Source organism: Peromyscus eremicus, chromosome 4 (genome assembly GCF_949786415.1).
Source record: "Peromyscus eremicus chromosome 4, PerEre_H2_v1, whole genome shotgun sequence".
In the NCBI taxonomy this organism is placed as follows: domain Eukaryota; kingdom Metazoa; phylum Chordata; class Mammalia; order Rodentia; family Cricetidae; genus Peromyscus; species Peromyscus eremicus.
The window spans coordinates 8,752,581-8,877,744 of NC_081419.1; the positions used below are offsets into that span (position 1 = coordinate 8,752,581).

At 44.7% G+C, this 125,164-nt stretch overlaps 6 protein-coding genes across 13 annotated transcripts in view; 3 read left to right on the forward strand and 3 right to left on the reverse strand.

Moving 5' to 3' along the window:
• Hspa5 (heat shock protein family A (Hsp70) member 5) overlaps positions 1 to 2,620 on the forward strand; it is a 4,307-nt gene extending 1,687 nt beyond the window's left edge. The window contains exons 5-9 of the mRNA XM_059260134.1: positions 1 to 26; positions 120 to 510; positions 637 to 874; positions 1,162 to 1,329; positions 1,717 to 2,620. The exon at positions 1 to 26 is cut by the window's left edge and continues 87 nt beyond it. Of these exons, the coding sequence (XP_059116117.1) occupies positions 1 to 26; positions 120 to 510; positions 637 to 874; positions 1,162 to 1,329; positions 1,717 to 2,279 (1,386 nt within the window). The 3' untranslated portion in view covers positions 2,280 to 2,620. The remainder of the gene's footprint in view (positions 27 to 119; positions 511 to 636; positions 875 to 1,161; positions 1,330 to 1,716) is intronic.
• Positions 2,621 to 5,031: 2,411 nt separating this feature from the next.
• On the reverse strand, positions 5,032 to 28,024 carry Rabepk (Rab9 effector protein with kelch motifs). Of its 6 annotated transcripts, none has more exons than XM_059260136.1 (8): positions 27,909 to 28,024; positions 25,106 to 25,164; positions 21,390 to 21,547; positions 17,819 to 17,971; positions 10,373 to 10,534; positions 9,162 to 9,311; positions 5,901 to 6,050; positions 5,032 to 5,332 (listed from the first exon to the last, which is right to left on the reverse strand). In XM_059260136.1, exons 2-8 carry the CDS (start codon positions 25,156 to 25,158, stop codon positions 5,052 to 5,054), a joined length of 1,107 nt encoding a protein of 368 aa, XP_059116119.1. In that variant the 5' UTR covers positions 25,159 to 25,164; positions 27,909 to 28,024; the 3' UTR covers positions 5,032 to 5,051. The 6 variants fall into 6 exon arrangements, with proteins under 6 accessions (XP_059116119.1, XP_059116122.1, XP_059116120.1 ...); XM_059260139.1 differs by having other exon boundaries at positions 25,102 to 25,164; positions 27,909 to 27,945; XM_059260137.1 differs by lacking the exon at positions 27,909 to 28,024 and adding an exon at positions 27,546 to 27,899.
• A 6,576-nt stretch (positions 28,025 to 34,600) lies between these two features.
• On the reverse strand, positions 34,601 to 62,101 carry Fbxw2 (F-box and WD repeat domain containing 2). Of its 3 annotated transcripts, XR_009378691.1 has the most exons (9): positions 62,017 to 62,101; positions 61,782 to 61,890; positions 55,319 to 55,828; positions 44,873 to 45,067; positions 42,605 to 42,738; positions 39,857 to 39,943; positions 38,173 to 38,342; positions 37,791 to 37,936; positions 35,101 to 35,213 (listed from the first exon to the last, which is right to left on the reverse strand). XR_009378691.1 is itself a non-coding variant. In XM_059260142.1 (8 exons), exons 3-8 carry the CDS (start codon positions 55,806 to 55,808, stop codon positions 34,925 to 34,927), a joined length of 1,365 nt encoding a protein of 454 aa, XP_059116125.1. In that variant the 5' UTR covers positions 55,809 to 55,828; positions 61,782 to 61,890; positions 62,017 to 62,101; the 3' UTR covers positions 34,601 to 34,924. The 3 variants fall into 3 exon arrangements, 2 of the variants coding, with proteins under 2 accessions (XP_059116125.1, XP_059116126.1); XM_059260142.1 differs by lacking the exon at positions 37,791 to 37,936 and having other exon boundaries at positions 34,601 to 35,213; XM_059260143.1 differs by lacking the exons at positions 37,791 to 37,936; positions 61,782 to 61,890; positions 62,017 to 62,101 and adding an exon at positions 61,507 to 61,703 and having other exon boundaries at positions 34,601 to 35,213.
• On the forward strand, positions 61,884 to 72,701 carry B3galt9 (beta-1,3-galactosyltransferase 9). The gene is made up of 3 exons (XM_059258788.1): positions 61,884 to 62,040; positions 65,235 to 65,458; positions 71,494 to 72,701. The coding sequence occupies exons 1-3, from the start codon at positions 61,884 to 61,886 to the stop codon at positions 72,595 to 72,597; spliced, it is 1,485 nt and encodes a 494-aa protein (XP_059114771.1). The 3' UTR covers positions 72,598 to 72,701.
• Positions 72,702 to 82,921: 10,220 nt separating this feature from the next.
• On the reverse strand, positions 82,922 to 101,647 carry Psmd5 (proteasome 26S subunit, non-ATPase 5). Its single transcript, XM_059260145.1, has 10 exons — positions 101,441 to 101,647; positions 98,080 to 98,224; positions 97,122 to 97,235; positions 96,651 to 96,779; positions 94,534 to 94,643; positions 93,908 to 94,050; positions 90,667 to 90,858; positions 88,030 to 88,139; positions 85,595 to 85,735; positions 82,922 to 83,470 (listed from the first exon to the last, which is right to left on the reverse strand). The coding sequence occupies exons 1-10, from the start codon at positions 101,611 to 101,613 to the stop codon at positions 83,213 to 83,215; spliced, it is 1,515 nt and encodes a 504-aa protein (XP_059116128.1). The 5' UTR covers positions 101,614 to 101,647; the 3' UTR covers positions 82,922 to 83,212.
• Positions 101,648 to 106,432: 4,785 nt separating this feature from the next.
• Positions 106,433 to 120,707, forward strand: LOC131907975 (protein CutA homolog). Its single transcript, XM_059259049.1, has 6 exons — positions 106,433 to 106,546; positions 113,363 to 113,508; positions 114,380 to 114,439; positions 115,384 to 115,429; positions 115,745 to 115,794; positions 120,186 to 120,707. The coding sequence occupies exons 1-6, from the start codon at positions 106,478 to 106,480 to the stop codon at positions 120,286 to 120,288; spliced, it is 474 nt and encodes a 157-aa protein (XP_059115032.1). The 5' UTR covers positions 106,433 to 106,477; the 3' UTR covers positions 120,289 to 120,707.
• Positions 120,708 to 125,164: the final 4,457 nt, after the last annotated feature.

The following is a 125,164-nucleotide window of genomic DNA, read 5'->3' on the forward strand; positions in this document are numbered from 1 at the left end:
AATGTCATGAGGATCATCAATGAGCCGTAAGTGTGGAGCTCAGAGGTCCAGTGTGTTTGCCAAGTCGGGGAGATGGGAACTAGACTAAGCTTTTTCCCTCCTCCTCTTCATTCTTACAGTACAGCAGCTGCTATTGCGTATGGCCTAGATAAGAGAGAGGGAGAGAAGAACATCCTTGTGTTTGACCTGGGTGGTGGAACCTTCGATGTGTCTCTTCTCACCATTGACAATGGTGTCTTCGAAGTGGTGGCCACTAATGGAGATACTCATCTCGGTGGGGAAGACTTTGATCAGCGGGTTATGGAACACTTCATCAAGCTGTACAAAAAGAAAACTGGGAAGGATGTTAGAAAAGACAACAGAGCTGTGCAGAAACTTCGTCGTGAGGTGGAGAAGGCTAAGCGAGCCCTGTCTTCTCAGCATCAAGCAAGGATTGAAATTGAGTCCTTCTTCGAAGGAGAAGACTTCTCTGAGACCCTGACTCGGGCCAAATTTGAAGAGCTGAACATGGTATGTTCTTTGACAGTGCTGATGAGATCCGTTTAGACTGTAGGATTTAGGGTACCTGAATGCAGGGTAACCAAACAATGTCTGGGTACCCTGGGTACCACAATAATCACGCCTTTTTTTTGCTAGGACCTCTTCCGATCTACCATGAAGCCGGTCCAGAAAGTGTTGGAAGACTCTGATTTGAAGAAATCTGATATTGATGAAATTGTTCTTGTTGGTGGATCTACTCGAATCCCAAAGATTCAGCAGTTGGTGAAAGAGTTCTTCAATGGCAAGGAGCCGTCCCGTGGCATAAACCCCGATGAGGCTGTAGCATATGGTGCTGCTGTCCAGGCGGGTGTCCTCTCTGGTGATCAAGATACAGGTAAGTCACTGTCGGCATCTTTCACATGTTTGAGTAGCTTGATGGGAAGACTGTCGTCAGCTGTTGCTTTAGAAAGCTGTAGGGTTAGGAGCAACAGGGCCACATAGCTAATAAAGGTATAGGATGACAAGACTTGGGTCAGGCTTAGTTAAAAATCATTAGCAGCTGTTAATTCATTTGCCCTAAAGTGTTTATGGTTAGAACCTGGGAAAATGACAGAGGGAGATTGCTTGGTAGTGCTTTTAAGATTCTAACTAGAATCTAACCTGATTACTTTTCCTTTGCAGGTGATCTGGTACTGCTTGACGTATGTCCCCTTACACTTGGTATTGAAACTGTGGGAGGTGTCATGACCAAACTGATTCCAAGGAACACCGTGGTTCCCACCAAGAAGTCTCAGATCTTTTCCACAGCTTCTGATAATCAGCCAACTGTAACAATCAAAGTCTATGAAGGTAATGACTTATATTCACAAATATTGTGTGGTTTGAAAGAGTGTGACTTTGGATCTAATAATACATCATTAAAATGCCAGGGAAAGAAGTGTCTTATTTATTATCTTAATTCAAATGAAGAGATTGCTTAGTGTTGAATTTTAGATTCAGTACTTAGCATTCTTGTCCACTGGCTTTTGGGATACAAATTAAGGGATACAGATTTTTAAGAAATGAAATTTGGTTCAGAGCTGTAGCACCCAGTGAGTTGCTGCTCTTACTCCAATACTGAGTTACTTTTACCTCAATAAAGCTCCCCCCTCCCCACACATATTCTAACAGGTTGAAATGTAGGGATACCAGTGCACTAGGCTTATCAATAACAAGTTTTTCCTGTTGTTACTCCAGGTGAACGACCCCTAACAAAAGACAACCATCTTTTGGGTACATTTGATCTGACTGGAATTCCTCCTGCTCCCCGTGGGGTGCCCCAGATTGAAGTCACCTTCGAGATAGATGTTAATGGTATTCTTCGTGTGACGGCTGAAGACAAAGGTACAGGAAACAAAAACAAAATCACAATTACCAATGACCAGAATCGCCTGACGCCTGAAGAAATTGAAAGGATGGTTAATGATGCTGAGAAGTTTGCTGAGGAAGACAAAAAACTCAAAGAGCGCATTGACACCAGGAACGAATTGGAAAGCTACGCTTACTCTCTCAAGAACCAGATTGGAGATAAAGAAAAGCTGGGAGGTAAACTTTCCTCTGAAGATAAAGAAACCATGGAAAAAGCTGTAGAGGAAAAGATTGAATGGCTGGAAAGCCACCAAGATGCAGACATTGAAGACTTTAAAGCTAAAAAGAAGGAACTAGAAGAAATTGTTCAGCCTATTATTAGCAAACTCTATGGAAGTGCAGGCCCTCCCCCAACTGGTGAAGAGGATACATCAGAAAAAGATGAGTTGTAGGGCACTGATCTGCTAGGGCTGTAATATTGTAAATACTGGACTCAGGAACTTTCGTTAGGAGAAAATTGAGAGAACTTAAGTCTCGAATGTAATTGGAATCTTCACCTCAGAGTGGAGTTGAAAATGCTATAGCCCAAGTGGCTGTTTACTGCTTTTCATTAGCAGTTGCTCACATGTCTTGGGGTCGGGGAAGGAGGAATTGGCTATTTTAAAAATTGGGGAAAAGCTAGGTCAGGGTGTGTGTTCACCTTGGAAATGTTCTATTTAACAATTGGGTCATGCACATCTGGTGTAGGAACTTTTTTCTACCATAAGTGACACCAATAAATGTTTGTTATTTACACTGGTCTAATTTTTGTGAGGAGCTTGTAATTATCTGTCTTTTATTTTAGATAACTAAAATATAAGGCTGGATTCTCAGGTGTGTCTGTTTGTATGTTGGAGGGGGGGGCGGGCTTGCGATGTTGCCGGGTGGTTCCACTTCCTGGAAGTTTGTCTTTACAGCAAGGCAAAGGCTGTGTGCTTGTTTCTCCCCTAGGCAAGGTCATGCATGACACAGAGCCCAAGTCCAGTCTCTTACATGATTAAAATCTTTCTTCCCCTTTGTAAAATTGCTTTCTGGGGGTGTTTTGTTATTTGGTTTCAGTATTTCAAGATAAGGTCTCTTTGTAGCCCTGGCTGTCTTAGAACAAACTTAGACCAGGCTGGCCTCAAATTCAGATCCATGTGTCTCTCTACCTTGCAGGTGCTGGGATTAAAAGTGTGCACCACCACTGCCCTTTCTGATATTTGTTAACAAGTAATGCTGTGGGGCTATGGATTGATTCTCTTATGAATTGGTGATGTGCCAGGCTTGTAATTCCAGCTGTGGTAGGAGAATGGCAAGTTCAAACCCCACCTAGGGAACCGAGGCTGTCATATATACTCCGTGCTAGGGCATTGCATAGCAAGTGTGAAGCCCTGGGTTTAATACTCCGCTGGAGAGAAAAAAATTGACCTGATGACTTACACACTTATATTTTATTTTTTGTGGTTGTGAGTTCACACCCCAGGGCCTTGAATGTGCTAAACACTTCCTATCACTGGGGAGTACTTTTGTAATTTATATTTTAAGATTGATAGTTAGAAAGTACACGTTTATACACACCTTTGACAGAACCACTCAGGAGCATCTCTGAGGCCATCCTAGAGGCCATCTCTACCTAGTGAGCTCTAGGCCAGCCAGAGCTATGTAGAGACCCTGTCTCCAAAAAGCAAAACAAATACATAATGGTCTGAGGATTTACTTCAGTTGGTAGAGAGAGCACTTGTCCAGCATGTATGAAGCCCTGGATTCGAAACCCAGCACTGCATACTGTGTGTAGTGGCTCAGGCTGGAAGCAGGAGGATTAATGAAATACCAGCTTCAGTTATGTAGTTCACGATGGCTTATGAAGCCTAATTTGGTCAGAGCTCCCACTTCTGAAGTGTTGTACTGTGGTGGGTTGTATATAGTAACCCTGGAATTACAAACTTCACTTGATAGTCAAAGGACTGGTTGAGGATTGTTCATAGATGGGCTTCCTCAGAAAAGGGATGAGCTAGGTAATCAGTCTGATCAAGGAGGGTTTTGCCCAGTGCTAACATGAAATTCAGTGCTGCCCAAAGACAGGTGTTTTATAACTGGGCAACCAGCTGTAATGTTAACTTAGTAAGAATGGTAGATTTGGGGACCTGACAACTCTGTCTTACTCTTGGAATTCATATTTGTGCATTGTCTGATATATTTTGAACACAGCATGGTAGCTCATGCCAGTAATTCCCACATTCAGGAAGCTGGCTGAGGCAGGAGGGTTACAGCAAGTTGAGGTTACAGTGTGAGATCCTACCTCATCTGTCCACCTTACCCTAAAAAAGAGATGGGCAGGGGCATGATAGAACATGCCTGTAATCCTAGCACTCTGGGATGCTGAGGCAGGGGGATGACAAGTTTTCAGCCAGTCTAGGTTGTCAGATTTTTGCCTCAAAAACACTAATAGGCAAGTGTTTAGGCAGGTCTGGATGCATCTTAAGTCATGGAGCCAATGCCCAGTCAAATGTTAAAACTGACCTTGTTCGCTTCATGTTGGGTCAAGGGGTAAATAGAAATAATGACAAGAGGCAATCTTCACTCTTGTCCTCCATTGCTAGCACTACCCCACTCCACCCCCCCACCCCCACCCCACCCCGAGACACGGTTCCTCTGTAGTTTTGGTGCCTGTCCTGGATCTTGCTCTGTAGACCAGGCTGGCCTCGAACTCACACAGATCCGCCTGGCTCTGCCTCCTGAGTGCTGGGATTAAAGATGTGTACCACACAAGATGGGTATATTATTTTTTGATTAAAAAAAACAACAAAAAACAACCATCCATTTATCCACCTAGTATGTGAATAGATATTCACTGTTGCAATGTAGAAGTCAGAGGACAACTTCTGGGAGTGGATGCTCTATCATGTGGGTTCCTGGTTTTGAACTCACGTCGTCAGGTTTAAGAGTAAGTACCTTTATCTGCTCAGCCATCTCAAAGTCCTTCTTTTTAGACAGCATTTCATGTGGCCCAGCTGACTTTCCAATTTACTATGCAGCTGAAGGTGACAGTTCCTCCTGACCCTCTGCTTCCACCTCCCACGTGCAACTACGGGCGTGCACACCCCTTCTGGTTAAGGGAATACATTGTGCAGAGTATTTGGCACTGTGACTCTCAGAGGTTTCACTTTTGTAAAAAGTAACAAGTAATAAAAATGTGGGTTTTATTAGTCAACTACAGTCACAATGCAATCGTCATAGATCTCCCCTTCTGTATTCATCCCACCAAACACAAAACAGAGCAACACGTTGGCCTGGCTCTCCTCAGGTGACCCACCACCCTGAGTCCCATGTTTGTCCGCAGCATCCTCTTCCTCAGCTTCGCGGTTGAGGATGCCAGACTCCGAGTCGGAGGATGTCACTGGCCATGGAACGACACACATGGAGTGGTCCAGTCGTCCAGCAGGTAGGAAAGTATCGAACTGAAGTGACGTCCAATGCTGCTTTTCTAAGTAAGGGGGGCAGAGACAGATGTTTCCAGAAACAGTGGATGATTTTCTGCATTAGTTAATCCACAAAGAGGAAATAAAGGGAGAGCAGGCTGGGCCAGTGTACACCCGCCATTCCAGTGCTCAGGAGGCACTGCAGGAGGATTGCTGCCATTTTCACACTAGCCTGGCTGCACAGAGAGGCCATGTTCTTCTGTGGGTTTTTTGTTTTTTGTTTTTGTTTTTTGAGACAGGGTTTCTCTGTGTAGTTTTGGTGCCTGTCCTGGATCTTGCTCTGTAGACCAGGCTGGCCTCAAACTCACAGAGATCCGCCTGCCTCTGCCTCCCAAGTGCTGGGATCAAAGGTGTGCATCACCACCACCGCCGGGCTCTGTGGGGTTTTGTTTTGTTTTGAGACAGGGTTTTTCTGTGTAGACCAGGCTGGTCTCAAACTCACAGAGATTCACCTGCTTCTGCCTCCCAAGTTCTGGGATAAAAGGCGTGTGTCACCACGACCCAACAAAATTCTGCATCACTTTTCAAAGAATGTTTGTATTTGTTTAAAGGCCCAGAGTGAGGCCTGCTCACCTGTGTGATACCTGTACATTGTGTTCAGTGCTCCGGTGGGGGTCATTCCTCCAAACACATACACATGCTTTCCCACAGCCACGGCGGCGTGGGCAGCACAGCCTGCTGGAACAGCCCCTGTGGGACTAAGCTTCTGCCATTTCATGTCACCTGTCACAAGAAAGAGTTTTGCCAATGAGCTAAAATGTGATTTCAAATTATCTGCTGCAAAATGATTACTGAGGGTCATCCACAGGGAGGTGTTTTTGAGACAGGGTCTCACTAGGTAGCCCTGATCTGGAATGCTCTATGTAAACAGGGCTGGCCTTGAACTTCTTTCTGCCTTTACCTCCCGAATGCCGGGATTAAAGGTGTTCAACACCATGCATGAGTCACAGGAAATCTCTAAGAAGTAACAGAGAAGGGTTCAGTGTGCAGAACTGTTTTGAGGGAGGGCAGCTTGAATATTCTCTGATCTGGAGCAATGGATCTACAGTTTTAAAAAGCATCTCGTGGGATTCTGATGTTCTTTGGAGTTTGCTGAGAAATGTGAAACTTTCAATAGTGATGTCATCTTTAATTGTTCACTGTGTGCATGTACACAAATATGCAGGCACACATGTCCATCTGTGCGGGCATCTTTTAAATACATTTTTTAAAGATTTTATTTTATGCATATGTATGTTTTGCCTGCATGCTTGTCTGTGCACCACATTCGTGCATGGAGGCCAGAGGAGGGTGTTTCATGCCTTGGACTGAAATTACACTGGCTGTGAGCTGCCGGGAGGCTGCTAGGAATCAAACTCAGGTCCTCTGGAAGATGCCAAGCCATCTCTCCAGCCCCCCCCCCCCCCCTCCAACAGCAAGTTTTATGAGTGCTGGCTATGACTCGTGAACTGTTCAGCCCTATGAGCTGCGATCACTTCTATCTACATCTATCTACATCCTTCCTTCTTATAGATGAGCACACAGGGTGAGAAGACAGAGTGACTTGAAAGTGGCAGAGCCGGTCACACCGAGGCTGCATGGCCTGTGTCCTCTAGGCTGCATCTCGCTGACTCAGCACTCATTCCCAACACTACTTTTTTTTTTTTTTTTTAAAGATTTATTTATTTATTTTGTATACAGCATGTATGACCAGAAGAGGGCACCAGATCTCATTACAGATGGTTGTGAGCCACCATGTGGTTGCTGGGAATTGAACTCAGGACCTCTGGAAGAGCAGCCAGTGCTCTCAACCTCTGAGCCATCTCTCCAGCCCTCCCAACACTACTTTTGCAGAGATGTCTGCATGTTTTCCAAGTAAATACATACCACTGGGTTTTAAATTAGAAACTATTTGAGAAGGAAGAAAACAATAGCTAGGAAGTACTTTCTCGGCACAGGAAAATGGGCAGTCTTAGAAAATTATCAGGCCAAGCACGATCGCGCACACTTTTAACCCCAGCACTCGGAGGCAGAGGCAGGCAGATCTCTGTAAGTTTGAGGTCAGCCTGGTCTACATAGTGAGTTGCATGACAACCAGAGCTACATAGAAAGACCTTGTCTCAAAACAACAAGAACCAATCCTGTCCTATTTGAAACTGCATGGGAGTGCATGACTCTAGCCCTTGAACTCAGCAGGAGGATCGCCAGTTTGAGGCTGGGCTGCACAGCTAGACTCTGTCTCAAACAAACAAACAAACAAACAAACAAACAAACAAAAAGAAATCCCTGATTGTAGCCAATGGAGAAATCCCAGTCAGTGAGCCTGCTTCCGAGGGCACAGTGCTTTGCGCAGGAGTTCTTGTGCCTTCTGCCCATCACCCCTTGTTCTGTGGTCTAGAGCCAGGCAGACCTTGCTCATCTACTCATCCATCACTCAAGAGCAGACAAGCACTCGCCCACCCTCCAGCAACTTCACCAAGGAAAGAGGAGGTCCCTGCCCCATGCAGCTCACAGCCAGAAAGACTCAGAAGAGTACAGCCCCCAGAAGTGAAGACAAGCTTCAGGTTCTCTCTAGCTTTCCTTTTTCCAGGGCTTTTGACCATGCAGCCCAGCAAACATGCAGTTCTGGTCATCCACCTCCATTATCTGGACCAGAAACAGAACAGGAGCCAAAGCCTAAAGAGCTCTGGCTGGGAACACAAGCTGCAGGCAAGTGCAATGGGCAGGCAGGCAGGTGGGCAGGCGGGGGCTGGAGGAGATGACAGGCCCACTCATGCTCTCAGTGTTGGGGAATGACTGCATTATTTTTATTTTGCTCTTTTTTAAAAATAGATGAAGTCGGCTATGGTGGTGCACACCTTTAATCCTAACACTTTGGAGGCTGAGGCTTGGATCTCTAGGAGTTCAAGGCCAGCTTGGGCTATAGAGAGAGCTCTAGGCAAGCCAAGTGTGACCTTGTCTCAGAAAAAAAAAAAAAAAAAGCAAAGAAAAAATTTAAAAAGATGTATTTGGCTTGGCTCTTCTAGAAGTTCTAGGCTTAATTCCCAGCACCTACAACCACTTGTGACTCCAGTTCCAGGGAATCCAATGCCCTCTTCTGGCCTCTTTAGGTACTACATACATGTGGTTGGTACACAGACACACAAGCAGGAAAAATGCCCTTACACATAAAATATTTTATTTTGTTGTTGTTGTTTTCTGGATTTTCAAGACAGGGTTTCTCTGTGTAGCCCTGGCTGTCCTGGAACTCACTCTGTAGACCAGGCTGGCTTCGAACTCAGAGACTTTCCTGCCCCTGCCTCCCAAGTGCTGGGATTGAAGGCATGCACTAGCACCGCCCAGCTAGAAATTTCTTATTTTTAATTATGTGCCTACGTGTGTGTCTGCGTGTGGGTACGTGCAGGGGTCAGCTGAGACCAGAAGTTCTGAATACGCTGCAGCTGCCAGTGGGAGCAGGGAATCGAACTTGGGTATTCTGTAAGAGCAGTAAGTGCTTTTAACTGCTGAGCCTTTTGTCTAGTCCCAGTTGATAATTATATGTTTTCTCCTTTCTCCTTCTTCTTCAGGTCTGTCTGTCTGTCTATCTACCCACCTAACTCACTTATTTGGGGTGTACAATGTTTTGTCTGGTCACCCCCTGCCCTGTGGGTGGTGGGAAGGTGCAGCCCATGTGCCTCACGGCTGAGCTCTCTCCAGCCTTGTGTTCCTTAGTATCCAGGCCTTGCTTCATGGAGTCCAGGAAAGACTCTAACAGCCGCTAAGGTTACCAACACAGATGAGCAAAGATGAATTCTTTCCAAGCGCATTTTAAAGAATTTTGAACACATCAGCCCCCTGGCCCTCCAACATACTTACTTATGTCAATGCAATGGAGGTCATCAAAGAACTTGTCCCCTGCTAAGCCTCCATGGATGAAGAGTTTTGTCCCCGCTGCCACCATCACATGGCCATGCCGGGGAGATGGAGGACTTCCATGTGTCTCTGGCTGAGACCACGTCAAAGTGTCTACGAAAGTAAACGCACCGACACCAGGTGGCATGCTTCTTCAGGCACCTCCAGAGCAAAGATGCTCCAAGACTGATCTTGGAGCCTTCCCTCTGACCTACCAGCCAAGGAGATCTCCATCCTACCACCCACCCAACCTCTACTTGGACACTTCCGGGCTGGAGACCGCAAAGCCAGTGACTGGCAGGCTCGCCCTAAAGTCTGGGCACTAGGAAGCTATTTCTGGCTTTGGATTGAAAAATGTGTCCCGTAAGCTTTAACCCAGAACTGCCCCAAAGTTAACATAAAGGTGTGTGCTGCTTCTGCGAAAAGCCTTGGGAGTCGTTTTGTTTTATTTTTTCTCTCTTTGCTGTGGCGGTTTGTTTTCCAGGGGTACAGGAGATCAAGTGCGGGGCTGCACAGACCGAGCACACCGTCACCACCCAGCTGCGTTCAGCCAGGAGCCGCAGTCTCTGGGGCACTGTGTTTGAGATTGGGTCTCACTGTGTAGCCATGGCTGGCCTGGAACCATGTAGACCAGAGATCTGCCTGCTTCCGCCTCAGAGTACTGGGATTAAAGACATGCACCAATCAACCAAGCTTGATTGATTGATTGAAAAAACTATGTGTATTTTTTTAAAGATTTACTTATTTATTATGTGTACAGTGTACTGTCTGCAGGCCAGAAGAGGGCACCAGATTTCATTACAGATGGTTGTGAGCCACCATGTGGTTGCTGGGAATTGAACTAAGGACCTCTGAAAGAGCAGTCAGTGCTCTAACCGCTGAGCCATCTCTCCAGCCCCCTTGATGTACTTCGTATGTGACAGGTTTCATGTACCCTCATTTAGGCCTGATCTCACCTGCTGGGATTATGGACACACACCTGCCATCATGCTTGGTTTGTGTGGTGCTAGGGACTAATGTGGGTGGGGTTTGGTGCATGCTAGGCAAGTAGTCTACTTAGTTCAAATCTTTTTTCCAAGACCCCATTTCCTGTGTGAGAGAAAAGGGAGGCAGAGGCGGCCCTGGCCAGGTGAGGAGCCCCGCACCCCACAGCACCCCACACCCGTAGTCCATACTTGCGTCGAACACGTGCAACTTCACGTCCTGCACAGGCTGGGCACCTCGCTCTCCTCCCCCAAAAACATACAGCTGGTTGCCAATCGCTGCCGACGATGTGTGGAATGTTCTTGGGGATGGTGGTGGGCTGCTCACTTCGGGCGTGGTCCAAGTCCTGGTTTCTAGTCCAGAGAGAAAATAAGCAAGACCCGGGTGAGGGCCTTCTGACTTTACTGTTAATTTCCTGAGGCACTGGGGACCTGTGCCTTGCATTCTCACTGATCCACATCTGCAGACCCTGCCCGTGACTCTTGGTAGGATTTAGCAGGGTCACCTCTGTACCCTAGTCTCTAAGGAGCACAGCATGGCATGGTGTGGCATGGCCCACATGGCACAACTTCAGGCAGGGGACTCATACTCTCCAATGCCAAGGAAGAACAGGATGATGTCAGAGGTCGTCCAGACAGACCAAATTCCCCAAAGCTGAGAAGCCGTGAGTTCAATGAGGAGCGAGTCCTCCCACTCCACTGACAGCTCTGCCATGCAGGAGCCCAGCATCTGCTACAATCCATTCCCACTAGATGCCAGAGGCCAAATGTGCCAAGTTGCCTAGAAAATGTGGCCTAGAAAAAGAAAGACTGGCTGGAGAGATGGCTCTGAGGTTAAGAGCCCTGGCTCCTCTTCCAGAGGTCCTGAGTTCAATTCCCAGCACCCACATGATGGCTCACAACCATCTGTAATGAGAGCTGGTGCCCTCTTCTGGCCTGCAGGGATACGTGCAGATAGAGCACTCACATACATAAACTACATTAAAAAGACAATATAGACTATGTAGAAAAAATAGACACTATCGCTGCAATTGTAGAGGCACTAATAATAACCCTACTGAGTAATACGTAACAAATAAATGTCAGTTTCTCCCTTCTCAGTGGGAACTGAAGCCAAACTACACTGTTACTTGCTTAAGGTGGTGTGGCTGGCAGATGGCAGTTGGGCTTTAGATACATTCCTTTTACATATATATATATATATATATATATATATATATATATATGTATATATAAAGGGTTTGTTTAATTATTTATTTATTTATGAGTGCTCTATCTGCATGTACACCTTATGCCAGAAGAGGGCATCAGAACCCACTATGGATGTTTGTGAGCCAACATGTGGTTGCTGGGAATTGAACTCAGGACCTCTGGAAGAGCAGCCAGTGCTCTTAACCACTGAGCCATCTCTCCAGCCCCCCTTTTTTATATTTATTTTATTTTATGTGTATGACTGTTTTGCCTGGTGCTCGGGGAGGCCAGAAGAGGGCATCAGATCCCCTGGACTGGAGTTACAGATGGTTGTGAGCCTCCATGTGGGCACTGGGAATCAAACCTGTCCCCTGTCAGAATAGCCAGTGCTCTATCTGCTGAGTTATCTTTCAAGCCCCAGTTTGAACAGTTTTGTTCTTTAAAGGTTTATTTACTTAATTTATGTGTATGAGTGCTCCATCTGCATGTACACCTTAATGCCAGAAGAGGGCATAATATCCCACTATAGATGGCTGTGAGCCACCATGTAGTTGCTGGGAATTGAACTCAGGACCTCTGGAAGAGCAGCCAGTGCTCCACTGAGCCATCTCTCCAGCCCCAATTTGAACAGTTTTAATAACATCATGGTCTGTGCCTTTTCTACCATTCTGTCTTAAAAACAAAAAACATATGCCACCACATGGGGTGTGTACAGAGTTTCTTTCCTTCCAAAATAAAACATGAATGTTATAGGAACAGATGCACTAACTCAGCACCTTTTCATGCAAGATGGTGGGCCCGAGCTGTTGTGGGATATTTGTATACTGTGTGAATATATATTGCTGTGATTGGTTTAATAAAGAGCTGGATGGCCAATAGCAAGGCAGGAGGTATAAGTGGGACTTCCTGGCAGCAAGGAAAGCGGAGATAATCGAGGCTTGAGGAGACCCCAGGAGACATGGAGAGGAAACAGGGGTGCAAGACAGGAGAGAGGTAACGCCATGTGATAGGATGTAGACTAATAGAAATGGGCTAACATATAAGAGCTGGTTAGGAACAAGCCTAAGCTATCGACTGAGCTTCATAGTTAATAAGAAGTCTCCATGTCATTATTTGGCTGGTGGGACAGAAAAAGACTCGTTACATATAGTGTCCAATGTGGGGCCCAAATATCCACATGGAGCCTGAGAAAGCGGTCTCTTGGGTAGGCTTGGCGTATAGAGGCAGGGCTCTTTTAAGAGGCCCTGCTGTGCAGCAGAGCACTTGAGCAACCTGTGTGCTAGGTAAAAGTGCCTGCCACATCGTGGACACAGCAGCTTCCCAGAGCTGGAGTGGTAAACAGGTTGGTATGATGCTAAGCTCTCAGGGAATGCAGGGGGTGCAGAGCTAGCTGCCAGAGCCGCACACAGCTGGCCTGGCTGTTTAGGGTTTGTCTTGAGGTTGGAGAAGGTGCACAGGAAAGTGGTCCAGACAGAGAAAACCTTTAAACAGGTACAGTAAAAAATGGGTATAGACAGTCATAGAAAAGTCTTTAAAGAAAGAGTAAAGTAATATAAAAAGAATAAGCCACGAAAAGATGTGAAATACACAGAGCATCTAGATCCTGTATAGTACTTTGTTGACTCTGAATTTTTTAAATGCTAATGTACAAAAACAATAGCTGCTGAGAGACATTGGATTATGGAGACTGCTACATTAAACCAACATATATATTTTAAGAATGTCTTAACTTCAAAACGAAAGTAAAAAAGTATGTTGCATTAGAGGAGAGGTTATGCCTTTGTTTCCACAGGAAAAAAAAAGATATAGCTCTCTTCAAAATTAATAAAGATCAGATTTGATTGGGGAACACCTCCTGAAAATCTTGGCTACAGACATAAAAAAAGAAACCAAGAAAGACCACAGGGCAGCTGACGTATATGCTGATCCCTATGCTATGGGAACAGCTATGAGACTGGATGAAACATAATAAATCTTGTTGGCTACAGAATCCTCATGACTTATTATTAAATGCCATCCTTTCATATGGCATGGATAGAGGTTTGGTTATACAGTTCAAAAAGACTTATAAAGTTGGCAGGTGCCTTCTACCTGCTCAAACGTAAAACAAAAAAATCATCTTTGACTGACTTGTGCACACCTGCATATTTCATACTTGTGTTAATGCAGATATGTATGTTAACTTTCAAAGTATGTGTTTTCAGAAACCAGACACCAAAGAAAACAGATAGCCCAGGTGATCCAGCCTCTCAGAGTGCCTCTGTTGCAGTTATCTCAAAATTCTGCATCCAAAACAACTTCAGGGCTGCTGGCTGAGATGGTCCAGCCTCACAAACTAACCAGCCAAGACTTCAGATAAGCTCTACACTTTCCCATCATAGAGACTAAACAACAAATAATACAGCTAGCTCTCTCAGGACTTGACCATTATCCCAGTTTTCTCAGGGTCCTCTGAGGACGTCATCAAGCCAGACAACAAGAAGCAGTCTAAAGAACATGACACCCACCTTGCCAAGAGGTGGGGTGGGTGGTTTTTGGTTGTTCGGTGGGTTATGGATGTTTGTAATCACTTAGGGGGTTGGTTACAAGTCGTCGTTGGTCATGGTCAGGAAAAAAGCTGAACAAAGGAGATTAGATTCAGGGATCTGTTACTGAAGGTAAAAAGCAGGGATACAGAATGACGGGATAAAAGGGTGGATTGTTGAGTCTACTTTTTAAAAAGATTTTATTATGTATATTATATATTATATAATATATGTATATATTATTTATTATTATGTATGGAGATATTACAGATGGCTATAAGCCACCATGTGGTTGCTGGGAATTGAACTCAGGACCTCTGGAAGATCAGCCAGTGCTCTTAACCTTTGAGCCATCTCTCCAGCCCCGCCGAGTCTACTTTTAAACAACTACTAGTCTCAAATATTTTAAATTGATATGGATTTTTATATGTTTATACAAATTTAAGGATATTTTTGTTATATTGTATATATGTTTTTACTCTAGTTTGAGGTGTTGTACCTATACAACTCATTTTAAAATGTAATGCAAAGTTCTAGTCCTTAAAAACTATTAAGATAATTAAGAATCACAGGTTAGTAGTTGTGGGATATTTGTACACTGTGTGAAGATATATTATTGTGATTGGTTTAATCAAGAGCTGAACAGCCAATAGCTAGGCTGGGGGTACTTCCGGAAAGAGAGAAAGGAAAGAGGAGATAATTGAGGCTTGAGGAGATCACAGGAGACACAGAGAAGAAACAGGAAAGAGGTAAGGTGATAGAATGTAGATTAATATAAATGGGTTAACATATAAGAGCTAGTTAGGAACAAGCCTAAGCTACAGGCCGAGCTTTCATAATTAATAAGAACTCTCCATGTCAATATTTGGGAGCTGGCTGGCGGGACAGAAAAAACCAAGCTCTTGGTCCTTTCCATGGTGCTCAGTCACCCCTGAGAGCTGTATGAGAGATCAGAAGCCTCTGAAGGCCTCTGGAGAGTGGAGCAGAGGATTGAGGCCTGATCTGTCAGACTCCCACACTAGCTCCACCACAACCGAGTATTAGTTCTTGTTAGAAAAACTGTCTTTTGCAAAAGATCTGCATTCAACATACAAAACGCTACACAAGGCATGAACAATACATGTGGGAGTCAACAAGAATGTGCAGATGGAACAGGCCTCGGCCTACATCAGAGCGAAATGAACCCTCTCTAGAGCTGCAGATCTTGGGCAGGGTTTGAATGATAAAACTAAATCCTGGGTACAGAAGCTCACGCTTGTAAGTGCAGCACTCAGGAGAATGAGGCAGGAAGACTGAGAGCCTATACTCTCTAGCAAGACAATCAGCAAAAACAACCAACCAAAATAAATAAAAAATGTAGGCAGACTTTCCTGTCCTGACAGTCAATTCCCAAATAACCACACAGAGACTTCTTATTAATTATAAATGCTTGGTCAATAGCTTAGACTTGTCTTTAACAAGCTCTTGTAACTTAACCCATTTCTATTCATCTATGTGCTGCCCCAAGGCTCGTTTACCTCATCTACGTACTTTTTACGTCGCTTCTTCCAAGTCTGGCTCGTGACTCCTCAGACTCCTCCTTCTTCCCAGCATTCTCTTAGTCTGGCTCTACTCCCTAACCTTATCCTGTCCAGCTACTGGCCAGTCAGCTTCTTTATTAAACCAATCACAGTGACATATATTCACACAGTACAAAGGAATATTCCACTAAAATATCAAATCAAATCAATTTCTCTGATAGGAGCTTCCCAGAGTTTCACTGTTTGTTTTGTTTTTTGTCTCGTGACAGTGTTTCACTACACAGCCCTGACTGGCCTCAAACTCACAGAGATCTGCCTGCCTCTGCCTTCAGAATGCTGGGACTATAGGCGTGTACCACTGTGGGTTTTTTTGTTTTGTTTTTAAATAAATACCATCACCCAGAGTCTAAAAGAAAGGGTCCCAGCACTTGTGAACTCAGCACTTGGGAATCTGAGGCAGGAACCCTGGGCTCTAGAGAGTGAGCACGCGCGCGCGCGCGCGCGCGCGCGCACACACACACACACACACACACACACACACTGCCATCTTTTTCTTTTTTCTTTCTTTCTTTCTTTCTTTTTTTTTTTTTTTTTATTTTTCCAGATAGGGTTTCTCTATGTAGCTTTGCACCTTTCCTGGATCTCACTCTGTGGCCCAGACTGGCCTCAAACTCAAAGAGATCCACCTGCCTCTGTCTCCCGAGTGCTGGGATTAAAGGCATGCACCACCACTGCCTGGCTACACTGCCTGGTGTCTTTTTAAAGGCGGACTTCTAGAACTGATTTCCACTTTTCGAATTCTGTCTGGATCAATACAGCAACTAATAGAGAGTGAGTGTTAGCTGCTAATTTAAATCTTTAACAAATTCACAAGGGAGGAACTATTACTACCCAATGTGACAGCAAAGAAAACTGAGACAGAGGTTTTGCTCAAGGTCATGGTGATTAGTGCCATGGATAGTGTATAGCAAAGCACAGATTCTGACCTGAACTACTTCTCCCCCATGTTCTGGGAATCAAACCAAGAGATTCATACATGCCAGGCAAGCACTCTATGCCTGCCTACACTCTGGCCTGATGTGAACTGTCAACCATCATACTCTAGCCCAGAGTCACCTTGAACTTGTGATCCTTCTGCCTCAGCCTTTCAAGCAGCTGGGGATATCAGGCCTGTACCACCAGACCCAGCTTAACCACCATACTCTATAATAGTGTTCCAGACAAAATGGCTTCAGCATAGACCAGGAGGCCAGTGGAGTGTCTACTCTGTATCCAATTGTGTTCTGGACCCTAGGAACAGTGAACAAACCCTTATCCTCAAAGCATTTACATTTCAGCCATGATGATGATGCTTGCCTTTAATCCCAGCACTTGGGAGGCAGAGCCAGGTGCATTTCTGAGCTGAAGGCCAGCCTGGTCTACATAAAGAGTTCCAGGACAGCCCGGGTTAGAGAGAGAGAGAGAGAGAGAGAGAGAGAGAGAGAGAGAGAGAGAGAGAGAGAGAGAGAGAGACAGAGAGAGACAGAGAGAGGAGTCTAGAGAGATGGCACAGCAGGTAAGAACACTTGTGCTCTTCCAAAGGTTTGTTTCCCAGCATCTACATGGTGGTTGTGTGTAACTCCAGTTCTGGGGGGATCTTCTGGCCTCTTCAGGCACTGCATGCACATGGTGCATAGATATACATGTGGCCAAAACACTCATACGCATAAAATTTAAAAATAAAATATTTTAGCCCTGCAGTGGTGGCACACATCTTTAATCCCAGCCCTTGGGAAGCAGAGGCAAGTGGATCTCTGTGAGTTCAAGGCCAGCCTGGTCTACAGAGTGAGTTCCAGGAAATCCAGGGCTACACAGAGAAACCCTGTCTTGAAAAACAAAACAAAATGTATTTTTAAAAAAGCATTTACATTGCAGAGAGGGATGGCAGGGAGGATAACAAACACTCAAACCAATCAATGGACACCTAAGAAGACACTTTTCAAACACTGCCAAGAAAGTTCAATACTTGACACAAAAGAAAACTCAGCCCTGTCTGGCACCTTGCGTGGGACAGTCCTATAATTCCATCACTTGAGAGCAGGTCAGGAGTCCTGGGCTAGCCGGGTGTGTTTGAGCCCTGGGACCCACATGGTGAAAGGAGGCACTTGGCTTCCACATGTATACTACTGAATGTGTATGGTCTCTCTCATGCACACATACGTGCACGCACGCGCGCGCGCGCACACACACACACACACACACACACACACGAATTTAAAAATACAAAAAGAAAAAAATCTAAAAATTCCTATTTCTATGAGGTCAGCAAGGTAAAATAGGTTAATTAGGGCAATTCAAATATACTGTAACATAACTGCATCCATATGTGTATGATAAGAAGAAAATAACCTATGCCTACTCACCAGGATTCAAGACTTGCAGACAATTTCGGTTTCCTGACTGGTCCGCACCCCCGAACACCCAGATGCTGTGAGGCGCGCAGGAGGGGGTGAAGCTGGCATGCTCATACCGAGGCAAGAGACCTTCCCTGGCGGCCGTGTCCCACCGCTGCGTTCCTAGGAAACAATTGCCCAGTCCTTAGATGGGACCGCCAACTGGTAATTCTGGCTGACAAACTGGGAGTGGGGGGAAGGGGGGGAGGGGAGGGAAATCATAAATGACCAACCGTCAGTCCTTAAAGGGAACATGTTCAAACCGAAATACCGAAACGTTCTCTAGCACACACTTGCAGGCTGTCTGCCTGGCCCATGAAGCCTCTTTCATGGAAACTGTCTCCATTCTTCCTCCCACAGAGTCCAGGTGACATATGGACACACTAACTTTCTAGTTGTAACTAACAGGACTAGAGGCTTGACTCCAATGGGCCGCTTGGATCCTGTTTCCACTCTCTCAGCAGCCTGGGCTGCTATTTTTTGTCCTCAGATCCTGAAAAACACTCCTGATATCTATATAAATCTCAGTCTCCCCCACCACCATTTTAAGTGGCCCGAGTAAGTGATCTCTGGGCAAACAGAGAAATGATGCCTAAACCCACTAATTCTTTTAGTTAGCAAATCACTAATCTAGGACCTTACAAGTATCAGGCTGTTGTTAGGAATCACAACTGCAAATGAAGCCGGTTAGTAATCTCTATGTGGTAGGATACTATGGTCCAAATGGCCTTGCTGAGGTCACATGGTACTGATAACTTGTAATAAAGATGTAATTGAAGCTGGTATGGTGGTCTAGGACCCCAGTACTTGGAAAGTAGAGGCAGAAGGGTTGTGGGTTTGAGACCAGTCTGGGCTACACAGAGAATCTAGGCATAGGAAGATGCTGTCACAGACAGACAGACAGACAGTCAGTCACGATATAACTGAGCTAGAAGGTAAGCTTCTTGAGGGCTGAAAGAGACTTAAGGTATCTTGGTCCAGTGCTGGGAGCAGAGATTCCAGTGCCTGGACAGTATAAACAGAGACTGTGGTAACTCTGTGGGTGGAAACCTTGCCAATAGGTGACACTCAGGTCTAAATAACTGTTGCCACATAGCCATGCAGGAGCTAGATGCCAGACCTCCTAACATTATTATCAGAAGCCCAACCATGGCAATTTAGAATTTTCTAGTCTATTTCTTACATGTGCATATGTGTATATACATTTGTGCCACAGCACCTGCATGGAGGTCAGGGAACAACTTTGGAAAGTTCGATTTCTTCCTTCTACCAAGTGTGTTTCAGGGATCAAACTCAGAGGAGGCTGGGCAGCAGGTACCTTGGCTCACTAAGCCAGATCACAGCCTCATTTCTGTTATTTCAATCTTGACTCATTCACAGATCAAGTGTGCATGTTAAAATTGACATAGTTGGGGCTGGAGAGAAGGCTCAGTTGTTAAGGGCACTTGCTAATCTTGCAGACGACCTAAGCTCAACTCCCAGCCTCCATGTAATCCAGCTCTAGGGGACCCAATGTTCCTGGCCTCCATGGGCATTGGCACTCACATGCATATACCACACCAGACCCCTCCGCACACATACATATTGACACTAGTAGGATAACGGGCTGATTAATGGCTTAGCAGTTGAGGGTGGTTACTCCAGATGCCCAGGCTCAGCTCCTGGCACCAGGGCAGCTCACAATTCTCTGTAACTCCAGTTCCAATGGCTCCAACTCTTTCTGTAGTGTACATACATACATGCAGGTAAAACACTAATACACATAAAATATTTTTCTTAAAAGAATCCCTTAAGCCAATCATCTCTATTTAAAAAAATAAATAAAACAGCTGGGTGGTGGTGGTGCCTTTAATCCCAGCCCTCCAGAGGCAAGTAGATCTCTGAGTTCAAGGCCAGCCTGGTCTACAGAGCCAAGGCTATACAAAGAAACCTCGTCTCAAAAAACTAATTAAATAAATAATTACAATACAGCAAATCTTTAAAATTTTACAAAGTTGTCCTCTAATCTCTATGTGTGCTATGCACATGTACAAAATAATAAATGTAATAAAATATTAATATTTGGACTGTGACAGCACACAGCTTTAATCCCAGCTCCTAACACTTGGGAGACAGAGGCAGGTACATCTCTGTCAGTTCAAAAACAACATGGTCTACATATCCAGGATAGCCAAGGCTACATAGAGAAACTCTGTCTCAAAAAACTAATATATAGCCAGGCAGTGGTGGCGCACGCCTTTAATCCCAGCACTCAGGAGGCAGAGGCAGGTGGATCTCTGTGAGTTGAAGGCCAGCCTGTTCTACAGAGTGAGTTCTAGGACAGTCAGGGATATACAGAGAAGACCTGTCTCGAAAAAAAAAAAAAAAACCCACTAATATATATATGTGTGTGTGTGTGTATTATAACAGAAATGCTACATGGCCATAGCCAAACATAGATGTGGTTCACTAATTTTCAACTTCTGCCTTTTGTATAGTAGTATGGCACATAGTAATAATTTGTCCACAGCTTCATTCATTCATTCATTCATCAAATTACGAAGTGTTTGCTCTGGCTACATGCTCTAGCAGTTGCCGGGGACACAATGAGTTAAAAAGCCTCCCTCTTCTGGTCTGCAGGCATACATGCAAACAGAACACTGTATGCATAATAAATAAATAAATCTTTAAAAAAAAAAAAGGCTCACTCTCTGTTTCCGAGAACCTTAAACTCCTGTGGGAAGTACACGAAATAATCACACGTGCTAAGATCTGTGAAGGGGGAGATGGGAAAGCATACATGAAAACTAGAGTTTGATCGTCAGCTTACATAGGCCAGGTGAAGCAGCACAGATTTGTGATAGTAGTCACTTGAGAGATGAAGGCAAGAGAATCAAGAGTTCAAGGTCTTCCTCAGCTAGTTCCACATCCACAGTGATTTCAAGTCCAGCCTGAGCCACATGAGACTACATTAAAACAAAGTAACACTTTCTGGGTAGGTATGGAGTATGCACTGCGGAGTGATCCAACATGGAAGCCAGGAGACTGGAGTGAAAATGATCCTAAGCCCAGCTAGAAGCCAGTGGTGCGAACTAAGGAAAGGGACAAACAGGGAGGGGACAAAGTCAGGGCCTGATGATTAATTAGAATGTGGAAAAGAGACAGGAGGAGACATGGGAGTCGCTGATGCCTCCTAGTTAATAAATATCCAATTTCTAGATTGCTGGGGCTCCGTACAGACTCTTCCCAACAAGGATGCACTGAACAGGTGGGCATGTGCTAGAGGTCAGCAGAGACCTTGAGGAGCCAGAAAAGACATTCCTCACTTTAAGAGGAAAACCCTGTGCCTGGTGTGAGTTAGTATTATTATTATTACAATTATTGTTATTATTTTGGGACAGGGTCTATGTTTTCCTGGCCTGGCATTTCTATATAGGTCAGGCTGGCTTTGAACTCCTGGGGGTTGTCTTACCTCTGCCTCTCTAGTCTGGTTTTGAAGATGTGTACCACCACACCCAGCAGAGCGAGTATTTTTAGGAGTGCTCTGCAGCATCCATCTTACCCAGATCCATAGTGTGCACATCTGAGAAGCTCTGGTTCGGATTTGCTCCCCCTACAATGAAGACCTTCCCTCTCTTGTCATCACCAACTGGGGGCAAATATGAGCAGCTGTGGCCAACTCGAGGGCAGGGTTTGTCTCCAGGGCGAGTCAAAGTGTACCTGCCAAAGGGAAGATAGATTCAGGAGGCCTGTGTGAAGACAGTCTTCCATTCCTCACAAAATGGTCACCAGAAAGGTCTGGTACACATACTGATGCTTTAAATTTTATTACTGCTATTGTACACGAGCATGTGCACGATGTGTGTAAGTGCCATGGTGCAGGTGTGGAGGGCAGATGAAAACTCCATGAACTGGTGTCTCCTACTTTGATGGGGGTTCCTGAGATTAAACCCAAGTCATCATCAGGCTTGCTGGGCAAGTGCCTTCACCTGCTGGGCTGTCTCACTGGCTCCACACTGCTATCTCAATTGGATTCAGCAAAGCATCATATCCTGACCAACTACAGTGCCTTCCCTTTGCCCAGTACCTTCCCTTTGCTCGGTCTCTGACTTTTCAATTTTGGCTGGACTTTTTTTTTTGTTTTTTTTTGTTTTTTTTTTGTTTTTTTGTTTTTTGAGACAGGGTTTCTCTGTGTAGCTTTGTGCCTTTCCTGGAACTCACTTGGTAGCCCAGGCCGGCCTCGAACTCACAGAGATCCGCCTGGCTCTGCCTCCCAAGTGCTGGGATTAAAGGCGTGCGCCACCACCGCCAGGCCTTTGGCTGGACTTTTGACTCCCATGGAGCTCTGTGGTAGACAGGGGAACTGAGAGGAGTCCACTGGTGTGCCTTGGCACCATCAGGATGGTGTTATCATGGTCTGTAGGTTCAGACAGACCTGGTTCAAGAATGAGCTTCAGTGCTTTCTAGACATGTAGCATTTGGGGAGCCACTTAACCTTTCTGAACCTTAGTTTTCTCTATTAAAAAACAAGGATTGTTGAGGGATGGTGGTGGCACACGCCTTTAGTCCCAGTACTTGGGAGGCAGAGGCAAGTGGATCTCTGAGTTTGAGGCCACCCTGGTCTTCAGAGTAAGTTCCAGGACAGCCAAGACTACACAGAGAAATCCTGTCTCAAAAAAACAAAACAAAACAAAACAAAAACCCAAGGATTGTGGCAGTTTTTACCTCAAAGGGAGCTGTGAAGACTCAAACAGCTTGCAAGGTCGCAGGGAGTGAGTCAGTAAACAATGCCAGGGCATTATCATATTCATATCATATTTATAACATATTCATAGGGACAACTATGATGCCAAGGCCCTGGCGAATGGCCAGTGTCTCCCTGTGGAGAAAATTCTCCAGAACTCATGGATTAAGCCCCATAAGGATTATATGAAATCCATTAAAAGCCTTTCCAGGCTTGGAAACCTCAAACAAATGGAAGCTAAACCTAGGACTCAAAGCTGAAACAGAGGATCAGGGATTCCGCGATACATTTTATTTTGATTTTGAACATAAAAAAAGGCAACTCGAGCTTCCAAGTTGGAAACAAACCAACCAAGGGGCTGGAGAGATGGCTCAGAGGTTAAGAGCAATGGCTGCTCTTCCAGAGGACCTGGGTTCAATTCCCAGCAACCACATGGTGGCTCACAACCATCTACAATGAGATCTGGTGCTCTCTTTTGGCGGGCAGGGATACAAGCAGACAGAACACTGTATACATAATAATAAATATTTAAAACAAACAAACAAAATTTAGTTTGAGACAGGGTCTCAGGCAGTCTAGGACTCCAGATAGCCCAGGATGACCTTAAGTTCCTGATGCTCCTGCCCCCACCTCCCAAATGCGGGATTATAGGCCTGTGCCAGGGCACTCAGTAAGAGCAGTTCCTAGCTATTCCCTGTCTTATTTGAGCTCTCTGATGTTGGCACTCCTGACTCCTCCCACTTTCCTATACCTTTTCCAGAACCTGGGTTCTCCACACCTCTTCCTCTGGCTATGCGCTCACCTTCCCGAAGCTGTTTCCTCTTCTTTCTGAACCCTTTCCCACCAGGCCCTCGGAATTCTCAGTCTCCTAGTATCCCTTTCCCTCCATCTGTGCTTGCTTTTCTGATTCATTTCATTTGTCTTGGTGGTTTCTATGGACACCCATCTCTGTCACTATCAGTGATTTCTGGATCTTTCCTCCTTGCTCAGATCTGTTCTGACATTCAGATTTGTATATCCCATCACCTGAAGGATGGCTAACAATGTCCCATGCTGGCTAACAATGTCCCATGCATGCCGCTCACAAAGCAACAACCTCGCCTTCATTTCCTTTGTGGATGCTCACTAGCCATCAGTACTATTACTGTAGGTTGACTTTAACAGTTGAGGAACAGAGGTGTAAAAAAGTTAAGAGTTTGGGCACTATATTCAAGAATAAAAGCTGGGTGGTAGTGGCACACGTCTTTGATCCTAGCACTCAAGAGGCAGAGGCAGGAGGATCTCTGTGAGTTTTCGGCCAGCCTGATCTACAATGCAAGTTACAGGACAGACAAAGCTACACAGAGAAATTCTGTATCAAAAAACCAAAAACCAAAAAAGGATAAACATCTAGAAAGATGCCAAGTGAGACAGAGCATTCCTGGCCTTCACAGCCCTCATGGACCAGCGGGTAAAAGGACAATTTAAAAGCTTCAGGAATATCTTTTTCATTGCTTTCACAGCCAAAGAATAGTTTTAATATAAAAGTTCTTTTTGTCTTTTTTTTTTTTCTAGACAGCATTTTACTCCATTGCCCAGGCTAGCATTGAACTCCAAGTGACCGTCTGGTACCTGAGTACTAGACAGCCTGTTTTGAAACAAAACAAGGTCAATCTTGGTGGCTATGCCTGTAATGCCTGCACTTGGGAGGCTGAGAAAGGAGGATTGCTGAAAGCTAGGAGCCAGCCTGGGCTACATGAGTCTGTCTCAATAGCAAAGGAAACAGCAAAAGGGTATGTAAAGATAGTTGAGACTGAATGGACAGGCAGAAACAGACTGATCACACAGGGCCTTGTTTAAGGTGCCTGCTTTTTCTTGTTGAGTGCTGAGGATCTAACTAGGGGTATTATACATGCGAGGCAGAGCTCTCCAAACAAGCTACAATCCCAGTTCTCTACACGGCTTTACCCTAGAACACATCTCCAGCACATGGGTGATGGCTCTGCGGCAAGACAGGTCATAGAAGCAGGCATGGAAGGTCACTTGAGTCCTGTGGGGACACTGCACCTCTCTGCAACCTTCTGTGAGCCCCTCAGAGCAGGCCAAACCCCACCACCTGCTCTGTCTCTGACTTCACTACAGAGTGACTATTGCCTGTGGACTTCTGGACCTGCAGAGCAGCCACCGATGTTAGCCAGTAGGAGTTGCTGAATGAAGGGTTTAACAAACAGCCGAGGGACACTGAAGCCAGTATAATCCAAAGTCAACTCCCTGAAACCTTAAGAATGAGTCACAGCTCAGGGGAGGACCTAAGAGTAGGAGCCGAGGATGCCAGATGGCCAGTGTTTCATTCCTCCTGGTAAAAAGATTTTAATAAAATTAACAGCTGCTCTGTGATAATTCCTGCCCACCTATCTTTCCTCTGAAGACCTTCTCAGACTCTTTGAGTCTAATTACCAGTTTCATTGCTACCCCTTTGTGGCGATGCTCAAAACTACATATCTATGAAACAAAAACTCCAGCTCTTGTGTGTGTCTGAATCCTTCCTTACAGACCATGTAGCTTTCCTGGGCTTGTCTCCAGGCTCCAAGACTGGCAGCTGCTTCATGACGCCCTATGCAGAAAAGAGGAAGGCAGTGTTCAGGCATCTTCCTACAAGACAACAAATCCAGCCGTGCCCCTCGCAAACCTTTATTAGATTGTGGAGGGGCTCAGTGGTAGAGCACTTTCCCAGCATGAGCAAGGCCCCAGGTTGGACCCTTGGACCCCCAAACTGGGAAGGAACAACCACAAACCCCACCAAACCTTTGAGGGTGAATCTTCTAATTTCTGGCAAATGTGAATCAAGATCACCACACTTAGGGGTGAATCCTTTTTGTTTTAAAACAAGAGCTTTAGGAGCCTAGGCTGACTTCCAGCTCTGGAGAGTCCTGCCTAAGTCTCTTCAGTACTTGAATTGCAGCCACTATATCCAGCCTTTTCCTCTTCTCCCTGTCCCCACTAGTGACAGGTTCAGATCCAGGGCCTCATGCATGCTAGGTGTCTAACTGGAGCCACACCCCCAGCCTTGACACAACTACTCAAGTTTTTCAACTAACATTTTCCATCTGTCTCCCAGTCTCATGAGGGAGGGGCACATATCAAATGTCAGAGGTCTTTATTAAAGGTAAAACAGGCATGGGCAGGGCAATAAGGCAGGGCATACAAATCGGAACAATGTAGGACACATACATATGAAAATGCCATAATGAAACATTGTTTTTTAAAAATTATTATTTTTATTCTATGTACATTGGTGTTTTGCCTGCAAGTATGTCTGTATGAGAGTGTTGGATCCCCTAGAACAGGAGTTATGGACAGTTTCGAGCTGCCATGTGAGTGCTGGGAATTGAACCTGGGTCCTCTGGAAGAGCAGCCAGTGCTCTTAACCACTGTGCCATCTCTCCAACCCCCTGAAACATATTATTTGGCAGACTAACTTAAAAACTGTATTAAAAATATTTTAAGAGCCAGGCATAGTGGTACACAGCACTGGTGAGGTAGAGGCAGGTAGATCTCTGTGAGTTCAAGGCTAGCCTGGTCTACATAGTGAGTTCCAGGACAGCCAGGGCAACACAGAAACTCTATCTCAAAAACAAAACAACAACAACAAAAAAAACTCACAAACACAAACACACACACACACACACACACACACACACACACACACATGATAGAACAATCTAAGTAGCTGAGTAATACTGAATTCTGAGATAAATCTTGGTCTCAGCATGAAATAGAATACCAAGCTTTCTGATTCGTATTTTGTTGTTTTGAGACAGGGTCTCACTATGTGGCCCCGGCTGTGTGGAGTGACCTGTATCTTTTTTATGGACCCCACCTGCAATATTGGGCTTCCTGTTGTTCCCCTAACAGAGCAAGCCCTTTCATAGCCTGCATTAAATCCCCTCACCCACTGGGGAGTTAATAAAATCAACGTGTGTTTTGTGGTAATTACTATCTCCCCTATCTTCCCTTCTTATGAACTTGCACACTTCTAGTCAATATTTACAGTTGGTCTCAAGGAGCTGATGTGGCTCTGTAGTAGAGTGCCTGGTTAGCATGGACAAGACCCTGGGTTCAATTTCCAGAAAAAGAAATAAATAAAAAAATAAAGACCCCCTTCCCCCCAAAAAGAAAACAAATTTAAAAAGCTGAGCAGTGGTGGCGCACGCCTTTAATCCCAGCACTCGGGAGGCAGAGGCAGGGAGATCTCTGTGAGTTCGAGGCCAGCCTGGTCTACAGAGTGAGATTTAAGACAGCCAGGGCTACACAGAGAAACCCTGTTTTGCAGAGAGAGAGAGAGAGAGAGAGAGAGAGAGAGAGAGAGAGAGAAAGAGAATAAAGTCCATTTCAAAGGTTCCTTAAAGAAACTTTCCCTTTTATTAGCAATACACACACACTTGGCAGGGAGGCTTAATTAGAAGGACTTGGGCTTTGGTTTCCTTTATGACCATGTCTATTTAGCCATCATTATTACAGGAATCATTCCAAATGTAATTATAGTTTTTTTTTCAAACTTATTTACTTATTTAGAGACAAGGTCTCACGTAGCATAGGCTAGCCTTGACTCATTATGTAGCCAAGAGTGACCTTGAACTTCTGATCCTCCAGCCTCCACTTCCCAAAAGCTATGATTACAAGCAAATCCCACCATGCCTGGTTTTATCCCGTACTGGGGATTGAACCCAGGTCTGCGTTCTCACTAGGCGGGCACTCTGCTAACTGAACCACACCCTCAGAGCCTTGAATATAATTATCTATTTAAAAGTCTGCAGTCAGCCAGGCACAGTAGTGCACTACCTGGCACTTGGGAGGCTTGAGGCAGTAGACTGATAGAAGCCAGCCTGGGCTACATAGTGAGGCTCTTGTCTCAAAATAATAGTAACAAAAGTATCTAGACTAAATTCTAAAATCTTAGCATGTCCGTCCTTCAGATTCATTCTGATAACTTACCAACGGGCCCGCAGAGAGTAGAAGTATGGATAAATGAAGGAAAGAAAGGAACTATCGGAGAGATGCACCGGTGAGGTCAACCTGCGGCCGAGGCTGCGGACCACAGGGTCAGAGCTCCAAGGGCAGGCTTCGCATGGGAGGGAACTCTCCTAGCTACCTCCTTTACATCCCTTCTCCCGGCCGCATCTCCTCGTGAAAGAAGTCAGGGTCAGGGAGACATGGCTGCCTGCTTTCCGCTAATGTGCCTGGCCGGAGACAGGGACACCGTCCCTTCCACCCAGCTCAGGCACACTTCCGAGTGCCGGGATCCCGCTCTCCTCCAGATGGCCCCGCCCAGAGACCTCCAGACCAGCACCAAATTACCTGCCGCAGCCCTAGCTCGTCCAGATCGTGGCTCCACCCACAGGGCGGGGCTTAAGAGCCCGCCCCCTTCCCCACCCGGAAGCGCGCAGGCCAACCGCTCTGCGCTTCTGCAGTCTCCGGGCAGCAGCGGCAACTCCAAACTAGTCAGAGCGGCCTGGAACCCTGCGTACTGGTTGGCATACCGTTCGATTACTCCAATTCCTTGTTCAGCCCTTAAAGGACTAGTGGAGTTTGTTACAGCAGTCGTTAGTGGTGACTTCTGATGGGGAGGAGTGGCCTGGAACTCATTATGTAAGCCTGAATTCTGCTCCAGCCTCCTGAGTTGAGTTTATGTGCATGCTCCTGTGCAGGCTTCAGGCTGGTTCAAACTGTGGTGCTTAAAGAAGCTCATTTCCGTGACTGCTGTTTGTGGTGACAGCATGTTCCAGACCACAGGCCCTTGGTCTTGAGGAGCTTACAGGCTGAGCAGAGAGATCAAACACGACAACTAGGTCCTATTGTGAAGGGTGGGGAATAAAAAGTTCACTGAGACTGTTTGATCTTGGGGAAAGTTATTAATACTTTGGGTGTCTTCTCTCTGTAACAGAGAAATCATAAGCTTTCTATAGGGATTGTGGTCGGGTATCTATGACGGCCCAGAGCTGGTCCTCTGTAAAGGCCATGATTATTTCTATCTATAAATGAACTACCCTCTGCCGGCAACTTCATCTGCATAATCTCTGATCTATGTCCTAGCTGTAAGCGCTCCGTGTCTTTCCTAAAACAAAGGTGACTTGCCTGTGCCTATGTGTGATCAGAGAACCACACTCAAGCTCACTACAATCAGAACTCAAAACACTAGAAACAGCAGGTCTGCTTACTGTACTTATGTGGAGAGGGCGGACAAACGACTTCAGACACAAGCTCCAGCACCTGACAGGGAACTCTGACATCTGCCAAGTCCGTTCCTCTCTCTGAACCCTAGTTTACTCACATATAGAATGAGGATAACACCAGCAGACAGATGTTGAGAGAATATACTAATGTGAGTGAAAGGAAAACTTGGGTTTTAATTTTGAGACAAGGTCTCATGTGGCCCAGGCTTGTCTCAACTCACTGTGTAGCTAAGGATGACCTTGAATTCCTGATGCTCCTGCCTCCTCCACCTCCCAAATGCTGAAATTTACCGATAAGGCCACAATGCCAGAACTCGAACTTAACTCATTTAGCTACTTGAAAATATAACCAAAATTCATGGACAGGGTGGAATTTGGGGGCTGCAGCTCTCTTCACTACTTTGTTCATATATTTCTTTTCTTTTTCTCTTTTTGAGACAGGGTGTCTTTATGTAGCCCAGGTTGCTAGCCTTGCCATGTATTTCTAACACCTGGACTCTTATGATTTCCTGTAATTAATAGAAAATTTCCCAGTGACTGCTGAAGAATAATTTCCTTCTGGAGAGAGAACCAAGGCCAGGTTGGCTCTGCCATGTGCTCGACATGTATTTACACAGCAATTACTGTTCAGAGCTCTAGAATGCTTTGAAAGGCCATGGGTCTTTTGACTAGGATTACTTCAAGATACTATGCTAGAGGGGTATATTAACAAGAAAAATTGAAATATCAGATAGTTTACATTGTAGGAACTAATCCTTTTAGAATAGAAATCACAATCTTGAATTTTTTAAATTTATATTTATTTTTATTTTATGTGCATTGGTGTTTTGCTTGCATGTATGGGTATCAGGTTCCCTGGAACCAGAGTTACAGACAGTTGTGGGCTGCCATATGGGTGCTGAGAATTGAACCTGGGTCTTTTGGAAGAGCAATCAGTGCTCTTAACCACTGAGACATCTCTCCAACCCTACATTCTTGAATTCTTGCAGGAATGTTTGAGTTCTGGTTTTGTTTTTTTGTTTGTTTCTCCCGCCCCCGCCCCCCCAAGACAAGGTTTCTCTGTGTATCTTTGAGCCTGACCTCGAACTTGTCTGTAGACCAGGCTGGCCTCAAACTCACAGAGATCTGCCTGCATCTGCTTCCTCATATCCGGCTTCTTGACTCCCATTTTAAAAACAGAACTCAAAGCCGGGTGGTGGTGGCACAAGCCTTTAATCCCAGCATGAGGAAGCAGAGGCAGACAGATCTCTTGAGTTCGAGGCCAGCCTGGTCTACAGAGCGAGATCCAGGACAGGCACCAAAATTACACAGAGAAACCCTGTCTCGAGCCCCCCCCCCCCAAAAAAAAAGCTATATTAGGTGTTTGTTTTGTTTTTTGAGACTAGATTTCTCTGCGAAGCAATCTTGGCTGGCCTTAAACTCACAGAGATCTGCCTGCCTCTGCCTCTCGAGCGCTGGGATCAAAGGCATGCCAGCGCTGTCTGGCTCAAGATTTTTTTTTTTTTTACAATGAGATTATTTAAACAAAGTTAAAACAAAACAAAACAAACAAAAAACCCAACGCAACACAAAAACCCTTCCTGCCCCCATGTGGGACTCACACATTTAATTAATTCAGTAGCCTGTTTTCCAGGCTAGGCGCCACGTTTTTTGTTTCCTTTGAGATTTGGGGCAAGTAACACGTGCAAGCTTTGCACTCCTATCAGTCTTACAAGAATTAAAGAGGGAAAAAAGCGCGCCAGTATTTGTACAGAATTTAGCATAAATGCTTTAATTTTTTTTTTCCTTTTCTTCCAAGATGGAGAATTGAGGGTGTGAAATCTGTTTCACACGTCTAGGCTAGGTCTAACTTTAACTGAAGATGCTGACAGGGTGCTTTACTGGGTAGGGATGAGAGCCAGGGAATACCTAGTCTTCGTAATCTTCCCTTGGAAAAGCTTCATCTGGTTTCCTGGAGGTGAAGAGTAGGCGAGCAGGAGCATTCGGTTTCACTAAAACTACAAATCCCAGCACTCCCCGCGGCAGACAGCTACGGGTCCCGGCAGGTTTCGTCAACAGGACCCTCGGGTTCTCTTAGAGACCCGGAGTTCCGCCTGAGAGGGCGCGGGGCGTGTCCCGGCCCGGAAAGAAGCGAGTTAGGCTTCGACGTCGATGCGCAGACGCCACTCACGGGTCGGACGTGACGTAAGGAGGGTTCCGGCTTCGGCCAGCGCCGCTGCCTCCGGCACTACAGCTGCTGCCGCTGCCGTCGTCGCGTTTCGTTCTTCCTAAAATGGCGCCGCTAGATCTGGACAAGTATGTGGAGATAGCGCGGCAGTGCAAGTACCTTCCCGAGAACGACCTGAAGGTGAGCCCGGCCGGAGGCCGTCCTGTTTGCGAGGCAAGCCCCTTCCGGCTGTGGGGCGCCCGCCAGCCTGCCCGCCTCCCTCGGCCGGATCCCTACCGGGCACCGGGTCCTGGCGCGGCGGAGGGGCTCCGCGGTGTAAGGCGACCGGGTCCGACGCAGCGAGACGCCGAGAACCAGGGCAGCCCGAGTTCCCCGAATGCTGGAGCGGCTCCCTGAGGGGAGATCCCGGGGATGTGCGACCCCCTGGCTCCCTGAGGACTCCAAGCTCTAGCAGCTTTGCTCAAAGACTCACTCTTACACGCTGGGTTTCCCGGAGACGGAGCCCGGCCGAGCCCCAGCGGGCAGTGCTCTCGGGATGGGGTCCTCCCAGCAGAGGTGACAGGAGCTGCTGTCTGCTCCAGGGACGCGGATGGCCGCAGTGTGTTTTAAGTCCCTGAGAGGTGGGAAGCCGGTGGGCGGGATCGGTGTGACAGTACTAGGAGTGTGTCAGGTGGCCTCTGCTTCACCACTCCCCTAAATTGCTTCTTAGGAGTGTTAGCGTTCTTCTGATGATTCGGATGTGGATCCCATTTCTTAGTACGTTGTTGAGCTATTTAAGTGAACAAGCGATCGCTTATCAAGAAGTTCAAATCCTTTTATGATCTCTGAGCTATTCCTGTATAACCCAAAGTGTCGTTTTCTTGGTTTTCCAAGGAGGTCTCAGTTCAAGTTAAGAGTGTTAAAGGAATGAATGTAAAGGAAGCAAGCCGTTGGTATACCACTGTTTTTAGACGTATTTTGCTTCTGCTATAGCTAGTGCTAAGGTTCTCATTGGTGTTTATCCGATGGTTGCTAGTGTCTCCCCCTGCCCCCCAGACATCGTTTAAACCTCTGTGTAGCCCTGACTACCCTGGAACTCACTCTGTAGACCAGGCTGGCCTCGAACTCACAGAGATTCACCTGCCTCTGGCCCCTCAGTGCTGGGATTAAAGGCGTGCGCCACCGTCGCCTGAACTGTCTCTTTTACTCCATTAACTTTGATTTACTATGTAGTGCATAAACTCTTGGTCATTTGAATTCTTTTTGTGCAGTTTTTATAATTTAAGCTATGGGCTTTAAACTATTTTTTCAAGAAAAAATTAAATTTTTGTTGGTAACTTTTATTTCTCTTAGGAAGATATTGCTGTTTTCCTCTCTCATTTGATACATGAAGTTATTTCCTGCATCTTTCAGTCATTTGTCTCTTCTTTCTGCTTGGTAATTTTTGTTTTCTTTTGAGATAGGATCTTATGATAGTTCTTGCTGGGGATGGAGAGATATCTCAGTGGTTAAGAGCACTGGCTGCTCTTTCAGAGGACCTGGAATGGAAGTTCTATTTCCAGCAAGGGCATGGCGGTTTGTAACCTTCTGTAACTCCAGTTCCAAGGGATGTGATGCCCTCTCCTGGCCTCTACAGGCACCAGGCACAGACATACATGCAGGCAAAACAGTCATAAAATAAATCTTTTTGTTTGTTTTCGAGACATGGTTTCTCTTGTGTAGCCCTGGCTGTCCTGGCACTTGCTTTGTAGACCAAACTGTCCTTGAACTCACAGAGATCCAAGAGTGCTGGGATTACAGGCGTGTGCCACCACTGCCCAGCAAAAAAAAAAAAAAAAAAAAAAAAAATCTTAATTTTTGTTTTTTCAAGACAGAGTTTCTCTGTGTAACAGCCCTAGCTGTCCTGGAAAACACTAGCACTGTAGATCCGTCTGCCTCCCAAGAGACTGGGATTAAAGGTGTGTGCTACCACTGCCTGGCCCTATTTATTTTAACGTGCATTGGTGTTTTGCCTGCATGTATGTGTGTGTGAGGGTGTTAGATCTTGGAGCTACAGACAGTTGTGAGTTGTCATGTGGGTGCTGGGAATTGAACCTGAGTCCTCTGGAAGAGCAGTCAGTTTTCTCAACCCCTGAGCCATCTCTGCAGCCCATTATTTTAAATTAGTATTTGTGTGTGTGTGTGTGTAGGGATATGTGCACATGGTGCCCTTGGAGGCCAGAGGCACCAGGTCACCCTGGAGCTGGAGTTACAGGCAGTTGTGAGCCACCAGATGTAGGTGATGGAAACTGAACTCAGATCATCTGTACAATTTTAATTAAATGCTGACCCATCTCTCCAGCTTTTCTGTTTCTTTTCTTTTTTTGATACAGAATATCTTGTAGCCCAAGCCTGATTCTCCTGCTTCCATCGAACCTCCGTCTTTTGCAAGAGCATTAAACTCTTAACTGCTGAGCACTCCAGCTCCTGCTGTGTGCTTGTTTTAATTTTTTTTGGTTTATCAGAATAAGGTTTCTCTGTGTAGCTCTGGCTGTCCTTGAACTTACATCCACTGTGTGTGTGTGGGGGGGGGGCGGCGGCGGGTAGGGCATATGCACATATACTCCCTCAGAGGCCAGAAGCATTACAGCTTTCTGGAGCTGCAGTTACAGGCGTTGTAAGCAGCCTGACATGGGTGCTGGAGATAGAACTCAGGTCCTCTGCAAGAGCAGTATGTGCCCTTAACCACTGAGTCATTTCTCCAGCCTATACAGAAAAAATTAGAATTTTCTTAGTAGTTAACCAGAAAATTAGGGGGAGAGGGGAAGTCTAGTAAGGATTTTTTTTTTTTTTTCTGTTCCGGAAATAGTTTTATCAGATTAATTTGTTTGTGCTGTCAGTCTCTAGTTTATTTTCTTTTGTGTTTTCCTGCACGTATGTCTGTATGATGGTGTCACATCACCTGGAACTAGAGCTACAGACAGTTGTGAGCTGTCATGTGGGTGCTGGGAACTGAACCCGGGTTCTCTGGAAGAGCAGCCAGTACTCTTAGCCAGTTGCTCAGCCATCTCTTTCCAGCCCCTCTAGTATATTTTCTATCTCAAAACAGAGGTTTATGTGTATACATTTGTGTATTTGTGTGTATGTACACCTGTATAATTAAAGTGTGCGTGCATGTGTGTATTCATGTGTGTACACATGTATATAAACCTGGGAGGATCTTAGCTGAACACCTGATTACACATCTGAGGAAATTGGGCTAGAGAAAGCACATGACTGACAAAATGATGGCCACCAATCTTACAGCTCAGGGCTTATTACCCCAGGGCATCTCTGTGTTACTAACTAGGTGGGGACCAGCTTTCCCTACGTGTAAACTAAACCTTCAGAAAACCCTCACATCTTAACCATAGGCAATCCCGCCTCTGCCAAGAACTGTTGTTTACAGTGAGGTGGGAACAGTTGACAGCAGGTTCCTATCTGCTTTGTAGATTGGTGTATAGTAGAGAGAGTTAATGAATGTCACAGGACTGAGTGGTCTTTTAACAGTGGCTCTTGTAAAACCCAAGCCTCATGTGAGCAAAGTTGCTATAACAACATCACAGCACCTTTGCTTCAATTTCAAACAAAGGCCGTGGGTAAAAGCTTTAATAACAGACTCCATGTGATTTTATAGGCAACCAGTTAGCAGATTAATGAATCATTTAACTTTCTTTACTCAATATTCCACTCAGAAAGATAAATCCAAAAATGCAACCTCTTATACTGACCAACGTAACTAAGTACAAATGAAGTAAGTCAATGGTGTACCTCATTAGCATGCTGCGGTGTATGTCAGTAAAACAAGCCCTCCCGCCCCAGCCCTGGCCCCTGGCAAACAGAGATAAATGATTGTGCACTGCGTGATGATACCTTTAGGTGAGAACTTTGGTTCATGCAGTTGGCTGCCACAGACGTTGCACCCAAACCCCGCAGCCCTGGCACCCAAAGTCGGTCAGCGATGGAAGCTCTTGGTGTCAGCCGTGCTCCTTCCACAAGACCAGGTGAATACTGTGGTCAGGCATGCTGGTGGCGAAGACCAAGCCCGTGTCATTGTGCCCATCCAGTCCGTTCAGCCAAGACGCTTCCCCTGCCAGGAAGCTGGAGCCCCGCTTTGATTTCCTGTACTCTGGCAGAGGCCAGCGGCTAATTAGGCTCTCTGTCCTCAAGTCCATGATGTACAGGTAGTGGTTGTCAAACAGCAGGGCAAAGACATCTCCAAAGCCAAGCAAGGCCAAGTTCGCTACTTCAGGTGTCTTGATGACCCTACAAGAAGGAGAGTCGGGATCAGGAAGCAGAAGGTAGCTTTGCTGTCGACACTTAAACTCCTAAGCAGATTTAGAGCTAGTGAGAAGTTTTGATACAAAGGAAACTGAGTCAGGAGTGGTGGTAGATGCCTTCAATCCCAGGCAGAGGAGGTGGATCTCTGAGTTCGAGGCCAGCCTGGTCTACAGAGTGACGTCTAAGACAACCAGGGCTACACAAGAAACCCTGTCTTAAGGGGGGAAAAAACATCTTCTAGGATAATATTCTATGAGACTAGTAAAACAGTCAAAAATTGCTGGTCCTTGGTGTGAAAACTAGACCAGAGCATGGACTAACCTGGACTGAAAATGGAAAAAAAACTGGAATATTCAAGAACAGCATTTATCTAGTCAAACACTCCATCTGGTCACTGATATTTTTGTACATAATAAAAAAGTGAAAGAAAAAAAATTGTATTTTATTAGTTTGTTTAATGGTTGGGAGTTAAGCCCAAAGCCTCATACAAACTAGGCAGATGTCTGCCGCTGAGACACCCAGCCCTGTAATGGCTATTGCCCGTCAGTCTTCCCTCGTCTGGTCAGTCATTCCATGACTTTGGTTTAATGTTTCTGCTGCTTCCCAGTGCACATCATTATGCTTGATTCACAGGTAGGTGTTCAAACACAAGATTCATATAAGAGACCAAAAGGAAATTGGGGGCGGGGCGTGGTAGACCCAGTACCCTCAATTCAAAACAGGATGTCTGTGGAAACTAGGTTGTGAAGAGTTAGTTGTTAAGATTAAAATACAATGTTGCAGAATGCAGAATAGACTACAGGACCTGACAGGCATGCAGGGTTCTAATTCTGACCGTAGTTTCGGAAGTGCAACTAGAAATCCATCCCTACTGGCAGTTTGGGCCCCGGTTGTTGAAGATTACAGACTCTCCAGCTAAAGTACAACATGCTGCCATTTGTTCTCTCCCTCTCTCCCTCCCCCTTTTTCTCTTTCTCTCACTAGTTAGCCTCAAAACTAGAAAGGGGGCAGTGGTGGCGCACGCCTTTAATCCCAGCACTTGGGAGCAGAGACAGGAGGATTTCTGTGAGTTCGAGGCCAGCCTGGTGAGTTCCAGGAAAGGCGCAAAGCTACACAGAGAAACCCTGTCTCAAGAAAAAAACAAAACAAAAAAAACAAAAAACAAAACAAAAAACCAACCCCCCCCCCCAAAAAAAAAAAAAAAACCTAGAAAGGTCCTAGGAACTGAGGCTATAGGATTTGTGCTAGGTTTTCAAAAAAGGTCTCTTGTGTGTTTGGAGGTGGAAAAAGGCAGAGATAAAATTGTCTCCTTTCAACTTTAAACCTAGCACTTCCTACCAGCAAACAATCATTCAGGTTCATTACTTAAAGCTAGTATGTCCACACTCTAAAACATCAACGGAACTTTGCTGTAGGACTCTAGGGACCCCATTCTGGGTAGGAAGCACTGACACAAGGACTCAGTGCCTAGGTCAGAGGACAACTTGTAGCAGTCAGCCCTCTCCTTCCACCTTCTGGGTGGGAATCCAACTCATGTGGGCAGGCTTGGTAGAAAGCGCCGTTACTCACTCTGCTCTCACGGATTCTTTGTTTTTGTTTTTTGAGACAGGTACTCAAATAGCTGAGCTTCAAATTCACTGTGTAGCTAAGGTTATTACTCTGAACTCCAGATTCTCCTGCTTCCACCTCTCAAGTTATGAGAGGACAGCACTTGTGGTGCCCTTGGCTTCTCAGTACATTAAGCTGATGCCCACTGGGCAATACAGTCATGGCTGGATGAATGCTGGACTAGGAGATGTGGAATATAGGGCCCTTACATTTTTAGGCTGCTTTTATCCTTTTCTCAAAGCGTGATCACCCTAGAAACGATTCTGACAGCTCTGAAACCTAGCTAATTATTCCATGACTCAGACGCAAAGAGGCTGTAGCTGAGACCAGAGAGCCGGAGCTCATCATAGTCATAGTCACAGGATTATAATCAGATCCTATATAAGCTGACCTTGAATGTATTTGTCATAATAAAAACACTGACAACAGTATTCAGTTTTTTCTATTCTATTTTTTATTCTCTTCAGTGTTTCCTGAATTATGCTATAAAACACTAATTGAATTGTTAATAGGTGTACAGTACAGGAGACTAAACAAATTCAAACAGTCCTTAATAAAGGACTTCTGAGTTATTACTAATAAAGATTTGTCAGCTCCTGGACTAGGTCCTCACCACAAGCATTTAGCATTTCATTTATAAATGAGAAAACTGAGGCACAGAATTGAGAAATTTAGACAAAAAACACACAGACCATAGGAGATGATACAGATCTTTGGCATGAGAGGTGCCAAAGATCCTAAGACTTTGGTGCCTAAATTCAAGTCTTTTATCAAAATAAATTCTCTAATTTATCATACAGTACTCAAACATGCCAACATAAACTTCTAGTTCCTAGGAAGGGTTAACAGTATTCAGTGGGGCACAAAATTGTCATTGAAACTCTTATATAAAATTTCTTTGGAAGGAAGTGAATCATAGTTTAACTAGTCACTAGTCAACAGAAGGCAACTTACTGACTAGACTCCACTGGGAGTCAGGACCAAATAACAATGCATAAGTTCAACTGACGATGAAGTCAAACTTAACATATTAGACCTGAAGGAGGTTGGAAAGGTCTTCTCATCTACATCTCTCATTTTCCAGAAAAAGGTTTTGAATCCTGAAAGGGAAGAAGGGGCTCATGATTCAGAGTAAGGGAGGGATTAGAACCTTGATCTTTAGGTTTCAGCATATGACACTTTCACATGCTTCTAAAACATTTGCCTGAGTGCATTATTTAATATATACAACCCCGTTGTTAACTGATGTAGTACTTCCCAAAAGAAGACCTTCTCTTTACATTACTGAACCATACAGACTTTCAAAGGCAGAGCACATGGCCCAAGGAAACATTACCTGAGAATATCATAACTGGCAAAGTCCCACTGGTACAGACCAAGCGCTGAACTACAGACAATGTATTTTCCATCAAAATGAAGTCTTGGTTGCAGGCAGATACTTCTATCCTCAGAGACGGACAAGGTCTTTAAGCACTTACAGTTGATTTCTCTCCCAATTGGCCAAATCTACAAAAAAAGAAAAAAGAAGGGAAGATGATTGATCCTATTACTAAAGAAAAGCTAGTGCTTATACATCATGGCTTGAAGAGAAAAAAGTAGCATCTGCTAACAGACACAAAGGAAATACAGGGTCAAGACTCCTTGTCTAGTCAAGAGTCACAGGTTTAAGTCCTGATTTTATGTGATCATAGGTAAAATAGTTAACCTCTCTGAACGATGATAATGCCTACCACAAAGGTGGTTTAAAAATGCAATAAAAACAGTATCAGCTGGGCAGTGGTGATACACACCTTTAATACCAGCACTTAGGAGGTCTTTTGAGTTCGAGGCCAGCCTGGTCTACAGAGTGAGTTCCAGGACAGCCAGGGCCTTTATACAGAGAAACTCTGTCTCAAAAAACAAAAAACAAACAAACAAAAAACAAAAACATGAATGTCTTGTAAATTCTTAAAAGAAATCAATGTTTCTTTTTATAGTTTAGATCTAAGAACTGAAGAAGGTAGGAGGTATGAGCCTTAAAAGAAGAGTCTTACTGCTTAGGATGCTGAGGCAGGAGGACTGCAAGTTTGAGGTCAATCTGGGCTATGTGGCTGAGCCCTTTCAAAATATAAAATCAAATAAACAGTAAGAATGTGTGGAAAACAATTTTCAGTGCTTCCTCCTTTGTGTGTACACAGGTGTGAGTTGATGTGGAAGCCAGAGGTTGATGTTGGTGTCCTCCTCAAATACTCTCTACCCTAGGGTCTCTCACAGAATTGCAGCGCATCGATTTGGCTACATTAGCTGGCCAGCAAGTCCCAAAGATCCTCTTTCTCTCTCTTTTTTGGTTTTTCAAGACAGGGTTTCTCTGTGTAGCCCTGGCTGTCTTGGATCTCATTTTGTAGACCAGGCTGGCTTTGAACTTAAGAGATCTGCTTGTCCCTCCCTCCCAAGTGCTGGGATTAAAAACATGTGCCACCATCACCTGGCTAAGGTGTATGTGTTATCTGCATACTTATATGTGTATTTATTTATTTACTTTTCAACCCAGGGATCCTCTTATATCTGCCTCCTCACACTGGGATTACAGGTGTGCACCACCATTCCTGGCCTTTTTTTTTTTTTTTTTTTTTTTTTTTTTGGTTTTTCGAGACAGGGTTTCTCTGTGTAGCTTTGTGCCTTTCCTGGAACTCACTCTGTAGTCCAGGCTGGCCTCGAACTCACAGAGATCCGCCTGCCTCTGCCTCTCGAGTGCTGGGATTAAAGGCATGAACCATCACCGCCCGGCTGATTCCTGGCCTTTTTAATGGGTGCTGGAGATCTAAACTCAGGTACTGACTCTCACCAGCCTCCTGGATGTCTTTGTTTACAAACCACAGAACCTGCCTGGCATATGAGGGATGAGTCATACCATTTCCAATGGGTATAATGACTTGGACTAAGATCTCCCTTGCAATCATCTCCCTTTGTCATACCTTTCTAGTTTTCTTTATATGCTATTTCTTCTTTGATGAAATAAATTATGGAGGGAGAAGACTTACCTTGATTTCATATTTGTCTGCACTTAAGAGGATGTAGTCTCCAGGACTGTGCAAGAGAGACTTGACTTTACACTTCTGCAAAACCACCTAAAAGCATAAACATCTACATTATACAAAAAACTTAACACTCTGTTCCTATACTATTGTTTTAAAATTAAAATAGGAAAATGAGCTGGAAATGATATGATATGCTAGAACATATAATATGGAACTCTATTATTAGGTTAATTCTTAACATTTTTCCTACAACCAGATTCTGTTACTGGCTGTATCTCAATGTCCAGTATTGGGAGCATTCACTCTTATTTTTAGTTTGGAAGTGCTAACAGGATTAATTTTTAAAATTGTAAAGTGCACACTTAGGGTATAGTTCAGTGGTGAAATACTTGCCTACCATACACAAGGTTCCAATTTGACCCTCAATACTGCATTATCTTTATTATTACTGCTGTTATTACATATAGACACAGATACACACACACACACACACACACACACACACACACACGATGTGACTTAAATGTGGTAGTGCATGCCTTTAATCCCAGCACATGGAAGGAAAAAACATACAGATCTCTGTGAAAACAAGGCCAGCATGGTTTACACAGTGAGTCCATGTCAACCAGGGCTACCTAAAAAGACCCAGTCCTTAAAAATTATAAACTCATTAACAAGGAGCATAAACTGTGCACACAGATATAGATGGACACAGTCTGTTTTCAGGAGCATGTGCACCACAAAGGAAAATCGCCAGGCTCAGAATAAGAACCTGCAGTCTGTCTCTGAGATCTGCTAACTGCAGCCCTGGAGAAGACCGCACAGCCGGAATGCTGCTCCTTAGTGCTGGAGACTGAACCCAGAGCTTCCCACATGCGAAGTTAGCACCTTTCCACGGCACTGTACCCCAGACTCACTGCTTCTCAGTTTACTCATTTGTAAGATAGAAGGTAAAGTGCCTTACTTCATATAAATAGTGAAGATGAAACAGAACCATGCAAATAATAGTAACAGGAAAAGACAAAATTTCACAGTGCTTGGAGTCTTCTGTTACTATTAGGTCCTAGTAATCTTTAAATAGATCAGCACAACCATTCAGAAACCTGAGATATAGAAGCAACTAGACCAGGCAGACCTGCTAGCAGGCATCAGGTACCTCTGCTCAATGCTGCCCCAACATCTTATTTAATGTGCATAAGAATTTAGCAGATGACAGAGTTCAGGTCATGAACAGAGGAGGAACTTGTGCACATCACGGATATAATCCTGAGCCCACATCCACTAGGGTTGCCTATGATATATAACTTCACTGTTCAATAAGTGAATGTGCCCAGCAGTTACCTATCTTCTCACAAACCACCCGATCTTTACTTTTACCTATTCAGAAAAAGTTTTAGATTGCCCACCCAATCTAAAACCTGGCAGGCCTTTCTGAGTCTTCTTTCTGTCCTACAATGAATGAGTAACTTTAAGTGACTTTATATTAAAGATAGATCCGTCATGCATTGCCACACAAATCAAAGCCATTGCATCTTTTGCTTAGGCTAAACCTAACTGGGCATCTTGTAGACATGTTTATCTATCTCTAATCTCTCAGCTTTCCACATTCAAATTGTGTTTATCATACACAAATCACATCAGACCTTAAACCATAACTTCCAATAGTTTTCATAATACATTTCTAGTATCTACAAACCTTACTATGGCCCATTAACTCTTCATGAGGCCAGCTTTCATCTCTACAGCATGGCCGCATTGGCCTTCTTCAAGTTTTCCTATCCTGGAGCACATGCATATATAAACTACACTTTCTCCTTCATAGAAGTAATTTGCAATTAGACAGCACTTATTTATGAAATTACTTAGTAACCATTTCTATGAGATTAAAATCCATCAGATCAGGCTAAGGTCTATTTTGTTTACTTCTACATCCCTAGCCTCTTGGAAAAAGAGTATAATAAGCTCAAGAAATGTGTCTGCAGAACATATCTATCACTAATACTACATTTGAAACACAATTTTGTTTTGAAAATACGTTACAATATTCTGTTAACCCATTTTTCTTCTTTGCTCTCCTTATATTTTTGTCATGGTGGTGCTTGATCTTAGGACCTTGACCACTGAGCTACACCCAGCCCCTCCCTCTCTCATTTTGCAAACACTGCACTTTTTTGTTGTTGGTGATGGTGGTTTTGTTTAGTCATTGCTCTTTTTTTGCTATCTGTAGTCTTGAGTATCAAACCCGGAGCCTCATGCTAGGCAAGCACTCTACCACTGAGCTAGTTTGCAACACTTACTTTTCAGGGGTTTCTGGTTTGTTTTTGAGACAGGATTTCTCTGTGTAGCCCTGGCTGTCCTGGAACTCACTCTGGCTTTGAACTCAGAGATCCTCTTGCCTTTGCCTTCCATGTTTGTGCTGGGAGTAAAGGCGTGTGCCACTACAACCCTAACACTTACTTTTCAAAATGAAAATTACAGTTCTGAAGGTATCTTTCTTTATGTAGCCCAAGCTGCTGGCCTTGTACTCAAGGTACTTCTGCCTCAGCCTTTTAAGTGCTAGGATTATAGATATGTACCACTACACCCAGATAATCTAAGCGGCTCTTACATGCTGGTCACTATGGTATACCACCATGCTCTTTGAGTGCATTTGTTCTGCTATGATTCATCTACAATATACCCAAGGTCTACCATCCTCCATTCCCCACCAGTGAGGAGCTAGACACCAGGGACATTCCCTGGTCTTCCTACCTTGGTGACCCATTCAGTATGCCCAGTGAGTGTGTTCAGGCATGTCCCAGCAGATAAAGCCCATACTTTCACAGCGAAGTCTGCAGAGCCACTCACCAAAATATCCAGTTCATCACTGTAGTCCACACTGAACACTAGTGCACACAACACAATCCAAGTTAAAACACTTTACTGTCAACAGTAAAAACAGTCATAACTTGTTACCTAACCAGAGCACATTAAGAATTGAACTATTCGGGGCGGGAGAGATGGCTCAGCGGTTAAGAGCACTGACTGCTCTTCCAGAGGTCCTGAGGTTCAATTCCCACAACCACATGGTGGCTCACAGCCTCCTGTAATGAGATCTGGTACCCTCTTCTGGCCTGCAAGGACACATGCAGGCAGAATACTGTATACATAATAAATAAATCTTAAAAAGAAAAAAAAAAGAATATTAAAAAAAAATTGAACTATTCAACCAGCAATTTTATGATACAAAGAAAATCTATTTCAAAACTGTTATTATTTTTGGTTTTTCGAGACAGGGTTTCTCTGTGTAGCTTTGGAGTCTGTCTTGGAACTCACTCTGTAGACCAGACTGGCCTCGAACTCACAGAGATCCGCCTGGCTCTGCCTTCCGAGTGCTGGGATTAAAACTGTTGTTATTATGGTTTATCCTAAGGTTGAGAAAGCCTTGAGCTAACACACTCTTGTGTCAACTTCAGTGGGATGGAAATAATGGCATCTCTTCTTAGGGCTGCCTGCTTGGCACTACAGACATTTTATCTATTTATGGGAAAACACCGGCACAGGCCAGGCATCCCTTCTAAGACCTGCAGTGTGAAGAAAACAATCTGCAGAACAATACTCAGGCTCCAGAAAGGCCATGGCAGAGAAAAACAAGGATCTCAGAGGTCAGACTTAGTCAGTCTACAGTGTCTAAATTTCTTCAAGTTGTACACCTAGTAACTCATTAGTTCAGGACATTCAGTGAATGTTCACCAGACTCAAAAGGACACTGGGAACCTAGAGATGAAGATGCTGGCCCGCCCTTCAGGAAACTGTGAGGGACAAGGTTTTTTGTTTTAAAGAGGTTACTCTTGCTAGAGCAACACTGAAGAGGATGACTGCTCTGCCAGGGCTATCAGAGAGGAATTCAGAAGATGAAATCTCGGAGAGTGGACTGCACAGAGCTTATTAAGAAAACAGTACTACAGGCAGGGGACAGGAAGGCATGGATTAAAAGGCACAGCAGTGTCAAGAAACAGCAGCTGAACATTTAGAGCAGGACCTCTAAAACTGGTAAGGAATGAAATCACCTAGAAGCTGGTATCCCTGTGCCATGTAGTATACTCTGTTTAGTGAATGGGGTCCATACTAGACTTCTTTTTTGTTTGTTTTTTGAGGCTGGTTTCTCGTGTCGCCCTGGCTGTGGAACTCACTCTGTAGACCAGAATGGCCCCAAACTCAGAGATCTGCCTGCCTCTGCCCCCTGCCCCAAGTGCTGGGATTAAAGCTGTGCGCCACCACGCCCAGCTATAAACTTCTAAAACAAATAGATGAGAGATTAATTTTTTTTTTTAAATATATAAGGATAGTTGAGGGGGGTTGTTTAGCAGCAGAAGAGCTAGGTTTAAAGAAATACGAAGTACCAGGTACAATGTAAGGAACTCGGGATGTAAGAGTAAACAAGATAGGCAGAATCCCTGACCCATAGAGCTTAGGATCAGGAGGTGAAGTAGTTACTATGATTACGTGCATGACAGGAGTGTTCTCCTCTGTTCATAAATACAACATTCCAGAACAGAAAATTCTTTCCTGTTAGTCCTAGGATGTTCCTTGTTTTCCTCACTTAGCAGCCAAGTACTAACTGGATGCACTCTGTAGATAGAATCTGTGAACTACCTTTTGCCCAAGGGTTTTTCAGCTCTAAATAAATAAATGGAGTGGTCTGAATGTCTAAGTGTGACAGTATGGAGTCCACTAAAAGCAAATGTGACCGACTGTGCAGAAAGAAAAATAAACTGGGAGAGGACAGCTACTCCTTCCTGTATACAGGTATATAAAAGAGTGTTTTGAAGGCTAAGGAAAAGGAAACTTGTGGAAAACATTCCAAATACAAGTAACTGAAACGGAGGTAAATAGCTGCAGTGGTTGAGAAAGGAGAGAAAACCACAGGTGCAAGCAAGCCAGCCAGCCAGAAACAAACAACTTAAAAAGTAGGGGACTCTTGATCTTAAAGGGCATGGCTAAAGTATTTAAAAAGACCCTCGAAAAAGAAGAACCCACCCGCCCCCGTGTGCCCCCGGAAATGCTGTGTCCTGGCTCCGGAACTCCATTCCCAGCAGGCCACGGTGTTGTCAAAGGAGCCTGTCACAAGCTTCTGTTCATCAAACTTCACAGCTGCACAAGTGTGGGTCTGGATGCCGTAAACACACTGCCCTGTGCTTACATCCCACAGCTTTGCAGACAAGTCATCTGACCCTTGAAGAGAAAAACCAAGAAGGTTAGTGTGACCTAGACACCCTAAAGGAGAATCAGTCCCCCTAAAGAGGCTCTCCATAGTCCCCTCTGGAGTGCTAAGAAAACCAAAGCACAGACAGAAAAATGTAATTTGTTGGGCCTCAAAATGGCATTAAATATACTAGGACAGAACCCAAGCTTCTTTTTCCCTTGATCTTCTGGGCTATAGAAGGATAGTAAAGCATCTCTTTATGCTTCCACTTGCAGCATTTCATATCTCTGGCTATTAGAACTTTCAGATTTGACCTATGGCTGCAGGTTTACACTGACATGCTTGTCCACTCACTACCCAACAGTCCTGAATAAATAAGGACACTGACTAGGAAAGCACAGTCCATTCTAAGACAGGATAAAGGTAAGCCTCAGGTCACTGGGTAGGTAACTTTTACAAAAGCTAAATGGTAATTTCTTAAGCCATCTTGAAAAATGTCAAGGAACCTCAATGAATACTAGGGATAAATCACCTGCAGACATTCACATCAGCTCACAAAGAGCTTAAGTCTGGAGGAAAAAGTTGGTTTTGTTGCTGCCTGTAGGAAATGGAGGAAGCCCTGAGTGTGTAAACTTCTGAATGAATGTGTTTTGTTTTTGAGACAGGGTTTCTCTGTGTAACAAACCTGGCTGTCCTGGAACTTACTCTGTAGACCAGGCTGACCTCGAACTCACTGAGATCCTCCTGCCTCTGTTTCTACTGAGATTAAAGGTACACACTACCACTGCCTGTTTGTGTATTTTGACATGAGCAAGGTCTGTCAATGATTCCAAGACCAGTTGGCCCATGGTAAATTGGCAAAACCATTAAACAGGCTAAAAGGGATGGCAAAGCTGTCCCTTGGGAAAATGAGTGTTTACAAATGACTGAACCAATATGTACGGAGACTGAGAACTGCAGCTTCCTCCTCCCGCCTGTTCAGTCAGAGACTGGCTGTCTAAGACATCTCTTGCCGAGACCAAGTAACCCTCCCACTCTGCTGCACCTAATAAACACACTGAGGTTCTGTGTTACTGTTGTTAGAGAACCCCACCTGATCCCAGCTTCACTGTGTGTCTGTTCTTTATTCAGGGTTTCAGCCCCAAGTCACACGGAACACAGCATGGCCTCTGATGAAGAGGTTATACTAATCATGGTGGTAATTCAGGACTGAGCTTTCATTAAGTCTGCAATCCCAATTATTAAATTTGTTCTCAAAATTTACTTTTAGAGGCTCAACACAAGCCATTTTGGGAAACACTAAATAACAGTTATTCTGACCAGGAGGACATTGTATTCTAGGGAAAGCACCAACAAGTTGATTTTTCAAAGGCTGAAATGATTAAACAAAACCAGCCACAAAATCTCCCTGTCATGGGCTGGAGAGATGGCTCCGAGGTTCAGAGCAAATACTATCCTTGCAGAGGACCTGGGTTCAATTCCCAACGCCCACATGGTTGCTCGCAACCATCTGTAACTCCAATTCCAGGGGATCTGACACCCTCATCTGGCTTCCAAGGGCACTAAGCACACATGTATAGACATACATGCAGGCAAAACACCTGTACACAATAAAAAGACCCACCTTTAGTCAAGATCTAGTGTTTCAGAGGATGGCTAAATAACCATCACTTGCAAAAGACTGTGTGGGCAAACTTCCGTATGGACAGACTCCAAGGGTACTGAAATGAAGGTTGCCTTACTGTCACCTAGCTATTTAGGTCTCTGTTTCCCTCACTATAAAATGAGAGGCAGGGTTTGCTGATGGTTTGCAATGGACACTTTTAGAGTCACCAAGGGATCTTTATTGGAACACATGGTGCACTGAGAACACAGCTCAGTGGCAGAACACTTGCCTAGCAGGTGCAAGGTGATTATGAGTTCTACCCCAACACACAGAAAATGAAGAAATGAGCATACAAAGACAAATCCCACACAAACAGGAAGCTAAAGCATTCTAAGTTTAGAGTTGGGGGACTAAAACCATGTAATCTTAAAAAGGTTGTCAGGTAATTCTCCATCATCAGTAACACTCTTAAGAACCAGAGGTCAGCCGGGCGGTGGTGGCGCACGCCTTTAATCCCAGCACTTGGGAGGCAGAGCCAGGCGGATCTCTGTGAGTTCGAGGCCAGCCTGGTCTACAAAGTGAGTTCCAGGAAAGGTGCAAAGCTACACAGAGAAACCCTGTCTCGAAAAACCAAAAAAAAAAAAAAAAAAAAAAGAACCAGAGGTCAGCAACAGTATACCCAATAGAAACCACATATAATATCTTCTAATAGTTAACTTAAAAAAATGAACAGTGTATTTTATTTAATTCATTTTTGTCACAAGTGTTAATACTTCAACATGTAACAAAGTATCAAAAGGATACTTTTTGTTCTTTTATGTTCCAAGTCTTTTAATTCTGGTATTTCCTATTTCACACTTCAGTCTGGAAAAGCTATAGCTCAAGAACCCAAAAGGGCTCGTGGCTCCTCTCTAGCACAGCAGAGCACAGACAGGTTAAGGTCCTTTTGATCTACTGCCAGTGTCTAACTGGTGTGTGATTCATTTAGCGTCTGCGTGTAGGACTTCTGTGTCAGGCCCTCAGTCTGACACACACAGTCGGTGGTGGGAAACTCAAAAGCCCACAGCAAATACAAGGGCATAAGAGAGAGGCCCACTGAGATTATAGCTGTGTTCCATAATAAGCATGGATCCTATAACATGCCTCAGGCTTGGGCACAACCAGCTCCTCAACTATACTCCAGTTCTACTTTTAAGCCAAGCTTTGGCATGTTTGAGGAAAAGATTTCATGGCTTAAAAAACCTTTCCAGGATGGAAGCTGGCAAGAGGACTCAGCAGTAATGGTGCTTAAGCCTGGTGACCTGAGTTCAATCCCTAGTCATGTAAAAGTGGGAGGAGAGGACTAGCTCCAGAGCTGTCCTTGGACTTTTACACACACACACACACACACACACACACACACACACACACACACACAATTTTAATTTCTTGAGGTTTATTTTTATGTGTATGGTTGTTTCCCCTGAATGTATGTCTGTGCACTAATGCCCGTGGAGGCTAGAAAAGGGTGCTGGATCCCCTTGGAACTGGGAGTTACAGGTAGTTGTGAGCTACCATGTGGGCATTGGGACTTGAACCCAGGTCTTCTGCAAGAACAGCAAGTGCTCCTAACCACTGAACCATCTCTCCAGCTCCCAAATAAAAAACAAATAAATCTAAAGTATGAATAAGTTAATGTGGCCAAAAAACACAAATCTTGAGGGGTGAAGAAATGGCTCAGGGGTTAAGAGCACTGGCTGCTTTTGCAGAGACCTAGGGTTCAGCTCCCAGCACCCACGTGACAGCTCACAACTGTCTGTAACTCCAGTCCTAGGGGATTTTGACACCTTCTTTCTGGCTCCTATGGGAACCAGGACACACATGGTACACAAACACAAATACAGACACTACTCCAGCCATAGCTAGGATATTACTGTTTGCTTGTTTTTTCTTTCTCTCTAGTCCTAAGTACTCTTAAAAGCTCTTACCCTCTACTTTCAAACACCTTGAGAATCTCCACTTAGATATAGAACAGGTGGATAAATTTTGTTGATTCCCAAACAACTCCATTTATCCCCTCAAATCCACTGTCTTCCCGCCCCCCAACCTTGCTTTTAGTACTACTACTTCCCAGGACACAGAGCCCCAACCCTTGCCACTTGTGACATCTCTTCTTGACAAATCCTTAATTCACTATCAAGTTTTGCTGAGTCCCACAGCTGCTCTTACACTCAACTGTTCCTTTTTAGTGTTTTAAAAACCATACCTCTCTGTAGGACACTGTTTCTAGACTGATTTAGCCTGACCTACACTGTGATGGGGTAACACTTTAACTTGGAAACTCAAAGCTCTGAAAGAGATCTGGATGGCTATCTCCTAAGGGAGCATTTCAGAAACTGGGACAGTGTCAGCTGTCACAATGGTGTGGGTGAGGGACATTACTAACATCAGCTAGGCAGAGGCAAGAATGTTACATAACCTGCAACATACAGGACATACATAAAAGAATTGTCTTCTACTTTGCAAGGAACTCATGATGGATCTACCAGATATTTGCAAATGAAAACCTTACTTTTGGAAAAAGGAGAACCCAAACTGAAAAAGCTATTGAAGAATTCTGAGCTGGAAAAATAACTACTAGGGAAGCGTTTTCCTAGGCTTAACCACCAAGTCATAGAGAGGATACCCCGGCAGATGGGGAACAGGGGTAGAACTTGTAAGCACTGTCTACATGGTGTTGGCTTTGCAGGGATACAAAAATGCAAGAATTATGGGGTCAGAAAAACACATTCAAAAGTTCCAAGGGGGAAAAAAAAATGCTGAAACCAAGCATTGTGTGGAAGGGTCTGCTAGGAAGCCCTGAGAAGCCAAACTCCAATTCCTATTTCATAGAATATAAGAAATGCCCGTGTTAGATGCTAGAAAACCGCCATGGTCTTTAGCCATGTACAAACCGCACTCCTGTGGGTTGGCTTCTGCACTGTCCTGTCAGCCTGCAGGCAGGAAAGCAAAGGCAACAGGATGTTCCTTCTGGAGAAAGCAGCTGCGGAAGCAGCCGAACCAAGGTGAGTGAGAGCCACCCAGTAAACTGTATGAAAACAAACTTCTTCAGTTCTTCAAACACTGCAAAGTTTTCCCTAATGCAGGAATCACTTGTTCCTCTGAAAAATTCAGTTTCCCTGCAAAATTTAACTACCTTTTTCTCCCTTTGGTGGGGGTGGAGCTGGGGCATCAAATCAGAACTGTGCTCATACAAGGCAGGTGTTCTACTGAGCTATACACTCAGACACACTTCCTCTTATTTGAGCTGTTACAGCTTTTACTTTTCTCACTCAATCCAGAAGTTACCACAGAGCTACTGCTCACAGGCTGAACATGACCTAGCCACAGTATTTTAAAATCTAGATAAAGATCAATACTGAAAAATAATAAGCAAATTTCACAAAAATCTAGACTTGAGGCTTATCTTACAAAGTCAGAGCTAGCCAGTGAGTCCTACATGGCAAAGACGCACTGCAGTGGAGAAGCTGCACTCTGGAAAGGCAAGTACTGTGACTTGGCACAGTCCTCAGGAGACTTTCACCTACATTAAGTCATCTTCCTGGAGGAGCGTGCGCACCCTCTGAGCAAAGAACTGCCCTGCTTCTCCTTGTTTTCTAATGGCAGACATTTCACAAATAAGTAGCTATTGATGTTACAAAGTACACCAGGTTCTTCTCTCCTCATTTCAGAAATAAACTGCAGAACAGAAGGAGAATTGCCTCCCTGCAGACCAGGCCAGTTGTTAGCACTGACCATCACTCTCTTTGGTAGTAATACCATCTCACTGTCAAATTCAGGATTCCACAGTTCACCCAAGAGAAAACTGAAGTTCTTGAAAAACAACTGAGTGAGAGAGAGAGAGAGCTCAGTGGTTAAGAATGCTTAGTCCTCTTCTAGAAGACTGACTTTCCCAGAACCCATACTGGGCAGCTTACAACTGTCTACAACTCCAGCTCCAAGGGATCTGATACCCATTTCTGGCCTCCCCAGGTCGGTTGGTGTCTCTCTGTCTCTGTCTGTCTCTCTCACACACACAAATACTTTTTTTTTTTTTAATCTGACTTGGAATGCCTGGGGCATAACAAACAAGCCCTTTTTGTTTGTTTTGTTTTGTTTTTTTCAAGACAGGGTTTCTCTGAGTATCCCTGGCTGTCCTGGAACACACTGGCCTCCAACTTAGAGATCCATCTGCCTGCCTCTGCCTCCCAAGTGCTGGGATTACAGGCATGTGCCACCACCGCCTGGCCAAAAATAAAAATTCTTAAAAAGAAACACAATAACAGAAACTCATAAATAATTCTCTAACACTTATTCTTCTCACCTGTGAAGTTTCAAGCATGCTGCCATTAGAAATTTCAAACTAACACTTTAGATCAATTTCAAAAGCCATGACATAATTTTCAAATGCAAACCTGGTGATTACAATAAAAATAATATATACCCATTTAGAAACCAATCTTTTTTTTTTTTAAGATTTATTTATCTGTTATGTATACAGTGTTCTGTCTGCATGTATGTCTGCAGGCTAGATCTCATTATAGATGGTTGTGAGCCACTATGAGGTTGCTGGGTATTGAACTCAGGACCTCTGCAGTCAGTGCTCTTAACCTCTAAGCCATCTCTCTAGCCCCTAAAAACTAACCTTAAAATGCAAGGTTTGGGAGTTGAATGTGATTTGGTGGTGGAGTGCATGCCTAGCATGCACTGACCCTGGATTTCTAATGGCCAGTACTGAAAACAAACAAAAATGCGGATTTGGGTCCACTAACAAATACTAACTTTACAAGTAGCTAGAGGACTTAAAGATTATTTCCCATTTACTTTTTCAACAAATAACTGAGGTTTTTATTTCCTCCTTTTTCTTATGTGTATAGATGTATATGTATGTTTGCATGTGGAGACCTTGGGGCAATGTCCAGAATCTTTCTCCACCATTCCCCACCTTTATTCCTTATGAGACAGTGTCTCTCAGTTAAACCTAGGGCTTATCATATAACTAGCTAATACAACCAGCCTGCCTCAGGGGTTCCCGTCTCTGCCTTAGGAAGCTAGAATTACAGATGGGCTGCCACACACACCTAGTATATCTGTGGGTTCTGGGAATCCCAACTCCAGTCCTTATACTTACATGGTAAGTTCTTTAACCACTCACCCTCTCACCAGCCCGTAACTGAACTTTTATTGCATGAAAAGAAAACGATGAAGCAGAGTATAATTGTGAGTATTGGTAATCCCCAAACTCAAAAAAGGATCGCTACAAGTTGGAGGCCAGCTGGATTATGTACTAAGCGTCAGGCCAGCACAGGCTAAAAGAATGAGACCTAGCTCAAAAATCACACACACACACACACACACACACACACACACACACACACACACTCCACCAAGCATGCACATGGCACATAGACATACACACAGGCAAAACACCCATACACATAAAATAATAAATTAACTTTAAAAAAAGAAAGCAGTCTGGGCTGGGTGGCTCACACCTTTCATCACAGCACTCAGGAGGCAGAGGCAGGCAGATCTCTGTGAGTTTGAGGCCAGCCTGGTCGACATAGCAAGTTCCAGGACAGCCAGGGCTACTCAAAGAGATCATGTCTTGAAAAACAAAAAAAGAAAGAAAAGTGTGAAGACAATGAGTCCACTGCCAATATTTAAGTATGGAATGCCAAGTCAATGCCATAAGTTAATCTTCAAAAAAAAAAAAAAAAGAACTACAGAGTGTTAAGACTACAAAGGACATCAAAGCACAGAAAAAGTGGGTGATAATGTTCCAATAGTCAGACTTCAGGGAAAACAGCATGAAGCAAGTTCAGGGTGACATGCCAAACCATGAAATGCCTTAATCAATAACTAAACTGGAAAAGTACCTGGCATTTCAGAGAATTAAGTCACCACATGGGAAAATGTGATTTATATAGAAATGCAATTTAAAAATACTCTTGAGAAGTTACTTATTTCGTCACTATTAAAGAGACTGATGTTGGTTCTGGAGAGACTAACGGTAAAGCCTATCACTATGCCTGCTGTGGGCAGAGCAGCAGTTCAGTTCACATGTAGACACTGAGCAGAGAAGCAGCCACGCTTGTACAACCGATCATTTCTACTTCGGCTGCTGTCAAAAAGCAAATACTCCAAGCAGGGGAAGAGGAACACAAACAAATACTCATGAAACAGAAACCGGAATATACACTAACATGAAACAGCTACATGATATGTTTACACAGAAGAACAACTAATACTTACTAAAAGTGAAAATTATATAGTTTTGGCACTCCAGGAATATTTGTTAAAAAATGTCCTGGATCGAACAATGAATATGGATATTCATATCCAATGTACATAATATAAGCAAGCAGGCATTAAGACTGCTGGTAAGAACCAGAACCAGGGCTGAAGACATGGCTCTTGCAGAGAACCCTAGTTCAGTTCCCAGCTCCCATGTCAAGAAGCTCACAAATGGGGACCTGATGGCCACTTCTGTCCTCTGCTAGAACATGAACTTATGTGTACATACCCAAATTCAGATGTGTGCATAAATATTTAATTAAAAAAATAAAAATTTGGGGGGCTTAAAAGATGGCTCAGTTGTTAAGAACACCAACTGCTCTTCTCAATTCCCAGCACCCACATGGTAGCTCACAACTATCTATAACTTTCTTTTTTCTTTTTTTAAAGATTTATTTATTTATTATGTATATAACATTCTGCTACCATGTAACTTTGCCCGCCAAAAGAGGGCACCAGATCTCATTATAGATGGCTGTGAGCCACCATGTGGGTGCCAGGAATTGAACTCAGGACCTCTGGAAGAGCAGTCAGTGCTCTTAACCTCTGAGCCATCTCTCCAGCCCAACTGTCTATAACTTTAATCCCATGAGATCTGATGCCCTCTTCTGGTGTGCAGACATACATGCAGACAAAACACTCATGCAAATAAATCTAACAACACCACAAACATACAAAAAACTCCCAGAACTATTCCACACACAGCCTAGGAAGGAATTACATTGCCTAAATGTGGACATATATTAGAACCATTTGTAGAAACACACATCCATTGTAATTCTATAGTAACACAAACTTTAACAATTGTATATTAGTGTATATTACATAGGTACACTGTCATGTGCTTTAAGCTTGTTAAAAGTGCACTCTGAGAGTAAGGGCTCTCCTGTCCCATACTCCACTGTGGCAGTTTGAATGAGAATGGCTCCCATAGGCTCCTATGATTGCATACTTGGTCCCCAGTTGGTGGCATTGTTTGGAGAAAGAATTAGGTATGGTCTTGTTGGAAGAATTATGTCACTGGGGTGGCTTTAAGGCTTTGAACGCCCATGCCATTCTCAGTTAGCTTTTCTCTGCTTCATGATCTTAGCTACTGCTCCAGCACCTTTCCTGCCTACCTCCCTGCTGCTGCGCTTGTGGCCATGGCCATGGACTCTGGACACATAAGCCCCAAATTAAATGCTTTCTCTTATAAATTGTTTTGGCCATGGTGTCTTATCACAGCAAAAGAAAAGTAACTAAGACATCCAGCAGGTTTATTTCAAGTGTCTTCCAAGGCACCTTGTCCAAGAACAGGTTGACCCCCTGGCTCTGTAACCGGAAGAAGAAAAAAAACAACAAGCAGCTAAAGGTTGTTAAAACACGTGTCATTCAGAAAAGCTAGAAGGTGCATTTTATTTCCAATGGAGGTCACCACTTTTTATCCCATAATATAAAAATGCCTGCAGTGGGAACAGGAAGGCAGATGTTCAGTCACAGAAGCTTATCCAAGGAGAGATTGTCTCAACTTCCCCAGTCAGTTTCTTAGGGATGCTGTTAGCATCCAATCTGGTGATGTCATCTGCTGCTGTTTAATCGGAAGTCTCACTCTACAGGGCTCTTTCACTTGGGAAGGTCAGCTGGCTGCCTGAGAGTGGGGTGGTGGTGGCTGACTTCTCCAGTTGACTTCTGCTGGAGGTCTGTACGCCTCCGACTTGATAGTGTCATCCTGTGTTTACTCTCCCAGCCATCTCTGCTAGATGTCTGGAGTGCTCAATCTGATGGTGTCTGGCCATCTGTTGTTTCGTTCTGACTGCTATTTACTCTCTAACATGGACTAGTAAACTCATTCAAAACTGAAGGCACTGCTATGGTAGATCACTCTTTGTGGACTGTACAGAACAGTGTGTCCAACAGCCACTTAAATGCCTAGTGTGAGAAACATCCAGCTATCTTCATTTCTACATCCAGACTTTCAACATCCAATCTTAGAGCCACAGGAGTTTAGAGCAAGGAAGGAATTTGTTCCTTCCCATTATTTTAAAGGCAAGGAAATAAACACAGATAGGTTAGATAATTCATCCAAAATGTTCTCTCTAGACCCCAAATTTTTTTTTAATGATAGAATAAAACAAACATGGAGGAAACCTACACTTTTCTCACTCACATTATACTTAGAAGAACTTATAAAATGACTCTTCTCCAGAGGGAAGAACATGCAGAGTGGGGACACCTATTCAGAGGAAAGTGCCATTACAAATATCCCATATAACCAACGCTTGCTCTTCTCAAGAGGGAGCTTACAAAGATCAATCCTTGTAAGTTAGTAGAGAGGAGGAACACTGCTTCCTCTCCCTGGCGACTCGCCCAGGTCCCTTACCTGTGCAGAGAAGTCCATCTCTGTAGTAAAGTGCATACACTCTGGCACTGTGTCCAATTAATGATGAGGTCTCAAAGGCTTCGTGGTTCTCCAGCTGCTTCATCCTCAAGATAGCCTTCAAGTAAACCTTCTTCCAGTGCAATGCGTCCTGAACAGAATCATCTATCTGCCAGCCCAAATTTTTACAGGCAGTCTGCCACACCTCTGTACAGGCACTTATCACCTTATTCCACTGCTTAGAGACCAGGCAGCATGTGAGTAAAGTCTGAGGATCGAGCCATTTTAACAAATAAAAACTGAGCTCCAGGGGAAGGAGTTTGAGGAAGTCCCGCTTGAGGAGAGTCTCCAGGTTATTGGAGAGGTGCCTGAGCTGGACTGCCCCACTCAGACTAATCAGGTGGTCCAGAGTTTCATTTTTCTGCAAGTCCGTCAGAGAAAGAAATGTAACAGAAATGTTATCAAGCCATGTCTCAAAGTCCTTTCTCTCCATAAGGTTATGGAAATATTTACCTGTGGCACATCAAAATATTGTATTAGTTCTGTTCAAAAAGATTGTTCAAGCAAGACTGCTAATAAATGAAGTATTAAAAATTAGTATAAAAATGGCATTACAATTTTATGCTTAGTTACTTTACAGTTAATAAACTGCACTGAATGTTTCCATGCACACAAAAGGAATTCATCTAAGAAAACATTTTAACAAATCATGATATAGTAACTATGTCAGAGGAACTTATGTCAGTGTGTGACTTGCTCCTTTTGAAGTCTAATACATGCCACATGCATTGTCACCATAAAAGATTCATAGAACATTCATAAAGAATATTCTACTCTGCATACAACCCTCCACCCAAACCATTACACAACTGCTTCCTCACTAAATTCCTTACTATTTGGGAAATAAGATCACAAGAATAGCATCAGGATGTAACATGCACAAAGCAAATCTCTGGAGCTATGACTTATGTATTAGTTATGCTGGGGACAACCTGCTCTGACACCCAAAATCACAAACCTAATGACTCTGTTTTACTATAGACAGTGAAGCAAAAAGATGTGAAAAAGAAAATGTAGTAAGCTTTGTGTTCTGGTATGCCATCTCCCTTACAGCACTGTCTGTAAGAACAGGGATTACTAAAGGCTGTACACAGTTTGCTTTTAGAAACCTCACGTAAGCTAGTGACAAGTCTTAACCATGTTCCCTAGAGAGCCATGAGGGCTCTTGCAGCCTACAAGATAAAGCAAATTAATAACCCCATATGCTGGGCACAGTGGAACGTGCCTGCAATCCTAGCACTCAGAGGCTGCCTTAAGAGGACCATTAAGTTGGAGACCAGCCTGGGCAATATAGCAATACCACAGTTCAAGTATACAAAGCAAAAAAAAAAAAAAAAAAAAAAATCATCTGGATGTTCACAAAAACCACGTGTCATTTTCACTTTACAAAGGGAGAAACTACAGATGCAAGAAGCTAACTAAGTAAAACCACTGTGGTCACAAAGCTAGTGAAATGGCAGAACAGAAAGAGGCCTGTTCTTTCGAGATCAGCACAGCAGCTGGACGGCGGTGGCGCACACTTTTAATCCCAGCACTCGGGAGGCAGAGCTAGGTGGATCTCTGAGTTCAAAGGCCAGCCTGGTCTACACAGAGATACCCTATCTCCAAAAAGACCAAAAACCAACACCTCTCCCCCAAACATAAAAAGCTCAGCACAGCAGCTGGCATTCCTATAATCCCAGAAGGTGAAGCTGGGAGGAGTGAGGTTCAAGGCTATCTTTGGCTATGTAGTTAGTTCAGCCATTGGAGGAGGAGGAGGAGGAGGAGGAGGAGGAGGAGGAGGAGGAGGAGGAGGAGGAGGAGGAAAAGCAGTCCTGTCTTTCTCTCCTAAGAATCCTAACTTGGTAACAAGATCTGCAGATAATGTCTACCTGATTATACCATTTTTACCTTTTGGAAAAAGTAACCCAGGGCTAACTGGACAAAGGAATTTTAAAGTACCTTATATCAGCATCAACAGTTATCAATTTATGCTTTATAATGAGGATTAAGAGTTGGGGGTGAGGGAGCACCTTTAATCCCAGAACTTGGGAGACAGAGGCAGGCAATCTCTGTGACTTGAGGCCAGCCAGGGCTACACAGAGAAACCCTGTCTTTAAAAAAAGATTAAGTAAAGGAAAAAAAAAAATGAGAATTAAACTAATGAAAAGAGAAAAATACCAATTAAAAAAAAAAAAAAAGATTTGTGAGCCAGGAGGTGGTGGTACATGCCTTTAATCCCAGTGCTCAGAAGGCAGAAGCAGGCAGATCTCTATGAGTTCAAGGCCAGCCTGGTCTACAGAGCAAGATCCAGGACAGGAACCAAAACTACATGGAGAAACCCTGTCTTGAAAAACCAAAAAAGGTTTGCTCTGTGTTGATACTGGGTCAGGTTCATGGGAACTTAGTTTGATTTTTATTATGTTCAGACAGTTCCAAGGCTTTTTTGGGGGAGGAAATTTCTTCCGATTACTTATAAGATTGTCATCTAATAATAAAAAAATTTTTTTAATTCAATTTGGCCAGGTGGTGGTGGCACACACATTTAATCCCAGCACTCAGGAGGGAGAAGCAGGCAGATCTCTGAGTTCAAGGCCAGCCTGATCTACAGAGTGAGTTCCAGGACAGCCAAGGCTACACAGAGAAACCTGGTCTCGAGGAAAACAAAAGAAGTTCAGTCTGAAAGAAAATAAATTTCTTTCTTCACATGTTACCTAGACTAGATCTATAAAGTCATCTGTCTTCCAACTCTGTCATGGAAAGTGAGCAAAATCTAAGTTCCCATTACCTATTTGGCAAGACCATTTCAGACACACGGCTGAGTGTTAGTAGAAGTAATGGACTGTTTCAGTCAGTCCTCTCCAGCCTAACAGCTCAGGCTTCTGAAGACTACTCAAGAGTCAGGGGTCGGGACTCAAGGATGCAGTTATTTACATGAAGACCCAGTTCTTCATCTGCTACAAGAATAAGTAGTTCACATGATTTCATCAACTCATCTCAAGAAAGAGCACAATTCCTCTGTAACACATCCAGGAAATCCTACTTTAAAGAATAATTCTTCACAAGACAAAACCATTCGTTTTTTGTGGGCACCTGCGCCACTGAACATTGGGTTTTCACTTCTTTCTCACTGAGCCTCTGCACCCTGGGGACCAGAAGGACAGATATGTACCACAAAGCCTGTCTAAAATCATTTGACTCCTCAGAGCATACTGCTAAAACTCACCAACTTTTACATTTCTAAAAGAACCAACTAATTTTGGAGGGAACTTCCTAAAGCCACAGGTCTAGAATGAACTTCTTCACAGAGCAAGGCCTCTAGGAATAGTATCATGTCCTGGCAGCACAAGGTTCCCCAAAGGAAGCCTGTTTCGTGATCCTAATTAGTCTTAAACAATAAAAACCCAGAGACAGATATTGAGGGTGAAAGCCGAGAGATCAGAGAAACAGAGCAGCCAGCCAAGGATCAGACCAAATGGGCAAGATCCTATCTCTAGGAATCCTCAGATTGAATTGCTGAGATCCTGTCTCCACCCATCTTCTATTCCGGTCTCTACCTCTCTAGTGCTGGGATTAAAGATGTGAGCCACCACCAACTGGCTCTGTTTCTCTTTTAGACTAGTTCAATCTTGTGTAGCCCAGAGTGGCCTTGAACTCCTGATCTTCCTGCTTCCTCCCTGCAAGTGCTGGAATTAAGGGCGTGTCCCCACCACCTGGCCTCTATGGTTGACTAGTGGCTAGCTCTGCCCTCTGATCTCCAGACAAGCTTTATTTGTCAGAACACAAACAAAATGTACAACAGATGCCCCAGGAAATGGAATTTCAGTTCAACAGCATTCCTTCCAACAGTGGAATGGCCAACTCCACAATGGTTTTTCCCATTAGTGTGAAGAGACAGGACCACTGGGGTACATGAAAGAGCTAGACCAGTCACATTTTTTTTAGCTGATTCAGCTACTTCCTCTGTGATCATGGGGATGCTCAACTAATCTCTAAGCTTCTGTTTGTAAACAGAAGCTACTGTCCCAACTTCAGCAGTGTGAGAATCAGAAATGAAGTAGAGACATGTCCAGCAAGTACCTTTAGTTTTGTTACTATAATGCCTGGCAGGACTCCTTTGTGTAGTACTAAGGCCGGAATGGACGTGACCTACTAACCTAACATCATTTTCAGTCTTTAATCTTATCAGTTTCCTTCATACCTAGAAGAAAAACTCAAGGACTCAAACTTACCAGGTGTCTAATTTTATAAGGAAAGGCAGTTACTGACTCTAGGCGGTACTGCTTCCTAGGTGCTCCCTTCTCTCTCTCCACACCCCTCACTACCTTGCTCCTCACACCCTTCTCAATGTTCTCCAGCCTTTAACAGAAACAATCACAAAGCTCTGAGGAAGTGTGTAGTATGAGAGAAACAATCCTAAACTGGGAGATGGGAGCCTGAGTTTGGTCTATGCCGCTAAGCAATTACCGTATTTATGTTGGTCTTAATGACTAAAGCAGTGCCTGTGAATATCACATTTGACTTTACCATGGTTCATAGAAAATGTAAGGACTACTGCCCTTACTAGCAAACAATCTATGGCCAAGAGGTGGAGAGGCTCTCCCAGAGTTATATAGGAAGCAGCAGCTCAATATGACCCAGTCTCCACCCTTGCATTCTTGCATTGTTTTACAGGCAAAGCATTGTGGGTGCAACGTCTGACTATGTTTCCCCTCCGCCTAGTCTGCCACAGCTGTGCAGGTAAGAAATAGAATTCAGGCCCATGAGAAGGATCAGTGGTTAAAAGTGATAGCTGTAAAGCTTAATGACCTGAAAACCCATGTGTGGTGGCTTGAAAGAAAAAGTCCCCCAAAGGGAGGGGCACTATTAGGAGGTGTGGCCTTGTTGAAGGAAGTGTGTCACTGTAGGGATGGGCTTTGAGGTCTTTTTTGCTCAAGCTTTCCTCACTGTGACAGTCAGTTGACTTCCTGTTGCCTGCAAGATGTAGTAGCACTCTCAGCTGCTCCAGCACATCTGCCTGCACTCCACCCTGCTCCCTGTTACAATGGACTGAACCTCTGAACCTAATCAAGCCCCCTCAATTAAATGTTTTTATTTATAAGAGTTGTCATGGTCATAGTGTCTCTTCATAGCAATAAAAACCAAATTAAGACACCATGTAAAGTTGGAAGGGGAGAAATGACTCCATAAAGTTGTTCTCTGGCCTACATACTCACGTAGACACTCAAGAGCCTAAAAAAACATACATACTTAAAAAAAAAAAAAACAACGCAAAGAATAAAAGGTAGATATCTGCTGTTGTTGGAAAGGCTATCTCCTTGCCCCCCTTTTCCTACCAAGTACAACCAGTTAAGCACAGATGTAGGCCAGGCATAGTGGCACATGTCTTTAATCACAGTACTCAGAGACAGAGGCAGAAGGATCTCTGAGTTCGAGGCTAGCCTGGTCTACATAGTGAGTTTCAAAACCAAAAAGAAAAAAAGAATCAGATGCTTTAAAAACATGTGCATGTGTGCACCCAGAGGCTTATGTGTACATAAATATATTTTGTGAATATCCAGGAAACTGATTAAACAGGTTACTTTCAGAGAGAACTAGGAAGGCAAAGAAAGGGATAAGGTCCCTTTTAACCATACATCTTTTTGTATTTAAAAACATGTGAATACACTATTTTAAAAATATTTTCCTCTTGTTGCTTGTGGGATTTAGAAAACTGTTTTATTTTCTTGTTTGTCTTTTGAAACAGGCTTTTGCAGTGCAGCCTAGAATGGTCTTCAGTTCACAGTTCTTCCTCAGCCGTCTGAGTGCAGTGACTACTGGAGTCCACAGCCACCCTTGGCCTGAAAGCCCTTAGTCTGGAGACTAATTTTTTTTTAAGCTTTAGAAAAATTCAAATAATGTTTATAAAACATGGGCTCTGAAATTTCAGTTGTTGGGTAACCATGAGCAAATCATCTCATGTAATTTCCTCACTTGTAAACTGTGGCCTGGTACTGTTTTACTTACAAGAGTTTGTAAGGATTAAACAGGATAAAGAGTTCTGCGCAGTATCTGGCACACGATAAGCCTACAATAAATGCCAGTTACTGTTATTATGTAGTATGAATAGTTATTTCGGCCTTTTTTAAAAAAGCAGCATCCCAAATACACACCTGTTTTCAAACCATAACCACAAACAAGGTGCCTTCCTACTGGCTCTATAACGTTCTGTATTTTACAAACCACCTGTCCACACTTCATCTTTCATCAAACTGGTAGCCTTGGGGCATCAATGTCAACTCATTTCGCAGCTAGGGAAACTGAGACACCAGAAGGCAGGAACACTTAGATCTAATTTTCCTGGCTCTAAAACGAACTCCGAAACCCCAGCCCGCTCGTGACTCCCTTCGTCCCCTGCTCCCGGAGCCGTGTTCCGCGCGGCACTGACCTGAGCGAGCGCCCCGGGGCCCGGGACCTCGCGCCGGGCTCACACCGATTAGGCGCGCTCGGGCCACCAGAGCGTCGCAGCGGCCGGGTCCGCTCCGCAGCCATGGCGCCTGCGGGGAGAGGGAGAAGACAGGCCGAGGCGGCCGGTCAGCAACGCCGCCGGCGCCCAGGATCCCTGCCCAGCCCGGCGCCCAGGATCCCTGCCCAGCCCGGCCCGGCCCATAGCGAACACAGACCTGGACCTGCGGCCGCTGCTCTAGGTCCGCAGCCTCACAGGGGAGCGGCTTCCGGTGCTGCTTGCGTCATCTCCGCGCGTCCCTCCGGCACCCAGAGTCCAGCGCCAGGCGGAAGCTGCTGTACTTCCGCCCCCCCCCCCCCCCCCCGTGAAGGTGGAGGAAAATGGCTGAGGCTGTGAAGGAGGGAGTGCACCCGGTACCACCTGTCTACCCTTAGACCTAGTGATCCTGGACTAGAGCTTCGTTTCAAGGCGACTATCCAGATTTGCACGGAGTGTTTATATTCTTCATCTACCCTTGTTTTTCACCAAGTTAGGGGTACTTTTTCACTGGGGAGAGGGGGCTGAGGCTCCCAATGGGATGTAACTAATTCAAACAACCATTAACACTTGATACATTCCAAGCATGGTTCTGGCACACATGAACAAATCCCTAACTGCGTGAGGCCTACATCTAGTCGTGGGAGAAAGAGAAGCATAAACAACTAAGCAAACTGCGGAGAGCAGCAAGTGCTGTGGGAAACAACACGGTTAAGGGAGTTGGATAGAGGCAGCCAAGTGCCTTGAATCAGAGCACGTGCCCTCTGTGCCCGAAATGTGGCCGCTCAGCTGTGGAGATGGCTGTTCTCTGTAACACTTAAGTTACTTTGTGAAAGCCAAAGTTTTAATTACTATGTCTTAGGGATCCATGAAACAAAATTGCCTCTGATCTGCAAGCCCCTTGCCCGAGGACAGATACTTCCTGATGTGCTGGAGGCTACTGTTTATGGGAGATAACACACTACATGTTTCCACTCCCCTAAACAAGTTTATTGGACCCGTCTGCACCAGATGTGCTTGATCACACGTGGGTGGGAGGTTCCTAGGCAGGAAATAGGATAGGACGTACACTTGCCTCTGGACCTGATGGGAAATGTGATGAAATGTGAGTTTTCTTCTTAAGCCCTTGTAAAACTTGCTTCTAGGCCATTTCCTGGGAAACTGGGTAGGACCTAGCCAGATCCTATCTACCTGGCCAGTATTTAATTAAGACTTGCTTTGAATTTGGCTTTCAGCTGTGGTAGTGGTCTTATTCTCAAGTGGTGGGATTAACAATTTATCAGCTAGCTCGAATCCAAATCATGGTGAGTAAAGAGAAGCTCTTCCAATGCTGCTATGTGATAGCTTTTTTGTTGTTTTTCCAGTCAGGGTTTCTCTGTGTAGCCCTGGCTGTCCTGGAACTCCCTCTGTAGACCAAGCTAGCCTTGAACTGAGATCCACCTGCCTCTGCCTCCTGAGTTCTGGGATTGAAGGGGTGCGCCACCACCACCTGGCCTTTTTTTTTTTTTGAAAGCTTTTGTTTGCCTTGCTGTTTGACAGCAGCAGCCAGGGCAGCAATCAGAGAGGAGCAAGAGCAGGACCAGGAGGAGGGGGCGACAGTTTCTATACACGAAGAGCTCCTGTAGGTCTGGGCAGGGCGAGCGTCTCTGGCAGGCCTCTCCTTCCTCCATTCCCAACGCCTTGCTACATTGTTAGGTTACATTCCTAAAGCTAGCTACCAAGGTATTCCTTTATTTGGCCATGTCCTCCTGAGGCTGACTACCAAGGTCCAGTGATCAAAGTATTAAAATCAAGCAATCAAAAGCCCCATTTGGTCCACCCAATTAACATGTCAAATCAAAATATACTAACTCATCCTAACACAGGGTTTCCCTTTATAAACTGCCATTTGCCAGGCGGTGGTGGCGCCTGCCTTTAATCCCAGCACTTGGGAGGCAGAGCCAGGCGGATCTCTGTGAGTTCGAGGCCAGCCTGGGCTACCAAGTGAGTTCCAGGAAAAGGTGCAAAGCTACACAGAGAAACTCTGTCTTGAAAAACCAAAAAAAAAAAAAAAAAAAAAAAACCTGCCATTTGCCTATGGGCCACACTTGTCCCCTCTATCCAGAAGAAGTTCTTTGTCCCTCCAGGGCAAATATCCTCCCACCTTGTTCCTGTCCCCTTGTCCCTCATCCTCTGTCTCCTGTCTTATTTCCTGACCTTTGTGTTAGGATTCTGCCACTCCTCCAGCTGTATGACCATACATACGAAGTTCAGTAGCTAAGTAAGGGGTCTTAACATCTTATGTCATCTGTGTGCTGCATGATTACATAATGCATGCGCCGTTGTCACACAATCTGTGCATTTGTGGCATAGCTCCATAAGCCCACCTCTGCAGGGGAATCCTTAAAAAGCTGGACACAGGCCGGGCGGTGGTGGTGCACACCTTTAATCCCAGCACTCGGGAGGCAGAGGCAGGCGGATCTCTGTGAGTTCGAGGCCAGCCTGGCCTACCAAGTGAGTTCCAGGAAAGGCACAAGGCTACACAGAGAAACTGTCTCAAAAAACCAAAAAAAAAACAAAAAAAAAACAAACAAACAAACAAAAAAAAACCAAAAAACAAAACAAAACAAAAAGCTAGGCACAGACTCCTCCCGTCTCCTTCTGCTCTCTTCTCCTCCCCCTCTCCCCTCTCCACGTGTCTCGGCCCCAGGCCTGGCCAGGCTCTCTTCTGTCCTCTCATTCCTCCTAATAAAGCTCTGATACTGAGTTGCCCCGTGACCTTTCTCGAACGGTAACCAGCGCCACTTATTTTTTAAAACCAACCCTTCGTCCCTCTGGAGGAAATACATTTCCTTTGTACTGAGAACTTGCTCTTGGGATACCTCGGTCCAGTCCTTTAAATATAGGTCTTGAGTATCTGGACCCTTAGCTAGGTCACCAGAAGAAATGCTCTGCATCTGGTGTAGGTCATCTAAGTTCACTAATATCTGTGATGTTACAGTCTGGTACAAACTGCTTCCTACAGCCCTAAATGGGGTTGTACCCTCAGGAGCTGGGGCGATCAGATGCAATTGTGCATTTTTCTCAAGATATCCTTGGAGTGTTCTAGATAGCTGGTGATGGCGTAAGGGTAGTAGAGACAGGCTATTTGACTGAAAGTTCCTTTGCTCAGGGCAGGGAGGGCAGCACGCAGCAGGCCTCAGCGTGGCAAACATGGTGCCAGCGGGTCGTGTGCTCCCGCTTCCCTCCCTTGCTAAACTGGCAGATTCTCTCATTCAGACACTTGCACATTCCTGAAGCTAGCCACCAAGGTCTATTCACCTATTTGGCCAGTTCCTTATGCCCATCTCAAGCCTGAGGCTGATCACCAAGGTCCAACTATCAAATTCATAATTTGGCTGTACTGACTAACCTGTCTAGTCAGGACTTCTCAGCTCATCCTCGCACAGACTTCCCCTTGTCTCCTTAAAAACCTGCGGAGACACCTGCTGCCCCTGCAGAGACACCTGCTGCCCCTGCGGGGACACCTGCTGCCCCTGCAGAGACACCTGCTGCCCCTGCGGGGACACCTGCTGCCCCTGCGGGGACACCTGCTGCCCCTGCGGGGACACCTGCTGCTGCCATCTTTGCCCTCGCCCCCCTGCGTGTGCACTTGGCCACTCTTGTGGAATATTCCTTTACTGTGAATGGCTTAATAAAAAGCTAAATGGCTGATAGCTAGGCAGGAGGCAAAGCAGGGACTTCTGGACAGAGAGAGCTCTGGGAAGCAGAAAGGTGGAGTTTCCAGCCAGATGTTGAGAAAGCAGGATGGGCAGTACAGAGTAAAGGCAACCAAGCCATGTAAACAATGTAGATTAAAAGATATGGGTTAATTTAAATTATAAGAGCTAATGGGACAAGCCTAAGCTAAGGCCAAACTTTCATGATTAATAAGAAGTCTCTGTGGTCATTATTTGGGAGCTGGCGGTCCTGACGAAAAAGTCTGACTACAAATAGCACCCAATGTGCCTTTAATCCCAGCACTCAGGAGGCAGAGGCAGGCAGATCTCTGTGAGTTCAAAGCCAGCCTCATCTACAGATCAAGTTCCAGGACAGCCAGAGCTCCACAGAGAAACTCTGTTTTGAATAAAAAACAAAACCAAAACAAAACAAAAGAACCAGAACTGTGTCCACACATGCAAACACTATATGCACTATTATTTAAATTCCTACAACTTTATAAAGTAGTTACTATTATTATTCCTATATTTAAAGAGGATTTGGGTATCTTGACTACAGTTACAGTCACTAGCAGCCATAGGAGTTAAGTGCAAATCAACTTCAGAACACCAACTAACCCCTGTGCCTATCTGGGCTCATTAGCTATATTCATAGGCACACATACACCTGTGTCTTACCTAAGAGCACCAATAAGGCCTCAGCAATAATGAAGATGTTCTCTTGGTTCCCTGGAATAAGGTGGTCACTAGCCTCTTGTTTTGAACACTTGAAATACACCTACCATGTTTCAGTTAATTCACATTTATGTAGCTACATGTGGCTAAAACCTGCCATACTAGACAGAATAATTCACTGCTCTACAGACAGCACACAACCTAGACAACAGAGTCACATATGCAGTTAGTAGTAGACCTCAGCAAAGTTCCAAGTTACCTGACACTGTCTAGAGCACTTCAAATGTTGGAAATAGTGGTTTGTGATAGAAGTCAAATGTTTGATCCTCAAAACCAGGTCCCAAGAGAACAAATTTGGTCTGACAGGCAACAAGGAGCCACTACCAACGTCTATACCAGAGACTGACTGATGGCAGCATTATATGAAATTGAGGAAGAGATGGACACACAGATGCTGTGGGATGGTCTGTATGTCAAGTGTGTTGCTGATTGGTCAGTAAATAAATCACTGATTGGCCAGTGGCTAGGCAGGAAGTATAGGCGGGACAAGGAGGAGAATACAGCTGGGAAGTGGAAGGCTGAGAGGGAGACACTGCTAGCCGCCACGATGACAAACAGCATGTGAAGATGCCGGTAAGCCACGAGCCACGTGGCAAGGTATAGATTAATAGAAATGGGTTAATTTAAGCTGTAAGAACAGCTAGCAAGAAGCCTGCCATGGCCACACAGTTTGTAACCAATATAAGTCTCTGTGTTTACTTGGTCGGGTCTGAGCGGCTGTGGGACTGGCAGGTGAGAGAGATTTGTCCTGACTGTGGGCCAGGCAGGAAAACTCTAGCTACACACAGATTTGGCAACTTGTATGAAAGGGGAGGTTGGAAGGAAAACCATGCACCAATATTTGCTGCATTGGTCTCAACCTCCACAGGGTAGATGTTTGATAAATCAAACTGCAGATTTCAAATGGAGCTTCCCCAGAGGTAATATTGATTGACCTCTCATAGAAAAAGAAACTTAGCTGTAAATTTTGAAGCCCAGAGAAGATCTGGGAGCAAAATTTGTAACCAGAAAAAAAAAAAAAAACAGAAAAAAGAAAATTGCAAAAATGTAATTATGCAAAAACATAATATAAGAAACATTTAATTGTTAGATTTAGTACATATAAAAACTCCCTTTGATTTGGATTTTCAAGTTAGATTTTCCCACTTGGTAAAAATTTCCAAAATTAGATGATAGTTGAGAGAACAGACTCAACTTTAAGAACTTGCCTGCTGTGTGTGTCTGTGTGTTTGTGTGTGTATGTGTATCTCTGGGTGTGGCCACAGTTCCTTTTCATTGTCCAGTAGTTTTAAACTTATTTTTCAAATTAGTATACAAAGTATTGCTTCATTATGGCATTCTCAACAAAATCTGTTTTCTTGATTTTTCTATTTTCCTTTTCTTCCCCTAAGGACTTAGTCTTTTGTTTGTTGGTTTGTTTTTGTTTTTTGATACAGGGTTTCTCTGTGCAGCCCTGACTTTCCTGGAACTAGTTCTGTAGACCAGGCTGGCCTCAAACTCATAGAGCACTGCCTGCCTCTGCCTCCAAAGTGCTGAGATTAAAGGTATGTGCCTGGCAATTTATTTTATTTACTTTATTTTTATTTATTTGAGACAAGGTTTCTCTATGTAACAGTCCTGGCAGTCCTAGACCTAACCGTAGACCAGGCTGACCTTGAACTCTCGGAGATCCACCTCCTCTGCCTCCTGACTGCTGGGATTAAAGGTGTGTGCCACCACTGTCCAGCTCAAGACTCATTCTTTTTGTTTTGTTTTGTTTTGTTTTTTGAGACAGGGTTTCTCTTTGTAGCTTTGGAGCCTGTCCTGGATCTCGCTCTGTACACCAGGCTGGCCTAAACTCACAGAGATCCGCCTGGCTCTGCCTTCTGAGTGCTGGGATTAAAGGCATGTGCCATCACCGCCCAGCTACAGGACTCATTCTTTTTTTTTTTTCTAATTCTTTTTTTTTTAACATAAAAACAGGTTATAATTCAAAAGTCTAGGGTTATTTGAAAATAAAATATTTTCTCTGTAGAAAATAGTAAAAATAACATTTCCCAATAAGCCCCTTTAAGCCAAATAATAGCTGAATTATACATATAAATATTGATTAGATTCTGGGATACAGAAGAAACCTATCTTCATCTGTTCAGAGAGCTATGTTTTACTTAAGTTGTGTAAGTGAGATTCCTATTCATCTTCCCCTTCTCTGTTTGATTTATGGCAGACATTTTTCTATAGACTAATCCATAATCTAAAAAGATTTTAGCCTCCCCTCCTGAAAGTACAGCCAGAATATCCTTTCATCAGCTTGATACGGTACAGATTCTATCCTAATAGTGAAATGTTTCACTAAAGCATGCCCAGTGATGATTGGGCAAAACCAAAACATATAAGCCACAGTCATCCTAGGGTCCCCCATGCTAGGTAGCCTCCTTGGATCTGTGGGTTGCAGTCTGATTGTCTTTTGCTTTATATCTAGTATCCACTTATGAGTGAGTACATGCCATGTTTGTCCTTCTGAGTCTGGGTTACCTCACTCAGGATGATATTTTCTAGTTCCATCCATTTGCCTGCAAATTTCATGATGGCAGGACTCATTCTTAATCAACAGAATGGCTGTAAATGGCAGATAAGGAGGCCAATATATGGAGGGAGATACAGTAGCTCTTGGCATGGAAGCAGAATGGTTGTGGCAAGAATATGAAAATAAGCTCAGTGCTGGGCATGGTGGCCCACTCCTTTAATCAGATGGACCTCTGTGAGTTTGAGGCCAGCCTGGTCTACAGAGTGAGATCCAGGACAGCCAGGGCTACACAAAGAAACCCTGTCTCAAAAACCAAACCAAACCAAAACACAAAAACAAAAAAGAAAATAAATTTAATTTTATTTACTGAAATCAGCCTTTAAGTAGAAACAGTATTTAGTATAGCCTTTACACATTTCAAGAAAAGAGCACATACCAAATGCTGAATTTCCTCAGTAGATGAAATAAATGAAATTTTCTATTTCTTCTTTGTGGGGGTGGTTTTGAGACAGGGTTTCATGTAGCTCAGGTGTGGTCATTTGTATTTCTCTCTTTCTCTCCTTTTTCTTTTCCTTTTTCTTTTCTTTTCTTTTTTGGTGTTTTGAGACAGGGTTTCTCTGTGCAGCCCTGGCTGTCCTGGAACCAGCTCTGTAAACCAGGCTGGCCTCCACCTGAAAGATCCTCCTACCTCTGCACCTCAAGTGCTGGAATTAAAGCTATACACTACCACACCTGGTTTATGGTGGTTTGTATTTCTTTTCTTTTTTTTTCTTGGTTTTTCTAGGCAGGCTTCCTCTGTGTAGCTCTGGCTGTCCTGGAACTCACTCTGTAGACCATATTGACCTCGAACTCAGAGATTCACCTGCCTCTGCCTCCCAAGTGCTGGGATTAAAGGTGTGCACCACCACCATCCAACAGTATTTCTTATGATTTAGTAAATATCTTACATAACTTAAACCAGGAATTCAGAATCTTTCTCAATGAGACACACTGACTATATGATGTTTCTTTGGGGGAGAAAAAAAACCCATGGGATCACATGTATTCCTTAATGTTTAGAGCAGTTTTACCATGTGCATGTACTGGGGATTAGGCATTATTCCCGAGGGACACGCACACATTGTTTTCCTCTTTGGGAGGTGATGCTGTGCACACATGATGGAGGTGAAGAGTTCTTTGAACTTCCACTTGTATTTTCCTGGAGTCAACACGATGATAAGGAGTCTGTTCTATGAGACACATAGGGTGAAGACATGAAAAGGTTTGCTTTTCTGCCTTTGTTCTGGATTCTCACTAGCTGTAACACGATAAGCATGCACTGTCCTGTCCTATGCAGGCACCAGGTATTCTGGGACAGAAGCTCAGGGTGATCAGCAAGAAACCTTATCCTTAAAGTTTGAGGCTCAAAGTCCTTTACTACAGTTGCTGTCCGGCTGCAGTTATCCTGACATTCTGTTGCTCATAACTTGGCATATGAACTTAATCATTCCCAAAGCCCTGAAATTGCTCACAGACAACATGCAGGTAAGTTTCTGATCACTTCTGAAGCATTTGATAGCTATTAAAATAGGTTGTTCAGCATGTAAATCATTAGCACTGAGAAAAATGGCAAGTAGTGCAGTTTGTAACTGTAAGTTTTGTTTTGTTTCTCCTATTCAATTGGCATGGCGAAGGCAAAGTCGGGATCAGAATTCCTCAGGGGTTCCAAGTCCACTTTAGACAGTGACAGATTCTAATTCTGAGCCTGTCTCAATCTCTTACCCACAGCGTGCTCTTGGGCAAATTATTAAACCTCTCAGGTGCTCGGCTAAATTAGGAAGTTAGTCTATTTGAAAGGGGTTTCACTGGGCTAAATGCAGTAAGTATACAGTGCCCAGCACAGTGGCTGGCACACAGCAACTGCTCAGTACAAGGTAACTCATCGTAACAGCAAGGTTCTAACGGACAGTTTGAATCCTTCAAAGTCCCCTAGTTCTGTTATAATTCTGCATGCTCCCTTCTGGATGGACACTTTGCCTCCCTCGGGTGAGGTGGAGTAAGTTTGGCACGGGTCCACCTTGGGCTCTGAAGAGAATGCTCTCTGCAGATAATAGGAATTTACCCACATCGATAGGCATGTCAGATGGGATATGAGAGTCAGTCAAAACAGATTCTAGTTCAGTATTAGAATAATTTGAAAGTTATTCTAAACTGTAAATGTCTGATAAATAGCCAGGGTGTGAATAGCCAGGACATCCAAAGCGACCACTTCATGGAAAACTATTCTTGACTTTTGTAATTAGAGAGGAAATCGATCTAAGTGCTTCCATTCGAGAAAGAACTATATGTATGTTCCCTGTAGGTTTTAATCACAATGATATCACTTGATATGTGTTATCAGTATATATCTATGCCTGATGCTTCTTTGTATCTCCAGTGTCTCACATAGTATCTAGTTTATATATATATAAATGAATATATATATATATATGAACTGAACTTCCAATCAGACAAGGAAGTAAATAGCTAACATTGTGCTCTGTAGCCACTTTCTGGAAAACACTGGAGAAGAGAGACACATATTGCTTGTGACCCAGGAGACTGCAATCTAGAAGAGAGGTTATAATAATAAACACTTATATAGAATGTGCTGCTGAGTACTGTGAGAAGCCCCTGCAGGGTTGGTGGGTGGAATAAACAGGGATGGAAATGAAGGTGCCTAACACTTTGTCTTACTTAGGTGACATTCTGCAGACTTCGGACTCACCAGTGGTGTTTCATTCTGTTTAATGTCGTACTGTTTCATGCCTTGCTCTTTGGAGCTGACTTTGTGGAAGAATACTTTTTACGGTCTTTGCCTCATGTCGATATCAAAATTCTTGAAATTAAGAACAAGGCAAGAAAATTGAACATGGAATCTGTAAGAAGCAATCCTTCCAAGTATTATGTTCTGAGCCAGCCGGAGGCATGTAATGGGAAGACCATCTTTCTGCTCTCTCTTATCTTCAGTAGCCCAGGGAATGGAACAAGACGGGAGCTCATCAGGAAAACCTGGGGTAGTGTGACCAGTGTCCAAGGATATCCAATTCTCACACTGTTTGCTCTGGGAATGCCAGCTCTGGTAACTACCCAGGAAGAAATAGACATAGAGTCTCGGAAGAATAACGATATCATTGAAGGGATCTTCTTGGACAATTCTGAAAACCAAACCCTGAAGGTCATCTCAATGACTCAGTGGGCTGTGGCCTTCTGTCCTAATGCCCTGTTCATCCTCAAAGTTGATGAAGAAATGTTCGTCAATCTACCAGGCGTGGTAGACTATCTCCTCAGTCTAAAAGAACACTTGGAAGGTATCTATGTAGGAAGGGTTATTCACCAGGATATACCTAACAGAGACCCCCACAGCCAAGAATTTGTCCCTCTTAGTGAGTACCCAGAAAAATATTACCCAGACTACTGCAGTGGTGAGGCCTTTATAATGTCCCAAGATGTGGCTCAGATGGTGTATGTGGTATTGAATGAAGCACCTATAATGGTACCTGCTGATGTATTTGTGGGGATCTGTGCTAAGCTGGTTGGCCTTATACCCATCCACAGCTCAAGGTTTTCTGGGGAAAGACACATTGCGTATAACAGATGTTGCTACAAGTTCATCTTTACATCTTCAGAAGCTACGGATGCTGAAACATCCCTGGCATGGAGAGAAATGAATGATGGGAAAGAGTGTTCACTGTTTGAGACTTACTATGGGCTCATTTCCTGCAAACTTCTGACATACCTCAACAGTTTTAGACGTTTTCATGTGGGGACTGTGCAAGACAGTGCTGTGCACTTTGGTGAATAGTATTCACTTGCTTTCCTTTTAAGTCTCTTGTTTTTAAATTACTGTTGGCCCATTATAGAGAGCAACTCTATGTCCCCAAGTCATGTAGCAGTCTGAATCTTTATTCATACCTAGCAAAACCACAAAATGTTCTTAGTGCTCTGATGTACCCAATCTTGACACCTTGTTTTTGATGTTTTAATACATTTAGATTAGTATGGTGTGATTCTTTTCAAAATAAAATATTTCAGAAAAGAGAGAACATTAGCCAGGTGGTGGTGGCACATGCCTTTAACCCCAGCATGAGGAGGCAGAGGCAGGAGGACTTCCATGAGTTTGAGGTCAGCCTGGTGTACAGAGTGAGTTCCAGGACAGGCTCCAAAGCTACACAGAGAAACTCTGTCTTGAGAAAAAAAAAGGGAGAGAATATTAAATTTCATTATTATAACATATATTGTGTAATAGAGTGTTACATATTTTAATTTTTTTACATTTGCTTATTTTGTGTGTGTGTGCATGTACATGTGTGTATATATGTGTGTGTGCATCACAGGGCATTATATAGAGGTCAAAGAACAAGAGGAGTCAGTTCTCTCCTTCCAACCTGTGCGTTCTAGGAACGGAACTCAAATCACTAGACTTGGCAGTAATTACCCTTACCTACTGAGCCCATCTCACTGGCCCTTACAAGTAATAAATAGGTATACATTCTGGAATGCCTAAATTCATTTATTTAACATATGTTTCCTTACATACTTTTTGTGGTTAAAAACTTAAAAATGTATGCTCCCAGCAGTTTATATGTATATGTATTTCCATCCATCCATCATCTATCTATCTATCTATCTATCTATCTATCTATCTATCTACATTAACTATCATTATTGTGAAGTATAATAGATTTCCTGAACTTATTTCTATCAAACTGATATTGTTTGGTCCTTTGACTAACAACCCTCTGAATCTAGAAACCATCATTATACCGAGTTTGGCATTTTTACACTGCATATGTGGATAAAATGTGGCTGTTTGTCTTTTGTGCTTGGCCTGTTTCACTTACCATGGTGTCCTCTTCCTTCTCCATGCTCGTGTAAACGATCGTCTTTGTTTTTTTAAGAAAACATAATTCTTTATTGAGTCTTTGGGAATTTCACATCATGTACCCAATCCTGCTCACCTCCCAGTCCCTCACATACTCTCCTCACCCCTGCAGCATTCCTCCAAAAGAACCCCCCTCAAAAGTCAACTAAAAAACAAAACAAAGCCGGGCGGTGGTGGCGCACGCCTTTAATCCCAGCACTCGGGAGGCAGAGCCAAGCGGATCTCTGTGAGTTCGAGGCCAGCCTGGGCTACCAAGTGAGTTCCAGGAAAGGCGCAAAACTACACAGAGAAACCCTGTCTCGAAAGACCAAAAAAAAAAAAAAAAAACAAAAGCCACCTGGCTCCTCCATCTTTCCAACACCTTTTCCTTCCTCCCAGTGGCACTGGGTGCTCTGGTGTGTCACACAGACCCCTTTTGTCCAATCAGCTCCACTCACAGAATGTTCATTGCAGTGAGTCATTGGTCCAGTTCAAGGGTTCTGGCACACCATCATCACTGGATCCTCACCGAAATGCCTCTCAGACATTGCCCCAAGTCATTGGAGATCCTGTGGTTATCGGGCCCAGTCCCTTCACACACTCCAGCAGGTCATAGATGGGTGGATGTTAGGGTGGGCCAAGCCAAGGCCCAGGATGTGGGTCTGGGTGGTAGCTAAGCTGGTTGGTCTGGGCCACTGGGACCACCTACCTCAGGTGAGGGGCAGAGCCAGCTTTCCTAGACCCATGCCATCAGGGCCAGCTCTCCCATGCCTGTGGTGAGGGGTGGGCTCATCTCTCCCAAGTGGGGAATGGTGGTGAGGGGGCAGCTTTCCTGCTGCAGTGTCCAGTGAGGGGCAGAGCCGGCTCAGCATAACCCTCAGATTTCATCAAGAATGGTTCCTATGACCCCTGTGGCAACACAGGCCATGGACATCATCATAGACCCCAGCTGCAGCAGGGACACAGACCCAGACATGGCCCTTAGCAGCAGCTCGGGCAAGATGTCACCATAGCCCTGGTGACAATACAGGTTACTCAGATGAGTATGGCCTTGGTGGCAACCCTCAAACACCAACATGGTCTCAGGTGACTGTCTAGACCCCAGACATCCACACAGTCCTTGGTGATAATAGGAGCCTCAGACATCAACACAGACCCTGGCTACAGTAGGGCCATGGACCCTATGGCCCTAGGCAGCAGCCCAGGCCCGGACAACATCATGGCCCTGTGTTGGCAGTGCAGGCCACCCAGATCATCATGGCCCTGTGTTGGCAGTGCAGGCCACCCACCCAGATCATCATGGCCCTGTGTTGGCAGTGCAGGCCACCCACCCAGATCATCATGGCCCCTGTGTTGGCAGTGCAGGCCACCCACCCAGATCATCATGGCCCTGTGTTGACAGTGCAGGCCACCCACCCAGATCATCATGGCCCTGTGTTGGCAGTGCAGGCCACCCACCCAGATCATCATGGCCCCTGTGTTGGCAGTGCAGGCCACCCAGATCATCATGGCCCTATGTTGGCAGTGCAGGCCACCCAGATCATCATGGCCCTGTGTTGGCAGTGCAGGCCACCCAGATCATCATGGCCCCTGTGTTGGCAGTGCAGGCCACCCACCCAGATCATCATGGCCCCTGTGTTGGCAGTGCAGGCCACCCACCCAGATCATCATGGCCCCTGTGTTGGCACAGCCTTCAGATACCAACATGGCCACAGGTTGCACCCTAGATTTCGGGCATCCTTGTGTCCTTTGGTGTTACCATGGGCCATGGACATCAACACAGACCCCTGGCTAAGGCAGGACCACAGACCCAGACATGGTCCTCATCAGCAGCCTGGGCTTGGATATCATCATGGCCCCAGGGAGAGGTCTTTCTTAAGGAGAAATTATATTCCCTTGTGACAGCCATCCACATTTTCCTCTTTTTAATAGTGTGTGCATGCACACATAAGCACACCAGGGAACAGTCTGGCAGATCTGTGGTTTTGAAGACCAAACTCAGGTCATTAGGCTTGGCAGCAGATGCCCTCACCCACTGAGCCCTCCCTCCAGCCCTGATTACATTTTCTCGATCTGTTCATCTGTTGATGGACACTTAGGCTGGTTACAGATCCTGACTATTGTGAATAATGCTGTAATGGTTGTAGTAGTGTAAATATCCTGATTTTATGTCCTTTGAGAATATATTCAAAGGGAGACTTCTGGACCACACCCTAGTCCTGCCTTTCATTTTTGGGGAACTGCCACACTGTTTTCCATGATGGCTATCCCATGTACATTCATTCCAGCGATGTGAAGGGCCCCTCTCCTCCCCATGCTCATCACCACTTCCCTTTTGCTCTTGTATATCAGCCCATCTAATAGGTAGAAGGCGGTCTCTCTCTGTGGAGCTAATTTGCATTTTCCTGATGGTTAGTAATGGTAATTGTTTCTTCACTTACCTTGGCCATTTGTGACTTTTGTTTTTGTGGATGTTTTTTGAGGTGGGGTCATGCTAGGTTGCCCAGGCAGATCTTGAATTCCTGGGCCCAATCACCTCCACCTCTGAGTAGCTGGGACTACCAGATCACATCACTGTGCCCAGTTCCACTGGCCATTTGCACATCTTCTCTTGAGAAATATCAAATTTAGGGTTTTTTTTCTTGGTTTTGAATTGTTTCTTGCTGGGTAGGTAGTAGTGACACATGCCTTTAATCCCAGCACTAGGGAGACAGAGGCAGGCAGATCTCTGAGTTTGAGGCCAGACTGGTCTACAGAGTGAGTTCCAGGACAGCCAGGACTACACAGAGAAACCCTGTATTGAAAAACAAAACAAAACAAAAATCAGTTTGTTATTGGATTCCACACATTTCCCCCATTTTTAATTATTTTTTTCTTATTATTTTGATCATTAATCTCTTACTAGATGATGGGGATATTTTCTCCCATTCTACAGGGCATTTCATCATGTTGATTCTTATTGCTATGCAGCTTTTGACTCTGACATGGTCTCATCTGCATGTCTGTGCTGTGTGAGTCATATCAAAGCACCTCTACCCAAATCAGTGCCATCAGGTTTTCCACTTCATTTTTTTTCTGGTATGTTTAAGGCTTTACTCTGTTGTGCCATCATTTTTGTACATGCTGTGGGTTAAAGGTCTAGTCTCATCCTTCCACGTGTAGATATTGCTTTTTCACCACTATTTACTAAGGATAATGCACTCTAGCATTGTGCTCTTGGCATCTTTCTTGGATACTGATCATAAACTTTAAAATTTATTTCTGAGCACTCAGTTCTGTTATACTAATCTGTGTGTCTTTTTATGGCAGTTCCATGTTGTTCTGATCACTGTTGTAGAATATTATTTTAAGTTGTGTTACTTTTGTTTATGTTGCATATGTTTAACTCTGTGAAGCTGTGTTACTGTGCCTGTCTAAAACACCTGATGGTCTAATACAGAACTGAATGGTCAATAGCAAGGCAGGAGAAAGGATAGGCAGGGCTGGCAGGCAGAAAGAATATATAGGAGAAATATTGGAGGATAAAAGAAGTAGCCAGAGAAGAAGGAGGCCATTAGGGGCCAGCCACCCAGCCACCCAGCCACCCAGCCAGACACAGAGTAAGAGTGAAAGTAAGATTATAGAAGTAAGAAAAGGAAAAGGCCCAGAGGCAAAAGGTAGCTGGGATAATTTAAAGTTAAGACAGGCTGGCATGAAGTTAGCCAAGCTAAGGCTGGACATTTATAATTAAAAATAAGCCTTCGTGTGATTTATTTGGGAGCTGGGTGGCAGGTCTCCCAGAAGACAACCGACTACAGATCACTGTGGCTTTGGAGTGTATTTTGAAGTCAGGTAGTATGATACATCTAGCTTTGTTCTTTTTGCTTGACATTGGTGTGATTAGTTAAAGTCTTTTGTGCATCCACAATTTACAGTCTGTTTTCTATTTTGGTGAGAAGTGTCATTGGGATTTTGATACATTTCGTAAATGTGAGAAACGATTCTCACTTCAAAATAAGAGTACTTGAGACTCAGAGGCACAAAAGTGACAGTTTATTTTACGTCCTTGCAAAACTGGATGCCATTCTAGAACAGAATGACACATCACCCTTCCTCCCTTTTTGAACAATCAAGAGGGTGCCAGTCTTATATGTCATCTGGGTTGTATCATTCCTCTGTAACTTAAATTTGTCTTTCTCAACAAAACCCACATGTGAGTTCATCTCTCTGTCTTGCACCCTGCTTGTTTTAAAGCTTATTAGAAGCATGACATTGTGGGCAGGCTTGGGCACTAGTAATTTTCTACTTTAAGCTTCTACTTTGTGTATCTAGCTTAGCAGACTTTGGGGATAGCTAGACTAGCAGGCATTAGCAGAGGTCTAGCCTTTTCTGTTCATTTGTAGCTGGCTCAAGGCACCTTTGAAAATGAACCACTAGATTTTACTTCTAACAATAGACTAAATGCAAAACTACAGAATAAGTAGACCATTGGGTAACTGGATAGCAGTGTGGACATTTATGGGGTTTGCTCCATAGACTAGGTTGGTCTTGAAACTGTGATCCCCCCGCTTCAGTCCTCTGAGAACTAGGATAACTGGTGTGCATCACCATATCTCCAGTACCTGGACATTTACATCTTTCACTAAGTTTGTAAAGTTTCCTAAGATGGTTTCTTTAAAGTAACTGGTCTCCTTCACTATGGGGCCTCCTATAATTCAAAAACTTGGTCTCATGATACTGTCCTATAATCTCATAAACTGTCTTCAATCTTTCATTTGTTGTACTTTGTTCTGCTCTGATCATACATGTTCCCACCAGTCTGACTTTGAATTCAGATTCTTTCTTTTTCTGGAAGTCTATCTCCCAAGAGCTGGAAAACGTCCTGGAATTATGTTAAGCAGTATTTCTAGGCTTTCTCCATCTACCCTTGACAATCTGATATTTTGAGAATCTGTTGATAAATCCTAGAGGATTTTCTCATCTTTCTCACTTTTCTCCTGCCCCACTCTGCATTATTTCTAAAGACTTAAGATTCAATTTTTAAAAAAGAATTTAAAGTTTTTATTTATGTGTCTGTGTGCCAGTGCCTGTAGAGGCCAGAAGAGGGCATTTTGGAATTACAAACAGCTGTGAACCACCAGATTGAGTACTGGGAACCAAACTTAGGTCTTCTTCAAGAGTAGCAAGTTCTCTTAACTGCTGAGCCATCTCGAAACCCAAAAATCTTCGGCTTGAGCTGGTCTGTTGTTAAAATTTCAATTACAGTTTATTATTCATTGAGTTCTCCAGCTCCAAGACTATAAATTGTGTGTGTGTGTGTGTGTGTGTGTGTGTGTGTGTGAGAGAGAGAGAGAGAGAGAGAGAGAGAGAGAGAGAGAGAGAGAAAGAGAGAGAGAGAGAGATTTGTTTCATGCAGATGAAGAGTGCTTTCTTGGTTTCACTGAGTGGCCTGTTTTCTCTTCTTTCTGAGTTTTTGATATCCTCATCAGACACTTCATAAATTCCATCTGTGGGGTTAGTTAGTAGAGGATTACCGGATTCCTTCGAAAGTATCTTTTTTTTTAAAGGTTTATTTATTTATTATGTATACAATATTCTGTCTGCATATGTTCTTGCAGGACAGAAGAGGGCACCAGATCTCATTATAGATGGTTGTAAGCCACCATTGAACTCATGACCTCTGGAAGAGTAGTCAGTGCTCTTAACCGCTGAGCCATCTCTCCAGCCCAGAAAGTATCTGTCTTAGTTGGTGTTCTATTGCTGTGAAGAGAGACCATGACCACAGCAACTCTTACAAAGGAAAACATTTAACTGGGGTTGGCTGGCAGTTCAGAGGTTCAGTCCATTACTGTCGTTGTGGGAAGCATGCAGGCAGACATGTTGCTGGAGAAGGAGCCCAGAGGTCTACATCCAGATCGGCAGGCAGCAGAAAGAGAGACAGACAGCCACTGGGCCTTATTTGGGCTTCTGAAATCCCAAAGCCTACCCCCAATGACACACTTCCTCCAGTAAGGCCACACCTTCTAATAGTGCTACTCTCTCATGACCAAACATTCAAATATTTGAGCCTATGGGGGCCATTCCTACTTAAACCACATTTCACGTCTCTTTTGGTATCTGCACATCTAGTAGTCAGTTCTCCAGTTTTATAAAGTGCCTTTCACAGGGACTCACCAGCACTGGATCCTAGGTTGTTCTGCTCCTGGTGGTTCTAACAGTGCTGCTCCTGCACAGCTTCTTTGGCTCTAGTCAATGTCACCAACAACTATGGGTGTTCAGTGGCCTGGGGTCCATGTTTCCGTGGCAACCAAGTTTTTAGGGCTCTTGGTCATAAGGACTCAGGGGTCAGTTCTGTTCTAAGTTTTCACAGGATTGACTTACCTGAGAAGGTCCCTGATAGAGCTGAGTCTGACTACACTGTGTTCCAGGGCTCAGTGTCCCACTGAACAATTGAGGCACCTGTGACATGCAAACAGGTTCACTCTTAGGCATGGGTGCATACAGCTTTCCCATCAAGCCAAAGGCTCTATTCTAGGGAATTCCCCAGCAGTTCAGACCCAAGGGACAAAGACACCACTGTGAATCTGGTGCTGAGCATCGTGGTCCAGCACTGGCATGGGTCCAGAGAGAAATGTGTTCAGGAGACGTTGTGTGACAAAACTTTTCCTGGGGAGACACAACACACACATCTACTCACCCCAAATAGGGGGCCTACAATAGACTAAAGTACAGACACCATCAAAGTGCAGCTTGGTGAACCAGTGAATTTTATTGAGGTTACTTACAGAAATATGGGTGAGGGGTTACATCCAAGAGCAGAAATGACTCACAGTTGCATCAACTAGACCCACACCAGTTCACAAAAGCTGAGAACCTGGAGCACACTGTACACACTGACAGCTCACAGGTTGGAGAGTGTCCTTTCCAAGTGACTCAGTTGGGCTAAACCTCTTCCAGGCCGCTGGCTGGGTCTGTCTTTGCAGCTTGGCTTGTCCGAGAGGGACTCAGCTTTATTGCTTACTCTGGGAGTGAGGGGCCTAGAGAGTCTGGTCAGTTTCAGGGAGTTCCTGAAACTATTTTGAGTTGTTTACTTCCTTGCTTAAGAAGCTTCCTTGTAGGAAGGAAGATTTCAACCTCGGAGTAAACTATGACACAACAGGCGCAGATTCTAAACAGTGGAACACAGTTGCAGTTTGGGTTCTGAAGTCAATAGGGGCTGTGGCAACTGTTGCATCGGCATAAAGCATGCTGCTTAGTAGTGCTGCACATCTTGGAGAGTTGCGACACAGTGGTGGTGCAGGCCTCTGTGACTGGAGCTGCAATGGCAGCCGTGAACTGGGAATGGGGGGCACAGCTGTGGCATGGACTCTGGGTGGGAAGCTGTGAAGCACTGACTTCATTCCCCATCTGGGGGTCCTTGAGGATCTCAGCCTGTAAGGCAAGTTCAGAGGCAGGAAGGGGAGACACTGTGGCTGTCCCTTCCAGAGGGTGGGGGCAATACAGACCTGCCAAGGATGTTTCCTTGGGAAGGGGTTTTATGAAAGTTCAAGCACCAAGGGTGCTCCTCTGGATTAAAGCTCTAGTGCCCTGGGGTCAGGGCAACATATTGGTGCAGGCCTTATGGGAAATAGCTTCATTAGACGTGTCTATTTCTTGAGGAGCAAGGCACTATGCAGCTCAATAACTGGAGTCCTTCACAGCTATTTCGCTGGGCCTAGGTTCCAAATAGTCAGGGACAACATGCAGCAGCAACAGGACAGGAGATGGAGTGCTTCCTACAGTTTATTATCATGGGAAAAAGACCTGTAACAATGTGACTGGGAAATGGTCCACCACCCTGTGTGTGCATGGAGCAGCATGGAAAAGCTTCAGAATACAGCAGCTTCTTACTCCACCATGGTATGTACTCTGGCTTGTTTCCTGATCTTGGGGCCGTGAAACCTTGGAATTAGGATCAGGGACGTGGGCATGTAGTGTCTCTCAGCAACAGAGTACAAGGCTGCTCACTGGTGGTGGCTGTTGATGATGTCTCAGGTGCTGTCAGTGGGAGTGTGGACAACTCCAAGAGGGTCTGTGGACCAGTTTGTAAAGGTGTGAGAGACACGGCAACTCTTCCCCCCAAGAACTTCAACAGCATAGCAGCTGTTTCTGTAGGTTCAGTGGAGAAACTGTACCGCTTTGACCACCCCTTTAGGGTTCACTGGCAGAAACAGCTATTGGTCACTCCAGAGGCAAGACATGCATGTATCTGTGCTGTCTTTACACCTGGCCATTTGTTGGTGTTTTGTCCTTGAGCCTGCTCCAGGATGTTTTAGTTTGTGAAAGGTCACATTCACTCACACACACACTTGCTGATTAAATGCAAAATAGTAACTTATAGGTCTTATTAAATGTGAAAAAAAAGAAAAAAGGCACAACAAAAGCCCAATGAGAACCAGGTGGTGGTGGCAACACTCAGGAGGCAGAGGCAGGCGGATCTCTGAGTTCGAGGCCACCCTAGTCTACAGAGTGAGTTCTAGGACAGCCAGAGATACACAGAGAAACCCTGTCTCAAAAAAGAAAAAACAACAACAGAAAAGTTAAGGGAAAAACCCCAACATCAGGAATGTCATTAAAGAAAAATCACTTTGAGTATTTCATGCCAGGAAATACCTGCCTGCATCCTAATTCATGATGGTGGAAGTAGAGAAACAGTCAGTATGGAAAAAGGAAACTCAGACTCCAGAGGAGAAATGAGGCAACTGGACCAGGATTCCAGTCACTTGAGAATCATGTTACAGGAAGGGACGACTCATCAACCTCACCACAGCCTAAAAGAAACACTTCCTGGTTCTAAATTGGTCACTGCCAGGCTCATGCAGAAACATCTGGACAACTGATTTTTGTGTGGTGAAGGAGAACAGTCTAGAAGCCAATGAGACGGCATCTCATTTGTACACATTTGTCCTCTCCATCCCAACTCTCATGGATCAGAGAAATTACCCCAAACCCTTCACAATGACGACCCGGTAAGACGACAGTTAAGAGAACGTTCTGGTTAAGGCTTATCTCCCTCCTTCCCCTGTAACACAACATGGTAAAACTGACTAACAGCAAAAGTACCAATCCCAAACAATGTTTAGTTTTTCATTTTCAAAGGAAAAGAGGCCAAGAAATCCTATTGAAACCATTTATTTCTTGTACACAAATAATACAATTCGATGATTCCAAATGACTTATTTTTCAGGGACTACCCAAGATTCTGAGGTGGAATCAGATAAGGAAAAGGGGTGAAAAGAAACCAGAATCGTTTTGGCTTCATTTTATTTTTAAATGAGGTCACGAGTGGCCATGGAAACACTGGGAGCGCAAGCTTTGCCCTTGCAGCAGACTTCGCTGCCAGAGGACCGGGAAGAGCACTAGTTCTCGGTCACCACCGCACTTCAGCAGGACAGCCCTGCTGAGGTAAGGCTGCACCAGACAGTCCATGATAGCTCCGCAGCAGGGAAGGCCCCGCTCTCTAAGACCCGGACGGAATCCTGTGTCTGGAGAAATTCTGGTCAGAACTCGGTCTTCTGTCCTAACGGAAGGAAGGCAGTCAGTCTGCCCCCTCCACTGCTGTCGTGGCAACAGGTTTCACATAGTACGGACCTTCACTTAGGTAGGTTCTCAGTCTCAAATAATTGGAGTTCCCAAAGATCTCTGCAACGGTCTTGGAATTGGCGAGTGCTTTTACCAGTTCGTATTTGGCATCCTTTGATGCTTTGTCATGCTCCACAGACCGGTCCATCACAAACTCTACAAAACCTGGACTGTTAACCATAAGCTGCTGAGCCCAGGGCTGGTTTGCAATAGCCTGAAATTAAAGGCAGAAAGAGAGTACAATTCACCTAGGCCTTAAGAAGGTAAGTCCATCAGTGGAACAACACAATACTTAAAGAAATACACACGGCAGTACAAACCTTTGTCCAAGTAAATAAATTCCTGAGAAACATATTTTAAATAATTTTATATACTCAATTTTTAAATTCAAATCTTAAATTTTATATACAAAGATGTTCATCACACTGTGAAAGCTTTAAATGTCTAATAAGTAAACTAGGGCTCACTGCAATAAAAGCTTACGACTGAATTATTTACAAGGAACACCTGACGGCTTGAGTGAATCTACCACATGAAAGACGCAGGGCACTGGTTCTCACTCTTCCCCACACTGCGACCTTTGACAGTTCCTCATGCTGTGGGACCCCAGCCATGAAATTAGTTTGTTGCTACTTCATAACTTTAATTTTGCTGCTGCTGTGAATCATAATGCCAATATTTCTGAAGATAGAGATTTGCCAAAGAGGTAGACCCACAGATTGAGAACCACTGACACAGATCCAATTTCCATACAACACTAAAAAATGGTACCAAATAAAGAGTAAAACCAGAGAAGACAACATTGCTTTAGACAGGGTTTCTGTGTACCTTTGGCGCCTTTCCTGGAACTCACTCTGTAGCCCAGGCTGGCCTTGAACTCACAGAGATCTGCCTGCCTCTGCCTCCTGAGTGCTGAGATCAAAGGTGTGTGACACCACTGCCCAGCAGGGCCACTCTTAAACTTGTATACAAGAGAATCCTTTTGGGGAATGTTCACTGTAGCATCATTTGTAACATGTATCTAAATCTTTACTTGCAGGAGAATGACACATTGTGACTAGCCAATGGAATGCCGACTTTCTAAGGGCCTCTTTTAAACTAGACACACTTTAACACTAAAGTCTAAATAAGGTATGGTCTGTACTGCATGTGATAGAACCATCAGCACTGGCCTGTAAACTCTGCATCCATGACAGTTACACTCAGGAAAGAGGACCCTGAATGCATCGGGCAGACATAAACACCAAGCACCCTGGAAACTGCGCTCCAATTGAGTCAATGCTAAAACTAAGGCAAAACTTGGTGATTTGAAATTTCCTATTTTTCAGTCTTTCTCAAATTTTGAAATAGTGAGTCAGCAACCTATGTATTTTTCAAAAGCTCATCACTACACTTAGTATGTTTACAGCCTCATTTCTTCCTCAGGCCGGCAGCACCAGCCACCTACCCTGACCAAATCAGGGTCAGAAGAGCAAGAACTAAGGTCATGAGACATCAATGCAGATGGCTGTTTCCAAGGTGAAGCATCCTGAAGGACTTTTAAGTCTTACTGTTTCAGATCTAAACTGGCAGCCTCGTAGAAGACAGGAACACCTATGTTCCTTAAGACACGCCTTAGGAAGTCTTCCCCTCTCAGTCCTTCTCAGCATGGCCTAGTGTGTGTGCTGGATCCTGTGATAAGACCACTGATGTGATGGCACTTAGCCAGGACAACTGGTACACTGCTAAGTGCTAGGGCTAAGAAGGTAAACATTAATAAACATTTCAACATAAAAATAAAGCATGCACAGGTGTGTCCACATCTTAGTTCTAATTTTATAACCAACTTTATCCGTATTTATGGTCTGGCTCCCTCTACAGACTGGAAGTTTCAGAAAAGGCTCAAGATCTAGCAGGGTAAGGGAAACTCAATGTTTGTTGAATGAGTATATCAATATGAGAACCAGTATCATTTAATTCTGCTGTATACTCAGGCAAAGTGTGCTGAAGGTACTTCTTGAATAAATAAGCAAAATTAGAGAGTGTTGAGGTCAGAGAGCACAGCAAAGGTCAGAGGTAAGAAACCGGCCAACTAAGGGCCAGAAGGGACAGTGGGAATTAAGACTCAGGAAAGAGACAAAGGTGAGGAGCTGGGGTTCATCAGTGACCCAGCAGGAGCCTGTTCAAGCTCAAGCAGCATCAGATACTTTACTGGCAATCTGTAGACATGTGTCTCCCTCACTGGCCCCTGCAGTGTCTGTCAGGGGCAGGAACTGTGGTGCGCACAGCGGCTAGCTCATTCTGAGTGCTCTGTGCTGCGCTGCAGTCACATAAGGGCCCGTGAGAAGAGAGTACCTACTGTGAACACTTTCAAGGCAGCACAGTGTAGTTCAGGGAAGGGCTGGTTACTGATGCCACGGAAGAGCTCCAGGGAGTCTCGAGATAAGGAGGAAAACCAGGATTCCGCCATCCTTAGGAAGTCATCAGTCTGCTGCTCAGGCTGTGAGACAGAAAGGGAAATGCTCACGACAAGGTTAGCACACCTTGAGGAAGGCTAGCAGCTACAGCAGAGACTCGCCTTGTGTAAATGGCACCAGTGAGCTACCCTTGGAGAACTCATCCCCAAATCCAGCCCAGAAAGTTCCCATTTTTGTTGGAGGGGATGAAATAATCTCTAGGCTCTCTTTAGTTCTACTATTCCACTTTACATTTAAAATGCTAGTAATAAGCTGTTGAGATGGCTCAGCAGGTAAAAGCACTTGCTGTGTAAGCTTGATGGCCTGAGTTCAGTCCCTGGATTTTATGTAAAAGTAGGAAGAAAGAATCGACTTTGCAAAGTTGTCCTCTGACCTCTCCTCCACAGTGCTCCCTGGGCATGTGTGCCCACACATACACACCTCTCCCCCATCCCTTCTTCTCTCATACACAGTAATAAATAAACTTTAAGAGGTGAGGCAGGGGCTGGAGAGATGGCTTAGAGGTTAAGAGCACTGACTGCTCTTCCAGAGGTCCTGAGTTCAATTCCCAGCACCCACATGGTGGCTCACAACCATCTATAATGCGATCTGGTTCCCTCTTCTGGTGTGGAAAGTTACATGGTGGCAGAATGTTGTATACATAATAAATAAATAAATCTTAAAAAAAAAAAAAAAGAGGTGAGGCAGGAGTTACAGGTAAGCTAACCAAAACTAAAGAAGCAGCTAGCGCCCCCCGCGCCCCCCAAAGGGAATTTGATGGTGGTATCCTGCATGAGTAGACAATGCTGTTCCCAGAAGAAATGGGTTATTAAATGAAATCCTCAGTGACTCTTTACAAGTTAACTGGGAGGTCCCAGAAAGCCCCCCCCCCCAATTAAAACAGCTATGCCCACTGCTCTTGGTTGCCCACCATAACTAAATGCTAACTCTATTCCTGAAGACACCCAGACTTTGCTTCAAGACAGACAGAAATCAATGACCAGGAAACTTCGTCTCAGCTGGCTAGCTTCCATAGTACCAAAAAGCGCTATGCAGGTTTCCAGGGAGAAGAGACGTCAGTGTTCTCCCCAGTGCTGGCCCTGAACGCTACCATCTGATCTTCGAGGAAAGCTGTGTCCATGGTGCAGAGTACAATGGCTGTCAGGAGGATAACTACCCCTGCCTGGATTTGAGACTGCTCCACAACAAAGAATTCCTCCTTGCTACTGCAAATCTTGTCAAAAGGCCATAGCCGGGGCTGGAGAGGTGACTTAGAGGTTAAAAGCACCAGATGCTCTTTCTGAGGACTCTGGTTCGATTCCCAGCACCTATATGCAGGCTCATAATTGCTTATAACTCCAATTCCAGGGGATCTGACGCCCTCTCCCGGCCTGAGGGCATTGCACACAGGCGGTGCACAGACATACAAGAAAACACCCTTACACATAATATAAAGTATGAAATAAAAAAAAAAAACTCATGGCTGAGGAAGTCATAGGTCTTAGAGGGGAACCTACTATTGCTATTTTGCTAACTGGTCACGTTTATACTCAGATCAGTGCTGCCTCCAACCTTGGTCAGAGACTGTTTCTTTTTGCAGCGTGCAGTGGCTACCAGGAAAAAGTGACTTAATAGCTCAGCCTAACGTAAGACGTCTGCGTCAACCCTGACTCCCCGATGCCCAGGGAACACTGTGGAGGAGAGGGCAGAAAGAACACAAGAGCTGGGACTGAGGAGGAGCGCTGTCAAGTGCTGGCTTCTGGACAGAGCACGGCGGCGGTGGCGGCACCCAAACCCTGTGGTTACCTGCACAAGTTTAAGCCAGCCAAGACTCCAAAAGAGATGAGGAAGAGCTACAGGCAGCTGGCAGCAACCAGGGGAGGGACAGTCTTTGCAAGTATGGCTATGAAAGATGACAGACATGAAGTTGGGAGGAGGGTACTGGAGGACACGGAAGGGATGTGTTCAATACAATCAAATATATCACTGAAACTCTCAAACAATAAATTAAAAATATCCCTAAATATTTTCATGTAACTAGTCACAGAGTGAAGGTTTTCATCTTTTGGTTGTTTTTTGAGACAGGGTTTCTCTGTGTAGCCCTGGCTATCCTGGAACTCACTATGTAAAACCAGGCTATCCTGGAGCTCAAAGATTCTCCTGCCCTGCCTCCCTCCTGAGTTGCTGGGATTAAAGGTGTGCTCCACCAGATTACCATCTTAACTAAAGTGATAAGCACGACACCCATGTGAACATTAAACTGACCAGTGTCAAGCTGACTGACTCATCTTCCCTAAACATACCCTGGCGCCCTTCAATAATCTCTCCATCTACTTACTGACAAGTACAGAAGAGAAGAAACTGCATCCAAACATCTAATTTTTAGCTCTGTGGAAGCATTCTTTGCTTGATATCCTATTCTCATGAGGAGGCGTTCAAAGCGGGTTCCTGTGAAGGATAATGGTGACACAAACATAAAATCTACCATTTCAACCATCTTAGACACAGTTAATGCTACTAATCACACTAAGATGCTGTGCAACTGCTGTGGGATGTCTTCTGTACGCTGTGAATATGTGTGGCTCCCATTGGATAATAAATAAAACTGCACTGGCCTATGGCAGGGCAGGATAAGGTTAGGTGGTACATTCAAACTGAAGATGAGACAAAGAAGGCTGGAGTTGGGCTGGAGAGATGGCTCAGTGGTTAAGAGCACAGACTGCTCTTCCAGAGGTCCTGAGTTCAAATCCCAGCAACCCATACGGTGGCTCACAACCACCTGTAATAAGATCTGATGCCCTCTTCTGGCCTGCAAGGACACATGCAGACAGAACATTGTATGTATAATAATAAATAAATCTTTTTTTTTTAAAAAAAGGAGGCTGGAGTCAGAGGAGACTCAAGCCCGCTGCTAAAGGAGCAAGAAGATGTCAGCAGACCAGTAACATCATGGCCATGTGGCAACACACAGATTAATAGAAATGGGCAGAGTTAAGTTATAAGAGCTAGCTAGAAAGAAGCTTGAGCCATAGGCCATATAGTTTATAATTAATATAAGCCTCTAGGTAATTATTTTATAAACAGCTGCAGAACCACGGGTGGGAGAGATTCATCTGGACCTCAGAACAAAGCAGGACCAGAGAAACATCTGCTTACATTTGGCGCCCAACATGGGGTAAGAATTTCCACCTAAAACCTGAGAAAGCTTTAAAAAAAGGGTTCTAAGACAGAGCCAAGAGCAGCTTCCTAGTTGTGTCTCTCATGAGGGGCTATGGCACAGAGATGCTGCAGCATTTGAGCTTAAGTACAGCATGGAAGATTCCCACTGGCATATACAGAGGTGCATACTGCACTGAGTGATGGATTTAGCTTTTGCTAAGACAGACCAAAAAAAAAAAAAAAAAAAAAAAGGTTTCTGGGCTACACATAGCTGCTAGTTGGAAGCATAGACTCATTGCTTCCCAGAGTTATCAGTGAGCATGGCTCCCAGAGCTGGTGGTAAATGTACTTCTGCCATGTTGGGAAGCTGAGGCGGGGTGGAGTCAGCATCCAGGGCTGCAGCTTTCGTCCTAGCCATGCACCTTAACAATTTAAAATCTCTCTTGGGCAGAGAAGGATTATAGATTCACAATAAGACAGAGTCAGATGGAATAAACCTCTAAACGGTTTACAATGTATATAAAAGATACGTAGGCTTAAGAGAGAGAGAGGAGAAAAAGGATATAGCCATAAAAATAAAATCTTAAAAAATAAAATACATAGAAAATATAATAAACTATATAAAGATGGAAATTACACAGAGGATCTAGATTATGATGTCTTTGGGATTTTTTAATGCAGAAAAGACATTTGACTGTAAAGCCTACTGAGTTAAACCAATATATATATTTTAAAGGTATCTTGACTTAAAAATTGGGTCTAAGGAGATACTGCTTTGGAAGTGAAGTGAAAAAGGCAATTCATACTTCCACACACTGTGATTATCAATCTGAAACACAAAAAGACGGATGTGTTCAGAGATCATGTGACAGACCCAGAACACACCATATTATCTGCTACGGAAGGGTGAGCATCATGAATAGGGCTGGATCAGAGGCCCCAGCCTGCACAAGCTCAGGAATCTCTTAACTTCTGCATTTGTGCTACTGTATCTGAGAAGGACAGCTCCGTGCAGGACTGAGAAGCAGATACCACAGCGAAGGCACTGAAAAACCACATGCTACACTGCAGGGCTGTGGTGTGCGGTGCATCAATTTTCAACATGCACTTCACAAGTGTGTTAAAGTAGTGCTATGTTTCCTGTATTAGAATTTGATATACGGGGCTGGAGAGATGGCTCAGAGGTTAAGAGCACTGGCTGCTCTTCCTGAGGACCTGAGTTCAATCCCCAGCAACCACATGGTGGCTCACAACCATCTGTAATGAGATCTGGTGCCCTCTTCTGGCGAGCGTATAAATAAATAAATATATTAAAAAAAAAAAAAAGAATTTGATATACACGTAGATATTCAAGGACATACCGCACATGTATCTTTCTTAACATAAACTCTTGACACAAAATTATCTTTCCTGTCTTTCTGTACTTGTGAAATATTCAAAACCCGGAAAAAGCTGCTATTGTGCTGTTTTGATAAATGAGGACAGTGAGGCCTAGAGGAGTGACGTGAATGAAATTCAGCCTCCATCAGTGATGGAACTGGGACACAACATGAGCTAGGCCATAAAAAGCAGTCGAGGAAGACACTAACAGTACACACTGTTTGGTCCCTGTTACGTGAAATACAGCAAAGAGTAAAAGCCACAGCTTTTCAGTTGTAATCATGAGACTGAGAGATGAGTCCAGACTAGGGTTAAAGACTGCTGCCATTAAAAGTAGTCCCTACAACAGTTATCCCTACAGCAGATGGACCCACACCCTGCATTCTGGCCAAAAATGAAAACACATCTTACAAAAGCCAAGATAAGTCATACCAACCTGTCTTCTGTAAAACCTGCTTCCCTTCAACACTGGATCCCAGGATTCCAACTGTGTCCACAGCTACACCAATCATGGTGGGATCCTGACTGTCTGCCATTTCAAACACTTTCTCCAGAAAGACAGGGTAGCGCTCACAGATCTGTTGAGGACTATCCATGACAGCCAGGTTTCCAAAAAACTTCACAAATCCTAAATATATTTATAAAAAAATATACTTTAATATGGGACAAGACAGCACAAATTGGGGGTCCATGTTTCCACAGGAACATCAATAAACTGCAGGCCAGAAAGAAGAGACAGACAAGCACTGTGTTGCCTACAGAGCAGAGCCAATAGGAGATTGAAAAGACCCATGAGATGTGTGATTCTGAGAGAAACCCCAAGATGTTAATGGAGCTTGGGAGGCAGAGGTAGAAGAGTATTTGTGAATTTAAGGCCAGCCTGGTCTATACAGTGAGTTATAGTCAGGGAGGGAGAGAGAGAGAAGGAAATGGAAGGAGAGGGAGAGGCACAGAGAAAGAGAGGGGGGAGGAGAAGAGGGGAGAGGGAGGGACAGAGAGACATACTGAGAGAAGGTATGATAGGGGAGGGAGAGAGCATGTGCACATCAATGGATACCAACGATAGGAAGGCAAGCTTGAAGACATTATTGGAAGAAACTGTTAAATAGGTGCATTCACTAAGAAAATACAGCACACCACCTCAAGGGACATAAACCTCCAGCTACTACAGTGTTCAGTAAAGACTGGAATGAAATGGGTGAAGTGAATCCTCTATCATCTCACCTCAGACTGCATGGATCTGATACACACAGTAAATGTCATTATTGGTATTTTGATTTATGCCTCACCGAACTTTTAAAGAAAACCATCTAACGCTCTAGAGAGCACCCATGTTCCCATAACATCAGTCAACAGTGCAATCACCCTTTGGTCAACAGATTCCACTTCACTAAGGGGCTCTGATCAACTTTTTTTTTTTTTTTTTGGTTTTTTTGAGACAGGGTTTCTCTGTGTAGCTTTGCGCCTTTCCTGGAACTCACTTGGTAGCCCAGGCTGGCCTCGAACTCACAGAGATCCGCCTGGCTCTGCCTCCCGAGTGCTGGGATTAAAGGCGTGCGCCACCACCGCCCGGCTTGATCAACTTTTTAAACTAACAAAAAACTGTGTATCACATCTGGAAATATATGTGCACTGTATAGTAGGCAAATTAACAATACGTATTATCTTAAATTTTTTTGTGTGTGGTGAAAACACTTGAAATCTATTCTTAGCAAAATTCAAGGACAGAATGAATACATTGTTAACAGTCTTCACCTTGTACTTGCCTGAAGTTCTGATGTTCTGACTAACAGCTACGCAAACATGCCCTAGTTCCCCCTGTAATCATTAACCGATTTCTGAGTTCAACTTTTCCTAGATTATACATGTTTCATTCCCCACTGTCCTTCAGTCTCAATCAGACAACTGATTTTTGAGGCTTCACGGCATTCCATTGTGTATACTGTCCACATTATCTGCACATCTCTGAGAGGCGTTAAGGGCACCGTTCCCATTGAAATGCTGCAGTGAGCATGGGATACAGGCGGCTTCAGCACACTGGTTTCCTTCCTCTGTCTACACACCCCAAAGGGACCCAGAACCAATTCTATCGGAAAGACCTTCCAGTTCCCATGACTGCACTCATTTATATTCCCACCATGTCCAAGGGTCCCTCTGATCCACGTCCTCACCTCCCGCCTTTTGGCTTTTTTGGTGCAAGTCATTCTAACAGGCATGAAGTGATTCTCCTCAGTGGTTTAAATTGGCTTGTCCCTGAGAAGCAGCACTGCTGACCATCTTTCCATATACCTATTGGGCAGATCAGACTCTTCTGAGGAATGCTGATCCAGGTCCTTCACTGATTTGTTTGTTTAGTTTTTGTTTTTTGAGTCAGGGTTTCTCTGTGTAGCTCTGGCTGTCCTAGAACTTGTTCTGTAGACCAGGCTGGCCTCGAGATCCACCTGCCTTTGTCTCCCAAGTGCTGGGATTAAAGGAATGAGCCCCCATCGCCTGGCTCCTTTGCTGATTTTTAACTGGGTTGTTTTTTTGCTACCGACTTGTTTGCGTCCCTCATATTCTGGACACCGACTCTTTCCTAGTTTGCAGATATTCCCCTAATCCCAGACTGCATGTTCCCTCTGGGGAGTGTTTGTCTGGGCAGATGCCTTTCGGTCTGATACAGTTACATTTGTTAATTTTCCTTCTATTGCCTGTGCATATCCCAAACCACCTTGGCCCAGATCAAAGTCCAAGGCTCTCCTCACTACCTTCTTTCTCTTCTGCAGCTGGTTTTACGTATTAGGTCAGTCCTTACTTACACTGGGTTGAGTTTTATGGCATGAGATGAGGTCTGACTTCATTCTTCACTTAAATATCCAGTTTTGTCTTTTAACATCACTTATTGAAAATGTCCTTTCCACTGTATATTTTGGGCGTGATTGTAAATACATACATTTATCCCAAGCCCTCTGTTCTGTCCTATTAGTCTGTGTGTCTTTCCAGAAGTAAGATGGTATTTTAATCACCAAGTATTTTCAGATGCTATCACAATGGGAGCGTCTCCTTGAGCACTCTTTGGACAGTTCATTGTTAGTGTAGAAGGTTACTAATTTTGTATGCTGTGTTGATCCTACAACTTCACTGAATTCACTTCTTAGGTGTGACAGTCCCTTGGTGGAATCTATGATGCATTCTGCATGTAAGATCATGCCGCCCCCACACCTATAAACAGGAATAGTTTCCTATTTTCCTCTTGGATTTAGATGCCTTTTATTTTTTCCCTTCCCAACATGTCTAGGATTTCCCACACTACCCTGAACAGAAGTTCCCACACTATCGCTGCTCCTGCTCTTAAGGGAAAGGCTTTCAACTTCTCACACTTGAGCACACCATCAGCTACAGATTCATCACTCATGGCCTAAGCTGTGTTAAAACGTATTTCTTCTTTTATAATAACTGAGTTGTCATGCTAAAAGGATGAATTTTTATCAAACGCATTTTTAGTATCTGCTGGTACGTTTTTGTCCTTCACTTTAGTAATCTGGTGCATCCTACTGATCAGCCTGGATTTGCTGATCGATGGTGACCCATGATCCCTTCACTGTACCCCTGACAGCTGCAGATGCCTTGTGTAGGAAGCAGCACTAAGAAGGGTAATCCCTGCCCTTCAGAAGCCCATATAACTCAGCTGCTCTCACCTGGCAAATAGAAGCCAGAGAAAGGGTCTGAATCGGCTCCAACAATTATGTTAGATATCTGGTCGATGACTCCTTCCTGAGCAAGGTGCTGTCGTCCATGATGGGTGTGCGCTAGTGATGTCACCATTTCTATACAGGTGGCTCTAAAACCAGAAGGACAACAATGAAGAGCATTTTAAAACTGCTTTCACACTGGTTAAGTTGTATTTAATTTTCCTCATCACGTCTGAAATGCCCATGTCCTGGCTTCCTTTTCAGAAGAGGACACAAGAACTATTTTCCTAACTTTGCCATCACCTGTTACTGTGGCGTTCAGAACTGAGGTCTGACCTCCTGACTGGAGACCCACTACTTTCTGTGACGGTGCTGTAACATAGGCAAGGAGCACACTTGCCCAGGGACAGAGGGTACGGACGGGCATATGAAAACAGCTACAACATCTTGCAGGGCTTTGTCAAACTTAATGTATTATCATGACATAATGAGCAGCTTCCTAGAGATAAACACAGTGTTGAGACTGCAAACTGTGTACAGTCTCCAACAACACAGACCACAGTAAGTCCCACAGCTGCTTCCTGGCCCTCCAAAAAAGGGCATTTCTCTCTAAGAACTCTGAGTCTACACACCTGACCAGCACGTCCTCACCCGTCAGCTCTCTCAGGAGCTGGGTCACCAATCCACTTGTGGCACAGTAGTTCAAGGATTCTGATGACACAGAAGAAATTTCTACAATTAGCTGAAAGAACAGAGAGGAAAAAGGTCAAAACAGTCCCAAATCTGTTAGATCTCATTTTAAGTTAAATGCAGAATTATGTACTATAGATGTAATTGAGTTCTTAACAATTCACGCTGTTTCTAGGAAAACTTCATTGAACATAAAACAAATTACTCTGGTAGAGGATAGTCCACTGCATCTAGGTATATGTGTAATTCCACCAAGAAACCATTAATCAGGGCATAAAAGCTTGCACCATCAACAAACATAAAAATGAATCTTTCAAAACAGCATATGTGCACACACACACACAAACTCACTCATACAATACACACACTTACTCTCTCTCACACACACACACACACACACACTCAGTAGGACAGCACTTGCCTAATGTGTACAAGGCCTGTATCTAAGCACCACAGAACAAAACAAACACAAATGTATCCATAGATCTGTCTTGTCACATCTTCACTTGACCAGCACATTCTGAAAGCTTAATGAAGGCAGAGGACACTGAGAGGGTTTAAACAGGGAACTGGTAGAACCAGGAATTAGTTTTTTTATTTTGTGGAGGGGACTATGTGCATGAGGGGAGGTGGGGACCAGAAGACAACTTGTCAGAGCTGGTTTGTCCTTCTGCCATGAGGGTTCTGAGGACCAAATTCAGGTCATCAGGCTTGGCAGCAAGTGACATTACTCATCAGGCCATTTCACTGGCCCAAAGATCATTCTTACATATGCTACAAATATCATGCTGTACACCACAAATACACACAATTTATCAATTAAAATACAAATTTGGGGAAAACAATACTGACTGCACTTAAGAGAAACGAGGGATGAGAAAAAAGAAGGGAAGTCATTGGGCTGCAAACACAGTCGTGCAGAAACGACACTGGTAGGTCGGTCTAGGATGGTGGCAGCTATCCTAGCAAGGAGGAAGACACACAGCTCCAGTGAAACTGATGTGAGGGGACTTGTGACATGGAGGACCACCTCTGTGCAGGGTGAACTCAAGGTCCAGGACCCAACAAAGAACGGACGGACAGACGGACGAACGGACGGAAGGATGGATGGCACGGACCAGGAATTCAGGCAGGCGAGAATGTGAGGGGCAACAGTGAACAAGCAGCTGCATGAAGGTTGCAGTCTTAACTGAGAAGAGAGGTGTGGGTTACAAGTTCATGTACCAAGTCTTATCACACAGGTGGAGACTGAAACCACGAGAATAAGCTGCCTGAGAACAGCGTGAACGTGAAGCAGGGGGTGGAACTTTGCAGTCCTCAACAATGAAAAGTTCAGTAAGGAGTAAGGAGTAAGGAGCCGGAAGCAGAAGAAACAGACAAGGGAAAACTAAAGCTCACAGCTAGTGTCTTCAGGAAGGAAATAAACTATGTGGAGAGGGAATTAGATCATACATGGCTTCATTTTAGATAGGCTGCTTACTTACGTGTGCAGACTCAGGTCAACTGCTTCCTCAATATTAACAACATACAACGTTTACTATATTAACCAATGACACAGGGCCAAGACAGTTTGCTCACTAAAGTGCTTAGGTACAGCATGAGGACCCACGTTAAAAACACATGCAGTGGCATGCAACTGTAATTCCAACGCTGGGCAGGGAAAGAAGTCCCTGGAGTTCACCAGCTAGGTAGCTTAGCCTAATCAGTAGATTCCAGGCCCATGAGACCCCATCTCAAAGAACAAGGTAGACCTGAGGAATGATGCAGAGTAACCTCTGGCCTCCACATGAACACATCTACATACCAGTGTAAACACACAAAGGGAACTAATGACAGTGTGTGTGAGGTCTTCAGCAGGGTTCAACAGAAACGTGGTGGAAAGAGACCCATTTCCTCCCACTACCAGTACTGCACTTTTTCAGGGGTGTCTTGTCTGTAAGTATGTTTGACTGTCTCACAGATTAGGCTGCCACCTCAGTGACAAGTGAGCCATCTTGCCCTCCTTTGTCGATTTACTACATTGTTTTGAAAGCATTATAAAGTGTGCCTTTAGTCTTACCTCATACACCCTGTATCGAACGACATCATTTGTTTTCATTACATTTTTCAAATCATCCAGCAAATTACTTTCAAATAAAGCTTCCAGTCCAGCCTGGGTTAGTGATATTCTTGACAGGGATTTGATAGCCTTATATGCAAAGAAAATATCTCTTGTCAGAAAAGTACAGAATATTTATACCTACTTCCTAAGCCTGATATGAAAATTAGTACATAAAAGACCCTACTTCCACAGGCATTCACATTTTACCTACTGTAATTTATAACTGGAAACCACTGAGCAGCCAACGTAAGTCTGACAGACTTTGTAGACGTGTCTTAGGGGCTCACTGCTAAGTATTAGACACCATTTACATAAGGCTGCAGATTCAATTCTACCTTCATCCTACAGATCACCACCAAACCTCCTCTACTGACTCTAGGACCACAATGTCTCTGACAGCTGGCTGAGAGAGAAGTCTAGTGAACTCACCGCTTTGGCAACAGATAAATTCTCTCCACCAATGCAATAAACAATCTGTTTTAACAGTTCAGCATTATTCAGAATCTCAGTAACAGCTTCAGAATTTTCAACAATTCTCCCAATCTGAAAGAAAAACAACAACAAAACAAAAAAGCAAAGAGACACTCTTCCCAAGGAGAACGTGAACGTGTGATATTCAAATTTTTCTAGTGTATAATTATTTTACAAGTAGTTATTACAGCTATTATACAAATCACTACAAATCCACAATGACCCAAATTCAGTAAAGCCAAATGCACACATATAGTCATACTTTCCAATGGAAAGGAACAATGAACAGTGGGTGTAGAGAGGAGACAGGAGAGTCAAAACATTGTGACTCCTATTAAGTTAAATTTTAGTTGTACAAGCCTTGGATAAATTACTTTCTTTGAGCTTAATTTTTAAATGAAGTAATATAAACTGGAAGTACAGCTTTTAATTCCAGGGCAGTAAGAAGACTAACTGAAGAGGAGACAGGCATCTGCTACAGTCTCTAGCACACACATGGGCAATGAATAAAGACACCCCAACGGAGTACACACTGTAGAGAAGCAAACGGAAGGCTGCAGACTGTCCACTGGGAACCAGCTGTGCTGCCCAACATTCCGGCATGGCCCCAGCAGCACTTCACACAAATGCTATGATGGTTTGGCTACCAGGATCAGAGTTACTATCTCAATGTGTTGGCTTAATGAACTTCACACTGAGTTCATGCTTCTTCAAAACAATATAATGTAGCAAAGTAACCTTTAAACACCTAAAAATCATTTTCTTTAGACTAGGTACTCATTAAAGAAAAAACAACGGGTTTGTCTTGTGAACTCAGACAGCAATGGCATGACACTCAGCAGGTCGGAGGACTTCAATGAACAGCTGACAGCCAATGACTCGGCTGCTTCTTCCATTTACTGCTAAAATTCCATACCTGGGACAGAGTGAGGGTTTTGACAGAATCATCCGGGTGAGTCAGTCCCCTTTGTAGGTCAACTCTGAGGTTCCTGGCCAACTGAACTGGTTCCACAGCTTGGAGCAACCTCTCTAGAATGGACACACATAAAGCAGTCTGTTCCCTAAAGGAGACACCACAGAGCTTATTCACATCATGTCAGACTGCAAACAGCCACCAAACACCTAAAACTTGGCTCCACGACAATTTCTTCCTGAAGAGTTTCTTCAAAGCAGCAGTGTCTAATCATGCATTAGATATTCAGTATGGATCTATTATCTGCAATGCCTGTGTTGGGGCTACAGAGACAGACAGGATCTATTGTCTAGTCTTGGAAAGCTCATTCTAATAGAAGATACACATACACACAAAGATAGACAAATTACAGATAAGTGCTATAAGCTAGGGATAGAATCTGTGGGAGACTGAAAATAAGGTTGCATGGGAATAAGGCTTCCAGGGGAAGTAATGCTGAATTAAGTTTTATGAAAAAACGGGAACAAATGATTTAGCCAGGTGTTTCAAGCACAGGAAGTAGCTTTTTCTGAGAAGCAATGCCAAGTGATGGAGTGGCTTTATGCGGAGAATTAGTACAATGACATTTAGCTTACAGAAGTCTCCTGGGGAATGGGGATGTAACCCTGTGGTAGAACACATGCTCAGCATGTATAAACCTGGGTCCAATCCTGAACGCCAAGGAGGCAGAAAGATCAAATACATGAAGGAAGAGGAAGAAAGAGAGCCACTCTGTAGCAGGTTAAAGATTGTGGGAGGTGAAGGCATGAACCAGCGAAGCAGGAGCCAAGATGGAGAAAAGGTAAAGCTACTAGGAAGGTAGACCCATCTGAACTTGTTGACTATCCACTGTAGGTATAGATCTTGTTCCAAGAACAGTTCACTTGTCTTTTAATAGGCAACATGAATGAGCTAACATATGTCTGATGCCAGTATAGACTTCAACTGACCTAACTTTCCTAGCTGCCACAAGAATACAAATCAAAAGCCTTAAAAACACACTTGGGCTGGGGAGTGACTCTGGGTCACTTGCCATGTGAGAATGAGGACCTGAGCTGGGAGTCCCAGAACCCACATAACCTGGATGGCTCAGTGAAAAGACTTGCTATGCAAAGCCTGATGACTTTGCAGAATCCACAGAAAAAACTGGATGTAGTACTATGCACCTGACAGAGAAATCAGCAAGATGCTCATGGACCAGCTAGCCTGGAGCAGAGGTTCTCAACCTGTGGGTTGCGACCCCTTGGAAAGACATACCACTGGAAAACAGAGGTATTTACATTACAATTCACAACAGCAGCAAAATTACAGTTATGAAGTAGCAACAAAATAACTTTAGGGTTGGGGCTCACCACAACATGAGGAACTGTATTAAAGGATGGCAGCATTGGGAAGGTTGAGAACCACTGGTTTGGAGTAGGATGGGCAGTGGCAGAAATAAACAAGGGAGGTCCTGCCTCAACAGTTGGAAGGTGAGAATGGACTCCCTGGAGGTGTAAACGCACGCACGCACGCACGCATGCACGCACGCAATCTTTCTTTCATGAAAAGAATTTTAAAAAGCAGTGATGGGTTAAGCTGTATTGTGTATAAACTGCAGGTCCTATGTGACCCTCAGCTGCCAAACAAGATAAAGGTGGTATGAGGATCATTCTTGAGTGACTTCTATGGTGTATATTAGTAATCTTAGGTGCTATTTCTCTCACAAAAAGGGTCAAGATCATAGATTTCCATCAACAGAATCCGAATCTGAATCAGCATAGTCTTTTATGTGATCTAGCCAAGATAACAGTAGTGTAATTTGGAGACCGCCAGAAATTACTCAGAGAAGAACCACTCCCACAAATGGCAACTGACAAGAGAGTACATATCCAGCTCTAAACTTCCATGAAAACTGCTTCCCAGACTACCACCACAGCACCTAGCCAACTGCCTTTTCCACTTACTTTACTCTCAAACTCCCCAATTTCAGTGTCTGTTGCCAACCCGCAGTAAGACTTTTCAAAGGCTTTCAACATGAATACCCACTAAGATGTCTGAGGAACAGTCACTTGCAGCTGGAGTAACGGAGAAGACTTTTTAGAGGGATGGCATTTCAGCTGGGCCTTCACAGAACATGGACAAGAAGAGGGCGTTCAGTTGGAAGTTTAGGTATGAATGACGGTAAGAAGGTGCAAGTCATGCTGGAGGAACGTTAGTAGTGTTACATGGTATGTGGAACAGACTAGTCCAGCAGAGTAAATGATAAAGACTGGACTGGAAAGCTGACTGGAAATATACCAGGAAGAGCCCAAATGCCAAACCATATAGTCATGATTTCACACTGTAGGCAAGGGTGACCATGGCCAAGCCAAGCCAACTGACCTGAGACATTAACTCTGGGTACAGGGTATGACTGGTCAGAAAAGGAAAATAACCATTAGAAAAATGATTGTTAAAATCAACTCAACAGGCCTAGCAAGAGGAGGAGCATGAGAGCTTATACTGAAGAGAGATAGGATAAGAGAGGTAAGAAAGCCCTCTGAAAGTATTCAGCGTTGATCAAAGAGCTCACTATCTTTTCAAATTGAAGAGTCACTTAAATTCTGGCTCACATAAAAAAAAAATCCATTAGATGATCAAACTACCAAATACAAGATGGTTTTAATTTAATACTATAGATGCATTTTAAATCAAAAGTTGCTACCCTAACATTTTAACTGCAGTTTCCATATTAATAGTTTTGACAGGTAATCCTGTGTTATGCAGTTTATTCTTGCCTAGAGGGGTATATAATGAATTAAATTACACATATCGGCATCATAAGCTTCGCAATTTCACTTTTTATATAACATTTTCATATTCACATACACAATTTTTTTTTTTTCAAGACAGGGTTTCTCTGTGTAGTTTTGGAGCCTGTCCTGGATCTCGCTCTGTAGACCAGGCTGGCCTCGAACTCACAGAGCTCTGCCTCCCGAGTGCTGGGATCAAAGGCATGCGCCACACCGCCCGGCTTACAATTCAAATTTTTAAATAGCTGCGTAACGGCAGCTACAATTTACACGCTTAATTTGGCCGTTTTTAGTTTTTTGCTGTCTCACCACTGTTATGACTACCCCTCTGTACACAGCACACTGTGATACATCGGATGCTGAAATAAAAGGCATGCGATGGATCCCGCCACACTTCCAGCACCAGATCCCTTTTAAAGAGGTGAGCCGTCAAGACCTGGTCAACGCACAGTTGTGGAGTTTTTGCAATTGGACAACCTCCACTTTTCTCCGAAAAACCACTGCAGCCATGCCTACCCAGCCCTGTCTCCCCAGCCCCGGGGTTCTCTCACCGATTGTTCCCGTTAAGCAAGGAGAAGAGCGGGCCGAGGCGTAACTCCGCCGCCTGCTCGCGAAGCTCGTGGAGCGGCACAGCATGCACCACGGACTGCAGCGCACGCAGCTCCTCCAGCGGCGCCTCCAGCCGGGCCACCTCCCTCAGGAGCGCCACAGCCTGCAACGCCATCTTGCTGGCTCCAGTCTGCCCGCCCACCTATCAGGATCCCGGAGCCCTTCTCCGAGTCTCGCGAGATCTGAGGGGGCGTGGCCTCCCACGAATCTGTCAAGTCTCGCGAAGCGAGGTCCTAGGGGATTTGCTCAGAGCGGTACACGCCCCTTTGCCGCTGGGGCTGCGGAGCTGGGACCGCGGGGTCCCGGCGGCTACCGGGTCCCGACGGCTGCGGGGTCCCGACGGCTGCGAGGACGCGCGGGGAATCAAGAGCGTCGTGCAAGGTCTCCTCAAAAGCCTCGGTTCCTGAGAACTGGACGTGATGCGGCACCGTTTTGACTTCTGTCAGCCAGCGGGAAGCTTGATTACGAGACGTTTGGGGCTAGTGCACAGAAGGTTTCCGGCATCTTCAAGATTCTGTGCGTGATGGAATCATCCAAAGGATGGACACCGCATTAGTGTTTGGAGTGGAGGAGCAGGCGATAGAGGGGCAGGCCTCGGGCTCTGAAGGCCGTTCACATCCAAGCCAAATGCGCATATAGGTAGCTGGTGGAAACCAGTGGTCAAGGGCAGTCCATGTAAATTTCATGAAAGCAAGAGAAAAAGTTCCAAAATCGCTGCTGTCCGTGAAATACGACATTGTTGGAGGAGGAAGAACCATTAAAAGCTAGTCGACATTTGTGCAGGCTCATCTTCTGTCAACTTGACACACAACATAGAGTTCTCTGGAAGGAGGGAACCTCAACTGAGAAAGTGGCTCCGCAAGATCCGGACATTTTCTTAATTAGCGATTGATGAGGGAGGGCCCAGCCCATTGTGGTCCTGGGTTCTATAAGAAAGCAGAATGAGCAAGCCATGGGGAGCAAGCCAGTAAGCAGCCCCGCTCCATGGCTTCTGCATCAGCTCCTGGCTCCAGGTTCCTGCCCTGTTTGAGTTCTTGTCCTGACTTCCTTCAATAATAAACAGCAATATGAAAGTATAAACCAGATAAACCCTTTTCTCCCCAACTTGCCCTTTGGTCATGGCATTTTGTTGAAGCAATAGAAACCCTCACTGAGATAACAGCCAACTATTTCAAGCAGTGGGAAAATCTGGTCAGAGTTGTGGACTTCGTTGGGTCCTCAACACCAAGGAGATGAGTCTGTTTTGGAAAGTACAGCTTCCTGTACTTTTAAGGGAAGAGACAAAAATCCAGCAAGCTTAGGAAAGGTTAAGGATGGGATATCCCTCTGTGTGTGTGCATGCCAGGGACTCAGGTAACAAAAATAAAATCCCATGGCTTTACAAAGACCCTAATCCTATTTGTCCTTTGGAGAAAGAGAAACCACCATTTTCCTGTTTTATGCCATGCTCACCTGGAAGTATCAATAACCCTTGCCTTCTTTTTGGATTACTTCATGATTATTGTAGTCTTGAAGCCTAGAAGCTAATTGGCTGAGAAAAACCTTGAATTACAGGTGCTGGTAATTGTGGACAGAAGTCCCAGTCATTCAGACCTGTCCTTTGCTTACTCAGTGTTGATACTATGGCTCTTCTCCCCACTTCCTCCCAGAGGCTTGTTTTCTGCAGCCCTTGAATCGGTATTTTTGAAGCATCCAGGAATTATTATACCAAGAAGACATTAGACCACTTTGCTCACTGCATTGACAGAAAAAACAAAAAAACAAAAACACCACCACCACCTCACTTAAGGCACACAGCGGCTGCTGGGTAGTGGTGGTGGTGCACACCTTTAATCCAGCACTCAAGAGGCAGAGACAGGTGGATCCCTGTGAGTTCAAGGCCAGCCTGGACTACAGAGTGAGTTCCAGGACAGCCAGGATTACAAAGAGAAACCCTATCTTGAAAATCAAACAAACAAACAAAAACCCAAACCAAACAAATAAAAAAATACAACAACAACAAACAAACACTGGCGTTACATTACTTTTAGTGGTTGTAAAAGAAGTAAAAAAATGACAGATAGCCAGCCATTCTTAAAGCTTGGTAGAAACTTTAGGAGTATGTTGTGAATGGTTTTACATTTCACTGGAGCTGATGAGCTTTAAAAAAAAATCTGTAAAGTTGATGGGTTAAGCCGGGCAGTGGTGGCACACGCCTTTAATCCCAGCACTCGGGAGGCAGAGCCAGGCGGATCTCTGTGAGTTCGAGGCCAGCCTGGACTAACAAGTGAGTTCCAGGAAAGGCGCAAAGCTACACAGAGAAACCCTGTCTCGAAAAACCAAAAAAAAAAAAAAAAAAAGTTGATGGGTTAAAACTAATATTAAGAAAAGTGAAAATATAGAATCAAGAGCCTTTATCTGTAGACAAGAAGACCAGTCCCTACAAGCAGAGATTAAAGATAACGCTAAGGAAATTGAATGCTGTGTATGCCAGGCCTCAATCCTCACTGGCTGCAATTGACATGGATCCCGTGCCTATAAGATGGCTCAGCGGTAAAGGCACTTGCTGTCAAACTGATCTGTGTTGTAGATTTTGTTTTAAGAGGTGTTACAGTTGTTTATGCTGTGGAACATTAGTTTAATGATGCAAAGATGTGTTGCATTCTTTTATGTTGCATTTGTCTAACTCTGTGATGCTGTGTTACTTTGCCTGCCTGAAACGTCTGATTGGTCTAATAAAGAGCTGAATGGCCAATAGCAAAGCAGGAGAAAGGATAGGTGGGGCTGGCAGGCAGAGAGAATAAATAGATGGAGAAAAAAGAGAAAAAAGATCAAGGAGGAGTATAAGGAGGAGGACTGCAGGGATTAGCCACCCAGGCACACAGCTAGTCACAGACTACGAGTGAAGAAAGTAAGATTACAGATGTAAGAAAAGGAAAAAGCCCAGAGGAAAAAGATAAATGGAAAAATTTAAGAAAAGCTGGCTAGCAACAAGCCAAGCTAAGGCCAGGCATTTATAAGAAAGAATAAGTCTCCATGTATATTTATTTGGGAGCTTGTGGGCCCCCCAAAAGAGCAAAAGAATAAAGAATTAAAAAAAAAAGCTAACTGCAGATCTGAGTTCCATTCCTCATGATGGAAGGAGAGTGCTGACTCCCACAGGTTGTCATATGGATGCCACACCGGGTCGTGGAAGACACACCCTACATACAGCAAAATAAATAAATAAATAAATAAATAAATAAATAAATATAATAAAAGGATTGCAGTGGTTTTCTAAATAACCTATAAAAAGGTAGAAGAGAACTTACAAAATAAAGAGACTGGAAACAAATGAAATAGGTAATGGAGAGGGATGCAGGATCCGAGTCTGAGGGGAAGTCTGACACTGGCCCAGAGTGGAGACTGTCAGAATTTCATAAAGAGGAAAAGGTGGGAGAGCTGATGGCAATAAAAGACTTCTGGAAGCGGTGCTTGTGATCCCAGGCGGTGGCGTGCAGACTGACGCACAGCTGGACTTTGGGGGTCTCACCTGAGAGCTGACCATGAAGAGAGCAGAGGGCCCCAGGGGCTGCTGTCTCCACATGTCTCTGCTGCCATCCAGATGTCTCTCAGCATCACTAGCACCCCCGCCATCCTTCTCAGAGTTCCCAGCCACACACCCTAACGTCTAGTCATTGAACAGGTGCTGAGCAATAACATCTCCGGGAAATGAACTGAGGTAAATGGTCATTACCATGCCCGTTTTCATTAATGTAATAGGTATGAAGGACTATAGCATAGTTCTGATTTATTTTAGTACGCTTATAAAGGTTTTTTAGGGACCTTCAGACTTATTTTTTTCTAACTATATATTTTGTACAGATAACTAAGTTTTTCAGCTACAAGTAGAAACAGGTAGTTGAAAAGAATAACTGCTTTTGAAATTGTAGCATGGTTACTTGTTTTGTAAATTATTCAGTATTAATCTTTTGGTCTTCATATCTATGAAGGGAGTACAAGCCTTTCCTTACCCGCCTCATCTCAGGTTAGGTAATTTGGTGAATGTGCAGCTAATAATTGAACTCATTTTAGTTATTTCTTTTGCCAGGAAACCAGGGCTTTAACAGTAGATAAACAGGTTGTACAACCACTGGAGGCTGTGAACTGGTCTCATGGACCAGGTTTGGTTAATGTTGTGTTTCTCTGCTCAGTTTGAAACAATTGCTGGTTTGTTTTCCGTATTCCCTCATTTTTGTTTGAGAGTTTGTTACACTGTATGAAATACAATAACATTTACCAGTGCATTTTTTTAAATTATTATTTGACTATTGTGTGTCTGTGGGTGTGAGTGTGTCACATGAATGTGTGGAGAGCAGAGGGCAACTTACTCTCTTTCCATTACGTGGGTTCTGGGATTGAACTCAGTTCACCAGGTTTGGTGGCAAGCACCGTTACCTAATGAACCATCTCTGTGGCTCAGAACTCACCAGTTCACTGGAGAGAGAAGAGGGAGCAGAAGTACAGGTGAGGAGGGAGGGAGGGAGGAGGAGAGGGAGGGACATGTGACAGAGAAGCTGTTAGTCCCATGTGTGCTGCCTTTGTTTGTTTTTGTGGGTGGCTTTGGCCTGTTGACAGAGGCTTTTATCTATCTGTTGCACCTTTTGTGTGCTGTGGTTTCTGAAGTTTTGTTTCTTAAGGAAAGTTTGTCTTTTTATCTGTATATCTGTGATTTTACTGTTTACTTGAAGAGAAAAAAGAGTAGCATTTTTGCCAGAGTAGTAGTAGCTCTGGAAAGCTAGCTCAAAGAAGAGGTGAGACCAGTGGGCAAAAAACCCCAATGCTTTCCTTCCCGGGCTGCCTCCTGGCCAGCTAGCTGGGAGGGGCGGAGCTGGACGGTGTCCTGGAAAAGGTGTGTGGGGTGGAGGAGGCTGCAGTTAGGCCCTCCCTTCCACCTATCAGCCCACACTACCTAGGGCTGTAGTGCAGTTACTGCCTGGTGCAAAGTCCCCAGCAACAGCATGGACAGGCTGGAATCACGGTGCCCTCCACCAGGCTCCCTCAGGCTATTTGTCCTTACATGCCTCCTGGTGAGTGCCCCAGTTTTTAACACTGTCCTCCTGCCTGAAGCCTCTACCTGGGGCTGAGGGAGAAGAAATGAAGGAAGGTGTTTCTCGTAGCTGCTCTTGGGGTTTTGAGCTGTGGGCAGGCTTGTAGGAGAAGAGTTGAGATCCTTTGAAGTCCTTAACGTCCTGGAAGCTGTCCAGCATTTCAGGGTTACCAGCACCCTTTCATGTCTGCCTTGTGGGGGTAACTGGGGTTGTGTTACTGTGAGGGAAGGAGTGTTTTCTGGCACATTCTCTCCTAAGCCCTTTGATAGGGTCTTTGGTTATTGCCCTTACGGTCATGCTTTCCAGCTGTTTTCTCGGCTCCGAAACGCCTTAGAAAGTTAATGCAAGATGTGACAGCAGAGTAGTTAGTTGCCAAGGTAGGGCGACAGGGCTGTAGGAGAGTCCCGGGCCCTGGGTTCCACACCACCCTGTGTAATCATTTGGACTGATTACTCCCCTTCTCTGGACATCATTTCCTCATTTTCGAAAACTGCTGTAAATCTCTTTGAGGGTTTTTGTTTTGTTTAAGTTCCAGATCTGTAGCCAGGAAAACAATAAGCTGAATGTTGTGTTGATGTCAAGGTATTTACAGATTCCTTAAAAGTTTAATCCACTGGGTTAGGTGAGGCTTCCTCTGCCTCATCACAGGCTTGTGAAGCCCACTAACCTCTTCAAGGCCACATAGATACTCCAGGACACCAAGAAAGAAGACTGGCATGGTGGTGCACTTCTGTAATCCTAACACTCAGGAGGCTGAGGCAGGGGGATCCCTGCAAGTTTGAGGCTTACCTGGACTACATAATGAGTTTAGGCCATCCAAGGATACATAGCAAGACTCTGTCTCAAAAAAAGAAAAAAAGAAAAAGAAAAGGAAAAAAAAAAAGAAAAGGAAAGAAAAGAATAAAAGGGGAGAATGGCTGGATCAAATAAGAAATAACTGAATGCATACATAAAATATTTCATGTAAGTGTAAACTTAGAAAAGATGTATAGTAAAGATACAAAAGATATAAAGTATTAAAACTTTATAATGTGAAGATATTTCTTTAAAACTTAAGTTTGGGGAGATGCCTTAGTCAGTAAGGAGCTTGCTGTGAAGCTCATTCTGATCTCCAGCAGCTATGTAAAGAAGAACCAGGCACAGCAGCACACATCTGTGCCTCAGCACTAGGGGTGGGGGTGGGGGACAGGTAGACCCCTGGAGCTCATTGACTAGCCAGCCTGGCTGAATCAATGAGCTCTAGGTTCAGTGAGAGACCCTGTCTCAAAAACAAAATGGACCCCAGACAAAGAACCAGGCAGCTAAGGAATTCTGAGAGCAGGAGAAACAGTCTTCCCCAGAGAAGAGCCCCGATTATCCATTACCAAGTGGTCAGCCCTGAAATTATCTATCTATCTTCTATCTATCTATCTATCTATCTATCTATCTATCTATCTATCTATCTATCTATCTATAATCTATCCATCCATCCATCCGTCTATATGTAACACTAGATAGATTGAACAGATTGTATGTATATATGTGTGTGTGTGTGTGTGTGTGTGTGTGTGTGTGTGTGTGTGTGTGCAATAATAACAAAGAAAGGGAGGAGAAATGGGAGGGATTGGACGGAGGAAAGGGAAAAGGGAATGACATAATTGTATTTTAATTTCAAAAGAATAATTTTTTAAAAGGTGGAAAGCAACTGAGGGAGACACCCTCTGGCCTTCACAAGCACAGTGTTCTGCACATGTATGCACATGTACACACACCACACACACTAGTCAGAGTTTTTCCATTAAAGTGAGTGAGTGGTATGGCATTGACAGTGGTGACTGTAGATGCCTTCAATATAGTGAATGTTTCTGTCGAGGAATATGAGTCTTTCCATCCATCAATTTTACATTCATATAAGTCATTTTCTAACCTGCTGTCCATTATTGGGTCCACACTGGTCTTTTTGTGCTTATGATACTTAATGTCCACAAATAATTTTCACTGCCTAGTGTGCTAAGGTGCTGAAAACAGAGAAATAAATAGGAGTGAAGAGTTCCTGTCCAATGGCCGAGGCAACAGCAGCTACAGTGTATTTCAGTGTGAGGCAGTTCCGATTCCCCCTGTTAGATGGCAATGGCATCCCCTTCCCTGTCGTGAGTCAAAGCTGTCCCCAGACATTGCTAAGTCCCCTGGAGGACAGAAACCACCCTGGCTTGAGTTTGTACCCTCTGCCTCTGGTTACTTTGAGCTGGGGGCTGCCTTAGGTAACACTGTGTGGTCTCTTGCCTCTTAGTATTTTGGCTCTGAGCTCATCTCATGCTTCCAGGGCATTCAGTGTGAGTTTGTATTTCAGCCTGGTGTCCTCACCACACCTGCTGGCTGAAATAGCCCAGAGCTTCCTTAGCTGTTCCAGCTGAGGAACAGACATGCGCCTCCTTCCTTTTCGGTACCGTCAGCCGTCAGCGTCTTGATTCCTGTGGGTCCACCTCCCCTGGATAAGTGTTCCTTTTGTTTACAGTTGTGCTCAAGTCCCAGGGCAGGGAACTCGGGGGTCACAACCTGTGCCCCAGCTGCCATTTACATGTCAATTCAAACAAATAGTGAAAAGCAGAAAAAAAATATTGATCCACATTGGGAAGAGGGTGAAGAGACCCAGTGATCCTACCACGTCCATCCTCATTGTGAAGTGAGATTTAAAGAGCTAGGGATCTCACCGCCCATCATCGCCTGGGGGATGGTCTCCAACAGGTGGTCCAGCAGACTGTCAGCAGTATGTGAAATCTACTTCTGGGAGGCAAATTCCCTCTCTGGTTGGTGTCAAGTACAGCCTTTTTCTTCTCCTAGCATGAGCATCCTGAGGAGAGGAGAATTCTAGTTTCTTGGGTCCGTTGTTTCAACAGTCAGATGGAGGAGGACAGAGGTTCACTAGAAGAAAGCATGACTCTGGGCTGGGAGACGGGACGGGCAGCCATTGCTTACACTGGCTGGATCACAGCCTGACTGACTCCTAGGCTGCCACTGTCCTTTTAATGATTCTATACTGATGCTGGAATGGAAGGTCCTTTCTTCTCAAATGTCTTGTCATTAAGATAATAAGAAAACAGTAACTCAGATGTTTTCTCCCATGGTTGCTGACACGTGGCTCAGGATCTTGATGTCTTTTTTCTGAGCAGTAAAATGACTTTCTAACTAGGCTGCTCCCTGGCCAGTCTCCATTCCTTGCCTGTTCATTCTTCTACTCTGGATTGGTTGCCTCTTGACCTTCTCCCCAACCACACGGGGAGACAGACCCACATAAACAAGGCACTCTACACCCTTGAGTTGACTCAGTGCCGCCGTGGTGCCCCCATCAATAACCTGACTTACTATTTCAGATCTGATTCAAATGGCGTTATGGTCTGAATGTTTGCCACGGGCTCATGTCTTTAAATACTTGGTGCCCAGCTAGTGGTATGGTTTGAAGGGACAGAGAAAGTAGGTCACTGGAGGTGGGCCTTGATGCTTACAATTTGGCCTCTCCAGGCCCTGCTTCCTGGTATGGCAAAATGTGAACAGCCAGCTTCCACACACTGCCTTCGACATGGTGGACTACTACTTTGCTTGTTTTAAACGTTCTGATTTTTAAGGGTTTATGTATGTGTGTGTGTCCATGTGTCTGTGCAGCTGCACACACATCTGTGCAAGTCAGTGTTGAGCGTCTGCCACTGTTGCTCTCTCTTTAACCTCCCTGAGGTACGGTCTCTCACTGACCCTGGAACTAATTGTCTGGCTGGACTGTTGTCCAGTGAGCCCCCCGGGAGTCTCTTGTCTGCCTCCTAGCAGTGAGGTTACAAGCGTGCGTTGGCATGCCTGGCTTTTCGCCTGGGTGGTGGGGATCCAAGCTCAGTCTTCATGCTTGTACAGCAGTCACATTACCCAGTGAGCCAGCTCCCCAGCCTGACTCGATTCCCTTAAACTAAGGCCACATACATTTCACCTCTCTTAATTTGCTTCTTGTCAGATATCTGGTCAAAACAATGTCAAGAGTAACTAATAAAGAAAATTGGTGCTGAATCAGGGCTGTCGGGGTGATAAGCCTGATCCTATCGTTCCTTATGCCTCTGGAACTGGTTTGTGGGAGGAATCTGAAATGATTTGGAGGTGTGGGTTAGAGACCCCCCAGACTGATGTATATAGAGCCTGTGGATCACTGTGGTGGCAGCTCAGGGCACCAGAGTGACTCTGCTTCTGAGTTCCCAGAGTGGAACAAGGACTCTCCTGGGATAACCAAAGAAGCTCATTGAACCTGAAGCTCAGGGTCAGCCAGCATGGAGAAAGCAGTTGCACTTGTTCAGAGTCCAGAGTGCTAACCATTACACTATGGAACCACAGTTGCACTTGTTAAACAGACGGGCCCTTAGCAGAAACCAGGACTTAACTGCTGGGGCATTAGGAAAGGTGCCTTAAGGGCAAAAACCCTGTGGGTGGAAAGCTCCATTTCAAATTCATTTGAAAAGAGAGTGCTTGACCAGAGAGTGCCTGGCTGGAACAGGCTGTTCAGGGTAGTGGTTTTCCAGGCTTAACCTCAAAGGCACACAGAGAACACTGCATCTGTGGTCTAAGTGGGACAGGCTACATCTGAGCTGGCAGCGGAACCTGACTTTACTCACAGGCATGTAAAGTGCAAGAGTTACAGGGCCATAGAGGCATGCATTGAGGCTGCACAAAGCTGTGAAACCAGCAAACACATTGTCAGGGGCAGAGTCCATTGATAGGGCTCTCGAGTGGGCCTGTGGGAAGGTGAAGCCTCCATTGCAGTGGTGACCACAGGCTATTGGGGATGCCAGAAATATGGGACATTTACTGAGGAAAGTTGTAGACACTAGTGGAGCTGACCAGACCACACACACCACTTGCGACAGAGCTTGAGGGGCGGGGCTAACCAGGCCCACTGCAGTACCGAACTCTTCCCTGCAGGATCTGTGTCTGCCCTGCTGGGTTTTGGTCATGCTTTGGCTCAGTTTTCCATGCTGAGCCCCTATTCTTCCCTTTGGGAAGAGAATGCTCACACTAGGGTACTGTATGCATTTTTTTAATTATAGAGGCTCACAGACAGGAGACAGCCTTGAGTCTGTCTCCCAACTTTGAACTTATGCGGAACTGTAAGACTATGAGGACTTTTCAAGATAGATTGAATATATTTGTATTGGTTTAAATATTAAGGCCACTCCACATAGTTGAAAGGGAGGTTTATTTTGTGGGGTAACTTAGAAGTGAAGGGATAGGTAACAGGGTCTGGGAAAGGTGTAGCGCAGTCCAGCGGTGTTCTCTGAAGAACTCTGCTCGGTCTACCTCCAGTGTCCAGGATCCAGGAACCAAGAGAGCTGGCCCATCTGGATCTCGGGTCTTCAGGGGTCCTCTCTTGGCTCCACCTTGTAGGCGTGACAGTTACCGAAGCCTCAATGGGGGTGGCACTTCCAGGTCAAAGCTGGACCAGCTACCCACTACACACTTGCGTTGTGAGATGGCCATGAACCTGGGGGGTAGACATAGACTATGCTGGGTTGGATAGGAAATGCCCTCGGTAGGCTCATGTGTTTGAACAGATTTCCCAGCTGATGATGTGGCTTTGGAGACTGTGAAACTTTTAGGTAAAGGCTGTTAACTAGAGGAAGTTGGCTGCTGGGGATGGGCCTTATGGTTTAGTGCCTGGCCAGCCTCTGCCTGGTCTCTGCCTCTTGGCAAGATTACTACCCCAGGCCACAGCACTGCCTCTTGCCCTGCTTCCCCAGCCCCACACACCACGTGGAAGCCAAGTAACCAATACAGAGAGCATCTTCTCAGCAAAGCCTGCTTGTGCTCTGCCCCAAGGAGAATCCCAGTGTGTTGCATAATTTTAAAACCGGTGTGTTTGCATTAAGCTACGCACGACACCTGGTACAGATAAACGAATGCAAGTGAAATTATTCACTGAAACATTAGGGGAGGTAAATGCTTACCATCCAAAATAATCTTCACAGGATGTTAACTTTTTGGGAAGGACAGCTACAATTACCTGCAGTAACGGTTTCGTGTAATAAAAATGGATTTGAAATCATCCAGACTTGAGTCCAAATTCTGGCTTCAACATTTAAAGCTATGGTTTTGAGAAAGTTCTTTGCCCTATTGATTTGTGATCCTCCATTTTTTCCCCTTAGCTACAAAATGCAGAGGAAAACATCTAGGCATGAGCACTTTATGTATGTGTGGGTAAACGTGTGTGTATGGGTGCCAGAGGTGTGTATATGGGTGCGTACCGTTCTCTGGGATCCAGTCATCTTGTTATTTATTTATTTAATGTGCATGGGTGTTTTGCTCGCACCACGTATGTGCAAGAAGCCGGAAGAGGATGTCAGATCCCCTGGAACTTGGGTTGTGAGCCACCGTGTGGGTGCTGGGAATTGAACCCAAGTCCTCTGAAAGAGCATTCAGTGCTCTTGACCTTGTTTTTTTTGGGGGGAGGGGGTGCGATAGGGTCTGCCATTGGCCTAGAACTTGCTGAGTTTGCTGGCTGTCCCGTGAGCTCCAGGGATCTGCCAGTCCCTGCATCTTCAGTTCTCAGATTATGGACCACCAAATCCAGGTTTGTTCTGTGGCTTGTGGGAATCTAACTTAGGTCCTCAAGCCCACTTGGCAAGCAGTTTACCGCCTGAGCTAGCTTCCCAGACCCTGGGCATGAACAATCTAAGCAGTAAAGCAAAATACAGAGCTCAGGAATGGCTTTGTGGGTGGGGATGACAAAGTGATTCCAGTCTGGTGGAGCCAGGAGTCATTGACCTGCTTTTCTTTTCTCCTGTGTAGATCCTGACAGCCTTTCTGACGTATCCTATGCTCAGGACCATTAGCCTCTGGTTCCACTCCTCCCTCACTAGGAGCTATGTCTCTGGCACTTACTCCATCGTTTTTGTCAACTATCCCAATGAGCAAATTGCCAGAGATGTTGCCAGGTACAGTGCAGGGGCTAAGTGACACCCCGAAATGTGTGGGAAGCTAGCAGGTACTCCCTAAGGGCCACGCTGTAGCCCTTCTCTTGCTTTTGGCAACCCTTTCTGTCCACTGATTAACTCCATACTTTCTGCTTGGGGTGGGATGAGGAACCCATTGGATGATCCTGCTCAGAGTGATCCAGGACTGATCTTTCTCGGAATGATCCCAGGACTGGTCTTTCACTGTGCTAGAGAAGTTTAGTAATTGATGGGGCAGAAAGGGAATATGAGACCCACAGAGATAGGTGGCTTGTTTGAGGCTTTAAAAGAACTGTGAAAGTCTACATGGGGACAGTTTAAACCCTCCACGGCTTTGCTGGGTTCAGTTTAAGCATGTTGTGCTGCTAGTGATACAGTTTTGGGTCTTGGTAACAGTGTATAGTCCCTGTGCCTAAGTGAAGACTGTGCCAGCTCCAATTCCCACATTTTTATGTCATTAATTACTTGCTGAGATCCTTACCTACAACTTCGTTAACATAAAACTTTCAGGGTTAGGTTTCCAACATAAGAATTCTCAGCTGGGCAGCGGTGGCACATGCCTTTAATCCCAGCACTCAGGAGGCAGAGCCAGGTGGATCTCTGTGAGTTCGAGGCCAGCCTGGTCTACAGAGTGAGTTCCAGGACAGGCACCAAAACTACACAGGGAAACCCTGTCTTGAAAAACAAAACAAACAAACAAACAAAACAAAAAAAGAATTCTCAGGGCATACATAAAGCAGAGCAGGGGAAGGACATCCTAAATGATTGGTTACTTAGATATTCTCAGAAATTCCCATCCCTTCTCTTAAAACCTTGGATATGCTCCAGTGGTCACCCACTCTCTTTGCTCTAGGGCCATACTGGATAAGAAGTTGGCAGCTTCTGTGAACATCTTGCCTAAGACATCTTCACTGTGAGTTTTGCCAGGGCCAGTGGAAGGGAGTTGGGAGTGTTAAGGTTAGGTCCTGGGTGATAGAGAGAGCATGGAACAAATGGTGAGCTGTCAGACAATGTTTCAATGGCGTTTAATCAACACTTCACAGGTAACTTGAATTCAGAGATTATGTTTATTATCAATTTATGTCACCTAAGGAAAGCAAAAAAATTGTAGTATATAGAGAAAGGAGGGAAAAGTCATGCTGTTTGCTCAACTGCTCACGTCGTCTTGAGCGTGGCTCCCTAACTTGGCTTTACTTTTGATCTCTGAGCATGTTGAATTAGTCTCTATGAGGCTGAGGCCTAAGTTTCTGAATCTTTAGAATGTTCTCCAGAGGCTTATGAATGTAGCTCAGTGATAGAGTGCTTGCCTAACATGCATAATGCCTTGGGTTTGCTCTCCAGCATAACAAAAAGGGAAGAGACGAGAAGGGATGGCGGGAGGGCTAGTGGAGGGAAGAAGAAAAGGAAGGAAAAAGGAAGGAAGGAAGGAAGGAAGCAAGGAGACCTCGTGTGAAATCTTAAGTCAGGAAGCCATCTTCAAGCACTAACCTTCAGGAATGCACGGGTAGGTGCTAAATGTATTTGTTAGAGTGGCTGGACAAATTGACCACTCTAGACTTCTTTTATGGGTGTCTTAGCTAGGGTTTCTATTGCTGCAATGAAACACCAAGGCTGGGCCCTTCCACAACAGTCACTAATTAAGAAAATGCTCTACAGGCTTGCCTTCAGCCCAGTCTTACGGAGGCATTTTCTCTGATGAGGCTCCCTCCTCTCTGATGACTCTAGCTTGTGCCAGCACAATGGGTTTGGGGAAGATTGTAAAGCCTCCTCTTCCGTAATTTACCTCCTTGGGCAGGTTTGACAATTTGCCAGACTCCTCCTGTGACTGTGACAACTTGATTTTGTTCTCTTCTCTAGGTACTTTTGGAAGGGAGAAATAGAAGAATCCACTGAGATCTTGTTGGTAAGTGAGGATGGGGCAGAGGAAGTTTTAATAGGACAATAGTGACATCAGGGCCATTTTCCAGATTCTAATTAGAAATTAGCAATGAGGCTGGGGTATAGCTCAGTCATGACTTCTTAAGTTCAATCCCCACAGAGGAAAGAATTAGCACCGATCAACTGATTGAGGCCCTTGCCCCACCTAAGATGTCTGAGGTTCCTTAGCAAGCGAGTGACCTGGTCTGGTGACCTGGGAGGAATGCTAAATTCCAAATGAATGGAGGGTTGAGCTGGGGTTCGGGTCCCAAATTGCTGATTAATTTTACTCCTGTCACAGCTAATAAAGACAAAGACTTCCAAGGTCTCCAGGCTGTCCACCTACATGAGGTAAGGCTTCTCATTCATTCCTCAGGACCAGACCAGGATGTTCTGGGCGCTGAGAGAATGAACCTGGGAAGTGGGAGAACTGGGGGTTAGCCACTGCCTCCCATGAGACTCCTTGTTCTTCTTTCTCTCAAGTTCTCCACCTGGACGACAGAGAGTAGAGTGAGATGGTTTACACTGGTGGATTCAAACATCAGTCTCAGGGGCTTTTCATAATTTAAAAATATTATTCAGACTCACAAAAGCATCATGGGTTAATTTCTAGCTTGTTCCCAGTAATGCAGTCCCAAAGCTCACACTTGAGTCTCAGTGGTTCACAAGGAGAGGTCTCTTTACCTCTGAGGTCTCTAAGACTTTGATGAAGTCCATGAAAGTTAACCTTTTCAGTCATAATTGCTAAGGATTTAGAAAACCTTTTTTAGCTTACTTAACAATAAAGCCATTATATATTAATAACACAAATACCATATTTTTACAAAAAGTAGTCATATTTTTCCAAAACCAAGAAGTTAAGGAGAAAATGGCATTATTCGCATTTTGCAAATTGTGACTTCATAAGATAACTGCTAGGGAAGGTTTTGAGTTTACACTGATAAGTTCAAGGATTCAAAACTTAGAATTTTTGCTTGCAAATAATCCTCTCAGTGGCAATAAGGGAGTTGTCCCCTTCTACCTCCAGTATTGGAGATGGGATCTTATGTCATTTCAGACCTACCGAATGGAACTGCATTCCAATAATCATACCTAGTGATTCTTGTCTACATTACCACTTGAAGCTGGTCTAACCAGTGGCCTCAGTGCTGGCCATCTGTTAGAACACTTGGAGATATTTTTCAAATGTCCAACATAAGCACTACCTCATGGATTCCAACTTGGTTTGACTGTGTGGGGATCAAATGCATCATCATCATTATTATTTTATTCTTCTGTCATACTTTACATCCCAACCACATTTCCTCTCCTTCCACTTCTCCCAGTCCGCACCCCCCCCCCCCGCAACTTACCCTCTCCCCCAGATCCACTTTTCCTCCACTTTCCTTCAAAAAAAGAGCAGGCCTCCCAGAGATATCAACCAAACATGGCATAACAAAGTTACAAGAAGACTAGACACAAACCCTCATATCAAGGCTGGATGAGGCAACCCAGCAGGAGGAAAAAGGGTCCCAAGTGCAGGCAAAAGAGTCAGAGACACCTACTCTCCCAATGTTAGGAGTCCCACAAGAATACCAAGCTATACAACCATAATGTATACGCAGAGGACCTATCTTAGACCCATACAGGGTCCTAGTTTGCTGCTTCCATCTCTGTGAGCCCCTATGAGCCCTGCTTAGTTGATTTTGTGGGTTTTCTTGTGGTGTCCTCGACCCCTCTGGCTCCTACAATCCTTCCTCCCCCTCTTTTGTGGGGTTCCCAGAACTCCACCTAATGTTTGGTTGTGGGTCTCTGCATCTGCTCCCATCAGCTGCTGCAGGAAGCCTCTCTGATGATGACTGGGCTAGGCACCGATCTATGAATATAGCAGAATATCATTAGGAATCATTTCATTGACTTTTTTTGCCAGTCTTGTTTAGTTCTATCCTGGGTCTCTGGGCTGTCCTGCCTCTGGGTCCTGGGCATCCAGGCAGTGTCTGGTGTGGACTCGCTCTCGTGGCATGGGCCTCAAGTTGGACCAGTCATGGGTTGGCCACTCCCACAAGTTCTGCACCACCATTACTGCAGCACATCTTGCAGGCAAGGCAGATTGTAGGTGAGGTATGTTGTTCTTAAGTAGCATCCCAGGCTGACTGTAATGAGCAGCCTGGCCTACAAGCCCTTGCTCTGCATGATAAAAGTCATTTCCTTCACATCTCAAGGAAACTAGGATTTTGTGGCCATATAGCTGTAGCTGAGTCTCAATTCTAACTACAGAGATGGCCCCTTTGTTACCACATCAGCAGAGGTGAGGGAATGAGGCACCTTAGTTGAACCAAAACTGTAACCTGTGAGGGACAGCTTCTGGGTTAGGAGAGAACTCCAGAGTGCTGCTTCTTCTTATGTTGAAGTGTTGTAGAATATTATTTTAAGCTGTGTTACTTTTGTTTATGTTACATTCGTTTAACTGTGTGAAGCTGTGTTACTGAGCCTGTCTAAAACAACTGACCGTCTAATGAAGAGCTGAACGGCCAATAGTGAGGCAGGAGAGAGAGATACGTGGGGCTGGCAGGCAGAGGGGATAAATAGGAAAAATCTGGGAGAAAAGAAGAAGTGGCCAGAGAAGGAGGAGGACTCCAGGGGCCAGTCACCCAGCTACACAGCAAGCCACGGGGTAAGAGTAAGATTTACAGAAGTAAGAGAACAGGAAAAGCCCAGAGGCAAAAGGTAAACGGAATAAGTTAAGGAAAGCTGGCAAGAAACAAGCTAAGCTAAGGCCAAGCATTCATAAGTAAGAATAAGCCTCCGTATGTGATTTATTTGGGAATTGGGTGGCAGGCCCCCCCCAAAAGAGTAAAGAACAAACAAACAAACAAACAACAATGTTGAAGTCTGGCTTCCTCTTGATAGTTGTACCATAGTGCTTGTATTAGCATATTTTTGCATCATCTGTCTATAAAATGGGTATCAAACTACCAGGATGTTATACATATTAGAATATATGAAGTATACCTATGAAGCGTTTCAATGTTCATCTTACTGCTAAAATGCCAGATTCTTTGAATTCTATGTCTGTTTATAAAAAGAAGATTCTAGCCTCAGTGTCCATGAGATAAGATTATTATTATTACTACTTTCTTTTCTTTTCTTTTCTTTTCTTTTCTTTTCTTTTCTTTTCTTTTCTTTTCTTTTCTTTTCTTTTTTTTTTTTTTAATTTTTCGAGACAGGGTTTCTCTGTGTAGTTTTGTGCCTTTCCTGGAACTCACTTTGGAGACCAGGCTAGCCTCGAACTCACAGAGATCCGCCTGCCTCTGCCTCCCGAGTGCTGGGATTAAAGGCGTGCGCCACCACCGCCCGGCATTATTATTACTTTTTAATGGTGGCACTCACTTTTTTTTTTAGATTTATTTATTTATTATGTACACAGTGTTCTGTCTGCATGTATGCCTGAAGGCCAGAAGAGGGTGCCAGATCTCATTACAGATGGTTATGAGCCATCATGTGGTTGCTGGGAATTGAACTCAGGACCTCTGGAAGAACAGTCAGTGCTCTTAACCTCTAAGGTATCTCTCCAGCCCTGAGATAAGATTATTATCAAACCGATAGTCTTCAGGTTCTGAATAAACCAGTCCTACTTGCTGTAAATGCTACAGTACTTATATAATACTATGGTTAGTTAAGTCTGTTATCTCATGAGAACGTCCCAATGGCTCTCCATTGACCAGAAAGTAAGCAAAGAATCATCATGTTTATCTGACACATGAGAGACTGACGAGGAGAGAACCGGCATTGTGCACTGAGTGTCAGGTGAATTAAGCAGAGGAAGGTGACTGAGCCAGGCTTGCCCTCAGGGCCCCGTGGGGGAAGGTCAGGGATTGTTTGGCCTTAAGGCTCAACAAAGGGGATTTTGGTTGATCAGCAGGAGCAGTGAGGACTTTGTAGGTAGGAAGGAATTTATAGGCTCTGGAGAAGAGGTAGGAAGACACAGCGATGTGTATGGATGGAGGTGAGAAGTGAACATAAGTGTGCACACTGCTGGTCACTAGCTAAGTGCTTTGGACACCCTGTCCCAGCTAGTCCTCAGCAATCCAGCCAAAAAGGTGTTTATATTCCCCTTCAGAGAACTTAAATGACTTATCTACAGTCACAGAACTAATAAGGGCAGACATAGAATTTGAACCCATATGTCTAAGATTCTAAAGCAGCAGTTCTCAACCTGTGGCTTGAGATTCATAACAGGAGCAAAAATAGAGTTATGAAGTAGCAACGAAATAACGTTATGGTTGGGGTCACCACACCATGAGGAACTGTATTAAAGCGCTGCAGCACTGGGAAGGCTGAGAACCACTGTATTAAACCGCTGCAGCACTGGGAAGGCTGAGAACCACTGTATTAAACCGCTGCAGCACTGGGAAGGCTGAGAACCACTGTATTAAACCGCTGCAGCACTGGGAAGGCTGAGAACCACTGTATTAAACCGCTGCAGCACTGGGAAGGCTGAGGACCACTGTATTAAACTGCTGCAGCACTGGGAAGGCTGAGAACCACTGTATTAAAGTGCTGCAGCATTGGGAAGGCTGAGGACCACTGACCTAAGGGCACTGAGCCAACCCAGCACCTGTTGAATGGAAAACAGGCTCAGGCAGGCTGGACCACGGCATTAAGCAGTGAGCTGGAGCAGCTTGTAGGGGCCTCCAGAGAGCCCGTGGGTTGGGTTTTATCATGTCATAGTCACTCATTAGAGCTCTGCTTTCTTTCCAAAGGTTGGCTCATCCTTTTGAAATCCCAGAGGTCTTCAGTATTCCCATGGACCAAGGAGATGCTCGCTATTTAAAGTGGCTTGAGGAGGGCATGAAGGAGGACTAAGCTGAGAGACCGCACAGGCTGCTGGCTGGCTGGCGGGCCTTTCTTCACTGTGCTCTGGGGAAGGCAGGCCTCCTTCCACCTCCCTAGGGGGTTCCTGACGGTGCAGAGATGACCTGTGCATGCTGACTGAAGGACTGAGAATTTCATGGCCGGGGGTGAAGGCCAGCCAGGCCTGTGAGAACCAAGTGGAGCCTGTGTCCGCCAGAGGGTGTGAGGGTGACGATGCAGGGACCAAGGGGAGGTGACAGTGAGGGCACTGGGCCTACCATAAGTGCCCCATGTGTAGGTGCTTCTCGTAGGGACAGAGGGCCTTCCTCACCTAGGTGTGTGTGGGATAAATGTCTTCTAAAAACACTGACATGTGCTCTGTTCAAAATGATGAATCATAGTGGTAGAGTTTCAGGGGTCAGCAGAATTTTCTTTTTCTTTTTTTTTTTTTTTTTTTTTTTTTTTGGTTTTTCGAGACAGGGTTTCTCTGTGTAGCTTTGCGCCTCTCCTGGAACTCACTTGGTAGCCCAGGCTGGCCTCGAACTCACAGAGATCCGCCTGGCTCTGCCTCCCGAGTGCTGGGATTAAAGGCGTGCGCCACCACCGCCCGGCTAGAATTTTCTTGTTAGAGAGGCTTTTGTTGCTCCTGAACTTGCAGAGGTGAGGCTGGGAAGGGGCTTCTTGAGCCTATACAGGCTAGGGGAATATTAGAGTTTCAACACAGCCTTGTGGGCTGAGAATGTCTTGACTTAATATAATAGACATGCAAAGACCCTGGAGACCTAGGTTCTCAGCCCTTGGAACCTGCTGGGCTAGGGTTTTTCAGATCTGTTGTACAGAGCTTCTAGGGCTGGCAGAGGAACCCCTGAACTTCTGGAGGAATGTAGCCCCCATCCACATCCCAAGTGGAGGTGGCAGAAGTGTGTGAATTCCCCCATTTATGCAGTATCAAGAAAAACTTCACTTCATGGAATTCCGTACAGGGAGGCATGCTGAACTACAGTCTAGCCTCAGTTTCTCATCCCATGCTGAGGGCTCTCTACACCTGTCCCAGGAATCTCTGATGAAGGGAACAATGGACATGGGGGATGCTGAGCCCAAGGCCATGAAAAGGGAGAGTTGAACCAGGCCCTCTCTCATGAATCTCTCCAAGGTAACTCCTTGATGGGGGCACCCATAGGGAGCTGGAGTCAGGATCCAGACAGCTATGGTGTCCTGGGGTTTCTTCTGTGGGGTGGGGTGTTGTTAAATACACCAGGTAGAACCAGGTCCTAGTTCTGATAGCTGCTGTGTGTCTCCCACCTTGTACCCCAAATAGCAGATGTTGAAGGGTCTCCAAGGGCCATCTGTGAGAACCTGATCAGGACTGAGGCCCTTCCAAAGGGCCAGAGAATTCCACTGGTAGTTTTGAGGGCTGAGGACCGGAGATGTCCTTGGTCTTAAAGCCCAGTTCTGAGGTATCTACAAGTCTTGAAAACCCTACTTAAGATGTACTCAGGACCCTCATGTACCATCAGGGTTGCTTCTAGGACAAAGCCCAGTTTCTAGATTTTCCTTCCTTCCTGTTCCGATCACGTCTCAGTGCACCTCACTGTGCACTGTCCCTGTGTTCATGTGTCCTTTCCACCCGGTGTCACTCCTCTGAAAAGCCTCACTTCAGGCTGGATCAGGAGGTGCTGGAGGTCAGAAGCATGTCTGAATCTTCTTGTTTCTTGCACAAGGTTTGGGAATTATTCTCTAAGTTGACATTTCTGTTTCAAGGGTTTAAATAAACAAAGCTTTCTCTATAACATGGAATTTACTTTGAAGTTTTGAAGTAGGCAAAAATATCTATTTTTCTCTTGAATTTTCTTAAACTTTAAGAGATTTTTACACCCGCGGCCTTCATTAGTTCATTTTCAGGGCTCTGTATGCCATCACAGAAACTTTCCTGGTGACCTATCTGCTGCTGAGTACAGGAAATGGGAGACGGGTACTTAACTGTTTAGGAAGCTTCCCATCTTGCCTTGTAAGTTAGGCTTATTTGTTATCATTTTGCTGATGAAATCTGAGGTCAGAGGGCATAAGCCACTTAAGAGGAAAGTGAGGATGATTCTAAACCTAACACTCCTAATGCTTTTTGTTCAGAGGTGAGTCAGTCCCCAAAAAGACCACAGATTTAGAGAATCTACTGTAGCCATCTGCGAAGAAGTTACTGGTCTTTAAGGCATCTGTCTGTCAGCCTGACACTTGTCCATCCATTGCATTGTTTCTTCCTTGCCATAGATCTGGAGGGTGTGACTCACACCATGGATAAACACAGAGCAATTTAATGACCCACCACCATCCTACATTGTCGTCCCCAAATGAGGCTGTTGAAGGCAGGCTGGCCCTAGACTAGTGTCTCCATGTGGGAAGTCCCTTCCAGCAGCTCTCAGGATTCCCAGAGTCTCTGAAAAATGCAACTGTGGAAAATGAGGAAAAACATATCTATCTTCTAACAGCTAAATCTTACGAGGACACAGACACCTCTGTTAAGAGAATCCCTTCATCTGGATGTGATGGCAGAGGCAATAATCCCAGCCCTTGGGAGGTTGAGGCAGAACAACCCTGAGTTCAAGGCCAGCTACTAGGGCGACCCTATCTCAAAAACAAAACAAACAACAAACAAAAACAAAACAGAAAACCAAACCAAACCACTTTCATCAAGTAGAGAACAAAACAGGTAACATCCAAGTGCTGAGCTGAAGCGGGAGCCTAGCCAGGACGGTAAGGAGAGGCCACCGACATGCAATCTACGGGCCTTGCTTGGGGCCGTTGCCATGGCAGCCAGTCTGCTGCTATCGGTGGGTTTTCCTTACAAATAATTTTATATACACAGTGTGTGCTTTATACAAACTCTGAGAATATTGTTCCAAGAAATAAACTTTGGAAGCAAAAGGACCACTGAGGGTGGAATTCAGACACACGGTTATCTTCTGTGCTGTTCAGTTCATACACCCAAATGCTGTGACATTAGAATGCTATCCAAATGATGTGCCCTGGTACCCTCCAGGCTACAGTTCTTTGTTAGGAGTACTAGCAAAAAGGCTTAATATGCCTCATTACTCAACAATTTTCAGGTAAATATAATGAGGAAAGGAGTATGAAGAACAAAATATTTTAAGACCAACATGATTTGGGGAATTTCTGAGAATTCTAATTTATTCCTAAATCCTTTATTTCTTTTTTCTTTTCTCTTTCTGTCTCTCTTTTGGTTTTTCAAGACAGGGTATTTCAGTGTAACAGCCCTGGCTGTCCTGGAACTCGCTTTGTAGACCTTGTCTCTGCCTCCCAAGCGTGTGTACCACTGTGCCTGGTTTATTCCTAAATCCTAAGGGTAAATGTTTGCTGTTACTCCAATTCCTATTCTTGCGGGCAATAAGGGTGGGGACCCTGCTGGGAGTGTGTGTACAGAGAATGCAGGGGTGGCTGGGTGGCCAGAGGGCTGGCCTCACCATCCCCAGTCTGGCCTCCAGGAAGTCAAGAACAGAACACGCAGGCTTTTCCAAGGACATGTTTACACTATAAACCAGACACAATTATAACTTTAATATAACAAATATTATTAAAAGCAGCAATTCAAAACCAAAATCTTTTCAAAGGTGCACAGGGTTATACTGTCAGTTGGCAGTAATGCAGCCATTATCTTGTGGGAGGGAAATGCTGGTGTGAGGAGTCAGGTGACCTGGTCGGCCTTGTGCTCGCTTTCCCAATGGGACAAGCACCCCACTCCCCCTTTGTGCTCCTCAGGCCCAGCAGGGAAGGGGCAGATGTACAATGGCCAATCTTGCTCTCTGGCTTTCCCAGCAGCCTAGAAAGCAGATGTTGGAGGTTGGCATGCTCACTGAAGCCAACCGGAAGCCACAAGCCTGAGCCCAGTTCTCACACCCCTGCTGGCTTGGGAGCTGGCTTCACAACTCTCCCACCTGGCCCCACTTGGAGACCTCAGTGGCAGCGGCTGTGAGACTGAGAACTGGGACCAGTGCCCATCTGCTCATCCTTGCCTGAGACAAGACAGGGAAGCAGAGGGAAATGGGTGGCTGTGTCCACAGTGAGAGGCGATGTCCCTTTGCAAGGCACTACAGTTGCGGGCTTAAGGCAAGGGCCATCTAACCTTACTTCTGGGACCCCGTGAATGCTCACAGGCAGGTGTGGCGGGGTCAGGCCTAGTCACGGAAATATCCGGCCCTCTGACGTGGGTCTGATGTCCCCATACTGTTCATCTTCACCTTCCAGCTGGCAGTCTGCTGAACCCTGCCCAGCTGGAAGCCACAGCAGCAGTTGGTGAGGCTGGTCCCAATCTGGTGGCCCCGCCTCCCAGCCCAAAGGCACTTCTTTCCACTTTCCAAGTGAGTCCGTTTCTAATATTTCTGCAGGCAAAATAAGGGCTCCTTGGCCACCTCCTAATTTTGGTTTCCCTCCAGATGGGGACGTTTGTCCTAAGAATTCTGCTTATACCATCAATGATGAAGGCTTCCTTTCTGAAGAGAATGAATGATTCAGGCCCTTGAAAAAACCCAGCCTGTCCCCAAAGTGATTGTCAGTTCCAGGGCGAGGCAGGTGCTATGTAGGAGAGGGGAATCTTTTGTGCTTCTCTGTGGGGTCAAGGCTGGTTTACAGGTCAGAGGGGGCAGGAGTTTGGTTTTCACATTTAATTGCAGCATGTATCCCTGGAAGAGGCCAAGGACAGGAGCCAGAGTGTCTGGAGGTAATGGGGATGGATGTGTGACTGTGTGTGTCTATGTACACAGTGGTGTGGTGTTGGACTGTGTGATGAGTCTGGGATTTAATCCAACCTGGCTTGGCTCCCATCATTTCCTCTGAGATCTAAGAACACCTCTATGCAGCAAAGCCAGGTTCCACTCCA

What these genes read in the sequence shown, in the direction of transcription:
- Rabepk (XM_059260136.1), bottom strand. Translation starts at nt 25,158, where the DNA reads ATGAAGCAGCTGCCAGTCTTGGAGCCTGGAGACAAGCCCAGGAAAGCT. An exon ending in TCTGCAAGTCTTGAATCCTG is followed by an intron (nt 10,535 to 17,818) that starts GTGAGTAGGCAT and finishes TCTCTGGACTAG; the next exon opens with AAACCAGGACTTGGACCACG. An exon ending in GTTGCACGTGTTCGACGCAA is followed by an intron (nt 9,312 to 10,372) that starts GTATGGACTACG and finishes TTACTTTCGTAG; the next exon opens with ACACTTTGACGTGGTCTCAG.
- Fbxw2 (XM_059260143.1), bottom strand. Translation starts at nt 61,594, where the DNA reads ATGAAGTGTGGACAGGTGGTTTGTAAAATACAGAACGTTATAGAGCCA. An exon ending in ATACTGAATGGGTCACCAAG is followed by an intron (nt 39,944 to 42,604) that starts GTAGGAAGACCA and finishes TTATGCTTTTAG; the next exon opens with GTGGTTTTGCAGAAGTGTAA. An exon ending in CAGACAAATATGAAATCAAG is followed by an intron (nt 38,343 to 39,856) that starts GTAAGTCTTCTC and finishes CTTTTTTTGTAG; the next exon opens with ATTTGGCCAATTGGGAGAGA.
- B3galt9 (XM_059258788.1), top strand. Translation starts at nt 61,884, where the DNA reads ATGGCGCCTGCGGGGAGAGGGAGAAGACAGGCCGAGGCGGCCGGTCAG. An exon ending in ACCTGCGGCCGCTGCTCTAG is followed by an intron (nt 62,041 to 65,234) that starts GTCCGCAGCCTC and finishes TAACCTGTCTAG; the next exon opens with TCAGGACTTCTCAGCTCATC. An exon ending in CTTTGCCCTCGCCCCCCTGC is followed by an intron (nt 65,459 to 71,493) that starts GTGTGCACTTGG and finishes TGTCTTACTTAG; the next exon opens with GTGACATTCTGCAGACTTCG.
- Psmd5 (XM_059260145.1), bottom strand. Translation starts at nt 101,613, where the DNA reads ATGGCGTTGCAGGCTGTGGCGCTCCTGAGGGAGGTGGCCCGGCTGGAG. An exon ending in TTCGATACAGGGTGTATGAG is followed by an intron (nt 94,644 to 96,650) that starts GTAAGACTAAAG and finishes CTGTTCTTTCAG; the next exon opens with CTAATTGTAGAAATTTCTTC. An exon ending in CTCTGGCTTCTATTTGCCAG is followed by an intron (nt 90,859 to 93,907) that starts GTGAGAGCAGCT and finishes AAATATATTTAG; the next exon opens with GATTTGTGAAGTTTTTTGGA.
- LOC131907975 (XM_059259049.1), top strand. Translation starts at nt 106,478, where the DNA reads ATGGACAGGCTGGAATCACGGTGCCCTCCACCAGGCTCCCTCAGGCTA. An exon ending in TTGTCCTTACATGCCTCCTG is followed by an intron (nt 106,547 to 113,362) that starts GTGAGTGCCCCA and finishes TCTCCTGTGTAG; the next exon opens with ATCCTGACAGCCTTTCTGAC. An exon ending in AATCCACTGAGATCTTGTTG is followed by an intron (nt 115,430 to 115,744) that starts GTAAGTGAGGAT and finishes CTCCTGTCACAG; the next exon opens with CTAATAAAGACAAAGACTTC.